This window comes from Jaculus jaculus, chromosome 3, assembly GCF_020740685.1.
Source record: "Jaculus jaculus isolate mJacJac1 chromosome 3, mJacJac1.mat.Y.cur, whole genome shotgun sequence".
Classification (NCBI taxonomy): Eukaryota; Metazoa; Chordata; class Mammalia; order Rodentia; family Dipodidae; genus Jaculus; species Jaculus jaculus.
In genome coordinates, this window is record NC_059104.1 from 109,393,280 (window position 1) to 109,522,667 (window position 129,388).

The 129,388-nt window shown below is 42.6% G+C and overlaps 4 protein-coding genes across 4 annotated transcripts; 2 read left to right on the plus strand and 2 right to left on the minus strand.

The window, feature by feature from the left end:
- Positions 1–781: 781 nt before the first annotated feature.
- Slc35f2 (solute carrier family 35 member F2) lies at positions 782–68,814 on the plus strand. Its single transcript, XM_045145468.1, has 8 exons — positions 782–882; positions 43,174–43,349; positions 48,660–48,787; positions 54,435–54,594; positions 56,610–56,766; positions 59,862–59,914; positions 61,219–61,373; positions 67,619–68,814. Exons 1-8 carry the CDS (start codon positions 782–784, stop codon positions 67,805–67,807), a joined length of 1,119 nt encoding a protein of 372 aa, XP_045001403.1. The 3' UTR covers positions 67,808–68,814.
- Positions 33,095–33,539, minus strand: LOC101599748 (60S ribosomal protein L22). The gene has a single exon (XM_004673135.3). The coding sequence runs from the start codon at positions 33,537–33,539 to the stop codon at positions 33,153–33,155; it is 387 nt and encodes a 128-aa protein (XP_004673192.1). The 3' UTR covers positions 33,095–33,152.
- On the minus strand, positions 49,807–50,586 carry LOC105943690 (graves disease carrier protein). The gene is given in 5 exon segments (XM_012947524.2): positions 49,807–50,128; positions 50,189–50,321; positions 50,324–50,422; positions 50,425–50,452; positions 50,455–50,586. Coding segments are annotated over 5 exon segments (714 nt in total).
- Positions 68,815–120,796: 51,982 nt separating the features above from the next.
- On the plus strand, positions 120,797–125,331 carry Sln (sarcolipin). Its single transcript, XM_045144809.1, has 2 exons — positions 120,797–120,856; positions 124,754–125,331. The coding sequence occupies exon 2, from the start codon at positions 124,827–124,829 to the stop codon at positions 124,920–124,922; it is 96 nt and encodes a 31-aa protein (XP_045000744.1). The 5' UTR covers positions 120,797–120,856; positions 124,754–124,826; the 3' UTR covers positions 124,923–125,331.
- The last annotated feature ends 4,057 nt before the right edge of the window (positions 125,332–129,388 follow it).

The window sequence follows — 129,388 nt, forward strand, 5'->3', positions numbered from 1 at the left end:
TCCCACGTTTCCTTGTTCTGTGAGGAAAAGAAATACAACCACAGGGGTCCTTCGTTTCTTTTCGACGGAGCTGTGGTGAATCAAGCAGTGAGAGGGAGGGAGACCAGAGACCAGGGACAGGTCAATGGGCCCTTCATTTGGCACAGTTCAGGTGTCACCTAATCCCGGCTCCCTACCGGACACCTTGGATTTCACCTCGGATCACCTCGTTGGCTGATTTCAGACAAGGAAACAAAAACTTGAACTCCGCTGGGCGTGGTGACGCACTCCTGAAGTCCCAGCGCTGCCAGGCCGAGGCGAGCGGATTGTAGCGAGTTCGAGACCAGCCTAGACTACATCGTCCCAGGCCAGCTTGGGCTACTGCGTGAGACCCTGTCCCCCAAATCCCAGCCAAACAACAAATCCTCCAATCCTAAACCAAACCAAAAACATCCTGAAAAGCCCACAGGGTGTCACCCCGCACTGACTGACACTTGACTGCCAAGGTGAAACACACACACAACACCCTCACACACCCCAAGCCAGCAATCCCGCCCTTTCTCCTCCAGCTACCCGGAGGGGCAGGGTGGTGATTTGCAAATGCATTGTCTGGCCCTCGGGGCTTGACAGTTAATGATTTGTCGCGGCTGCAGTCCCGGAGCCGCGCGGGGACGGCAGCGAGCGAGCGAGCGAGCGGGCGCACGGCGCGGGCCGAGTCCTGCCGGCCTCACAGGCGCCGCCTCCTGTCTTCCGGGCCCCGGCATTTTGGGGGGTTCCGGGCGCGGGAGGCCGTGGGGACCCCATGGAGGCCGAGTCTCCGGCGAGCCGCGGGGCTCCCGAGCCCCGGGCGCTGGGCGCGGCGGGCAGCCTGCTGCGCAGGATCCACGGCAAACTGTTCACCTGGTGAGTGAGTGCGCGGAGGCCCGCGGGGCGCGCGGGGGACGCGGGGGGCCCGCGCACGTGTCTGCAGAGCCGGAGGCAAAGGTGGCGGCTTCCCGGACTTTGGTTCTGGGCGCTCGCTCCAACTCGCTCACAGGGGAGATCGCATTTCACCTGGGTGTTCCCTGCTCTTCGCGTTGGCAGGAAACTCACCCCTTGGGCTTGGTGAGGTGGGTCTCCCGTGGCCTCCCCGCCAGGAGCCCGCCAAGTCTCTCTAGGGATGCTGCGGAGGAGGGGTGCCCACCCTCGGGCTCGGCCGGGAGCTGAGCTGCACTTCCTGGCCAGGCGCCCGCATTCCTTCTGCCTGGGATCTTTTCCCACCTGGCAATCTCCACTGATGGGAGTTCACTCAAGTGAGAACTCTGTTGCTGCCTCGTGGCTGGGCTTGAACGAGGTGACATGGCCACCTCCTGCTCCAGTCCAGGGAAGCCCGTTTCTGATGCCCCTCTGATCTGTGGGCAGTGGGTGGAAGGATTCTTAAGGAATTGGCAGCGTGGTGAAAGCATTCTGTGGTCACTGGCCTTGTGGAAGTACAGATAACATAGCTTCTAAATAATGTAAGTCTTTCGCCGAGCATTCACCGTGCCAAGCAGGGTGCTCACAATTGACATGGACACTGTCGAATCATCCCACCACTGTAGGAGGTGGGCCGCTGTTAGACCCGCTTTACAGATGGGGAAACCTAAGGCTGAGCAATTTGCCTAGTGCCCAGATCCTTCACCTGGGGATTGATGGAATTGCAGGCAAGAGCTACCACGCCCCGCTCAGAATTTGTCTTGAAAGATTGTAAACTATGTCCAGAAAAGCCTTATAATTTCAAAGCTAGATCGATGAAGATGTATGTATGCATTTTTGTCATATAAATAAATACAGTTTTAAATAGATGCACGTGTTTAAAGGGGAAAGTTGTCCTCAAATGGCCTGGTCTCCAGCTGTGTATTTCCTGGTAATCCAGGAGGCGGTACCACAGGCATAGCCAAGGGCTCGGACTACGGATTCAAATCCTGGCTGGTTGGCCTTGAACAAGTCACTGCTCTGTGCCCTACTTATTTGCACCGTGGAGATAATGACGGTGCCTAGAGTGTGGCTTAGTAGTATGGCGCATATGTAGCCTGTGTGAGGTTGGAGTTCAATCCTGGACACCTAAATAAATAAATTGAGTTCAGTTGTGGACACTATGAATAAATAAGTAATAAATAAATAAATCTCCCAACCCACCTACCCTGCAGGCCTGTGAGAAGATTAACTGGTTCACTGCACAGCAGTCAGGGCCTAGCTCCTTTCAGTGTCGTGCATGGGTTAGTTCTGTCAGTTGCTTCTCCCCATTCCTGGGCGATGCGAGTACATGATGTAGGCTTAAGACATGCTAGGGGCCCTGAGATAGGGGCAGAGAACAGAGCAGATGTGAATTCTGCAACATGAACTAAGAACTAGTCACATTGTTTTCTCCTAGTATTCTAAAGTTTTCAGAATCCTGTTATTTATTTATTTATTTCGGTTTTTCGAGGTAGGGTCTTACTCTGGCCCAGGCTGACCTGGAATTCACTATGTAGTTTCAGAGTGGCTGGAACTCATGGCAATCTTCCTACCTCTGCCTCCCAAGTGTTGGGATTAAGGGCGTGTGCCACCATGCCCGGCTCTGTTATGTTTTATAATCCCAAGAGTCTAGTAGCCTGACTATGAGATCCCTCCTGCCCCTGGATGGACTCCCACTCTGAGGGTCTTGATGGCTGTTTGTCGGTGTCTCACATGCCCCATGGATGGAGCTGCTTAACAATTTGTTCTTTTTCATCTTTCACAACCTTTAGTGCACAAATAGATGGAAGGATGACTAAGTGAGTAGCTGAGAGATGAGTGTTCTTTTGTTCTTTTTGTGCTCATAAACTCTTACTAATCCAAAATTGGGTCAGAAAAACATTAAGCTTAACAATGCATTCCTTGTAAAATCAATAAAAATAATCAAAAAAGACCCTCCCTGTCTAAACCAGGAGGCTGACCTGGAATTCACTATGTGGTCTCAGGCTGACTTTGAACTCACAGTGATCCTCCATGCCTCCCAAGTGCTGAGTAAAACCTTACCTTGGGGTTGGGAGAAGCTGAAACAAAAGCAAACACGCAATCAAATAAACCTAAGCATGGATCCACCAAGCCTAGTCTTCTCCTTTTCTTTCTTTCTTTCTTTCTTTCTTTCTTTCTTTCTTTCTTTCTTTCTTTCTTTCTTTCTTTCTTTCTTTTTTAGTTTTTTTGAGGTAGGATCTGGCTTAGGCTCTAGCCCAGGCTGACCTGGAATTCACTATGTAGTCTCAGGGTAGCCTTGAATTCATGGCGATCCTCCTACCTCTGCCTCCCCAGTGCTGGGATTAAAGGCATGCGCCACCATGTCCAGTTTAAAGTTTCTTCTTAAAGTTTGTTTGTAGCAGCAAGAGGTCAGGTCCTCATGTGTCCATTCTCTCTCCTGCATTTCTCTAGCAAATAAATAAAAATATACCTAAAAAACCAAACATAAATATACGACAAAGAACCTAGCCAGGGTGGTGGTGTACATCTATAATCTTACCACTCAGGTAGGTGGAATCTGGAGGATCAGTTCAAAGACAGCCTCAGCTACACAGCAAGTAGAAAACTAGCCTGAGGCAAGAAGATCACTTATGGTGAGACACCATCTTTAAAAAACAAAAAAAAGCCGGGCGTGGTGGCGCACGCCTTTAATCCCAGCACTTGGGAGGCAGAAGGAGGATCGCCATGAGTTCAAGGCCACCCTGAGACTACAGAGTTAATTCCAGGTCAGCCTGGACCAGAGTGAGACTCTACCTCAAAAAACAAAACAAAACAGGGAAAAAAGCAAGGGCTGGAGAGATGGTTTAGTGGTTAAGGCACTTGTTTGCAAAGCCTGATGGCCCAGGTTTGATTTCCCAGTACCTATGTAAAGCCAGATGCACAAAGTTACACATACGACTGGGGTTTGTTTGTAGTAGCAACAGGCCCTGACTCGCTCTCTCTCTTTCTCGTCTTTTGGTGCTTGCAAGTAAATATATTGTTTTAAAAACAAGAAGAGAGCTTTAGAGACGGCTCAGCAGTTAAGGTGCTTATCTGTAAAACCTAACAGCCTGATTTTGATTCCCCAATACCCGCAAGCCAGATGCACAAAAGGGGCACATGCATATGGAGTTAGTTTGCAGCAACTGAGGCCCTAGTGTGCCCATTCTCATTCTCTAATAAATAAACATTTTAAAAGGTCTGGGTCTTAACCTGGGAAAGAAGGAAACTAGAATGAAAGGAGAGTTGAGCATGGTGGTACACACCTATAATCCCAGCACTTGGAAGATGAAATAGCTACAACACGAGTTTGAGGCCAGCCTGAGCTGCATGAAACTGTCTCAAAAAACTAACATAAACCGGGTGTGCTGGTGCACACCTTTAATCCCAGCACTCGGGAGGCAGAGGTAGGAGGATTACCTTGAGTTCAAGGCCACCCTGAGAATACATAGTGAATTCCGGGTCAGCCTGAACTAGAGTGAGACCCTACCTCAAAAAATAAAAACAAAAAAAAAACCACCCAAAATTATCATATATATATATTCTATGATAAATCAAATGAAATGAAAGGCAAGATCAAAGGGCCAGGTGAGGCCCTTTGCTAGGCAGTGAAAAGAGTGCTTGTATAGATAGACAGACTTACTGTTCATCCTTCCTCCATTCAGTGGTTAAGGCATTTGCCTGCAAAGCCTAATGACCTGGGTTTGATTCCCCAGTATCCATGTAAAGTCAGATGCACAAAGTGGCATATGTATCTGGAGTTCGTTTGCAGTGGCTGGAGGACCTGGCACACCAATTCTCATTCTCTCTCTCTCTGCCTTGTTTTCTTTCTTTCTTTCTTTTTTAATGGTGATTTTTTTCTTATTAATTAGTTTTGTACTCAGTGAATACAGTCAAGTTGGTACCATTGATAGCCTCCTCCCTGACCTCCCCCTCCCCTGGCCCCTCCTTGTTGAGGTATATAGGTCATGCATTGTGGAGTTAGCCCTCAGTTATGGGTAGGAGGAAATATCTCTGTGTATCATGACTCAACATGTGGCTCCATCCCTTTTTCCGCAAATTTCTCCGAGCCATGTTGGGTTTATTTTCGGTCTGCTTTAGTGATGAGGTCTTGAGAGCCTCTGTGTCTCTGGATATCTGATTTGGTAGGAGTTGATTGTTCTCTGTGTCAATCATCTTCACTGTTGTGCTGGTACCCATTTCACCAAGAAAACAACACCCTTGCTTGTTTCGTCAATTATTCTTAGTTTCAGCTGGGGCCCTTTTGAGGTATGATGGGGTGGTCCTCTCCTTAGGATCTGCGTCTATCTGAAAAAGAGAAGCAGATTCTCCAATGGAGAGTGAAGTTAGCACCAGATAAATGGGATAACCTTTATTTTTTATTTTTTAGAGAGAGAGTTTAATAGCTGTAGGCCCTCTTGTAGCCCACGATTGGTGGTAGCTGGATAATGGAGAGTGGGCTCATGTTTGGATATGGTTCTGACTTGTTTCCCAGCTCCAGCTATGGGTTCCATTCCACTGAGTGGATCAGTTTGCCAAATCAAGAGCAGTTGGTTTCCCACAATGGCTGTGCACCACTATTGCACTTGTGTGGGCATCACAACAGGTTATTTGCTGCTAAGTAGGTTAGACCATGAGTTGCTTGGGCTGATATTGGTCATTTTCCCCCAGTCGCCCATGTAGCACCTTCTGGCACTAGACACACTGACTGTCTGGGGACTGACTCTCTTCCAACGTCCAGCCATGTCACGTGTCAACCACATATGGTGTCTTCAGCAGTAGGGTCTTACCACTAACCTTTGGTAGGTCATCAAGTACTCTGACAGAAATCTGTTATTCTTTTATGAAACCTTGTAGGTCTCCCTGATCAAAAGTTCCTTGTGGATGATAGCCACCTGCTTGCTGGTACTGGGAGTTATAGGTCAGTGCCTGTGAAGAGAAGGAGAAGGGAAAAAAAAAAGATAAGTAATATAAAAGAGTTAGAGAGAAGAGGGAGGGAGGGAGAGAGAGAGAGAGATAAGCAGTAGAAGATTAAGGTCAATCTTCATCGTACCCTCCCCAGGGCCTTGTGACTCAGGTGTTCCCCCTAAGGGCCTGGTGGAGGTTCAACCATTTGGTCTGTCTTTTAGGATGTAGAATTTTATGGTACCATTGCCGTTTGGGTCCAGATTTGTGTCCCCAACCTCCTCCCTTGCCCTCCCTGCCCACCCTACCCACCCTATTATCCAGTTCTCAAGATGCTTACTGGGTATGTCTCTGCCTCATTTTCTTGCTCTCAACTAACTAAATTAATATACATACACACACACACACACACACACACACACATATACACACACACACACACATATGCTTAAAAAATAGGTCAAACTTTTATCATTTATCTGGGGAGATGTTTCAGTGGTGAAAGGCACTTGCTTGCATAGCCTGCCATCCTGGGTTTAATTCCTCAGCAGCACCCACCTAAAGCCCAACACAGACTTTTTTGTTTTGAGATAGGGTCTTAGTCCTGTAGTCCAGGTTGGCTTTATAGTGAAAATAGTCCTGCTTCACCCTCCCAAATGGTGGGTTTACAAGCATGTACCACCACATCTGGCTAAGGCCCAGAGATTTTTGAGTCTTTAATTTTTTTTTTTATTATTATTTATAATAAGGAGACAGAGAGAGAGGGAGAGAGAATGGGCATACCAGGGTCTCTAGTCAGTGCAAACGAATTCCAGATGCTTGTGCCACCTTGTACACCTGGCTTATGTGGGTACTAGGGAATCCAACCTAGGTCCTTAGGCTTTACAGGCAAGTGCCTGTTAATCCATCTCTCCATTCCACCACCCCCCTTTTTTTGTTTTTTTGAGGTAGGGTCTCACTCTGGCTCAGGCTGACCTGGAATTCACTCTGTAGTCTCAGGGTAGCCCCGAACTCATGGCGATCTTCCCACCTCTGCCTCCCGAGTGCTGTGATAAAAGGTGTGTGCCACCATGCCCAGCTTTTTTTTTTTTTTAATTTTTTATTTATTTATTTGAGAGCGACAGACACAGGGAGAAAGACAGATAGAGGGAGAGAGAGAATGGGCGTGCCAGGGCTTCCAGCCTCTGCAAACGAACTCCAGACGCGTGCGCCCCCTTGTGCATCTGGCTAATGTGGGACCTGGGGAACCGAGCCTCGAACCGGGCTCCTTAGGCTTCACAGGCAAGCGCTTAACTGCTAAGCCATCTCTCCAGCCCAATGCCCAGCTTTTTTAAAAAAATTATAAATTATTAAGTTTACTTATGAGGAAATCACAAATTGCAGGGCTTAACTAAGGGAGATTGGGGTCTAGGAAGGGAGGCTAAACACGTGGAGAGTAGGAAACACACTCAGGTGGAAAACACAGCCTAGTCTTGAGATCCATTTAAGAGAAGTTAAAAGGGCAAATGGTGGTGGCTTAAGGAAGAATAGCAGAGAGTTTGAGGCCACCCTGAGACTACATAGTGAATGAATTGTAGGTGAGCCTGGAGTAGAGTGAGACCCTACCTCAAAAAAAAAAAAAAAAAAAAAAAAAAAAAAAAAAAAAAAAGCAAAGAGAAAATATTAAAGCAGAAGAGAAATGAGTGATTAAGAGGTTTACAGTCATGGTTTAGAGTAAGTTCACAAGGAGCAAGTCTAGAGTTGACAGATTTGGAGATCAGAGGAAACTCATACATGTAGTTACCCCAAACTATAAAGCAGATAAGTTTGGATCAAGACAATGCTGTGCTCTCCCACCCCGACCTGGTGGGGGTAGAGGCCAGACTCACACATGTTGGAGTAGCCCAGGCTAAGAGCTGGAGAACCCACACACCTGGGGTTGTGCCAGAATAGGGGAGCTCCAGCCCTATTTTATATTATTTTTAATTGAGAGCTTTAATATATGAGCATACATTAATTTGATCATGTTCCCATCCCTTTATCCTTTTTTCCCCTCTCCCCCATTCTCTGAGGACCCTTTTCTGTTAAGGTAGTTCTTCCTTTATTTTGTTGTTTTGTCTCTTTTTTCCTCTGTCCTCCATGTAGAAATGCTCCTGGACTCAGAACCGTCCTGGTCTTGTGGGGGTCTAGGTAACCACCATGAGGTCCTGAATGCACCAGTCAGTTCATCTCAGGAGGACAGGGCCTCGGAGCACCCCATATACCCTGTGGTTTAGTTCTGTTCTCTTCTTTCTTTCTTTCTTTCTTTCTTTCTTTCTTTCTTTCTTTCTTTCTCTTTTTCTTTCTTTCTTTTTTTTTTCCAAGGTAGGGTCTCAAGCTGACCTGGAATTCACTATGTAGTCCAGGGTGGCCTCCAACTCTCGGCTATCCTCCTAACCCTGTCTCCCAAGTGCTGGGATTAAAGGCGTGTGCTACCATGCCTGGCTCTTTTATTCTTTCTGTCCTCACTTCTGAAATGTTCCCTGTGTCCTGGAAAGTATTATAGAAATAAATCTGTTTTAGTATTGAACTCTTTTTTTGAGGTAAGGTCTCACTCTAGCTCAGGCTGACTATGTAGTCTCAGGGTGGCCTCGAACTCACAGTGATTCTTCTACCTCTGCCTCCTGAGTGCTGGGATTAAAAGTGTGCACCACCAAGCCCGGCCTTCATATTGAACTCTCAACAGCCATTTTTTTGAGTTATTTAGTTGTGCTTAACTAGATATATAGCCTTCATCTGTTCTTTTAACAAATATCTATTGAGTGCATAGTGCAACTCCTGAACTAGTACTAGCCCTGCTGAAGAGTGCTGCTCTGCAGTGTCATTTAAGCAAAGGTTGTTGAATGGGGGGCTTCAAGTGCTCAGCTCAGTGGAGAACCCCAGGGCTACTAGTCCCATGAATTCTCCTCCTAGCCCCTCTTACTGTGAGATTAAGTTAATGTCTACACCACTAGACTCGAGGAGGCAGTAGTAATGTCCAGTGTGTGCCAGTGTTCTATATTCAATTTCAGTACATTTTGCATTAAATATAATTGTTTGTTGGAGGGAGAGAAGCTATCCTGCACATCCCTAGCCTGCACCAGATGTGAGTACAACGCTCTTGTCCCCTAACACCCAAGTTGTGACATTCAAAAATGTCTGCAGATACTGTCACAAGTCTCATGAGGGAGCCACTGATGTTGCCTCTTGTTTCTGTGCTTCGTGGCCCCCAGTAATTTCCCCGTCCCAGCCTCCACACACAACTCCGTGATGGGCACTCTCATGCTTTCCTCTTGTGAGCTGATGGCACTGGCTCGCAGCTCCTGTAGGTGATGCTAACTGAAGGGGAATGGAGGAGATGAACCCCAGAAACTGGGCACAGAGGCACTGCTGAAGGGGAGTGGAGGAGACGAACCCCAGAACTGGGCACAGAGACACTGCTGAAGGGGAGTGGAGGAGACGAACCCAGAAACTGGGCACAGAGACGCTGAGTGCTATTGCTGGGTGCTGCTCCCTTAGTTGTTCTGGAAGGAGGAGGAGGGGTGGGTGGAGGAATGCTTGCTGGCTGGACAGTATGACCTGTTTCATTACTCTTTCAGCACTGCAGGGAGTTGTCAAAGGGGAAGGCAGTATTGTCCCTGTGAGTGTAGGGAAAGGAGTCTGGCCTTTGGCCATTCTGCTCCAGTCTGTAGTCCTCTTTGCCCCAGAACAGTTCCAGACAACTTCTGGTTTCTTCCTGCTTCTCTTTGCTTCTTTCTTCTGGTTTCTTTGAAGGAAGAGAAGGTGCTGACAGTGCTTATTCCCTTCACAGCTCTTCCAGAACATTCCTCGAGTCTACTTCCCCCTTTCCTCCCTACTGCCATGACCTCAGTTTTAACCTTTATCACCTCTTGTCTGGACTCTGGTAGCTTCCATTCATGCCTCCTCCCCTCCCTTTGCCTAGCTGCACAGGAATGAGTGATGCTGAATAAAACAAATGTGTGTTGTTATCAAGGAGAATTCCTCACGCAGCAGACTTCCTGTTACATTTCATCAGCCCAGTGGCACTCCTATAAAAACAGGTTTCTCAGTCCCATTTGATAGAGTAGGCGAGTAGCTTGCCCAGGACAATAGAGACAATAGAGATAGTTAATGCTTGATTCTAAAGCGTCTTGCTCTACCAGTTCTGAAATCTTACAGCATCATAATTTTCAGCTTCAGTGGCAGGGCTCCTTCCTTCACTTGCACCAATAGTGTACTAATTAGGGGAATTCTGGAGGATCCCTGGAAGGTTTCTTAAGAGTTCTTCTGGGGGACACGTGAAGTGGAATTGGTGGGCTACTGGGCTGACACTCTGGCATCTACCAGATACATTACTACTGCCCAGTTTATAGTTGGGGGTTTATGTAAGATGTCTGTTTTAGTCAGTTACAATAACAATCATACTTCAGAAGGGCCAGTGTGTAAAGCAGCAAGGATTTGTTTCTCAAACTGGAGTCTGGAATGTCCAAGATTAAATGCTTTTAGATTTGGTGTCTGGTGTGGACCTATTTACTGTCTCATAGATGACCATTTTCTCACAACATTGTCATACAACAAAAAGGGCCAGAATGTAATCTGGGATGTCTTTTTTGTTTTTTGTAAAGCTTCTTTTCATTCTATTTATTTGAGAGCGAGAGAGAGGGAGGGAGGGAGGGTGGGAGAGAGAGAGAGAGAGAGGGAAGGAGGGAGGGAGGGAGGGAGGGAGAGAGGGAGAGAGAGGGAGAGAATGAGCACACCAGGGCCTTTAGCCATTGTAAACTAACTTCCAGACGCATGTGCCACCTTGTGCAACTGTCTTACATAGGTTATTGGGGAATCAAACCTGGGTCCTTAGGCTTCAAGGGCAAATTCCTTAACCACTATGCCATCTCTCCAGCCTTGGGACCTCTTTTTTTTTTTCTTTTCTTGAGGTAGGGTCTCTAACCCAGACTGACCTGGAATTAGCTATGTAGTCTCAGTGTGGCCTTGAACCCCCCTCCCCCACTGTGATCCTCTTACCTCTGCCTCCTGAGTGCTAGGATTAAAGGCGTGTGCCACTACATCTGGCCCAGGACCTCTTTCTTTCTATTTTTGTTTTTATTTTTTATTTTTCAAGGTTGGGTTTCACTCTATCTCAGGCTCTGCTGGAATTCACTATGTATTCTCAGGGTGGCCTTGAACTCATGGTGATCCTCCTACCTCTGCCTCCCGATTGAGATTAAAGGCGTGCACCAACACGCCTGGCCTCTTTTTTTTTTTTTTTTTTTTAAATGATTACTTATTTACTTGATAGAGAAAGAGGGAAAGAGTGAGAGAATGAGCATGCCAGGGCCTCCAGTCACTGCAAATGAACTCCAGACATGTGTGCCCCCTTGTGCATCTGGCTAATGTGGATCCTGGGGAATTGAACCTAGGTCTTTTGGCTTTGCAAGCAAATCCTTAACTGCTAAGCCATCCCTTTAGCCCACAGGTCCTCTTTTTTGAGGGTAGTAATCCTAATCCACTTTCATTGCCTAATAACTTCTCAAAGCCATACCTCCAAATGCTGTCATTTTGGGGATTAGATTCCAACATAAGAATTTTGTTATGGTACCAACATTTAGTATATAGCTATGTTGTTTGAAGAAAGAACTCTGCAGCTAACACAAGTGTGTGAGCCGCTGGCCACTAGACAGAGCTCATGCTACTGCTGGTCCTCCTTCTCACCTGCTGCCTCCTCCTTCCTCTTTCTTTTCTTTCTTTTTGTTTTTCAAGGTAGGGTCTTACTCCAGCCCAGGCTGACCTGGAATTCACTATGGAGTCTCAGGGTGGCCTCGAACTCATGGCAATCCTCCTACCTCTGCCTCCCGAGTGCTGGGATTAAAGGCATGCACCACCATGCCCAGCTTTCTTTCTTTTTTATTGTGTTTTTGTTTTTTTGAGGTAGAGTCTCACTTTCTAGTACAGGCTGACCTGGAATTCACTATGTAGTCTCAGGGTAGCCTTGAATTCACAGCAATCCTCCTACCTCTGCCTCCCAAGTGCTAGGATTAAAGGCGCCAAGCATTTTGTTTTTAACTTTTTGTTTATTTTTATATATCTGTTTGAGAGCGACAGACAGAGAGAGAAAGAGGGAGAGAGAGAGTGGGTGCACCAGGGCCTCCAGCCATTGCAAATGAACTCCATATGCATGCGCCACCTTGTGCATCTGGCTTACATGGGTGCTGGGGAATTGAACCTCGAACCAAGGTCCTTAGGCTTCACAAGCAAACACTTAACCACTAAGCCATCTCTTCAGCCCCTCTTCTTCCTCTTTACCCATACATAATAGTTCATGTTTAGCTTTTTATATTATGGTACGTAGAAGCAATATGGCATTTACCATTGTAGCCATGGCGTTGTGTCTTCCAGGGGCACTAGGTACATTAATAGTGTTGTACAGCCATCACCACTGCCCTCTTCCAGAGCCTGTGCATTATTCCAACAGTAGCACAGAATCCCACTTTCATCTCGGCACCTCCCTTCCCCCACAACTGCCAGCCTATTTTCTGTGTCTATGAATTTGACTTGTCTGACTCCTGCAGTGTGGGGTAGCTGTGTTTTGGTGAGTGCTTAAGCTTCTTGACATGAACTCCCATGCCCTCCATCACTGGCCCACTTCCTCCTCTAGGTTCTTCTGCAAGAATGTCCATCTCTTCTGTAGTGGACACTGACATACATGCCCGCGGTTCCCTTGTGTACACCGTGGTCTGTGCCTTGTCCCCTCCTGCATGCTCTTGCTCTCTGCCCTCCTTACGGCAGCTGAAAGGCTCTTTGAGACAGCACTGAGTTGGGATTTCTCACACTTGCCGTGCTTGGCTGCTTCCCTCTCCTTGTGGGGTATGTGTTCCTGACACTTTCCATATTGAAATGTTGGATATCATCACCACTAGCCCTGGAGAGTGCCCGAGGGCAGAGGCTGTGGTTCATCTCAGAAGCCCTTGCTGCACACTCTGGTCCAAATGCAAATCCAAATCCAAATCCAAAGTGGTAGCTCCTTTCACTCTGGCAATGTAATTCAGTGGTAGGAACCATGACAACAACTTTTTTTTTTGGTTTTTCGAGGTAGGTTCTTGTTGTAGCCCAGGCTGACCTGGAATTCACTTTGTAGTCTCAGGGTGCCTTTGAACTCATGGTGATCCTCCTACTTCTGCTTCCCGACTCCCGAGTGCTGGGATTAAAAGTGGTGCCACCACACCCAGCTGTGACAACCCATTTTTGACCAGTTCTGGTTAATAAGGTATAAGAACTAGGACCGAAGTAAAATTAGGATCTTCTGAAGGGGAGCTTCCAGAGCTGTTTTGAAGGTGACCACTGCTTTGGTAAATATTTTCTTTGGTTTTTTTTTTTGAGGTAGGGTCTCTCTCTCTCTCTTTTTTTTTTTTTTTCTTTTTGGTTTTTCAAGGTAGGCTCTCACTCTATCCCAGGATGACCTGGAATTCACTATATAGTCTTAGGGTGGCCTGGAACTCATGGCGATCCTCCTACCTCTGCCTCCCAAGTGCTGGGATTAAAGGCATACACCACCACGCCCAGCTAAATATTTACTTTTTCAAAAACTTTTTTTTGTTGACAACTTCCATAATTCTAGACAATAAACCATAACAATTCCCTCCCCTCCACTTTCCCTTCATAAATCCCCTTTCCATCATGTCCCCTCCTCTTTTCAGTTAGCACCAGGTGCTGTGAGGTCATAGATGTTGAGGCCATATTGTGTCTGGAAGATTGGATGGTAAGCAGTCTTACCCTTCCTTTGGCTCTTACATTTTTTCTGCCACTTTCCCCACAGTGGACTCTGAGCCTTGGAGGCTGTGATAGAGATGTCTCAGTGTTGAACACTCCTGTCTCTTTTCTCAGCACTATGGTACCTTTCATCCCAGTGGTCATCACCATCTGAAAAAAAGAAGCTTCTCTAACCAAAAGTGGGAGTAGCATTAATATTTAGGTACGAACGTTAAGAGAAGTGCTTATGGGGCAGTTTGGTGAGCATAATATACGCATTTAGCCAGACAGCAGCAGACATTACCCCCCTAGGGCTCCTGACCTCTGCCATAGATATTTGACTAGGTTTTCAGTACCAGGCATATATTCCCTCCCGTGGAGTGGCCTCCAGTCCAATTTGAGAGCAGTTGGTTTTCCCCACAGTAGGCCACTGTTGTATCCATTTGTCCCGGCTGAACTTAAGGCTTGCAGCGTCCACTGTTGTTTATCACTGCTGATGACTTTTTGTTCCCATAGGGCTGCATGCAATGTAGCTTTTTCCAGCTTTCTGTCAGCTGGTCTCCAGGGAGGAGGTTTACAGCTCAGCTTCAGCTTGATTTCTCAGTGGTCTTTCAGCCCAACAATGTGGAGTCTAACTATTATTTTTAAGTTTAATTGACTGGTACTACATTTGTAGTGGGTTTCTGTTAATTTACTGGTTCATAATTTTTGGCAGCCATTCTATAACATTTAATTGTTTTGTACTGAACAACTTTGTAGGGTAGGCCTACCCATTTGATTTCTTTTTTGAAAAAAATTATTTGACAGAGAAAGAGGCAGATATAGACTTAGTACACCAGAGCCTCTACTCACTGCAATGAACAAACCCCAGAAACATGCATTACCTTGTGTATATGGCCTTATGTGTGTGGGTACTGAGGAATCGAACCAAGGTTCTTAGGCTTTGAGGCAAGTGCCTTAACAACTGAGGCTTCTCTCCAGTCCCTCTTTCCCCTGCTTGATTTCTTTCTTTCCTGTTTTTTTTTTTTTTTTTTTTGGCTTTTTGAGGTAGTATCTTGCTTTAATTTAGGCTGATCTGGAATTCACTACATAGTCTTAGGGTGGCCTTGAACTTACAGCAATCCTCTTACTTCTGCTTCCTGAGGCATGCACCATCACACCCAGCTTTGATTTCCTTTTTTTTTTCTCAATTTTTATTAACATTTTCAATGATTATAAAAAATATCCCATGGTAATACCCTCCCTCCCTCCACTTTCCCCTTTGAAATTCCATTCTCCATCATATCCCCTCCCCATCTCAGTCTCTCTTTTATTTTGATGTCATGATCTTTTCCTCCTCTTATGACGGTCTTGTGTAGGTAGTGTCAGGCACTGTGAGGTCATGGATATCCAGGCCATTTTATGTCTGGAGGGATCATGTTGTAAGGAATCCTACCCTTCATTTGGCTCTTACATTCTTTCTGCCACCTCTTCCGCATTAGACCTGGAGCCTTAGAAGGTGTGATCGAGATGTTACTCAGTACTCCAGTCACTTATTTCCAGCACTATGATACCTTCTGAGTCGTCCCAAGGTCACTGCCATCTGAAAAGAGAAGATTCTGTGCCCAAAGTGAGAGTAGCATTAATATAAGGGTGTGAATATTAAGAGAAATGCTTACTGGGCAGTTTGGTAATCATAGTATATACATTTATCCAGACATCAGCAGATGTTATACCCCTAGGGCTCATGACTACCCCTGTTTTACGTTTTCAGTATCAGGGATGTATTCCCTCCCATGGAGCAGGCCTCCAGTCCAATTGGAAGGCAGTTGATTTCCACCATGACAGACGTGCCACTATTGCACCTGTTGGCTTATTTGGCCTGGTTGGCCACATATAAGGTTTGTAGTGTCTGTGAAGATACTGTTGAGTATCTTCACTGGTGATATCTCTTTCTCCCATTGAACTGCATGCAGACTGGCTTCTTCCCGCTTTCTGTCAGCTGGTCTACATGGAGGAGGTTATCAGGTCAGTTTCAGCAGGATTTCTCAGTGGCTTGCAGCCCAAATATGTGGAGCCTTCAGCAATATAATTTCTTAATAGGCCCATTTGAAGCTAATTCTAGAGATTTTACCAAGAAATTAAAATAAAACCAAGCCGGGCGTGGTGGCGCACGCCTTTAATCCCAGCACTTGGGAGGCAGAGGTAGGAGGATCGCCATGAGTTCGAGGCCACCCTGAGACTCCATAGTGAATTCCAGGTCAGCCTGGGCTAGAGTGAGACCCTACCTTGAAAAAGAAAAAAAAAAAAAAACAAAACAAATAAAATAAAACCAACATTACTTAAAACTCTTAGGCAGGTGAGGTGACATGATCTTGTAATGCCAGCATTTGGGAGTCTGCAGCCAGAAGATTGCCACATGTTTTAGTTACTTTATTGTTGCTATGACCAAAAACCTGAGGGGAAGCAAGTTAAGGAAGAAAAGGGTTTATTCTGCGTTACAGTTTGGAGGGAATACAGTCCATGATGGTGAGGAGGTGGGGCTGGAAGGCTGAAGCGGGAAACTGGCTGGTTACATTGCATCCAAAGTCAAGAAGCAGAAGATACTGGACGTGGTGGCACACACCTTGAATCCCAGCACGCAGGAGGCAGAGGTAGGAAGATTGCTAAGAGTTGGAGGCCACCCTGAGATTACAGAGTGAATTCCAGGTCAGCCTGGTTAGAGTGAAACCCTACCTCAAAAAACAAACAAACAAAAAAGAAGCAGCAGCAGAAGATGAAGTGAGGCTGGGCTATAACACCTCAGGGCCGTCTCTAGTGATCTGCTTCTTCCAGTATGGCTCTACTAGAGGTTCCACAACCTTCCCAAACAGTGCCACCAGATGGGGAGCAAGTGTTCAAAGACATAAACATATGTGGGGCATTTTACATTCAAACCAGAAAATCACAAGTTCAAGGTCAGGCTGGGCCACTTAGTGAGTTCCTGGCTAACCTGGGCTATATCTCAAGAAAAACAAACAGGGCTGTGGATATGGCTGGACGAGCTTGCTATGCAAGCATGAGAACCTGAGCTCGGATCCCAGGACCCACATAAAAAATCAGATGCAGAAACAAGCAACTGTCATCCCAGCATTTCTATGGTGAGATGGGAAGTGTAGACAGGAATATTCCAGGAAGCTTGTGAACCAGCCAGCCTGGTGCAGGAAGTGTTTAAACAATAAGAGACCCTGTCTGGACAAAGTGGATGGCGAGGACTGATACCCAAGTCTGCCCTCTGACTTCCACACACATGCAGTCAGACATAGGAATGCTCACGCATACACACACAAAAACCCAAACAACCTCCAAATCAAAACAGAAAAAATTTGTGACGTATTTAATACATGACAATGCTTTTCATAAGTGAAGTGCATTCAACATGATGCCACTTTTTCTTTTTTGTTCATCATTATGAGCTTTCCTTAAAGAATATCCTCACAGGCATTGAAGTTAATTATTTGACCTATTTCTTCCAACTTTTCTTCTCACATTGTCACATGTGAGTTTTTTCTTTTTTAATTTTTTTTATTGACAACTTCCATAACTATAGACAATAAACTCTGGTAATTCCTTCCCTCCCCCCACTTTCCCCTCTGAAACTCCACTCTCTATCATACCCCCTTCCCCCTCTCAATCAGTCTTTTTTTTCTGTTTATTTTTATTTTTACTTTTATTATTTTTATTGACAACTTCCATAATTGTAAACAATATCCCAGAGTAATTACCTCCCTCTCCCTACTTTCCCCTTTGAAACTCCACTCTCCATCACTCTCAATCAGTCTCTTTTATTTTGATGTCATCATCTTTTCTTCCTATTGTTATAGCCTTGTGTAAGTGGTGCCAGGCACTGTGAGGTCATGGATATCCAGGCCATTTTGTGTCGGGGGGAGCACATTGTAAGGAGTCCTACCCTTCCGTTGGCTCTTACATTCTTTCTGGCACCTCTTTTACAATAGATCCTGAGACTTGGAAGGTATGATAGAGATGTTTCAGTGCTAAGCACTCCTCTGTCACATGTGAGTTTTTTCTGTGTTACCAAGCATATCTCTAGAAACTGGTGCTTTTTTTTTTTTTCCCTGAGGTAGTGTCTCACTCTAGTTCTGGCTCACCCCCCTGGAATTCACTGTGTGGTCTCAGGCTGGCCTCAAACTCACAGCAATCCTTCTACCTCTGTTTCCCTAGTGCTGGGGTTAATGTTCTGGGCCACCACACGTGGCTTTAATGAGTTTTTATTTTTGGAGATAGGGTGGCCAGACATGGTGGTACACACCTTTAATTCCAACAGAGGTAGGAGGATTGATGTGATTCTGAGGCCTACCTGGGCTAGCGTGAGACCCTGCCTTGAAAAAAAAAAAATAAGAAAAGCAAAAAGGAGACAGGGTATCCTGTAAACCAGGCTGACCTTGAAATAACTATGTAGTCTAGAATGAGGACCTTGAGCTTCTGATCCACCAGCCTCCACCTCCCTGGTGATGGGATTATAGACCTGTGCCACCATGTCTAACTTATAAAAAGCTCTTAATGCACAGATTTTGTGATGTGTACTTACTTTGGGTGGTTTTAGGAGTACAGTAATTAATATTATAGTATAATGATATGTCATAAAACTTGGCTATTAATGATGCAGAGATAGATTTGCTGAAAAACTACAGTTAAGTCCAACACTTTTTTTTTTGTTATTTTTGCTCTTTTGAGGCACGCTCTCATTGTACCCCAGGCTGACTTGGAATTCACTATGTAGCCTCAGGCTTGTCTCCAACTCACTGCGATCCTCTTACCTCTGTCTCCCCAGTGCTGAGACTAAAGGTATGCCCACCATGCTTGGTTTCCAACACTTCATTCTAGTCATTTCGTTTTTCTTTTTCTTTTCTTTTCTTTTTGTTTTTCAAGGCAGGGTCTCACTCTAGCCCAGGCTGACCTGGAATTCACTATGTGGCCTCAGGGTGGCCTCGAACTCATGGTGATCTTCCTACCTTTGCCTTCCGAGTGTTGGGACACCACACCTGGCTTCTCTTTTATTTCTAAAATACTTTATTTATTTTATTTGAGAAAGGGAAAGAGAGAGAGAAAGAGAGAAGGAAAGAGGCAGCTAGAGAGAGAATGGGTGTGTCAGGGCCTCCAGCCACTGTAAATGAACTCCAGATGCATGCACCACCTTGTTCATCTGGCTTATATGGGTCCTGTGGAATTGAACCTGGATCCTTTGGCTTTGCACACAAGCTCCTTAACCACTAAACCATCTCTCCAGCCCATCTCTTTTATTTTTGATGCATCATCTTTTCTTCTTATTATGATGGTCTTGTGTAAGTAGTATCAGGCACTGTTAGGTCATGGATATCCAGGCCATTTTGTGTCTAGAATAGTGCATTGTAAGGAGTCCTACCCTTCTTTTGGCTCTTACATTCTTTCTACCACTTCTTCCTCAATGGACCCTGAACCTTGGAAGGAGTGATAGAGATGTTTCAGTGCCAAGCACTCCTCTGTCACAGCGTGCTGCTTTGATTAAATAGAATCATCATCTGATTCTATTTCTATTCCTTTCATCATTCCCTTTCTATCTGTTTTGTTTCCCTCCTTTTCTCCCTCCCCTTTTCACTTCCTCTTTCCTTGATTGGTTCTCCTGTAGTCCAGGCTGAATTCTAACAAACTGTAGATGGGAAGTCAAGGATGACCTTGAACGTCTCATTCTCCCTGCCTCCACCTCTAGGTGCTGTGATTAGAGGTGTATACCATCGTACTGGGTATTATCTGTATTTGTTTCTAAAAAAATATCTTTATTATCCTTTTTAGTTTATTACTGATGTAATCTGTTGAGATTCTCCCATGTCACATTGGTAAGATTAACCCATGTTGTTCCATGGTTCTGTAAAACATTCATGTTTACTCTAAACAATATTATTTTCTGTTACTATACCATGCCTTCTTCATTTGTTTGTTCATTCTCAGTGAGGATTTGGGTATTTTCTAGGTTTTCTGCTCCTGGGTACAGGACTTCTGGGAATATCCTTGTACATGTTTCCTATGGGGAGAAGTAGCTAAGTGGTAGAGTAGTTGCTTAGCATGCACAAGGCCCTGGGTTCCATCCCCACACTGCAAAAAACAAACAAAATGTTTCCTGTTGATCACTTGTTGAAAGTTTCTTCCACACATTCATTTAGGAGAGGAATTACTAGTTTGTAGGGTATGTGACTTGTACTTCATAAAACAATACCAAATTGGTTTCTAAAGTTTATCTGATTATACCTTCATCAGCCTCATGTGAGAAACTCTGAAAAAGCATCCTTTTTAACACTTGCTGTTGTCAACTAACATTTTTGACAGTCAAATAAATTTAAGTCTCTTAGATTGCATATGCCTGATCACTAATCAGGTTGATTTTTTCTTTCCCTCCCTCCCTCCCTCCCTCCTTCCCTCCCTTCCTCCCTCCCTCCCTCCCTTCCTTCCTTCCTTCCTTTCTATTTTTTTGTTTTTGAGACAGGGTCTCACTATTTATCCCAGAACCCCGTATGTGTCCCAGGCTCCAAACTGGAAACAGTCCTCCTCCTGTCAACTGTATGCCCTACACCAGTTATTAGGATTATAGGCATGTGGACCACTATGCTGGGAAATGCTCACTTGTTGCATATATTATTACCATTTTGCTTTTAATATCATTCTTTTTACATGGAACAAAGCATTGCATATGCATTGCTTTTTGTTGTTATTGTTACAGGGTTTCATGTAGCCCAGGCTGGCCTCAACTTGCCATGTATCCAAAGATGTCCTTGAACTCTTTTTTAAAAAATATTTATTTATTTGAGAGAAAGAAGAAGTGGGAGAGAGCAAGGGGGAGGACAGAGAGAGAGAGAGAGAGAGAGAGAGAGAGAGAGAGAGAGAGAGAGAGAGGGAGTGAATAGGCATGCTAGGGCCTCTAGTCATTGCAAACAAACTCTGGACACATGTGTGACCTTGTACCTCTGGTTAACATTGGTGCTGGGGAATTGAACCTGGGTCCTTAGGCTTCACAGGCAAGCAACTTAACCACTAAGCCATCTCTCTAGCCCTGAACTCTTTTATAAAAATATTTTATTTATTTATTTGCAAGTAGAAAGAGAGAGAGAGAGAGAGAGAGAGAGAGAGAGAGAGAGAGAGAGAGGATGTGAGAGTGTACGTGCACTCCAGGGCATCCTGCCACTCCATACGAACTCCAGATGCCTATGCCCCTTTACACCTGGCCTTATATGGGTACTGGGCTGCCAGGTTTTATGAGCAAGCTCCTTTAATCACTGAACCATTTCTCCATCCTCGACCTTGAACTCTTAATCCTTCTACCTCCACTTCCCAAGTGCTGGGATTATAGCCATGGACCCATATGTCTGGTTTACATATTGCATTTTGTGTTTTAATGATTCCTCCCAAGACTGAGAAGGTCAGGCATGTCTCAGTTTCCTACTAATTCTCATTTGCCTCAGGGGAAGTTCATTTGGAAAAAGAGAGAGAGGGAGAGAGAGAGAGAGAGAGAGATTTGGCTTCATGAACTCAAGGGCACTGGGGCTGACATAGGAGAGGAATGTGACAGAGTTTTTCTAGTTTGAGGCTGTGGGTGTTGAAAGGCTGGAAAGGACACTGTGACTCACAGGAAATCTCCCCACTGCCTCCAGTTCTCTCACCAGGCCACATCCCCAGGAGTTTTGCATGTCTGGTTCATATATTGCCTGTGTGGCATTTAATGAGAGTGTAAGGTGGTTCTTGGAGGAACCCAGCTCACCACTGGCATGGTAGAGAAGATTTATTACATTACAGGATCAAGCAGGCCCCCACTGCCAAACCACAGAGAGACCAAGAAGGCAGCTGGAGCTAGAAGCTCAAACCATGTCAGGGTCTGTCTGCCTCATTGTTTGTGTTTCTCTTGCTTTGACTGCAAGCCAGCCGATTGTCTTCATCAGAGGATTGCATTTTCAACGGAGACCACACCAAACAGAACAGAGGGAAAGCCAAGCTTTGAAAATGACTTGTTCTGCTAATCCACAGCAGTTAAATTTAGATGTTAGGACTGAAAACAACAGTTCTTCAAAACTTCATTCAGCTTTGTTGGGCAAGCAGGATTTAGAATTAAATTTTTATGGGCTGCGGCTTCTTGGCTGCCTGTTGAGAGCAGGGCTAGCCTGTCAGTTCTTGTGCCAGACGGGTGGGTAGAGGATTGTCTCGGGGACAGAAACTCTCACTATTCCGACTTGAAGCAGCTATGTACTTCAATCCCACATTAACCCTATGCTTCATAGGTTTTAGCCCTGTAACCCAGTGAGTGTAGGAGGCTGGAGAGATGGCTTAGTGGTTAAGTGCTTGCCTGTGAAGTCCAAGGACCCCAGTTCGAGGTTCGACTCTCCATGTCCCACATAAGCCAGGTGCACAAGGTGGCACATGCATCTGGAGTTTGTTTTCAGTGGCTGGAGGCCTTGGTGCACCCATTCTCTCTCCCTCTCTCTCTCTCTCTCTCTCTCTCTCTCTCTCTCTCTGCCTCTTTCTCTATCTGTTGCTCTCAAATAAATAAATAAAAATAAATAAATGATTGGTGGGGTTGGAGAAATGGCTTAATGGTTAAAGGTGCTTGCCTGCAAAGCCAAAGGACCCAGATTCAATTCCCCAGGACCCACATAAGACAGATGCACAAGGTGGTACATGTGCCTGGAGTTTGCAGTGGCTAGAGGCCCTGGCATACCCATTCTCTCTCTCTCTCTCTCCATACCTCTTCTCTCATAAATAAATAAATAAATAAATAAAATTTTCTCTCTCTCTCTCTCTGTACCTCTTCCCTCATAAATAAATAGAAAAAATTTTTAAATGATTGTCAAACATACCATCAAAATAGGTTTGCTGGGCTGGAGAGATGGCTTAGTGGTTAAGCGCTTGCCTGTGAAGCCTAAGGACCCTGGTTTGAGGCTCGATTCCCCAGGACCCACGTTAGCCAGAGGCACAAGGGGGCGCACGCATCTGGAGTTCGTTTGCAGTGGCTGGAGGCCCTGGCACGCCCAATCTCTCCCTCCCTTCCTCTTTCTCTGTCTGTCGCTCTCAAGTGAATAAATAAAAATATTTTAAAAATGGGTTTGCTAATCAGTGTCTATGGTTGGATTGTCAGAGAGCAGGGAAAATCATATCATTGTTAATTTCTATATGTGGCATAATAATTCTCAATATTATATTTTATTATCAAGGGGACAGGGTGTAAACTTGAAAAAATACAGATTTATTAGTTCTCTGGCCTTGAGTGTTGGGTTTTTTTTTGAGTCTGGGTCTCATGTGGGTCAAGTTTTGAGTTTTGCTATGAAGCCAGGGATGACCTTGAGCTCCTACTCCTCCTGCCTGCTCCCTCTGGGTGTGAGATTACAGGCATGGTCTACCACCCCCAGATTCTGTAGTGCTGAGGACGGAACACAGGGCTTCAGGCATGCTAGGCAAGCATGCTACCACCCGAGCTATACTGCTAACTCTACAATTTAAACTCTTGTTGGTTCGCATAAAGCTAGTTCAATAGTTTCTGGCCTGAATGTGTGGTTTTATTTTCTCCCTGACAAATGCTGAGTGTTTTAATCAAGAGTGGCTCCTGACCAGCTTTGCCTGCAATTATTTAATAGACTCTATTTGATGTATTTACTTTGCTAAGTAAATTCACTGAGATGAATGTAAATAACATGACTCAAGTACTTTCTTTGAAATATCTCACACATGGCTGATTTAGTGTATTGGCTGTCTATTGCTATCAGAACAAATTGCTGTAGGTTTAATGACTGAAACTGTACAAATTTATTATTCAACAGATCTGTGGGTTAAAGGTCAACAGAATTCTGAGTACTGGTGGTGTCTGTGCCCTGTTTTAGAGGTTTTCGGTAAGAATCAGTCCCTTCCCTTTTCCAGATGCTAGACGCCATCTGCACTCATGGGCTCCAGGCCTGTCTGATTTTTAAACCCTTCTGTAGCTGCATCTCCCTCTGACTACAGCTGGGAAAGATTCTTCCTGGACTCACGGAGTGGGTTGGGCCTGCCTGGATAATCTACTGTAGTGTCCCCATCTTACACGCCTTTTTTTTTTTTTTTTTTTTGAGGTAGAGTCTCACTCAAGCTCAGGCTGACCTGGAATTTACTCTGTAGTCTCAGGGTGGCCTTGAATTTATGGTGATCCTCCTACCACTGCCTCCTGAGTGCTGGGATTAAAGGCGTGCGCCACCATGCCCGGCTCGTCATCTCACACTTCTTAACCTTAATCACGTTGGTTTTGTAGCAGTTACCTTCTTGTCATTGGGACAAAACACCCACCCCAAAGCAGCTTATGGAAGGAAAATTATTTCCAGTTTACAGTTTCAAGGGCAAGCTTCATCGTGGTGGGGGAAGCATGGCACAAGGAGACAGCCAGGGCATCTCATCTTGTCGCTTCAGCGGGGAGGAAGCAGAGGGAGCTGAACACCCAGTAGGGCTGAGCTAATAAACCTCCAGCAAGACTCCTCTACCTCCCAAAGACTCCACTGGCTTGGGGACATTTATATTCAAACTACTGAAGACTTGTAAAGTAATTTATTTACAGGTTTGAGAAGAAGGAATGAACTATTGTGGATGGATTTATTCTCCCTTCCTCATTTAGTGATAGGATTGAAAATGGTTTCAGTTAAAATCCATAGCTTTGGGGTAGGTGTGATGGTGTGCACTTGTCATCCCAGCACTTGGGAGGCTGGAGGATTGAGAGGGTTGGAGGCCAGCATCGTGAGTTTCAGGCCAACCTGTGGTATATGTGAGGTTCTGTCTCAGAAAACAAACAAACAAACAATAAAAACTCCAAACAAACAAAACCAGCAAAAAGCTTTATTTTACTGTATTTCTTTGTGTGTGTGAGTATAGGTGTGTGTGTGCCGATGCACAGGTGTGGAGGTCAGAGGATAACTCAAGTGTTGGTCCTTGCCTTCCACCTGTTCGAGACAGGGTCTCTTGTTCACTACTGTATATGCCAGGCTGAGGATCTCTTCTCTCCCCTCCTATCTTGCCATGGGAGTCCACACATTTGGTTTGACCTGGGTTCTGGGCATCTGAGCTCGGATCCCCACACTTGCCTGAGCCATTTCCCCAACCCCCCAGGAAAAAGTTTTAAAGCACAAAGGTGAGGCTACCTGAATCTTGATAAAAACATAGCAGCGATTTAGGGAGATAACTCAATGCATGAAGCATTTGCTGTCAAGCCTGAGTACCTGGGCTTGAACTTCAGACCCTACATAAAACAGCCAGAACGCTTAGTGGGGTTCTGTAATTCCAGCACGATGGAAGGATGGGAGGCAGAGACTGGAGAATTCCTCTGTAACTCGAGATGAGCACAGCAAAGAACAGCCCCAGAGCAAGAGAGACAGCACCCTTGCCTCAAGTGGAGTAGAATGACCAGGGCTGACCAAAAAGTTGTCTGCTGACCTCCTCACACGTGCTGTGGCATGTGTGTGCCTGCACTTACACACCCACAGACACATATACACACAAAGTAATTTAAATTTTTTTTTTTTAATCTATTTGAGAGTGACAGGCAGACAGAGAGAGACAGAGGCAGACAGAGAGAGAGGGAGAGAGATAGAGACAGAGAGAGAGAGAGAAAACGGGTGCACCAGGGCCTCCAGCCATTGCAAACGAACTCCAGATGCATGTGCCACCTTGTGCATCTGCCTTACATGGGTGCTGGAGAGTCGAGCCTCTAACCAGAATCCTTAGGCTTCACAGATAAGCGCTTAACCGCTAAGCCATCTCTCCAGCCCCAATGCAAAGTAATTTTTAAAAATATTTATTAATTTGAGAGGGGGAAGGGAGGAGGAGGGAGAAAATAGGTACACCAGGGTCTATGGCCACTGCAAACAACTCCAGATGCATCTGGCTTCATGTGGGTACTGGCGAATGGAACCTGGTTCCTTAGTCTTTGCAGTCAAATGCCTTAACCACTGAGCATCTCTCCAGCCCATTTTAAAAAAATGTGGCATTAATTCATAACAAGTCATGGGAACCCTATTGCAGTCAGGCTTACATTGCTGTTAGAAAACATCCAAACAAGAGCAACTTGTGGGGGGAAAAAAGCGTTTATTTTGGCTTACAGACTCAAGGGGAAGCTCCATGATGGCAGGGGAAAGTGATGGCATGAGCAGAAGGTAGACATCACCCCCTGGCCAACATCAGATAGATAACAGCAACAGGAGAGTGTGCCAAACACTTGCAAGGGGAAGCTGTTTATAACACTCCATAAGCCCACCCCCAACAATACTCTGCCTCCAAGAGCCTTTAATTCCCATATTGCCATTAGCTGGGGACCTAGCATTTAGAATACCTAAGTTTGTGGGGGACACCCGAATCAAACTCCCACACCTTCTTTCCAGCTCTTTTTTCCCTCACAACCTTTTACACATACTTGTGGTTTGAAATAATCAAGAATCACTACTGAGGGCTGGAGGGATGGCTTAGCGGTTAAGGACCCACATTAGCCAGATGCACAAGGGGGTGCACATGTCTGAAGTTCATTTGCAGTGGCTGGGGGACCTGGCGTGCCCATTCTCTCACTTTTTCCCTCTTTCTCTGTCAAATAAATAAATAAACAAAATATTTTTAAAAATCACTACTGAGCAGGATGTGGTGGAACCCACCTTTGATCCCAAGCACTAGGAAGGCAGAGGTAGAGGGAGGAGGATCGCTGTGAGTTCAAGGCCACCCTGAGACTACAGAGTGAATTCCAGGTCAGCCTGGGCTAGAGCAAGACCCTACCTCAAAAAAAAACAAAAACAAAAAATAAGCCAGGTGTGGTGGCACATGCCTTTAATCCAGCACATGGGAGGCAGAGGTAGGAGGATCGCTGTGAGTTTGAGGCCACCCTGAGACTCCATAGTGAGTTCCAGGTCAGCCTGAGCTAGTGAGACCCTACCTTGGAAAACAAACAAACAAACAAACAAACAAACAAACAACAACAACAACCAAAAAAAAATCAATCAAACAGAAAGAATCACTGTTGTAGTAGTTGTATCATGGGGTTGAAAAATCAGTGATTAGATGTGAGCTACACCTCCAGGCTCTAGCCATGCTGGGGAATTCCACTTCTTCAGCTGGGATGACAGTTCCAAAGCCCTTCTCTTGACTTGAACAACTCTGTATTCTTGAAGATTTAGATGAGATATGATTGCAAAGCCTTCCATGAAGTTCCAGTTTTTTAGGCCCAATTCTACCCGCTCATGCCTTGGGCACACTCATGATTTACAAGTAAATCATTTCTTCTCTGTTTTGTTTATTTTTATTTATTTATTTGAGAATGGCAGAGAAAGAGGGAGAGAGAGAGAGAGAGGGAGAGAATGGGCCTACCAGGGCCTCCAGCCACTGCAAACGAACTCCAGATGCATGCACCACCTTGTGCATCTGGCTTATGTGGGTACTGGTCACATAAGCCAGATGCACAAGGTGGTATATGTGTCTGGAGTTCATTTTCAGTGGCTGGAGGCCCTGGCGTGCCCATCTTTCTCTTTCTCTTTCTCTTTCTCTGTCCTGGTTCAGAGTGCTATTAATGCTGTTTCCTCCTGAAGGAGTCTCCTGTGTAAGCCTTACTTTTCCTCCTGTAGGCTGGCAGAGGAGAGTGGAACAACCCATAGAACCGTAGTGATTTTTACAGCTCCATGGACATTTCACATCCAAGAAGTAGGAACTGGACTCTGCACTGATCTTCTGAGAGGGACATGTTCTAGGGAGGTGGTCACTGGTAGAAAGGCAGATTCAGAATTTGAGGCCATTTTGGGCTATAGAGACAGATGGTTACAAAACAAAAACAGAAGAAAACAAACTAAATCTGTGAACTTGGCACACACAAAATGGATAAAGAAGGAAATAACTGGCCGGGTGTGGTGGCACACGCCTTTAATCCCAGTACTTGGGAGGCAGAGGTAGGAGGATTGCTGTGAGTTCAAGGTTACCCTGAAAATACCTAGTGAATTCCAGGTCAGCCTGGACTAGATTGAGACCCTACCTTGAAATCCCCCCCAAAAAAATAAAAGAAGGAAATAACCTAAAAAGATCTCATAATCTTATCCAAATTCTCTGATTCTCTCAGGGCTCAGTCCATCAGGTAATTTGTAATTTGATTCATTCATCAACTCATCAAGCCATTGATTTCTTTTCTTTTAAAATATTTCTATTTATTTATTTGCAAGTTGAGAGCGAGCAAGAGAGAGACACACACACACACACACACACACACACACACACACACACACACACAGAATGAATGTGCTACCTTGTGCATCTGCCTTATGTGGGTTCTGGGGAATCAAACCTAAGTCTTTAGATTTCACAGGCAAGTGCCTTAACTGCTAAGCCATCTCTCCAGCCCTTCTCTTTGTCTCTTTTCTTTCTTTTTCTCTGTCCTTTCTCCCTCCCTCCCTTCCTCTCTCTTTCTTTCTTGCTGGGAATTCTGTATTTTAAAATATTTTATACCCTGCTCCCATAATTGCATTTGTTAATAATGAACTTATTTTTTTCCTCAGTCTTTTAACTAACCAGACACTAAGATCTTCTGATTAGCAAGAGAAAATGAGTGTGACCACACTTGGGATAATTATAGCTGAAAGCAAGCATATGTGCTGTAGTGTGTCTGAAAAATCTTGTCACTGGGTGTGGTGGTGCACTTAGGAGGTGGAGTTTGCAGCCAGCACCAGGGTTCACGAGACCCTGTCTCAACCCCTCCCCCCACAGCCCCCCTCCATATGCTGCACACACACACACCAATGGGGGAGGGGGAAAGAAGGTGACTAAAAGGAGGACGATAGGAGGGAGTGACTAAGGTCAAATTACATGACGTATTTGAAAGAAATTTTCTTTATGAATATCAACACTATGTACAATGAATGTATACCCTCCCCTGAAAAACTCAAACAAGAACAAAAGCAACCAACTAAACAAATAAACCTTGTCATGGGTAGTTATATGGTTTAAGCTTTTAAAAAATATAGTTTTAAAAAATATTTTTATTTGTTTATTAGAGAGAGAGAGAAATATGGATGTACCAGGGTCTTCTGCAAATGAACTCCAGATGCATGAGCCACTCTGTGCATCTGCCTTTATGTAGGTACTGGAAAATTGAACTCAGGCCGTTAGGCTTTTCATGCAAGTGCCTTTAACTGCTAAGTCATCTCTCCAGCCCCAAATATATTTTTTTCTTTTGCCCTTTGTAGCAGACAGCTTCAGGTTCACTGAGATGAACTTCCAGACCAGGCACAGTTATGGAGGAAGGGATATTTATTGAAGCTTACAGATCCAGGGGAAGTTCCATTACAGCAGAAAAAGCTGGCCTGCCTTCACAGGACCAAGCAGAGAGAGAGAAGCACAAGCCAAAAAGCCACAGCACACTTCAGGAACTCCAGCTAGGCACACTTTGCATATCTTTAGATTGAAATCTGAAACTCACCACCATACCTTAAGATCCACCCAGTGACAGCCCAGGTGGCTGCTGATGCAAACTACAAACAATAAAAAACTGAATATGTTGGGGGCCATCTATTCAAACTACCACACCCTTTAAAAATTAAAAAAAAAATTATTTATTTATTTGAGAGCAACAGACAGACAGAAAGAGAATGGGTGCGGCAGGGCCTCCAGCCACTGCAAACAAATTCCAGATGCCTGTGCCCCCTTGTGAATGTGGCTAACGTGGGTCCTTAGGCTTCACAGGCAAGCAAGCGCTTAACCGCTAAGCCATCTCTCCAGGCCATCTTTTGCCCTTTTATCATGAGAAAGTTCATCAAAGCTGAGGCTGTTCCCTGCTGTGATGTACCTATTGCCCAGGTTCAGTAAGTGCTCATCTTGTTTATTCATATCTTTTCAATTCCTCTTTTCTGGGTGATCTTAAAGTAAGTGAGTTATATTTCTTGCCTGTGGTCCTGTAGTAGGATTCTTTTACTTTTTGGGGGGTGGCAGTTTTTTAAAAAATATTTTATTTATTTATTTGAGATAGAGAAAGAGAGGGAGAGAATGGGCACACCAGGGCCTCTAGCCACTGCAAATGAACTCCAGACACATGTGCCCCCTTGTGCATCTGGCTTACATGGGTCCTGGAGAATAAAGCCAGAATCCTTTGGCTTTACAGGCAAATGCCTTAATTGCTAAGCCATCTTTCCAGCCCCTGGCAGTTTATTTTTAAGTACAGTTCATTTGTCATATGGTTTGTTATATTCATGTTTTTGTTGGTTGTGTGTTTTGTTGGGTTATAGTTAATGGTGGGTCTTATCTCTTCCTAGAGTTCTCTAGAAACATCCCAATAAACAGGCAAAGCCATGTTTCTGTGGTGAGTCTAAACTCAGTGAAGTCAACCATAAAGATGAACCATTACACTATGTAAAGAAAAACTACTTGAGCCAGTAGTGGTGATGCATGCCTTTAATCCCAGCATGCGGAAGGCAGAGGGAGGAGGATTGCTGTGAATTTGAGGCCAGCCTGAGACTATGTAGTGAAGTCAAGGTCCCCTGGGCTAGAGTGAGACTCTACCTCAAAAAAACAAAACCAAACCTACTTGTAGTTAATTTTGACCTTGTTCTCAATAAAATTTCAAATGCTCCAGAAACAGAACTTGACAATTTATGTGTGTTAAGTATGAGGACTTGACCTTAATCAATATTTCTCTTCAGGGTTTTTTTTTTTTTTTTTTTTTTTTTTAAATTTTGGATGCACTTAATGTCACTGTTCTCAGACTAGGGCATTTAAAATCTCTCTAAAGTCGCTATGCTTCCTAGAAATCTTTCAGCTTTAATACTAAATCCTGTTTTTAGCTGACAACCTGCAACCTAGCACCACTGATTTATTGAGACATAAAGTAAAGAAAACCTGTGATTTGAATTGAAGCAGTGCTTTTTTTTTAATCAGTCATTTGGAACTTTTTTGTTTTTGTTTTTTTTGAGATAGGGTCTCACTTTAGCCCAGACCTGGAATTCACTCTGTATTCTTAGGGTGGCCTCGAACTCACAGTGATCCTCCTACCTCTGCCTCCTGAGTGTTGGAATTAAAGGCATGTGCCACCATGCCTAGTTGGAACTTTAAAAAGAAAAACATTAAAAAGGAGAGAACAATTTAGTGTTCATATGTGGGGGCACACCTATGTGTATGGGTGCTCATTCACATGTGTGTGACATATGTGGAGGCCAGAGATTGGTGTCAGGTGTCCTCCTCAGTCACTCTCCACCTTTTTTTCCACTTTAGTTAAAAAAAAATATTTTTTATTTAATTATGGTATGTATATGTATGGAGAGAGAGAGAGAAAGAGAAAGAGAGAGAGAGAGACAGACAGACAGATATACATAGAGAGAATGGGCACATCAGGGCCTCCAGACAATGCAAATGAACTCCAGATGCATGTGTCACCTTGTGCATCTATCTTACATGGGTACTGGGGAATTGAACCTGGGTCCTTGTGCTTACCAGGCAATCACCTTAACCACTAAGCCTTCACTGCAATCCCCCGCCCCCCACCCTTACTTTTTGAGACATAGTCTGTCTTTGAGCCTAGAGCTCACTGAAGGCTAGATTAGCTAGGGACCCTCCTTTTTCCCCTCCCCAGAAACCACACCTATAAATTACATGGATGCTGAGAATCTGAAATCAGATTCAAACACTTTACTCACTGAGTTATCTCCCTAGTACCCCCGCACCAGAAGACTTTTAAATAAATAGGCCAATCCCCGCACTTATGAGGCAGAGGTAGGAGGATCACTGATCGTTCGAGGCCACCCTAAGACTACATAGTGAATTATATTTTATATAAAACATATATAAAATATATAATATACATATATAAATGATTTAAAAAATTATTTACTTATTTATTTACCTATTTTAAATAGAGAGAGAGAGAGAATGAAACAGATAGAGGGAAAGAGAATGGGCAAACCAGACACCACAGCAAACAAGTTCTAGACACATGCACCACTTTGTGCATTTGGCTCATGTGGGTACTGGTTAATCAAACCTATGTCCATAGGCTTTGAAAACAAGTGCCTTAACCACTAGGCAATCTCTCCAGCCCTGATTTTTAAATATATATCTAATTAAAGCACTTCTCATCTGACTTAAAGTCACAATGAAAAAATGCTAGAGAAACAAGCAGACATAGTGTGTCTCCTGTATATGTTAAGTAAAACTTGTGTTCCTGATAGGCATAAACCCAAGTGACAGCCTGTCCTCCTCTCCTGAATTTCACTGGGAATTGTCCACCCTTCTAGTCTGCGATGAAGTATCTCATTTGTTGGAACCTTCTCCAGGAAGTTTTGGTCCTTGACTGCAAACACAGCTTTTCCTCTTTCTGAGTTATCCTGTCTGGCTGACCCTCCTAGGAATGTGCCACAATGGCAGACACTTCCTAGGCACTTTCTGTGTGCCAGACACCATGCTGGTCAGGAAGCTACATGCATCTCTGCCCTTGGAGCTGGGAATTTTTAAGGAAGTCTGAAGAGCCAATAGCAGTGATAGCAGTGTGGGGTGCTATGATAGAGGGATGTGATTTGGGGGGAATGGGAACTATGTGTGTTTTAAAAATTCCAAATTCTGGGCTGGAGGGATGGCTTAGCGGTTAAGCGTTTGCCTGTGAAGCCTAAGGACCCCGGTTCAAGGCTCGATTCCCCAGGACCCATGTTAGCCAGATGCACAAGGGGGTGCATGTGTCTGGGGTTCATTTGCAGTGGCTGGAAGCCCTGGCACGCCCATTCTCTCTCTCTCTCTCTGCCTCCTTCTCTCTGTCTGTCACTCTCAAAATAAATAAATAAATAAAAATAAGCACACACACACACACACACACACACACGCACACACACACACAAAATTCCAAATTCTTTGTGCTTGGCACATATACCTAATATGCAACAAGAATTTACCAGGTGGAAGATATAGTTTCATTCATTGGAAGAGAAATGTATTTTGGAGTGGAAGAAGACTAAGTTTTGTTTTTAGGTTTTTCTGGAAAGAAGGAAGAAATATAATGCTTTGAAATCATTTGTTATTTTACTCCTTAAATTCTCAAAATCATAGGATATATGAAAACAATATGGTCATCACATAGTCTATTTTCTGCCTGCTTTCCCATCTCTGCCCGCAGCCGTGCATGGCTCTTGTTGTTGAGCTTTCTGGTGGCTTGGCTCCCACTGTGAGCTGAGGAAAACTGGGAAATTCTCCTTGTAGTCAGGACATATCCTGCCTTTTGAAGTTCACTTCAGTGGAGGTTGCTTGAAAAATCCTGACAGAATATAGTCCGTGGCCAGATACACGTTGCTCCTGGCAGCGTCCCTTAGCCAGGAACAGGTTTTGTTATGGTGCAGAGTTGTTAGCTGAGAATTCATTCCAACTAGGACCTGGTGGTGAAATACAGACATGGACGTGAGGCATCAAATTGTTCTGAGGCCCTTGGTGTCTTTCTCTATGAGGATGAGTGATATTCTCTTGTTCTTTATTTTTTTTGTTTTTATTTATTTACTTATTTTTTTTGTTCCTAAGTTTTATTCATGAATTCATACAAAATATTCCAGACCAGTGTTTTAATCCTCATCTTCCTCCTCTTCTTCATCCTGGTTAATCTGGAAGTAACGCAATTCGTAACTCTCTTTGCTGTTAGCAACTACGCGTAACCAATCACGTAGGTTATTCTTCTTCAGATATTTTTTGGTGAGATATTTCAAATACCTTTTGGAAAAAGGCACCTCGGATGTTATGGTGATCTTACTCTTGCTCCTCTCGATGGTTACAACCCCTCCACCAAGGTTCCCAGCCTTTCTGTTCACTTTGATTCTCTCTTGGAGGAACTGCTCGAAATTGGCAGCATCCATGGTTCCATCTTCTACAGGGTGGGTGCAGTCGAGGGTAAACTTCAGAACCTGCTTCTTTTTTGTGCCCCCCTTCACCACAAGCTTTTTCACAGGTGCCATGGCGGCAGCGGAGGCAGAAAGGGCTACTTATTTACTTATTCATGAGAGAGGGAGAGAGAGAGAGAGAGAGAGAGAGAGAGAGAGAGAGAGAGGGAGGGAGGGAGGGAGAGAAGGTGTGCCAGGGCCTCCAGCCACTGCAAACAAACTCCAGATACATGTGCTACTTTGTTTATCTGGCTTTCGTGGGCCCTGGAGAATCAAACCTTTGGCTTTGCAGGCAAGCACCTTAACTGCTAAGCCATCTCTCCAGCCCTCTTCTCCCGCCCCCCTCCCCCCCCCCAGGTACAGTCTTATTCTAGCCTAGAATGACCTGGAACTCACTCTGTAGTCCTAGGCTGGCCTCGAACGCACAGCTGTCCTCCTAACTTTGCCTCCCAAGGGCTACGATTAAAAGAGTGCACCACCACTCCAGGCTGATTTTCTCTTCTTTCTTCAACTTGTTTCCCTAGTCTCTCATTTTTTCTCCTCTTCCCTCTCTGTCTGGCTTTCTCCCTCTTCCATTAAAGATGAGGTCATTAGGATTTGGAGCCAAGAGAAGTGCAATTCTCTAATTTTAAATCTCCCTGCTCAATTTGTGAGTCTCCTTTTTTTTTTTTTTTATAGAAGACGGTTATACTTTATAGTTGGAGGGCAGCTTGCTTAATTGGGCTATTTCAGAATACAAATGAGAGCTTACTGGAGGAATTTTGTCAATTTGTGACCAGGGCTTAGGGCTTCCACACTTCTTATTCTCACTTCTTTCATTTTCCTCATGTCCATTGTGAGATGTAAACCCTGTTCTGCACTTGATTAGATTTTCTGTGCTTTGTACTTTGAACATCTGACTTCCTGGGATCACACAAGGGAGGAGGAGAGAGGTCAGGCTAGATTCCTTCCTGACAGCAAGTGGAGGGGCCATATACACAACTGGACACTCCCAATGGAGAGGTGAAGGAGGGTGGAGAGAGGCTTGTGAGGAAGAGAGCGAAGAGAAAGGTGGGAAGTTGGAAGCTATCAATTGAGGAGGCTCACATCACCCATTATCCTAAGACTATAGGAATGCTTATAGGAGTGACGGCGTACTTACGCTTAGGAGATCTGAGCATTTCCTCTGTTCTTGGGTGTGCACGTGTGAGTGGTTGAACCCAGGGCCTCATGCTTGCAGGTGAACATTCTACCACTGAGTTATATCACCAGCCCCTTTATCTTAAAATTTTGACTTTTTATTTTGAGACAGACTTGCTTAAGTTGTCTAGAGGTGATTTAAAGATATAGGAGGAACTATAAACGATATTCATTTTATATCAGGTACTTAGCATCCATGGATCTTGATATTTGCAGAAGTTCCTGGAACTGACCCCTGAGGATACCTTTGTTATGTGCTAAATATTTTATAAGAAATTAAACAAGTTAGAGGCTGGGTACATTGCTTAGTGGGTAAAGTGTGTGTCATGTTGGCATGAAGATGTGAATTTGGATCCCCAGTACACACATGAAAAAGCATGATGTGGGCTGGAGAGATATCTCAGTGGTTAAGGTGCTTGCTTGTAAAGCCTAAGGACCCAGGTTTGATTCCCCAGTACCCACATAAAGTGAGATGCACAAAGTGGTGCATGCATCTGGAATTTGTTTGCAGTGGCTGGAGGCACTGGCATTCTTATTCTTGCTGTCTTCTCTCTATCTCTTACACACACACACACACACACACACACACACACACACACACACATATATATATATATATATATATATATATATATATATACATTTAAAGCTAGATATCAGCTGGGAGGCAGAGATAGTATCACTGTGAATTCAAGGCCAGCCTGAGACTACAGAGTGAATTCTAGGCAGCCTGGGCTAGAGTGACCCTACGTTAAAAAAAAAATCTGGATGTCATTAAATTGCCTTCTAAATATTTATGCTTATTATACCCATAGATTATGCTACTCTCACCTTTGGTCAGAGAAGCTTCTTTTTGCAGTTGGCAGTGGCTAGTGGGAGGCTTAAAACTCATCAAAGTGCTGAGAGTGACTGTGGAACTCAGTGCTAAGTTAGACATCTTTATCAGACCTTCCAAGGCTTAGGGGACATTTGGAAGAAGGTAATAGGAGGGAACTATGATCAAAATGCATCATATATATTATGAAAATTATCAATAAAAAAGTTAAGGAAACTGAATGTGGTGGTGAGCCCTTGGAATCCAAGTCTTGGGGGGGGCAGAGACAGCAGGATTTCCTGGGCCTACTGGCTATCTGGTATAGTCAGTGAGCTCTGGGTTCAGTGAGACCTTGTCTTAAAAGCAAGTGGAGGGAGTCTGGGGAGATGGCTAAGTAGTTAAGGTGCTTGGATTCCTGCTAGCCTAGATTCAATTCCCCAGCATCCAAATTAGATGCAAAGTGGTTCACAAGTCCCACTGCTGTGGGAAGCAGAGCCAGATAGGCTGGCGCACACACCATGGCAAAATAAGAACAGGGGTTGGAGAAATGGTATAGTGTTTAAGCACTTGCTTGTGAAGCCTAAGGACCCTGGTTTGAGGCTCGATTCCCTAGAACCCACGTAAGCCAGATGCACAAGGTGGTGCATGCATCTGGAGTTTGTTTGCAGTGGCTGGAGATGGCCCTGGCGTGCCCATTCTCTCTCTCTCTCTCTATATCTGTCTGTCACTCTCAAATAAATAAATAAACAAAAAAGAAGCTAAATTCTTTTTTTAAATTTACTTACTTACTTATTTATTTATAAGCAGAGAAAGAGAGAATAGGCATGTACCAGGGCCTCTAGCCACAACAAACAAATCCCAGATGCATGCACCACCCTGTGCATTTAGCTTATGTGAGTACTGGAGAATTGAACCTGGGTCATTAGCCTTTTCAGGCAAGTGCCTTAACCACTGAGTCATCTCTCCAATCTCATTAACCATTTGAAGCTAAATTCTTTAAAGAAAATTAAAAAAAATAAGAACAGACCTGGATCAAAAAGAGGATGGAAGGAGAGGGTGAACGCCTCAGGTTGCTCAGGTCGTCTTTTGATCTACACACACACACACACAGGAACATTTGAGGTTGACACCTACTGTCAACCTCTGGTCTCCCCATGTACAGGCACCCACATACAAATGCACACACACACACACACACACATACACACACAGATCAAACAATTGAATAAACCATGAGAGAGCAGTATCAGATATGGCTGGAGAGGTGGTGGGTGACCCTGCTGGCTATTTTTTAAGTGGAGTTTTCATGGAAGGGCAAAGGGGAACCACTTAAGCTCTAGTCAGGAGACTGACTCCATTAGATCAGCATTGAGAAGGCTGACTCTTGCAGAGTGGAGACTGGCCTTGGGCATGAGAGCTGCAGGAGAGCAGTTGGAACAAATCTCTGGCATCTGAATCACAGAGTCTTGCAGGAAACATCTTGGCTTCCAGACTCTTCTTCCTTCCTAGCTCCTCCACCCCCTGGCCATGCCCTTCTTCTCTCCACTTCCTCTTTCTCCTCTAGCCCCTTGGGCTGGGAGTTTCTGCTTCATTTGTACTCACATTCCTTCTTCATTGCTACTTATCCCCAACTTTACCTCCACTTTATACTCATGGGGCCCACACTTCCTTTCCCAGCTTAGTCTTCTTGTTCCTTGCTGTCCACTGGGCATTTCTTGGCTGTGTAGAAAGCAAAGTTAAATAAGTGAAAAACATAGGTGTGTTCCTCCTTCCCTGCCTCTCTTTATTTTTCCTTTCTTCTAACCCTCCCTCCTTCCCTTCCTCTCCCCTTTCTTCCTTTCTGCCTTTTTCTTTCTTTGCACAAGTATGTGTATGTGGGTGTGTGTGTGCACTTGTGTCAGTGCCCATGTGGGTGTAAGCATGGGGAGGACAGAGGTCGATGCCAGGTGCCTCTTCTCACCAACCTCTGTTGCCCTTTTTTTTTTTGTTCTCAATTTTTATTAACATTTTCCATGATTATAAAAAGTATCCCATGGTAATACACCCCCCCCTTTCACCTTTGAAATTCCATTCTCCATCATATCCCCTCCTCATCTCAATCAGTCTCTTTTATTTTGATGTCATGGTCTTTTCCTCTTATGATGGTCTTGTGTAGGTAGTGTCAGGCATGGTGAGATCATGGATATCCAGGCCATTTGATGTCTAGAGGGAGCACTTTGTAAGGAATCCAACCCTTCCTTTGGCTCTTACATTCTTTCCACCACCTCTTCCGCATTAGACCCTGAGCCTTGGAAGGTGTGATCAAGATGTTACTCAGTACTCCAGTCACTTCTTTCCAGCACTATGATACTTTCTGAGTCATCCCAAAGTCACTGCCATCTGAAAAGAGATTTTCTACGCAAAGTGAGAGTAGCATTAATATAAGGCTATAAATATTAAGAGAAATGCTTACTGGGCAGTTTGATAAGCATAGTATATACATTCTTCCAGACATCAGCAGATGTTACACCTCTAGGGCTCATGACTACCCGTTATAATTTTTCAGTATTGGGATGTGTTTTCCCCCATGGAGCAGGCCTCCAGTCCAATTGGAGGGCAGTTGGTTTCCACCATGACAGACGTGCCACTATTGCACCTGTTGGCTCATTTTGGCTGGCCAGCCAATTATAAGGCTTGCAGTGTCCACTGTTGAATATCTTCACTGGTGTTATCTCTTTCTGCCATTGAACTACATGTAGAATGGCTTCTTCCAGCTGGTCTACATGGAGGAGGTTATCAGCTCAGTTCCAGCAGGATTTGTCAGTGGTCTTGCAGCCCAAGTATGTGAAGTCTTCAGCAATAGGGTCTTATCATCTATTCCTGGTGGGAAACCAAGGGCCTCGGCAATGGCCTATAATGTTTTGGGGTTATCAGGGACCTGTTTCCCTTTCTAAATGTGCCTCTCCTTGTCTTTACTCTCTATTTAAGCCTTCTGATCTAGTAATTTCTAGGTATTCCTTCTCTTTCTTTCTTATTTTTGTTGTTTTTCAAGATAGGTATTTCTTTAGATTCCTCTCTGCATCAACTTTTTTAATTTGGTTTTTATGTTCGAATAAATGAGGTTTGGTGGGGAAGTCAGAACAGGAGGATCCCTGGGACTTGCTGGCCAGCTAGCTCAGCTGAATTTGTGAGATCCAGGTTCAGTGAGATCCTGTGTCACAAAATAAGGTGAAGAGCACCAGAGGAAGACACCTGATGCCAGCTTCTGGTCTCCTTGCGCATATGTGCATGAGCATACATATGTACCCCACACAAACACATACACACATACCACCATGTACAAAGGGTGAGGTTTGGTGCGATGTGCCTGACATGTTTTGAGACCTGGGAATGCTCAGTCTCTGTCTTGCTAATGGCTTCACTCTGTAGATTTCAGTGGTTTCATGGCCAGTGAGAGAACATGCCTCACAACATTTCCTCTCAGGCATTTCCCATGGTTTGGGTTGACTTAGTCATCTTCAGCTGCTGTCATTTTCTCTCACATTCTGTCTTGTAGCCACATCCACACTACTTATAAATGCTGGAGAGCCACATGGTTTTAGGTCTCAGTGCCTTGGTATCTGGTATCACTTTTGGGAATGCCTTTCCTTACTGTGTCTGGTGAACTGTTGTCAGTTTAAAAACCAGCCACTTTGTCACCTTTCATGCAGCACTTTTATAACTGGCTTACCTTCATGTCAATTCCCACTGGACTTTAAGCCTCCAAGACAGTGTACCTATTCATTTATGAATCTTCATGCCTGTTGCATGGTAAGGGTTCCACAATGTATTTTGGGCTGCCTTACCCCGTGTGAGGGTTAATTTTTTTTTTTTTTTTTTTGAGGTAGGGTCCCACTCTAGCCCAGGCTGGCCTGGAATTCACTATGTAGTCTCAGGGTGGCCTTGAACTCACCGTGATCCTCCTACCTATGTCTCCGGAGTGCTGCGATTAAAGGTGTGCACCACCGTGCTCGGCTGAGGGCTAATCTTCATTGTGCTCTTGACTGGATAGAGTCACATAGGCTGGGCATGGTGGCACATGCCTTTAATCTCAATACTCAGGAGGCAGAGGTAGGAGGATCGCTGTGAGTTCGAGGCCAGCCTGAGACTACATAGTGAATTTCAGGTCAGCCTGGGTTAGAGAGAGACCCTACCTCAAAAAAAAGACCTTTTTTTGAGACTATATAGCATCACTTAGTAGACCTCTGTTTATGTCTATGATGTCATTTCCAAATAGGTTTAACTAAAGTGGGAAGGCTCATCCTGAATGTGGTGGCCTCATTCCATGGGCTAAACAAAAAAAAAAAAAAAAAAAAGTGAGCTGAACATCTGACTGTGGATGCAGTGTGACCAGCTGCCTCATGCTGTTGTGGCCATGTCTTCCTTGTCCTGACAGATGTATCCCCTGGCAGTGTAATCCAAAATATTCCCTCCCCTAGTTAAGTTGTTTCTTCTCTGATATTTTGTCACAACAACAGGAAAATTAATTCACTCAGAAAGCTTGACCTTTTTGTGTAACTTTGTACAAGGATTAGTTGACTTTATTTCAACATGAATGAAACAAATATTTCAGTGGAGAGAATACATTTTATATTCCTAGAACAGCTATTTTGTGTCTTCTCTTTTTGATATTTTCTACTTGATAACTCTGGATACAAAGTGCATGTTTCATCAAGGAAAGAATGATGCATAAACATAAAAAATAAAAAAGGAGGACTGGAGAGATTGCTCAGTGGTTAAGGTGTTTGCTCGTAAAAACCTAACAACCTGAGTTCAGTTCCCCAGTACTCACATAAAGCCAGATGCACAAAGTGGTGCATGTGTCTGGAGTTCATTTGTTGCAGTGGCTAGAGGCCAAAATGTGCCTATTCTCTCTTTCTTCTCTCTATCGCTCTCTGCTTGCAAGTAAATAAATTAAACAATTTTTTTAAATAAAAAAGGAATAGGTGACTGCATAAAATTCTGAAGCTAGAAGAAACACTAGAAGTTCCATATGAGAAAATAATTACACACTCAGGAGTTTAATAGAAGTTTGTGAATCTAACTAAATCAGGTACCACATCTTCTCTCTGGATCTTTCTTTAGCAGCTATAATGTGAGAGAGTTGGACAAGTCTCAAGCATCCTCCTATCTCTGCCAACCCAGCACTGGGATGACAGGTGTGTGCCACTATGTATGACAAATTACATGGGTGATGGGAATCCAAACTCGGGTCCTCATGCTTGCATGGCATGCACTTTATCCACTGAGCCATCTCCCTCGCCCTCCCCTCCTGCTTTCTTCTTCTACCAATATCTCATGTACCTCAGACTGGCCTTCAACCATGAGCTGAGAATGACTTTCAACTTCTTATCCTCCTGCCTCCTTCTCCCAAGTGCTATGATTACAAGTATGTACGACCATGCCTTATTTATGGAGTGCTGGGGATTGAATTTAGGGCTTTGTGTAGCCTAGGCAGGCACTCTACCCACTGGGTCACAGTCTCTAGCCAGTGTTTCTTATTGTATGTTTGTGGCTGATCTTTTTACATTGTATAGAAAGATTTATTTTTATTTATTTATTTATTAGAGACAGAGAGAGGGGGGGAGAGAGAGTGAGAATGGGCAAGCCAGGGCTGGTACCGACTGCAAACAAATTCCAGATGCATGTGCCTTCATGTGCATCTGGCTTACGTGGGACCTGGAGAATCGAGCCTGAAGCCTTAGGCTTCACAGACAAGCACGTTAAATGCCAAGCCACCTCTTCAGCCCCTTTTACATTTAAGTCTTAAAAAAACAAACAAACTTTATTTTATTTGTTTGAGAGAGAGGGAGAAAGGCAGCTAGAGAGAGAGAGAATGGGCATTACAGGGTCTTCAGCCACTGCAAACAAACTCCAGATGCGTGCGACACTTTGTGCATCTGGCTAATGTGTATACATCAGCCTTGTCCTCCACGTGTACACATCAGCCTCTGCCCTCCATATGTACACATCAGCCTCTGTCCTCCACATGTACACATCAGCCTCTGTCCTCCACATGTACACATCAGCCTCTGTCCTCCACATGTGCACCTCAGCCTCTGTCCTCCACATGTACACATCAGCCTCTGTCCTCCACATGTACACATCAGCCTCTGTCCTCCATATGTGCACATCAGCCTCTGTCTTCCACATGTACACATCAGCCTCTGTCCTCCACATGTACACATCAGCCTCTGTCCTCCACATGTACACATCAGCCTCTGTCCTCCACATGTACACATCACCCTCTGTCCTCCACATGTACACATCCTCTGTCCTCCACATGTACACATCAGCCTCTGTCCTTCATATGTACACATCAGCCTCTGTCCTCCACATGTACACACCAGCCTCTGCCCTCCACATGTACACATCCTCTGTCCTCCACATGTACACATCAGCCTCTGCCCTCCATATGTACACATCAGCCTCTGCTCTCCACATGTGCACATCAGCCTCTGTCCTCCACATGTACACATCCTCTGTCCTCCACATGTACACATCAGCCTCTGCCCTCCACATGTACACCTCAGCCTCTGCCCTCCACAAGTACACATCCTCTGCCCTCCACATGTACACATCCTCTGCCCTCCACATGTACACATCAGCCTCTGTCCTTCACATGTACACCTCAGCCACTGCCCTCCACATGTACACATCAGCCTCTGTCCTCCACATGTACACATCAGCCTCTGTCCTCCACATGTACACCTCCGCCTCTGTCCTCCACATGTACACATCAGCCTCTGTCCTCCACATGTGCTCATCAGCCTCTGTCATCCACATGTACACATCAGCCTCTGCCCTCCACATGTACACATCAGCCTCTGTCCTCCACATGTACACATCAGCCTCTGCCCTCCACATGTATACATCAGCCTCTGCCCTCCACATGTACACCTCAGCCTCTGTCCTCCACATGTACACATCAGCCTCTGTCCTCCACATGTGCACCTCAGCCTCTGTCCTCCACATGTACACCTCAGCCTCTGTCCTCGACATGTACACATCAGCCTCTGTCCTCCATATGTACACATCAGCCTCTGCCCTCCACATGTGCACCTCAGCCTCTGTCCTCCACATGTACACATCACCCTCTGTCCTCCACATGTACACATCCTCTGTCCTCCACATGTACACATCAGCCTCTGCCCTCCACATGTGCACCTCAGCCTCTGTCCTCCACATGTACACATCACCCTCTGTCCTCCACATGTACACATCCTCTGTCCTCCATATGTACACATCAGCCTCTGCCCTCCACATGTGCACCTCAGCCTCTGCCCTCCACATGTGCACCTCAGCCTCTGTCCTCCACATGTGCACCTCAGCCTCTGTCCTCCACATGTACACATCAGCCTCTGTCCTCCACGTGTACACATCAGCCTCTGTCCTCCACATGTACACATCAGCCTCTGTCCTCCACATGTGCACATCAGTCTCTGTCCTTCATATGTACATGCACATATGCATGTGTATCTATACACAATATGTCCCCACATGCATACATACACACATACATACACAAACAGGAAATGTAAAGGAGAATAAAATATAGTGTCTTAAATTCTGATAATTAAAGTTTGTGGCCATGAAATAAGCAGTAAAATTAAATCAAGGACCACTTGCAATAATTGTATTTCCTCTTGTGTTTAGCACAGGTCCTTGCTTGCTCTGACTTATTCTTTTGTTTCCTAGGAATATTCTGAAGACCATAGCTCTGGGCCAGATGCTGTCCTTGTGTATATGTGGGACAGCCATCACCAGCCAGTACTTGGCAGAGAAGTGCAAGGTGAACACCCCCATGCTTCAGAGCTTCATCAACTATTGCCTGCTGTTCCTGGTTTACACGGGGATGCTGGCTTTCCGCTCAGGTATGGCAGAGGTGGGAACTGCCTTTTCAACAGCAGTATCTTCATGACTTTTTTTGTTTTGTACACATTAAAAAATAAAACAGGGCTGGAGAGATGGCTTAGCGGTTAAGTGCTTGCCTGTGAAGCCTAAGGACCCCGGTTCAAGGCTCAGTTCCCCAGGTCCCACGTTAGCCAGATGCACAAGGGGGCGCACGCGTCTGGAGTTCGTTTGCAGAGGCTGGAAGCCCTGGCGCACCCATTCTCTCTCTCTCCCTCTATCTGTCTTTCTTTCTATGTCTGTCGCTCAAATAAAAAAAAAAACAACAACTGAAACTAAGGACAACTGGCGAAATAAGCAAGGGTGATGTTTTCCTGTGAACTGGATACCAGCACAAAGGGGAAGGAGATCAATGCAGAGAAAAATCAACTCCTACCAAATCAGAGAGCCAGAGCCTCAGAGGCCCCCAACACCTCAGCACTGAAGCAGACCAAAAATGAACCCAACATGGCTCAGGGAAATCTTGCAGAAGAGGGGGCGGAAAGAATGTCAGAGTTACATGTTGGGTCATGATTTTCAGAGACATTTATCATACTAATAACTGGGGGCTAACTCCACAATGCACGACCCATTTTCAATAATAAGGAGGGTCTAATGGGAGGGGGTAGATCACAGATGAGCCTAAATAATGGTACCAAACTGCCTGTATTTACTGAAAAGAAAACTAATAAATTAAATTAAAAAAAAAAAACAAGAAAAACCATATGGCAAATCAAAGAACAAGAAACTAACTCCTCTAAATCTCATGAGAGCTGTAACTAGAAGTTTCCATTTCACTCTCTAAAGTTGTGGATTAAAATAAAGTAAGCAGGGGCTGGGGAGATGGCTCAGCACTTAAAGGTACTTATTTGCATAGCTTCCCAGTCTCAGTTCAATTCTCTAGCCACCATGGAAAGCTGGTACAAGCATCTGGCATTTGTTTGTATGGCAAGAGACTTGCCTCCCAACATGGGTGTGTGGAAAAAAAAAAAAAAGCAGTACCATACTAGAGAAGAAGCTGTTCAATAAAAGTGAAATGCCATTACAAGTTAGGTTTTATATCTCCTTCCCTGCCCAGTTCTGAAAATTGAGACAACATTAAAAACCACTTGGAGCTGTACATGGTGGTGCACGCCTTTAATCCCAGCACTTGGGAGGCAGAGGTAGGAAGATCACTTTGAGTTTGAGGCCACCTTGAGACTACATAGTAAATACCAGGTTAGCCTGGGTTAGAGTAAGGCCCTACCTCAAAAAACAACAACAAAACCAAAACCGCAACTACTTGGAGAGGTAAGACTCACTTTCAAGGCCCTGTCATGCCTACTTTCTATCTCTCTCTCAAATAAGTAAATAAATAAATAAATAAAAATTTAAAAATTAAAGTAAGCAAACAAACAAGACTCCCTTATTCTCCAAAATATGTATTCTTTACTACATGAAGAAAGTTAAATGGAGCGAGGGCTGTCTGCAGGTCAGGCTTGTGTTTTGAGAGTAACAGACAGGTGGTAAGGAGTCATTATCTTTATTTGTGACTGTCCAAGTACTTTCTACTATGGCAGTTGCTTCCTCTCAAATGGAGAAAACTCGGTTCTGACCAGCACCTATGTCAGGCATCTGTATAGCTCCCAGTGGGAGCTGGGGACCAGACCCAGTCTCTGGACATCATCTTGATTGCTTCACTCATTCAAGCAACATAACCATTCATTGACACCTCACAATTCAGGGATATGTTACCATTATCTGCACCTTATAGATGAGGAAACAGAGGTGTGTCACCCTCAGATAACTCCAGTGTAAGTCCAGGTTGTACTGGTAGTAACTGATAGAACCGAACATCCCGCCTAGACAATTGCCTGATCTACAATGCACTGCCATTCTATCAGAGGCTGCTTGGTATGCAGCTCATAAAGTTTTCCCACAAGAGAATATCCTATTGTCAAATAAGATTGCATCCAGGATTTTGGAGAAAATGTGTTGCCTAATCTGATTAGGAGGGTGCCTACTATCTTTTTATTTTATTTAAAATTGTTAGTATGGTGCTAACAAATCCAATTTCTCCCTTCTCCTTTCTCTTTCCTTTCCTTTTCCTTTCTTCTCTCCCTTCCCTCCCCCCTCCCATACCACCATTGAGCTATAGCCCCAACCTCCTTTTTATAAATTTTATTTATTTATTTTTTTTTAAATTTTATTTATTTATTTGAGAGTGAGAGACACAGAGAGAAAGACAGATAGAGGGAGAGAGAGAGAATGGGCACGCCAGGGCTTCCAGCCTCTGTAAACGAACTCCAGACGCGTGCGCCCCCTTGTGCATCTGGCTAACGTGGGACCTGGGGAACCGAGCCTCGAACCGGGGTCCTTAGGCTTCACAGGCAAGCGCTTAACCGCTAAGCCATCTCTCCAGCCCATAAATTTTATTTTATAACAGATTATATACTTTTTTGTCCCCTTACCTTTGCTCTTATTTCCATGGGGACCATCCTCAGTAGAGTTATGGTATTCACTGTGGGGTCATGAAGGCCTCAGCCAGTCCTGTGGGAAAAGATGGGGGACATGCCTCAGGGTAGTCCTACCTACTCTGTATCTTTTTACAATCTTTCTGTTCCCTCTTCTACAATGTTCCCTGACCCATGGCAGGCCTGTTAGCCATCTGATTTAGTGTTGAGTTCTCTATAGCCTCTGGATTTCTGCTTTGATGGGTTTTAATTGACCATAGTGTCTGTCACCATCTCCCCTGGGCTGGTTGTCAGACTAGCAGTGAGAGTAGTACTTGTATTGCTGTTTCCTGTGCAATTTCTTCTGGTCCCCAGCAAATGTGGTAGAAGTGGCACTTCTCATGGTGTGCATTCAGCTATCTTTTCTTGTCATTTTGATGGATTTGAGAGACTTTTTGGTGTGCAAACCCACTCTTCTTCTCCAAAGAGTAGTGGCGGCTTCTTTCTAGAGTTTCCTGGCCATGGCATTCTGACTTGGTTACCAGTACCAGATATGAGTACTCGCCCTCTGAATGGGCCTCATGGCTAGTAAGAGACCAGTTGGTTACTTGTAGAGGCTGTGTAGAGCCAGGCAAGTGTATACTTCTTGTCTGGTTGATTTATTTTGTAGGTTGATTTTGCTTATTCACACTGTTGGTGACCACAACCCTCTTTTAATTTTTTTTTTTTTTAGTTTTTGTTTGTTTGTTTGTTTTTCAAGGTACAGTCTCACTCTGGCCCAGGCAAACCTGGAACTCAGTATGTAGTCTCAGGGTGACCTTGAACTCACGGCAGTCCACTACCTCTGCCTCCTGAATGCTGGGATTAAAGGCATGAGCCACCATGCCTGGCTTTAATTATTATTAAGACAGGATCTCACTCAGTTGCTCAAGCTGGCCCTGAACTTTCTATCCTCCTGCTTCAGCCTTCTGAGTAGCTGGGGTTACAGACCTGAACCATTGATCCTGGCCATTAACTTATTATTATCTTTTTGAAGAAAATGGGAGCTAGTTATGAGAGAGGGGAAAGCATCTTAAGGAGGGAGCATATTTGATAAGAGCTACAGGCTTGGGAGGAGAGCTGGGGATGGTTAGCAGCTTTGGATTCTTCTCTACTCTGGGAGCATTGTTCTTTGGGAAGTAACTGTGATTCATAAATACATCAGTGTGTTCCCCCTGAGCCCTAAGCCATGGCTGCTCTGTGCTTTCCTGTTGTATGTTGAGGAGGACATCTTTGAGTTTTTGGTTTGCTTATTATTTTTATTTTATTTTGTATGTTACTCTAAAGCCTTTCCACACACATGCCAACTCTCCATCTCTTGTGATACTAAATTTCAAAGTGTTAAATGCATTTTGGAGGAGGGATGAATCTGGAGGCCTAACCCAGGAACTTGTGCTGGTTAGGCAAGTGCTGTACTATTGAGCTGAATCCCAACCCCAACCCCATCCTAGTTAATTTTGAAGAAACATAATTTGGGGGAAGTAAAAACCATTTGTTGCATAGCGCCAATAAGCCTTTTACTTAGTTTATCATTGGCTTCATTTTTCACTTGAAAGCAAATCTCATTCCAAAGAATGACTGCATGCTGTGTTTTCTTTGAAGAAACCCATGCAAGGAGGTTAAATAGCTAATTAGTTTCATTTTCTAGAATAGCCTGTGACATTCACACTCATATTTGTTATTATATTTCTGTTCCAACAAGAAAGGGGGCTTTCCTACTTTTATCCTATCCACTTTCTATAGTTTCATTGTCTATTTGATCTGTGATGACACCTACCCTGAGTTTCATACCAGACACACCTGGATGACTGCTGAGATGGTGCAGGACTTTGGCTGCTGGGAAATTAGAACAGGCCACACTTGAAATACATAACTGTATGATTTATTTTTTTCATTGCTGTGACAAATGAACTTAAGGAAAGAAGGGTTATTTTGGCTCACTGAGCATAGAGTTCCTCATGGTAGGGAATACATGGTGACAAGAGCTTGAGGCTGCTGGTCACATTGCACCAGCGGTCATGAAGCAGAGAAATGGATACTGGTGCTCTGCTTGCATTGCAGTTACTTTCCATTGCTGCGATAAACACCCGACCAGACACAGCTTATGAGAAGAAAGGGTTTATTTCAGGCTTACAGAATCCAGGGGAAATGTCATCCTGGTGGAAGAAGCTGCCTCACCTCATACATACACAGCCGAGAGGCAGAACTAACACTAGCAAGCACCATGAGTTCAAGGCCATCCTGAGACTAAGTAGTGAATTCCAGGTCAGCCTTGAAAAAACTAAAAACAAACAAACAAGCAAAAAGCCTAAGGATGCCACAGCTTGTTTATTTCTTTTTATTCTTTTGGGGACTTTAGCCCAGGGAATGGTGCTACCCATATTTAGGATGGCTCTTTTTTAATTTATTAATTTTTAATCTTTTTAATTTTAGTTTTATTTATTTGAGAGAGAGAGAATGGGCATGCTAGGGATTTTGGCCATTGTAAACAAACTCCTGATGCTTGTGTCACCTTGTGCGTCTTGCTGACATGGTCCTGGAAACTGAACCTGGGTCCTTTGGCTTATCAAGCAAACATCTTAATGCTAAGCATTTTGTCCAGCCCTAGGATGGCTCTTGAGTGAACCTCAGTGAACCCAATGTAGAAACTCCTTCATAAACATGCCCAGAGGTTTGTTTTTTAGGTGATTCTAGATCTTGTCACGTTTACAGGCATTATTAAGCATTACAACATCAAACTTTTTATCTGACTCTGATCTCCAAATTAATATCCATTGTATCATAACTAATGTGTACTTTCTTAACCTGGTTTTCTTTCACTAGGCAGTGATAATCTATTAGAGATTTTGAGACAAAAATGGTGGAAGTACATCCTGCTGGGCTTAGCAGACGTGGAGGCTAACTACCTGATTGTCAGAGCATACCAGTACACAACTCTAACCAGCGTCCAGGTAAGAGGGAGCTCTTTGAACATTTTGAGACTTGTGCTTTCAGGAGGAGAACATGTACTTGTATGTGTTAACCTAATTTTATCAAGACCTCTTTCCTTGAAGAAAATCTAAACACAGGTGGACCATTTCTGTTTTCCAGTGCAGGATATGTTCTACTGAGCCATGTGAAAATGCATACAACCTAATCACTTCTTCAACTGCTAATGCTGTGGCAAATTAGAACAGCTCTAACAAAATAAGCATAAATATTTAGCTGGCACTTGCTGTTGTGCTGCTGACAGGAGTTTTGGTGGACGTGCTGCTCACACATGAAGGTGGAGGGGGTTGTTGCACTACAAAGGTAGAAGTTTGCAAGCAAGCCACCTGAAGGAGCCTATTGGTTGTAATGGAGATGGGGGTGACTTCTGTTCATATTTATTAGGTTTGTTCCTGCTGGGCTAAGAGGAAAGATGTTCCTTCATAGCAGAGGAAGACCAGCTTCAGCTGTCTAATGGTAACAAAGGACAGAATGTGTCATAACCCTGACTCACTGCTAACAGGAAAATGTTTTATAAATGGAGGTGGAAGGCGATATACTCCAATGCTAGGTTTAGACTTGGCCTTTTGTGTGTGAGTATGGGGTCATGCATGCTATGGCACACACGTGGAGGTCACAGGATAGCTTTGGATGCCAGTCTTCACCTTCTGCCTTGTTTGAAACAGGGTCTCTTGTTCATCATTGTGAATGCCAGCAGAGCATCTGGGAAATCCTCCTTTCTGCCTCTCATCTGTAGGCATGCTGGGGTTACAGAAGCCTGCTGTAGTGGCTGGCTTCTGTGTGGGACCTAGGGATCTGAATTCAGATTTTCATGCTTGTGTGGTAAGAACTTTATCCACTGAGCCATTTCTACAGCCCATGACCTTGAATTCTAATTCTCCTGTCTTTGCTTCCCAAGTTCTGTGATTATAGGTGTGCACCACACCTGATGAAGCAGGGCTGGGGCTTGACTCTAGGGCTTTCTGTATGCTAGGAAAGCACTCTAAATTGAGACCCAAGACATTTTCAAAACTAAGACATTAGGATTGTCTGATGAAGGTCTGCCAAGAAGGGTAGGAGCATGGGAAAGCCCAACATTCTTTAAGATACAGAAAGTAAAAATTGAGACATCTGCTTATGAAGCCATTCCTAAGATAGTGGGCATCAAACCCCTGTAAAATCCAAGGAAACCACCTTCCTTCGCATAAATTGTTTTAAAAGCATGAATAATTCCTGTATAGGTATGTTCCCCTCTCACCTGAAATGCTAGGCGCACTTGAACCATGTCAAGAGGGTAAGTACAGATAACTGTCATCATGCCATAGCTTTGAAGCCAGCCTGGGCTACATAGTCAGTTGAGGCCAGCCTAGGCCATGGAGCGACACTCTGCCATGGATCCAGCCGTTAGTCTGTGCACATGACCAGAAACTCCCAGCTTTGTAGTAATGAATGTTTTGTAATGCTCAAATGTCATGAACCAGATTGCCCCATAGGGAAAGAGTCAAATCATCATCCACAGTTGCCTTTATATAATCCCAGGTACCCTTCCTTCTGAGGAACAGCTTGCAATGTAGAAAACACTCCTAAGTGTTTGTAATGGTGATTGTGTGCTTGTAAAAAACCTTCACTAGACCCAAGGGAGCAACTGTGTTGTTTTGGCACAGCAACCAGCAATACCTCCATCCAGAAAATAGTGCAGCCAGTAGAAGTTGCAGGGAGGTGGACCCTCTGCTATCTGCTGACAACACCATGGGCTCGGCTGGCGCACCCTGATGAGGGCCATGTCCAAGCTGGGCTGCCTGACTTATGGAGCGAGAATTGGGCAGGACCATGGCTGGGACGGGTGGAGACAGGGACCCAGCGTATCTCAGTTGAGGCTTTGGACTTCATGAACAGTGCTGGGGCTGTAACGACTGTGGGGACTTTAAAAGTTGGACTGAATGCATTTGCCTCATGTTGTGAGCCCGTGGGAATGAGGGACAAAATGTAGTAGTTTTAATGAAATGTCCCCCAGATGCTCATGTGTTTTAAATACTTGTCCAGCTGGTGACCTTGTTGGAGGAGATATGCCATCAGGGGGGAGTGGACTGTGAAGTTTATTACTCCAGCTTAAGTTTATTATTCCAGTCTAATGGATGTTCACTAGCTCACTCAGATTACTTCCTTTCTCTGCTGCTGTAACAAGATGTGATGCCCAGCTCTCTGCTATGCTATGCTTTCCCCACCATGATGAAGCTTCCCCTTGAGATTGTAAACTGAATTAAACCTTTTCCTCCTGTGTGCTGCTTTTGGTTGGGTGTTTTGTCCTAGCTACAAGAAGGTAATTGCAACACTTGGATTAACTGGGCTTTTGAACCTTCTTCTTAAGGATTTCCTTAAATATCCTGTAATTACATACATGTGGCAGCTTATGTGAAGTTCACAACATTGCCATTGACACCCCACGACCCAATCAATGTTCTACTCCTGTCTCTTTCCCCTTTGCCTGTTTCCTACCTTCTCTCTCATGCTGCACTAATATTTAGGATGCAATCACCTTTTAAAGAAATATTTTATTTATTTATTTGAGAGAGAGAGAGAGAGAGAGTGAATGAGAGAAAGAGGCAGAAAGGGGGGAGATGGGCATGCCAGGACCTTTAGCCACTGCAAGTGAATTCCAGACATATGCACACTGGAAAATCAAACTTGGGTTCTTAGGCTTTGCAGGCAAATGCCTGAACCACTGAACCATCTCTCCAGCCCATAAAATGCAGTCCATTTTTAAGTGATCCTCCCTTGTTCTCTAAGACCTAATTCGATTTCATTTTCTCCTCTAAGTCAGTTTTATATTCATATACCTTCTACCAGGGTCTTATGTAGTACCCTGTTTCCTGTGACAATATAATACTTTTTAAATATTAAAATAAATGATACTTGTAACTGAAAGCATTAAAGAATATGTCCATCACCAAGCAAAAATTTTTAAAACTTTTTATTGAAAACTTCCAGTAGTATAGACAATATAACATGGTCATAAGCCCTTCCCACCACCCTCGTTTTTCCTCTGCAGCATCCTCCTCTACTGGGTCTTTTCTTTTTTTCCAACTAGTATCACCTGTCTTTTGAGGTCATTATTTTTCCCCTCCTATTATGCAGGTCTTGGCTAGGTAGCATCAGCTACTGTTTGGTCCTGAAAACCATGGCTACTTTGCTTCCCGAAGACAGGATTATAAAACACTCTTTTGGCTCTTACATTACTTCCACAAAAATCTTTGAGCTTTGAAGGGTGTGATAGAGATGCCTCTCTCTGCCCAGCAGGAGGCAGAGGTGGGAGGAGTGCTGTAGGTTTGAGGCCAGCCTGGAGCTACAGAGTAAGTTCCAGGTCAGCCTGGGCTAGAGTAAGAACCTACAAAGAGAGAGAGAGAGAGAGAGAGAGAGTTGCGGGGGGTGGGGGGAGCGTGCGTGCGCAAGGTATCTCATAGTGCTGAACACTCTACTGTCTCTTCTGAGCATGTTGGTGAGTTTCAAGTCTTCTCAGTGATCCAAAATAAACATTTAGAACAGGAAGTTCATGTAGGAAGACCCTTCATGATTGAAGGTGATAGGTGTCAGAAAAGGAGGTGCTACATGTCGTAGTGGGCGGGGACCTGAGAACATTTGGTCTGGTCCTTGCATTCCATATTGTGATGCAGTGACTAGCTGGAGCTTACACAGCTAGTGATGGCAGATCTAGGACTGAGACCACTGCCTGTGACATTGTCAACTCCCCTATAGGGCCAGTCATGGCCCACCCCCACAAAAAAAAATTTAAAGGGGGAGTAAACTTAAGATTGATTTTGCTGGGTGTGGGGGTGCACACCTTTAATCTCAGCAGCAGCAGGAGGATCACTGTGAATGTGAGACAAGCCTGGCACCCTATCTCAAAAAACCAACCCTCTTGGAAAAAAACAAAAACAAAACCAAAAACACAAAAAGGAAGGTACTTTTTTGGTATATGAAATATAGTTTAGAACTTGTTAAGCCATTATGGCTGGAACTGCTGGTGTCTTCCGGGACTGGTTATTACTTGCATTGTTTAATGGCGTATTATCCAGGCAGGCTCCATAAAGCACTTAGAAGATTAAGTGGAAAAATAGCAAGGCAAGGCTGTCATTCTCACAAATGGTGTGTTGGCCCAGTGATGAAACTGCAATGAGAACAGTCCATAACTGGCTTTAGCTCGCTTCACACACCACTGGGGATTTAAGGTTCTGTTTTGTCCACAACTACATAGACATAGTCAAGAACAAGACAGACTTAAGACAATTGATCAATCAAACAAACAAAATAATAAACAAACCCTGCAGGGTGCATAAAAATAGCACTTTCAGGAATATTGTTTATATAAGGCTTATGTTACATTTTATTCCTGAATAGACTTGAATGCATCAAGAATTATCTCTTAATATATTTTATCCTGAATGCACATGGAATTTATCAAATTAAGAATTCAATGAGATCTTGATTTTTTTTTCTTTATCGTTTCAATGATTTTGGATTTGTTATAGTTTGGGCATGCTTAATCCCCCTGCCTTTCACATGGGCATGGTTGGCGGTATAGCTAGTGTTTGCTAAACCCAGTATCACATATGATGGTGAGTAGAGTAGAGACACGTGGCAGAGACACATGCTTTCTAGGGAGATGGTGTCTGTTCCCTCACAGTAACCTATACTCTGTAGCACTTTGGTCAATTCCAACTCAACATCTGGCTTTGTGACTACTCATTCCATAACTGCCTAGCCTCCTTTGTGCTTCTCAGAACAGGGCATGTACCTGTCTTGTTCACCTCTGCATACCTGGCTTCTCTGATAGCATTCCCCCAGGGTCTTGTGCTTGCTAACCACTGAGCTAAATCACCAGCTCCTCTTACAGTGTTTAGCATGTCAGGTGCTTAGTGCATATTTGTTGCTTATCTTTTTTTGGCCTGTGTTTGTGTGTGCATATGGATGTGGAAATTAGAAGACAGCCTCATGTATCCTTAGGAACACTGTCCACATCTTCAGAGACAGCATCTGCCTCTAAGGTCTGGACCTCACCAGTTAAGTTAGAATGGCTGGCCAGTGAGCTCCGGGGAACCACTTGCCTCTGCCTCCCCAATTCCTTGCCTCCACCCTCCCAACTCTGGAATTACCTACCCACACCAATATGCACAGCATTTTGCATGGGCACTGGGGATTGAATTGAGGTCCTCATGTTTGTTAGGGAAGTTCTCTGCTGACTGAGCTATCTCCCTAGCCCACAAATATTTGTTGACCACATGAATGGAGGTGTGCTGGAAGGAAAGTTTGCCTCCCGAGTTTAAGGGTAAACACAGATGGGAGTACGGAGGATCTGGAGTAGGATTCTTGGGCTTGGCACTCAGCTGTCCCACTTGATTGACATGATTTTGGGCAACTTACTTCCCTGCTCAGTGCCTTCGTTTTCTTGTGTGTTGAATGTGATTGCAGTTCCAATCTCAGAGTTGTTGTGAGGATTAAATAAGTGAATTTAGATAAAGCACGTGGTGTGCAGAGCTGGCAAAAATAAATGTTCAATAAATACTGTCTGTGTTACTATGTACTTACTCCTCTTCTAAGGAGGTGCTTGGTGCTCTTTGCTTTTCCTTCCTGTAGCTGTTGGATTGCTTTGGGATTCCTGTGCTGATGGCTCTCTCTTGGTTTATTCTTCGTGCAAGATACAGAGTGATCCACTTCATCGCTGTGTTTGTCTGTCTGCTGGGCGTAGGAACCATGGTTGGTGCAGACATTTTAGCAGGGAGAGACGACAACTCAGGTAAGACTGACTGGGTGTTTGTCTGTGGCCCAGTCCCAGACATGTTTTCACTTTCAGCTGTGCACAGACACAGTGAAAGGCAGAGTGGGTGATGGAGGAGGAGACGAGCAGCGAGTGTCCATGCTGTCAGCAAGCTCACGTCCCACGTGGGGGCTGGCCCCTCACCCGCAGGATGGCATTTGCTGCCTTACAGCTTCCTCAGAGCACTTTGTAGATGAATATTTGGTTTTGTGTTTCTTCTTTTTTTTTTTCTGTTTAACCACAAGTACATTTAAAGTGTTATTTCCAGAGTTACTTGTTGATGGTGTTTTATAATTATTTCATGAAAACAATTTTTTTGTGTTCTTACTGGCCCACAGTCCTTGCCTTGCTGTTATTTGTTACACTAAATAATTTTCTCATGAGAGAAAGGTTTTTATATGTATAATATATTGCATCAATCATCTTTTGGCTCCAACATTTTGGATTAGTTACTGGGAAATCTACTGTATGTTCTTTGATTACCTCCCCTCTTCCCCTCCTCTTCCTTTTTCTTCCATATACAGTAGGTTTTCCAGTAACTGATGTAAGCTTCCTTAGGGCAGAGAATAGAATCACTTAAAATGAAGAGAAAAATAGATAATGAGTCTTCTTTATTATTTTTAAAAATTATTGGAGCTGGAGAAATGGCTCAGTATTTAAGGCACTTGCCTGCAATGCCTAATGACCTGGGTTTGATTCCCCAGTATTGACATAGAGCCAGATACATCAGTAGTGCATGCATCTGGAGTTTGTTTGCAGTGGCTAGGGGCCCTGTCGTACCCATTCTGCCTTTCTCTCCTTGCAAACAAATAAATAACAAAATATTGAACATTTATTGTTTATTTAAGGGAGAAAGAGAGAGAATATAGATAATATAGATAATATGGATGCATCAGAGCCTGTTCCTACTGCAAATGAACTCTAGACACATGCTCCACCTCATGTACATAACTTTATGTGAGCATCAGGTGATTGAACCTGGACCAGCAGGCTTTCCAAGCACACCTTTTTTTTTTTTTTAATCCCCAAAGTGGGATCTCATTCTAGCCCAAGCTGGCCTGGAATCCACTCTGCAATTTTATAGTCCCAGACTAGCCTCAAATTCACAGTGACCCTCCTACCTCTGCCTCCCAAGTGCTGAGATCAAAGGGGTGTGGCACCATGCCCACTTTCAAAACCAGCCATTCATTGAAGAAACAGATTTTTTTTTTTTTTTGTCCTGAGGTAGGGTCTCATTCTAGTTCAGGCTGACCTAGAACTCATTCTGTAGTTCCAGGTTGGGCTTGAACTCACAGCAACCCTCCTACCTTTGACTCCCAAGTGCTGGGATTAAAGGCGTGCGCCACCAAGCCTGGCTGTAAGCTTAACCACTGGACCATCTCCCCAGCCTCATGGGTCTCGTTTTAGAGAAAAAAAAATTGCTGGATATGATGGCACAGGTCTGTAATCCCATAGAATTCAGGGGCCTGAGGAAAGAGGACTTCAAGTTCAATGTCAGTGTGAACTACACAGCAAGACCTTGTCCAAAAAGAGGAGGAAGGAAGGAAAGAGAGAAGGAGGAAAAAAGGGAAGGAAGAAAGGAGGGAACACTTTGGTATATGTTGTGTTAAATTCAGGCAACTGATAATATAAAAATCTAATTCAGGTCTTAATGTACTCAGCGTCACACATGAATTCTGTGTCTGCATGGATCAAGAAAAAACTGCTTTGCTTACCAGACCTCCTTCCTATAGTTCTCAATATATTCCCTTCAGTAAATCCCAGGAGTTGCCACAGAATGGTTTACTTATACTATATGCTATGATATAGAATACAGCCGTCCGGCAAGTCTGTTAGTTTTGTTGGGAGTCAAAACGTAAAGAATCACAGCAGACTTGTGCCAGACAGTGGAAAGAAGAGCCTTTAAACTTCCAGAAACTAGGGATAAACAGGAATCAGATAACCTGGACTACTTACTGATACCATATTCCTTTTTGTGTCTTATTGTCCTGTAGGGAGTGATGTACTGATTGGTGACATCCTGGTCCTGCTTGGGGCTTCCCTGTATGCTGTGTCTAATGTGTGTGAAGAGTACATTGTGAAGAAGCTGAGCAGACAGGAATTTCTAGGAATGGTGGGCTTATTTGGAACAATTATCAGCGGCATACAACTGTAAGATTCCAGAAATTTTCTTAAAAATGAAAGGAACAGATATGGGAGCAGGGGGCATGCACCATGAGGGAGGGGGTGAAATAGAATAGAATGCAATGACACATATGTATAAAAATGCCATAATGAAGCCCATTACTTTGCATGCTAACTTAAAATCAATCAACAAATGAAAAAAACGGAAAAAACTGATCAAATATATGATGGATGATTGTTTTCTTTTATTACTGATATTACCATTTGTTTAGCTCTAAGTCATATTGGAAATCAGTAATGATAAAAATCTGTTAAAGAATTGTAAGAGCATCAAGACTGATGTCTATGGTCTTCTACATGTATGAGGCTTAGTGGTTCTGATTACAGTGGGGGGGCATTGCTAGTCTGAACTTTTGCTTTTCTTTTTGTTTTTTAAATATTTTCTGACAACTTCCATAATTGTAAACAATATCCTGTGGTAATTCCCTCCCTCCCCCCACTTTCCCCTTTGAAACTCCACTCTCCATCATATCCCCTCCCCCTCAATCAGTCTCTCTTTTATTTTGATGTCATGAACTTTTCCTCTTATGATGGTCTTGTGTAGGCAGTGTTAGGCACTGTGAGGTCATGGATATCCTGGCCATTTTGTGTCTGGAGGAGCATGTTGTAAGGAGTCCTACTCTTCCTTTGGCTCTTACATTATTTCCACCACCTTTTCTGCAACGGACCCTGAGCCATGGAAGTTGTGATTAAGATATTTCAGTGCTAAGCACTCCTCTGTCACTTCTCCTTAGAACCGTGGTGCCTTCTGAGTCATCCCAAGGCCACTGCCATCTGAAAAGAGAAGGTTCTCTAGCCAAAAGTGAGATTAGCATTAATATATGGGTATGAACATTAAGAGACGTGCTTACTGGGCAGTTTGGTGAGCATAGTATATACTTTTAGCCAAACAGCAGCAGATATTACACTCCTAGGGCTCATGACTACTCCTGTTGTAGGTTTTCAGTATCAGAGATAAATTCCCTCTCATGGAGCAGGCCTCCAGTCAAATTAGAGGGTGGTTGGTTTCCCCCATAACAGATGTGCCACTATTGCACCTGTTGGCTCATTTGGCCTGGCTGGCCAAATATAAGGCTTGCAGTCCATTGTTGGGTATCTTCACTGGTGATTTCTCTCTCTCCCATTGAACTGCATGCAGTATGGCTTTTCCCAGCTTTCTGTCAGTTGGTCTACATGGAGGAGGTTTTCAGTTCAACTCCAGCAGGGATTCTCAGTGACCTTGCAGCCCAAGTATGTGGAGTCTTCAGCAATAGGGTCTCACCATCTATTCCTGGTGGGAAAACAAGGACTTTTGCTTTTCTATTACTGGTAGAAAATAAAAGTATTTTGACTTCCTAAGCTTATTCAAGGGAAAGCATCATGCTGTGTTTTTCTCCTATAGCTGCCTGCTGTTCAGGGACATTTGTTAAGGAGTCAGACATATTTTATGAGCTCCTTTTTTTTTTTTTTTAATTCACTCAGTAGTTCCAGGCAGGTCTCGAACTCACGATGATCCTCCTACCTCTCCTACCTCTGCCTTCTGAGTGTTGGGACTAAATGAGCTCCACCATACCAGCCCCTCCTTTTTTGTTTGTTACTGTGCAGCCCAGGCTGGCCGTGAACTCAAGATCCTCTAACTTACATGCTGGGATTATAGGTGTTCAATACTGCTCTCAACTTACTTCTTTTGTTTTCTCTCAGAATTCAGTTCTCAGGTTGATAGAAATCCTCTTGCCCCATCCTCCCAATGGCTGGGATTGTAGGCATGAGCCACCACACCTGGCTCGTTATTATTTTTTTTTTCACTCTTTTTTTTTTTTTTGAGGTAGGGTTTCACTCTAGTTCAGGCTCTCCTGGAATTCACTATGTAGTCTTAGGATGGCCTCGAACTCATGGAGATCTTCCTACCTCTGCCTCCCGAGTGCTGGGATTAAAGGCATGCGCCACCACGCCTGGCTTTTTTTTTTTTTTTTTTTTTTTTTTTTGAGGTAGTGTTTTACTCTAGTCCAGGCTGACCTGAATTCACCATGTAGTTTCAGGGTGGCCTTGATCTCATGGTGATCCTCCTACCTCTACCTCCTGAGTGCTGGGGTTAAAGGCATGTGCCACCATGCCCAGCCTTTTTTGTTTCTTAAGGCAGGATCTTACTCTAGCCCAGGCTGACCTGGAATTCACTATGTAGTCTCAGGGTGGCCTCGACCTCATGATGATCCTCCTACCTCAGCCTCCCTAGTGCTGAGATTAAAGGAGGCATGTGCCAGCTCACCTGGCTGGTTATTCGTTTTGTTTTGTTTTGTTTTTTCAAGGTAGGGTCTTGCTCTAGCCCAGGCTGGCCTGGAATTTACTACAAGTTTCAGGGTGGCCTCAAACCCATGGCAATCCTCCTACCACTGCCTCCTGCGTGCTGGGATTAAAGGCATGTGCCACCACGCCTGGCTAGTTATTCTTATGTTATGAGACAAATTAAAAATAAACCTATCAAACTGCCTAGTAAGCACTTCTCTTAATGTTCATACCTTTATATTAATGCTACTCTCACTTTTGGTAGAGAATCATCTCTTTTCAGATGGCAGTGACCTTGGGATGACTCAGAAGGCATCATGGTACTGGAAAGAAGTGACAGGAGTGCTCAGTACTGCAATATCTCTATCACACCTTCCAAGTCTTAGGGTCTATTGCAGAAGAGGTGGTGAAAAGAATGTAAGAGCCAAAGTAAGGGTAGGACTTCTTACAATGTGTTCCCCCCAGGCACAAAATGGCCTGGATATCCATGACCTCACAGTGCCTGACACTACCTACACAAGACCATCATAGATAGGAGAATAAGATAATGACATCAAAATAAAAGAAAGACTGATTGAGATGGGGATGGGATATGAATGGAGTTTCAAAGGGGAAAGTGGGGGGAGAGAGGGTATTACCATGGGTTATTTTTTATAATCATGGAAGTTGTTAATTAAAATTTGAAAAGAAAAAAAATAAAGAATAAAAAAAAATAAACCTAGTTCCTTACCTTTGTTAAAATGCAGCAGCTAATTTAAAATTAAAATGTGGATCTCTCTGACCTCTTGTTTTAATCTTAGACTGATTGTGGAATATAAAGACATTGCCAAAATTCAATGGGACTGGAAAGTTGGTATGTAATTAAATGATAACATTTTTAGTCTGTATTTTGTCCTTAAGTGATAGTAGTTTAATTGAGTTTAAGTTTTCATTCAGAATTGGTAGTTAAACCTCCATAAAATCAATTCTTAATTTTTAAATTATTCTTTGTTATTTATTTATTGAGTTTTTTGAGTTGAGGAATGGAGAGAGAGAAAGAGAAGAGACAAAGGATATGAATGAGAATGGTTGTGTGTATATATGTGTGCGTGGTCCAGGGCCTCTTGCCAGTATAAAAGAACTCCAGAAGTATGAGCCACTTTGTGCATCTGGCTTTGCGTGGTTACTAAGGAATTGAACCTTGGACAGCAGGCTTTGTAAGCAAGTGCCTTTAACCTCTGAGTCATTGTTCTAGCCTCCAGCAAAAGTCAATTCTCAGTATCTTTCTGCAGGAATAGCTTTTCTTCACTGGGAATTCTGAGCCAGACCAAGAGTGACCTTTGTCACATTAGCTTCGAATTAGATCTGTGTCTTAGATCCTTGAACTTGGGAAGGTTGTCTTCTGCTTGATATAATTTGTGAAGCATAATCTATTAGTGGCTGGTGGTTGTGTAATCACCTGCTGCCTCCCATTTTCCTCTCTGCTATTTATTCTGGACACCTACCAGGATAGATAAGGCAGAAGATGTTAGGACTGTTAGGAAAGATTTGAACCTTACAGTGGGTAGGAAGAGGTTAAATGGTACATCACTGTTGCTGAAGATTGTATACCATGCTTGGGTTATGTAGTTGAATTAAATGATTTAGAGCAAGAGAAAGTGTGTGTGTATGTGTGTGCGTTGAGCATGAGATGAGATGAGATTAAAGAAGTGTTTTCAAGACAGATTTCAGTCAGCATTGACATGAGTGTCACCATCCTAAAGCGGAGATTTAATTTAATGAGGCAACCAAAACATGGTGGATCTAATATATGTCTTTGCTGTCCTAAAAGTTCTTTATTCTGGATCCAGCTACACAAACCATATCCAACCATCCAAATAAAATCAAACAAAAAATAATGAAAGACTCTGCTTTCATTGCCCTTCTATCCCAGGCATCTTTCTGCTTTAGGAGGGTGGATGACATGGGATCATAAGTTACCATAAGTAAGGTTTTATGATCTTGACCAGCTAATGCCCTATTAGATCTTCATAACCTGTTATTTTATCACTATTATTTTGCAGAGACCTTTGTAGGAATGCTAGTAAAGGAACAGGGAGTTTTATATGGCAGCCAAACCTTAAGCCTCCTTACTTTCTGATTTCTTTCCATAATATCAGCTGTTCCATTTCTTCACAGCCCTGCTGTTTGTGGCATTTGCCCTCTGTATGTTTTGCCTGTATAGCTTCATGCCATTGGTGATTAAAGTCACTAGTGCCACTTCTGTCAACCTGGGCATCCTGACAGCCGACCTCTACAGCCTTTTCTTTGGACTTTTTCTGTTTAAGTATAAGGTAAGAAATTAGATCATGTTCAGTAAGAAGGTTTGCTTGGTCTAAAACCAGTTTCATTATCTTGAGACAGGGTTTTATGTAGCCCAGACTGTCTTTGAACTCACTGTGTAGCTGAGGATGCCCTTGAACTTCTGATTCTTCTGCCTCTGCCTCCTGAGTGCTGGGATTACAGCTATGCATTACCATGCCAACTGCCAACCTTTTCCTTCCTGCCTGCCTGTCCTCCCTCCCTCTTTCCTTCCTTCCTTCCTTCCTTCCTTCCTTCCTTCCTTCTCTCTCTCTCTCTCTCTCTCTCTCTGTAGTCTTAGGATGGCCTTGAACTCACTGTGATCCTCCTACCTCTGACTTCCAAGTGCTAGGATTAAAGGCATGTGCCACCACATCTGGCTGTTTTTCTTTTTTGAGGTAGGGATTTATTATGCAGACTATGCTGGCCTGGCACTTGCTATGTAGTCCAACTTGACCTTCAACTTGTGATCTTGCTGTTTTAGCCTCCCATGTACTGGGATCATAGGTGTGAACCACCATGGCTGGCCTTGTGGTACTTCTATATCTGTAAAGGACCTTCAATCTAATTCAAGCCAGACATGGTCGTGCATGTGCATATCCTAGCACTTGGGGGGCAGAGGTAGGAAGATCACTATTAGTGCTGGGATTAAAGGCATGTGCCAGCTCACCTGGCCTCCCCATAGGTTTTATTAAGATAAGACTCAAGCTTATGTCATCATGTTATCTTACATATTACAGATGTTTTTTTCAACTTTAAATCCAGAAAATATATTTGACTTCACATCCAATTTGAAAATTCTTAGGATAGCTATTCTTATACTTGAAATTATTTTTTATTATTTGAAAGGAGAGATAGAGAGGGAGGGAGTGGGACATACCATGGCATCCTGCCATGCATCTGAATTCCAGATGCATGTGTCTTGTGCATCTGGCATTACATGGGTATTGGGGAATCGAACCTGGGCAGTTAGGCCTTGTAAGCAAGGTCCCTTAACCACTGAGCTCTCTCTCCAGTCAAATCCCCTACTTTTGATATTAGATCTTTGTTTATTTGTTATTATTATTTGGTTTTTTTGAGGTCGAATCTCACTCTAGCCCAGACTAACCTGGAATTCACTATATAGTCTCAGGTTGACCTTGAACTCTCAGTGACTCTCCTACCTCTGCCTTCCAAGTGCTGGGATTAAAGGCATGTGCCACCATGCCCGACTAAGGACCTTTTATTTATAACTTTAAAATCAATTAATCTTATCTTAAATTTTTATTTATTTATTTTGAGATGTGGCTCCCTTTGTAGCCTAGGCTGATCTTGAACTTGAAATCCTCCTTCCTCAGCCTCTCAAGTAGTTGGATTACAGGTGTATACCACCATGACCAGCTCAGAACACTTTTAGATGCTAAAAATGAGGTCTCCAGTTACTTACACCTATTTTATACCTATTATTTACCATACTAGAAATAAAAATATATATTAACCCATGAAGAAAATAAACTCATTATATATTATCTTTTTTTTTTTTTTTTTTGGTTTTCAAGGTAGGGTTTCACTCTAGCCCAGGCTGACCAGGAATTCACTCTGTATTCTCAGGTAGCCTCAAACTCATGGCGTTCCTCCTACCTCTGCCTCCTGAGTGCTGGGATTACAGGTGTGCACCACCACACCTGGCTATATTATCATATTTTTTTTGTCTTTTGTTTCTTGAGTTAGGGTCTCACTGTAGCCCAGGCTCACCTGAAACTCACTATGTAGTCCCAGTGTGGCCTCAAACTCACAGCGATCCTCTTACTTCTGCCTCCCGAGTGCTGGGATTAAGTGTGTGTGCCACCATGCCCAGCTCTATATTAGCATTTTTATTAAAATTGTATAGCCCAGCAATTTAAAATGTTGAAGAGTGAAATTGGCTTACTTTAAAAAGTTATTCATATATGTTCATACTGGGTTTCATAGGCATATTTCCTATTAGTGTATAATATACTCTGGGCATGCACCATTCCCAGATCCCCTTCATTTACATTTTTTCAGAATCCCCTTAAATGTTTGGCTTAATAGAAAGCATCTGGAACCTCAAATTTGCTTCTTTTAAAAAAAATTTTTATTTATTTGTTTATTTGAGAGCGACAGACACAGAGAGAAAGACAGATAGAGGGAGGGAGAGAGAATGGGCGCTCCAGGGCTTCCAGCCTCTGCAAACGAACTCCAGATGCGTGCGCCCCCTTGTGCATCTGGCTAACGTGGGACCTGGGGAACCGAGCCTCGAACCGGGGTCCTTAGGCTTCACAGGCAAGTGCTTGACAACTAAGCCATCTCTCCAGCCCTCAAATTTGCTTCTTTATTCTGCCTTGTGATTATACATGCCATGTAGCCTCTGGAACATTCCAATGTGTTCTTACTTATAAGACATGAAAGAGAAAAGGGCAAATAGCATCTTTGTATTATTGTGAAAATAATTTTAAAATATATTTTTATTTGTTTATTTATTTGAAAGAGCAGTAGATAGAAAGATAGTGAGAGTGTGAGAGAGAGACAGATTTAGTGAGAGATATAATGGGTGCATCAGGGCCTCTAGCCACTGCAAACAAATTCCAGATGCATGCGCCAACTTGTGCATCTGGCTTTATATGAATCCTGGGGAATCAAACCTGGGTTCTTTGGCTTTGCAGGCAAGCATCTTAACCATTGAGCAATCTCTCCAGCCCATGAAAATAGTTCTGACCTTATAGATTCCCTTCAAGGGTCTTTGTGCCAGGCCCTGGCATTGCTTTACAAAGTCCATCTTTTCTCTGTGTGCTTGCAGTAGACTTGTTGACACACTTGACATCCTTCCCCATTGTCACTTGATCAGATAGGTATATTTATGTCAGCTATCACCTAAGAATTTTAGTTTCTGTGGAGGAATAGCAACTGTATTTCTTTGTCTTTGGAACATTTTGTATCAAACAGCAATGCTTGTTACTGATTTATTCTCTTTCCAGGAACCAGCCATGAATTCACAATGCTTATCTGAATTATTGCTATATAAAACTCACTGGCTTCTCAGAAATGGTTGCTCATGAGGTGAAAACCTTTATACCTTGCAAGGTTATCTTTATAGACTTGCTGGTTAAGGCATTCCTCAAGAAGTGGTCTTGATAGGCTCAGATCTTTTTTTTTTTTTTTTCCTATGAGAACTGTTAAGGCTCCAGTGTCTGTCTTAAGGGAGTGAGTTGCTCTGTGGTGCTGTGGCCCCTCTAGAGTGTTTCCGTGCTGTGATTCCAGATCAGTGGAATAGCTGTTTGTGTAGCCAATGATCTTCCTTGCCTGTGCTTTCTTTCCCCCATTTTTTTTTAATCAAGCCTGTTACCATTAGTAATTTAGTTTTTATCATAACTAAAGTAGTGCCCAAGAGGTCATGCTAAAGAAATAAAAACTTCTAAGTTCAAGGTACACTTGGTACCACCTATTATAAACTCTTAACCATAATAAATACTTTATCTCATAAATTACTAAGTAAGGTTATGATCTTAAATACTTTCTCTCCAACTGACCTTAGCTTTAACACGAAGAAGCCCTTTTATATGCCACATTTTTTGGCACACAACTTTAAACTGATGCTCTGAAAATGGTAAAGTGCCGTGCATGACTGCCTGTCCTGTCCTGTTGTGTATATTCCTGTGTCCCTGCATGTCCAGCAGCTCAATTTTAGAACAGGTTTTACTGTTTTTGTTCAAGGGCCATTTCAAGACTTCCAGAGCAAAGGGCAGCTCTTCTGTGATCTTCTAAATAAACCACAAAAGCAGAGGAAAAATCAGGCACAATGAAGACATCTTGCTTTGTAGATGTAGTTTTAAGAGAGACTTGTAAGCCCAATGTGCCACCACTTTAAAACACTGTAATACCTAAAACAACATTTGTTCTGATTTTTTTTTTTTTTTTTTGAGGTAGGGTTTCACTCTACCCTAGACTGACCTGGAATTCATTATGTAGTCTCAGGATGGCCATCCATATGATGTAGTCATCTGATTTTTTTTTTTAAGGAACACAGGACCAGTTTTGAATAAGTTATATGGATTTTCCTGCAGATAACATGAGCACTTAATAGAAGAACAAGAATATCTTTTTTTTTTTTTTCTTTCTTCGAGGTAGGGCCTCATTCTAGCCCAGGCTAATCTGAAATTCACTATATCATCTCAGGCTGGCCTCAAACTCCTGCCTCTGCCTCCTGAGTGCTGGGATTATAGGTGTACACCATGAATACCTTTCATAACACCATAACACAGGTTTTTAAAGGTTTAATGATTTAGGTTCAGTGAAGATCCTCCTGCCCTCATTATATTGCCCAGGCTGTACTTGAACTCTTAGACTCAAGCTATCCTTCTGCCTCCGAAATAGCTGGCACAGTCTTAAAGGAGAAAGGGTCAAGGACAGTTTAGGGCATATTAAATACATTTTAGTTCTGCTAACAGAGAAATACTGTCTCAAAGAAAGAGTTTTGGGGCTAGAGAGATGGCTTAGTGGTTAAGGTGCTTGTCTGAAAAGCCTAAGGACCCAAATTCAATTCCCCAATGCCCATATAAGGCAGATGCACAATGTGGTGCATACATCTGGAGTTTGTTTGCCTGAAGGCCCTGGCATGCCCATTCTCTCTCTCTTGCAAATAAATAAATAAATAAAATATTTTAAAAAATTAAAAAGAAAAAGAAATTTCATTTTACTATCATCTTTCTTGTTGCCTATCGGTAACTGAAATTGAGGAGAATGAAATTACAGTTAAGTGAAGGCTACTGTACTGGTTCATTTCATACTTGAATTTACTTTATTTTTATTGATCTATTTGGAAGCCAGAGAGGCAGGTAGAGAGAACAGGTATGCCAGGGCTTGCAGCTACTGCAAATGAAGTCCAGACACATGTGCCACCTTGTGCATCTGGCTTATGTGAGTACTGGGGAATTGAACGTGGGTCCCTTGGCTTTGCAGGCAAGTATCTTAACCTGTAAGCCATCACTGCAGCCCATCATACTTGAATTTTTGAATGGATTCTTTTTTTTTTTTTTTGAGGTAGGGTCTCACTGTAGCTCAGGCTGACCTGGAATTCTCTGTGTATTCTCAGGGTTGGCTTTGAACTCAGGATGATCTTCCTACCTCTGCCTCTCAAGTGCTAGGATTAAAGGCATGCGCTACCATGCCCAGCCTTGAATGGATTCTTAATTGAATAACAGCAAGTATACAGAGTACTCAGTATAATTTATTTAAACTTCAAGGGTGTATCAGAATGCATTTTGTGGGGGCATTCCTAAGGAACTAGTGTTTCTCCTCACATATTTAGTCCTGGGTGGTGGTTTTCAGGAGCTGATTAGGGACCAGAATCTCTACCTGGTGGTGTGTCTGTGAGCATGGGCTCTGGCCACCTTGGTCCTTGTGAGAGCAGAGCAGGTAGTGGGCCTCCTGCAGGCTCCCTGTCCACGGCGCCTCAGTGCGCTCAGCCCTAGTCGCCATGCTCGACCGAAGATTCCTCCAAAAGAAAGAAAAGTCAAGGCTCACGCCTACTCAGTCATGCTGTTTTACTATGTGACACTTACGTACAGGACAAAGTAACTAGTTACATTTTAACAAATGAAATTTACTGGGATAGTGTAGGCTGAGAAGTGGCTGAGCTGATATTCCTCTGTTTTAGAACAATACTGTAAACTGGAATTTTATTTATTTATTTATTTATTTTTGGTTCTTGGAGTCAGGGTCTCACTGTGGCCCAAGCTAACCTGGAATTCACTCTGTACTCTCAGGGTGGTCGTCAGATGGACTTTCATGTGGTATGCATGCTGGCATCCACTTTTCCAATTTGTGGGATTGCTTGCAAAGGGTAGGGTCTAACTGACTGGATCACCACTAAGCAGAGTTAAAATGTTTCTCCTAAAGTTACGAGGATCAGGTTGGGATGTTGGGAGAGTGCTTGTGTAAGATGTACAAAGCGCTAGGCTTGAACCCAGCACAGAGAGGTGGGGGAGCAGGGGGATCAGAAGTTCAAGGTTATTCTAGGTTACACGAGAACCTGCCTCAGGGGGAAAAAAGAGACCCACAGATCCAGTCGGCTGGTGTGCCAGGCCCTGTGGCCAGAGGAGGCCTGGAGGAGTTGGCATTTCCTTAGGGAACTTCCGTAAAAGAGACTGTGAGGCAGTAACCCTGGAAGCACAGTTGGCAGGGAGCAGTGGTACGGTGTGCCCACACAGGAGCGCAATCCATGGCCTGTTTTCTCTTCCAGTTTTCAGGATTGTACATCCTGTCGTTTACTGTCATCATGGTGGGCTTCATCCTATACTGCTCCACCCCGACACGGACAGCAGAGCCAGCTGAAAGCAGTGTGCCTGCTGTTACCAGCATTGGGATTGACAACCTGGGACTGAAGCTTGAGGAGACCGGACTTCCGGAGACCCTCTCTGCAGCCTTGTAGCTGGAGAAGACAGCCCACGGGGCGCTGAGCAAGCGGAGCCTGTCTACTGCCCACAGGGTGCCTGGGGGAACCATCAGGCTGAGTGAACACTACTGCATTGGACTGCGTCCAGTGGAATCAACCCATGGAACCCAAGTAGAAATACCAAAACAGAGCAGAACCCAAGGCTAGGGTAGTGTTTCTTGTGTGTTGAGGACCAGTACATACTCGTGCTGGTGAGACAAGGTGCAGCTGGGGGTCTCAAAGGCACATGTGGGAAGGCAGGGCTGTCCCCATAGTCCGGGGTAGGGCTAGTTCAGGAGGTGTTTGTGCAATGGCATTCCTCTCTTGGAAGCTTTGTTTTCTCCTGCTGGGACAGGCCTTCTGGCCTTTAGTAATAGATGAAGCCTAGTTCTTGATTGCATGTGGTGGAGGAAATGGAACAGCAACACTTGGGAAGGTCTGACATAGAAGTGTGAATAATGTGAAATGATTACTGGAGTGCAATAATCCAGGAACCCTCTCCCGATTGAGTTCTGTGTTGAAATATTTATCTTGATCACTCCCTGCTCCCCAGCAGCAGCCACATCTGCTCCTTCCTCCCAAGTTCCAGAGCAGACTGCTCTCAGTGCTGGTGACAGTGGGCACTGCGTTTTCAGTCTCACACTGTACTTTCTAAGATTTCTCTGAGGAAGGACATGGATAATATCCCTAAACATAAATTCTCATGACTCCTAAGACTATCCCTAGTTTCTATCACTAGTTCAAAATGAAAACACAAATTTAATAATCACCCAGAGAAGACCATGCCATGAGCTCTGGAAGCCATCAGTTGTTAGGAGGATACCATCCTGTTTCTTACAGACAGCTGTAATGCTCTGAGGTGTTTACAGAGCTGCTTCAGTGCAGTGGTAATGTGTGCATTCAGTGTAACAGCCATGTTCAGAGAAGTCCATGGAAATTTTTTTGTAAAAACAGAGTAAAAAACTGGGAGTAAATGTTCGTATTATTAAAAGATTTAAAATTCATGGAAATACATCATTCATGATTTTTTTGTGGAGACGATATATATATATATATATATATCCCTTTTGTTTCTTGTTTTTTCTTGGTGCGTGTGTATGTTATATATAGATGGATGCATGTACCCCATGTGCACATGTGCAGAGGCAGAGGAGAAGGTTGGATGTTCTCCTGTCACTCTTTTGCTTTATTTCTTTGAGATGGAGTCCCTCATGATGTCGGACTTGCTGACGAGTGAGCCCCAGTGACTCTTGTCTCTGCCTTCCTCAGCACTAGGGTTACAAGCATGTGTGGTGTGCCCAACTTTTTATGAGTGCTGGGGATCAAGCAAAGGTTCACATATTTGCACAGAAAGTGCTCTTACCCACTGAGCCATCTACTCAGCCCCTACCTCTTTTTTTCTTTCTTTCTGAGACAGGATTTTGCTATGTAGACCACACTAACCTTGAATTTACTGATCCTCCTGCCTCAGCCTCCCAAGTGCTGGGATTATAGGTGTGCATCACCACACGTGGCTTTCTCTGTGGATATTAAGTGACTTGATACATTCAAAATTTCTTCATATCCATTTTTTCAGAATTACGTCTCCTATGTGGTCAGGTAGACATACTTACTGAGACTATGCTGGACTGATGGAGCTTATCAGGAATAATTCCATTTCTGAATGGCCACAATGAGTTTATTTTTTTAACTTTTTATTGACAGCTTCCACAATATAGACAATAAATCATAATAATAATTCCCTCCCCCCAGCACTTTCCCCTTCACAAACCCACCTTCCAACATATGCCCTCCCCCTCTGAATTCGTCTCTTGTTTTTAGAAATTTTAAAAAAATATTTATTTATTTATTTGAGAGAAAGAAAGAGGCAGAGAGAGACAGACAGACAGACAGAGAGGGAGAGAATGGGTGCACCAGGGCCTCAGGCCACTGCAAATGAACTCCAGATTCATGCATCCCCTTGTGCATCTGGCTTGTGTGGGTCCTAGAGAATAGATCAGGGATTCTTTGGCTTTGCAGGCAAATGCCTTAACTGCTAAGCCATCTCTCCAGCCCCCAGTCTCTCTTATTATGATGTCATCATTTTTTCCTCCTATTATGAAGGTCTTGTGTAGGTAGTGTCAGGTACTGTGAGATCATGAATATCTGGGCCATCTTGTGTCTGGAAGATTGCATTGTAAGGAGTCCTACCCTTCCTTTGGCTTTTACATTCTTTCTCTTACCTCTTCCACAATAGACCCTGAGCCTTGGAGGGTGTGATAGAGATGTCTCAGTGCTGGACACTCCATTGTCACTCTTCTTAGCACTGTGGAGACTTTTGAGTCATGCCGGTAGTCACCACCAAAATGTTTACAAGGCAGTTTGTTGGGCATAATATATGCATTTAGCCGGAACAACATCAGGTGTTACTCCACTAGGGCTCATGACCTCCCCAGCCATAGGCTTTTGATTAGGTTTTCAGTACCAGGCATGTATTCCCTCCTGTGGAGTGGGCTTCCAATCCAACTAGAGAGCTGTTGGTTTCATGCCAGTATTACATTAGTTGGCACATTTGGCCTGGCTGGCCAATCTTAAAGCTTACAAAGGTCCACTGCTTTTATAAAAAATTTTATTTATTTATTTATTTGAGAGAGAAGGAGAGAGAGACAGAGATAGAGACAGAGAGATAATAGGTGCACCAGGGGCTCCAGCCAATGCAAACGAACTCCAGATGCATGTGCCACCTTGTGCATTTGGCTTACATGGGTCCTGGGGAATCAAACCTAGGTTCTTCGGCTTTGCAGGCAAGTGCCTTAATCACTAAGCCATCTCTCCAGCCACCACTGATGACTTCTTTTCCCATAGAGTTGCAAACAGCATAGCTTTTTCCAGTTTTCTGACAGCTAGTCAACAGGGAGAAGGTTTCCAGCTCAGCTCCGGTCTAATTTCTCAGTGGCCTGCGACTCAAGCATGTGATGTCTTAGTTCTGGTGGGCAACCATGAGCGAGTTTATTTTTTTGAATAAAATAGTGTCATCCTCCACAAGCTCTTGAAATGGCCTTCTCCATGAAATGACCTTCTCCGTGGAGGTTCAGCTCTCGCCTCCCATCAGTGCCAGAGTGAAAAGGCGCTATTCCGGTGGCCTTTGGGAGAAGACATTTTAGTTTGCTTAGCACGCTGATTATTTCTTAATACATCATGTGTTTTGACCAGGAAGTGGCCAGCTACAGCATCTACCAAGGCTGTGCTCAAATGTCCACTCTCCTTGGAAGACTACCTCAGTCAGCCCATGCTGCTTATTAGTACAATACACTTTTTTTTTCTTTTTTTGGTAGCTATTCATGCCATTGAAAAATAAAACCTACTGTGTCCATCAACTTCTTTTTGTTAATGGAGCAAAATACCAGACAGAATCAACCTATGGTAGGAAGGAGTTATTTTGGCTTATGGTTTCAGTCCTTCATGGTGGAACCCCTCACATCCTGGATGGCTAGAAAGCAGAAAGTGGGACTGGACCCCGAAGCAAATAACACATTTAAGGTCGGTCCCCATCAACCACTTCTGCAAGCTAGTCCACGGTCCCAAAGATTCCACATCCTTCCTAAACAGCAACACCAGCTGGGGAGCAAGTGTTCAAACACGAGCTGTGGGGGGCCCGCCACATTCAAACCCTTACACTACTGAAACAGTCGCTCCATGGCTCCCGATGTTGTGTAGCTGTGACAAGTTGTCACACCGCAACGAGAGGGCCTGGCCTGTTCCATCCTCACTACTTTATTTGGAAACTAGATTCTCCAGTGGATGGACAGCTAACATTTTTCCTCTTTCTAAATCTGACTCGTCCATCATCCCATTGATATATAGTCATCAGTGGTACTTCCAGCAGGTGGCGCTTTAACAATGGTAATGACCCCAGAACTTGACATAACGCTCTCATTTTTTTTTTTTTTCCGAGGTATTGTCTCACTCTAGCCCAGGCTGACTTGGAATTCACTATGGAGTCTCAGGGTGGCCTTGAACTCACAGTGATCCTCCTACCTCTGCCTCCCAAATGCTGGGATTAAAGGCGTGTGCCACCACGCCCGGCTAACGCTCTCATTTTATAGTCCTTTCTGTCAATATCTTTTGTGCCTAAAGAGCTATTATCACAACTGTCCTTAGCAGGGGTTGTCCCAGATTAACAGGCGGAGGCTTGAGCTCTTGGAAGCATTGAAACACCTTTTACACCTCGTACAGTTTCATGGCTGGGTTGCAAATGAAATCCTGTCCGCATTCAGGGCCAAGGAAGAGGGGCTACCGAGCCGGCGACCACGTGAGAACAACTGGGAAGATTTCTGTGAAAAAGAGAAAAAAATTAGTTTGGTCATACTGTTTTCCCCAAAGCTCTGGAGCCTGCCCTTTAAAGAAGCTTTATCGTCTGCATTTGTCTCCATGAGGTCTTCTATATGCTAAGACACGATTCTCGTTTTTATCATCATTATGGTGACGTACCATTTCATCCACGTTCAGTCACTTAGTCTCTGGGCATATCCTCAGCCTTCCGAAGATAGCAATAAATCAGAGAAATTCAGTAGATAGCCACTTAGCTGATTAAAAGGCAGGAGATTTATGAGAAAATTAGGTAATGCTGAGCACACAGTTCCTCCTCCAATAGTCATAAAAAAGGTGCTCTGAGAGTCTGACAGTATATATGCATGTGTCTCATTCATGGGAAATAAAGCAGCCTCAAAACTAAAATGTTACTTGCCCTTCAGTGTATAAACTTGTAGAAGTTAACATTGTGAGTTTTCTTCCAGTGATCAGACTTGCACCATACAATTGATTCCTTGGCTAAATAATCTTTTTTTTTTTTTTTTTTTTTTGGTTTTTCGAGGTAGGGACTCACTCTAGCCCAGGCTGACCTGGGATTCACTATGGAGTCTCAGGGTGGCCTTGAAGTCACGGTGATCCTCCTACCTCTGCCTCCCAAGTGTTCTTGGCTAAATAATCTTGATTGCAAATGTACACAATTGTGGAGATGAAAATTTTAGATTAAAAGGGGATGTCAGAATAAATACAATAAAAAATAAGTTTTTGAACAATTATTGGCTCCAGTTGACCTTAGTCAAGCATTTTGATCTTTTGTTCTACTCATCAGCCACTTCCTATCTGCGCAGTGCAGAGGCCAGAGTCCACACAGGGTGTGGTCTGGAGAATGTGCAGGACTAGGAGCCACTTTCCTTGTGAAGACCCACCTTGTCTGACCTGAGGTGTACTTTTTGCCTGCCTAATGACTGCTTTTCCCCTGTGGTCATTTGCGTATCTTCAGATACATAATCTGACCCTGGCCTTGGTCTTCATGAAGTGTTTTAGTTTGGCACACACATTTATATGTGAGAAACACACTTTCACCAAAGCCAACTCCAGTGAGCTCTACTTTCTTGATTGCTGTTCTCAATCTGACTGATTGCAGCAGCTGCAGGGAATCTGCCCCAGCATCTAATGACCTTTCCCTGACCTTCCTGTAGAACTTTACTTCCTTAGTCCCCCTGTCAGACTGAGAGACTTTGGTGTCCACAGTTGAACACAACTGGCATTTAGCATGTACTTGTTCTTCGCCCTCAGTCTGCAGGGTTAGATGGGCAGAGGAATGGCCAAGGCTCAGGCCCCTGAGAACTGGAGGTCTGATGTCTGAGGAGAAGATAGATAAGCTAACTCAAACAGGGAAAGTAAATTTAAGCTTCCTTTGCCTTTTTATTTTATTCAAACCTTTCAGGTCTGGGTGGTGCCCACTGCATTGGTGAGGGTAGTGTCCTTTACTCAGTCTACTGTTTCAATGCTAATCTCTTCCAGAAACACTTTCAGAGACACACCCAAGTTAAAAATTTTATCAACTATCTGGGCTTTCCTTAGCCCAGTGAAGCTGATATCAGTCACGTTGATATGCTCAGCCATATTGTATATGATGTTGATATAGATCAATTGAGTTGGGGCACTTTTCTAGGCTATAGTCCCATAGGGCTTTCAAAAGTTGGGTTTGTGTATTTACATAGTATAAAAATAGGAATTCTGCAGAAATATTGAATTTGAGGTCTACCTTTTGCCTTGCATTGTTAATTTACCTAATTGGTGACTCATGCAAATATATCACCCTCTTAATTAGCAGATCCTTGTGGGCAGAGGTTATATCTGGCTTGAGCATGAATGTTCGTCCTCTGTTGTAACCTGATCCCTGATGCAATATTTTTTTTTTTAATGAGAAAACATTTATTTATTTATTTATTTATTTTTAATTTTTTGGTTTATTTTTATTTATTTATTTCAGAGCGACAAAGAATGAGGCAGAGAGAGAGAGAATGGGTATGCCAGGGCTTCCAGCCACTACAGACGAATTCCAGATGTATGTGCCCCCTTGTGCATCTGGCTAACGTGGGTCCTGGGGAATCGAGCCTTGAACCGGGGGTTCTTAGGCTTCACAGGCAAGTGCTTAACTGCTAAGCCATCTCTCCAGCCCCCTGATGCAATATTTAAAGGTAGGGCTTCAGGAAGGAAATTAGGTCATGAGACCAGAGTCCTTAGGAATGGAATTGGTGCCATTAGAAAAGAGACCCCAGAGAGCTCCTTTCCCCCTTCTGTCAGGTGAGACATAGTGAAAAAAATATGGACATCTAAACACCAGGAAACAAGATGTTGGTCTGCGGCATTCAGCCTCCACAAGTATGAAAGAAAATATCATTGTTTATAAATCAGCCAGTCCTGGATGGTTTTGTTATGACAGCCTGAAAGGACTAAGACATGCCTCATGCTATTTTGTGGTGTACCCAATGTGATGAGACAGCTCGAAACAAACTGGCTTTAATATTCAACAAGGCACCAAATGCCAAGCCTTAGCCCTTACAAAGACTCAGTAATAAACACTGCATGTGCATTTGTTCCTTTATATGCTTTACCCTTGTCCTATGAGATCCTAAATTTGTGAAACACAATTGTTTTTTCCGTTTGTATACATAGCAATAATTCTATGATATAAGAAACCAGAGGTTGATTCATTCAGGATATTGCCTGATGTAGGACCCAGTAAGTGCACATTGATCTCTCACAAGAAGTGTCATTCTTGGCATCAGCTAACAAGGGGAAGAGTAAGGAATTTTATTTTATTTTTGAGTTTTCAAGGTAGAGTCTCACTCTAGCCCAGGCTGACCTGGAATTCACTATGTAATCTCAGGCTGGCCTTGAATTCACGGTAATCCTCCTACCTCTGCCTCCTGAGTGCTGGGATTAAAGGTGTGTGCCATCACACTTGGCAGAATAAGAAATTTTAGAAGATGCTCGATGAGGAAATACTAATTCAGTTTGGAAACAGCAAAGCCTAGAGCAGTAACTTCTATTTCCTAGGACTAGAGCATATATGTTATTGAAAAATGATAAGCAAATTAAATAGAAGGGAAATTAGTGTAAACTATCACCTGTGTTAACATTCATGTGGTGAGAAGAGTATTTTTGGAAGTGATAATCTGCATATCTGAATAGATAACCACTTTTTTATATACTCATCATGGGACTGCTTAGGGAAAAGGACATTTGTTTGTCTATGAAACTGGATGAAACCAGGTGTGGTGGCACATGCCTTTAATCCCAGCACTTGGGAGGCAGAAGAAGGAGGATTACTGTGAGTCCGGAGCCAGCCTAGGACTACATAGTGAGTTCCAGATTAGCCTGGGCTAGAGTGAGACCTTACCTAGAAAAATAAGAGAGAGAGAGAGAAGAAAGAGGAGGAGGAAGAGAAAGATGAAAGCTGGGCATGGTTGGCCCCTCGCTGTGATCATGTCATTGCAGCACTGTGGAGGCTGAGGTCAGCCGGCGCTATATAGAGAATGCAAGGCTAGCCTAGAATGGATGCATGCTGAGATCCTATCTCAAAAATTTTAAAAAAAATCTGAATCATCTGAGGTGATTCTTTACCACTTTTCACTTTTCTCTGACACAGATCTTTCTGATATATATAGGATATGTCAAGTAGTGTATTTTTAAAAGCATATATTATTTAAACTTTACAGTGTCCTAAGGATATTATATTAAACAAATGTATTGCTATATATGAAAACTTGCAAGGCATAGACTTCTTCATGTAAGGCTTAAAAACAAAACAAACACAAACCCAGGTGAATTGCAGTTCACAGGTTGTTGGCCTCTATGGTGCCTGAACAGAGACTGCTTCTGAGCCCAGGCCCTGTGAGCACCAAGCCCAGTGTGGTGACGGTAAACACCAGCAGGAATAGTCCTGGCTCAGCCTTGGGCGCACGCATGTGTGCGCGTATGTATACAGATGCGTGTGCCCTGTGTGCATGGGTGTGGAAGTTGAGGTAAGATCAGGGATCCTCTCTCACTGTTCTGTGTTGTTTCCTTGAGTCGGAGTCTCACTGAATCGGGAGCTGCTGTTTTTCTATTAGGCTGGCTGACCAGTGAGCTGTTCTGGCTCTGCCCTCTCAGGACTGGGTTTACAGACATGTATAGCCCATGCCTCCCCCCACCCCTTTTTTAGTTTATTTATTTATTTGACAGAGAGAAAGGGGGGAAGGGAGAATGGGCACGCCAGGGCCTCCAGCCACTGCAAACGAACTCCAAACACATGTGCCACCTTGTGCATCAGGCTAACGTGGGTCCTGGGGAATTGAACGTGGATTCTTTGGCTTTGCAGGCAAATGCCTTTAACCTCTAAGCCATCCCTCCAGCATGCACATGCCTTCTTTGATTGGATGATGGTGATTGGACTCAGGTCCTCATGCTGGTGTGGCAAATGCTCTTATGTACTGAGCCTCCCCTCTACCCCGGCTTCCCTGGCTCTGCTTCTTGCTGGTGAGCTGGGAATAGTGACAGTCCATACGTACTTCTCAGTTCCTGGCCCGAGAGAGTGAGCAGAAGTGAGTACGCGCCCCCCAAGTGCTGAGTGCTACTTGGCACTGTGCCTTGTACTATGGGGGCCACCATCCTCTGAGGGTGGTGCGTGCCTTCTCATTTTGTTTCCCATCCCCTCACACACATGCTATTTCAAGTTTCATAATCTCATCACCTCCCCTGCTATCTTGAGATACCCAGCTATTTCTATGTTGATAGCAAAGGAGCAGATCCAAAAATAAGGGAAGCACAGAGTGATATATTACTAAAGTCATAAACTTCATAAAATGGAGCAGTTCCATTGTGGTTATTTTACTAACAAATCACTCTCACACTCAGTCCTTATGACCAAGAAGTTCTCTCCTTAGGGATTCTTTAAAAATCAGAGTGCGTTGGCAAGCAGAATGGTTGAATGGTGCTTTTGCTCAAGTTTCATGTCCATGATATGTCATTTCATGCCCCAGGATATACCACCACTGTGGAAAGGCTCATTCTCTGAAGTTCAGCAATAGCCTTGCGGAGGATTCCTTTGCTTCCTCGGACAATGTGGAACCACAGATCTGTTGAGATTTCATGTGGCTCTCTCTCTCTCTCTCTCTTTTTTTTTCCCCCAAGGTAGGGTATCACTCTAGCTCAGGCTGACCTGAATTCACTATGTAGTCTCAGGGTGGCCTTGAACCTGTCATGATCCTCCTTCCTTTGCCTCCCAAGTGCTGGGATTAAAGACATGCGCCACCACACCCAGCTCATGTGCTCCATTGATAGAGAATGAACAGCCAAGCCTACTGAGAGTTAACCAGATATTTAACATTAACTTTTTTTTTTTTTTTTTCTGAGACAGGTCTTGCTATGTGGCCCAAGCAGGTCTTGAATTTATAATCCTCCAACCTTAGCCTCCCAAGTCCTGAGATTTCAGGTGTGCACACCATGCCCAGTTCCACATTTTAATTTACACACAGTTATTTCCTAATAAAACAGCTTGACTCAGGCACTGCAGTATGATTGGCCTTAATGTCAACTGCTCAGAATCACTCCTCTTGCTCATGGGCCCTCACCATGAGTAGTCAGACAATTTTGAAATGTTCAATTCTCAAAACAAAGAACAATTCTCACTCCCTTCTGTACCAAGATCACACATCCTCTTGAGTGTTGTGAAAATAACTCACATTAGGAGAGATGCTTCCAATGGGATCAAATGTGTTCCAAAGCCCGGGGTGGTAACTTTTTAATGTCTTGAAGCCATCTACTCTTTTTCAAAGGGAAGATGTTCTCCATGTGTCTAGGACAGCTGTCTGGTCCCTGTCTTGATGAGAAGAAGAAACTAAAACCTCACAAATATGTTACCTGGAAGGTCATTTTCCTACATTATCAGGCTCACTTACAAGTTTGAAAAATACGACCATTTCTCTTTAAAAGCATAACACCTACAGGAGTCTCTTCTCTGGTAGGGATTGATAACTATTTGTGCTTCATTACCATGGCAACAGAATTTGCAGCCAACAGTGTTATTTAAATTTTTGGCCCAATGGGAAAATTAGTGATTAAAATTTTTTTCATTTATTTTTTATTTATTTATTTGAGAGTGACAGAGAGAGAAAGAGGCAAATAGAGAATGGGTGCACCAGGGCCTTCAGCCACTGCAAATGAACTCCAAATACATGCACCACCTTGTGCATCTGGCTTCCATGGGTACTAGGGAATCAAGCCTCATACTGCTCATACTGGGGTCCTTAGGCTTCACAGGCAAGCATTTAAGTGCTAAGCCATCTCTCCAGTCTTTTTTTTTTTTTTTAAGTAAAAGAAGTGTATGTTCAGCAGTACAACTGGCATTTTGTTTTATTCTCTTTCTTTTATACTCCCTATCTCTTAGTGTGGTCAATTTCTACTTCCTAGTTACTGTCCAGCATTCTGTAAGGACTTTGGTTTACATGTTTCCTGGCTAATTTCTTCCATCACTGGAGAGTTTACTGAGGATATAGCTCAGGAATAGAGCACTTGTCAAGCTGCACAAAGTCCTGGGTTTGATCCCCATTAACACACACATCCTTGTACACACACACACACACACACACACACACACACACACACACACCTTTCTACTTGTAGAATCCATACGCATGTGGCTGAATTACCCCGATTTTAACCTCAAAATTTCTGATAGTAGAGCCTCAGAGTGCAGTGCTTATGTGATTGGATGGCTCCTTTTTCTTGTTAAAGTTGTTTAGTTTTGATCATTTCCAATTCTAAGCATGCCAAACTTTTGTCATTTTAGGACTTGTCCTTCTGGTTTTTGGTTGTGGAGAAGACCACAGTCCATATTCAGTGATATCTAGACTGACACCAAGGGGAAGGTATCACCAGATATAGAAGCCCACCAAAATTACTATGCATCCTATGAGTATGATAAGCAAATTACCTGTCACATGCATGACATTCTCTGAATGCATAAGTATCAGCATTCCCCCACTTAGGATGTCTTGTTGCACCCTATTATTACTCCATCTTTTGTAAGTCCAAGTGCTGGTTCAAAACAGTTGTTCATGTTACTGGGTACATAGCTCAGTGGTAGAGCAACTTGCCTAGCATGCATAAGACACTGGGTTCAATTTTAAGTACCACAAAAACAAAGCAATTCTAAGCTGGCCATGGAGACACATGCCTTTAATTCCAGCACTTGGGAGGCAGAGGTAAAAGGATTGCTGTGAGTTTGAGGATACCTTAAGATTACATAGTGAATTCCAGGTCAGGCTGGGCTAGAGAGAGACCCTATCTCAAATAAATAAAATAAAAATGTAAAAAAACAAAGCAATTCTATTTTTATTTAAAAAAAAAAAAAAAAGAGGAGTTGGGAACGAGAAACCTGAGATTCCAGGCGTCTGGATTTGAATCTTTGCTCAACTAGCTGAGTGCTCATGAGTAGCACTGTTTCATGTCTTGCCCTACTTTCCCATAAAATAAAGATAGCAGCATGCCTACTAATCTGAAATACTTATTGAATACTTCTTCAAGCCTAGGGCAGCAACAGACAGAGCTCCAAAGGCTGTAGAGTTAGTGACACCAAGCACACAAATTCTAGCTTAAGTCTTGTGCAAGCTGAGTCTTTCCTTCATTTGCAAAATGAGAATGATCATTATGCCTACTGCTTTTGTATTGGAAGACTAGACAGGTCAAGAGCCCAGTGTGGTGGTGCACGTCTGGAACCCCAGCATTCGGGAGGTGGACTCAGGAGGACCAGGAGTTCAAGGGATCCTTGGCTATGTCATGAGTTGGAGGCCAGTCTGCATTATATGAAACCCTACCTTAAAAAAAAAAAAAAAGGTGATGTACACCTTTAATCCTAGCACTCGGGAGGCAAAGTTAGGAGGATTACTGTGAGTTCGAGGCCACCTTGAGATTACATAGTGAATTCAAGGTTAGCCTGGGCTAGAGTGAGACCTACCTTGAAAATCCAAAAACCAAAAAAACCAACAACAAAAAAAATGACAACCAAACAAATAAACCATAAAACAAACAAACAAATAAAAAGCAAACAGGTCAATACATGTTCAGTTCTCAGAACAGGACCTGATATAAGGGCTCACTACCCTCAGTTGTTTTCTTTTTTCTTTCTCTTTTTTTTTTTTTTGAGATAGGGTTTCACTGTAGCCCAGGTTGACCTCGAATTCATTATGTAGTCTCAGGGAGGCCTCGAACTCACAGTGATCCTCCTATCTCTGCCTCCGGAGTGCTGGGATTAAAGGCGTGCGCCACCATGCCTTGCTTGTTTTCTTATTTCTGTGGCTGTAGGGACAATTATACCAAGAAGAACTTCGCCCTACAAGGTGGTTGAGTTCTAAGATACAGCTACTTCATTGATTGCTATGACAAAAGAATGCTTACAAGATAGCAGACATTCAGAAACTCTGCTCCATTTTCTTCCATGCTTGAACACCATGTGAGGAATTTCTTAGAGACTTGGAGGCTTGCTAGATGCATAAAATGGTGTGTGCATCTGGAGTTTATTTGCAAAGGCTAGAGGCCCTTGTACACCACACACCCATTCTCTTACACTCCCTCTCTCTGCTTGTAAAATAAATTAATAAAATATTAAAAGAAACTTGGAGGCTTATGTAGTGGCATAGTGTTCAGGCTTTGGAGAAAGACCTAAGTTTGTAGCTCATATAATCTTTGTGACTGTGGGTGAGCTATTTAACCTCTCTGAGCCATGTAATGTCACTTTGGTCCTTTTGCTTCTAGAACTCTTAACATTTAGATAATGATGATTAGCACATAACAAGTGTTCATTAGGTGGTAGAGGAATGCCACCTGACTTTACATTGAACATGGAATTTGCAAAACAATATTTACATCCTAGATGTTCAGAAATATCTGTTGAACATAATTGTGTTTAGAAAGTAATATTTTTTGGATGGATTTTCTTTAGGTCTTAAAAAAATAAGCTTTCTTCCTAGTTATAAATGATTGGTGTTATGAATAATAAAGGATACATAAGAATAAGGCAATAACAAAAATATTTCAACTTGATATGAACATCATTTGGAGAATGTTCCTAGGTTCTATTGTGGTTCTAAGGATTGAATTTATGGCCTCATGTCATCTGAGGCAAGCATTCTACCACTGAGTTACTTCTCCAAGCCTGTTTCTAGATCATTATGCATACATGAATATTAAAAAGTGTGTACAAATATACACACATAACCCACGTGCATAGGCTCAACACGGCACATATTTTTTTTTTTTTGTACTTAACATTGGGATATAAACATCTGAAGGCAGAGAATCTCCATCTCCCAGTGAGTTGAACAACATTTCCTTCATATGTTGAGGTTTGATGAGTGAGGGAACTGACCACTAGGTGGTGCTGTTGAGATAAAGATTTTGGAAAATAAACTACGTTAACACAAGAAGAGGTCCCTGTGACTTTGTTCGGTTGAACCTTGTTATTAACATCCTGGTAATTAATAACCGGTGAAAGTACACTCGTGTTATTAAGACTGCATTTCTTTGGAGGCTCCATGTTTCCCCAGCTTGGGTTACGACCATAAACTCCCAAGACTGAAAGACTTAAGATTACATTTAGATTTGTTTTATCACCCATCTGTGAAACTGAAAACGTGCCCGCCATGGAAGGGATGAGATGCTTGCCATGTTTCGCACTATCTCCTTGACACTCATACCATGCCGATGGACGGACACCCCCAAAATCAGGCTAATTCCTGAACCATGGCCATTGCAACAGAGACATCCTGCTCCAAGGCAGTTAGGGGAAAAAAAGAAAAAAGACTTCCTGTCCAGTCCAGGGTACTCTGGGGATGGTGCGGTGAGGTCCCAAATCCCAGAGCCCCTGGTGCAAGTCTTCTGGGACTGTATTCCACATAGCAATCGTGCGTTCAGAGAGACAATGATTCACCTAGAGTTCAGAGTCCAGCCTTCTCCCAGTCCAGCTAACTCTCTGCTTTTTGTTTGTTTGTTTTTGTTTTAGATAGTTCCCACCTCTGATCCTACATGAACACAAAGACAATATTAAGATTGAAGTGGGGCCATAAGCACCTCACCTCCCTCTCTCTCTCCCCCACCCTCTCTCTCTCTGTCTCTCTCTCTCTCTCTCTCTCTCTCTCTCACACACACACACACACACACACACAGAGCTCTGTAATTGTGCACTAGAGCATAATTACAATAAACCATGATAATTCCCTCCCTTCCCCATTGTCCCCTTCAGATAGCCACTCTCCATCGTATCTCTTCCCTCTCTCCATTAGTTTCTCCTTTATTTTGATGTTACCATCTTTTCCTCCTATTATGAGGATATTGTGAATTTAAAGAAATCTAATAATCTATTTATTTTTTTGGTTTGTTTGTTTGTTTGTTTGTTTATTTATTTATTTTGAGGTACGGTTACACTCTAGCCTAGGCTGACCTGGAATTCACTATGTAGTCTCAGGGTGGCCTTGAACTCACAGTGATCCTCCTACCTCTGCCTCTGAGTGCTGGGATTAAAGGCATGCTCCACCACACCCAGCTAATTTATTTATTTTTTAAAAGGATTTATTTTTATTTATTTATTAGAGACAGAGAAAGAGGGAGAGAGAGAGAGAGAGAGAGACAGAGAAAGTGAGTGAGAATGGGCATGCCAGGGCTGCTAGCCACTGCAAACGTGTTCGCCTCCTTGTGCATCTGGCTTACGTGTGACCTGGAGAATCGAACTCTAGCCCTTTGGCTGTGCAGGCATGCACCTTAACCTCTAAGCCATCTCTCCAAACCTAATTTATTATTTTTTTAAATAGTCATTTTATGGGAGAGAAATTAGAATTTCATGGGCTTTGAAGCCAAGTTTATTTTACGATTAGTTTGCTTTTACTTTGCTCTCTACTGCTGTCTCAGTTTGTGGTAGAGACTCTTAAACACATAGTTCCATCAAAATACTCTATGATTCAGGGTGTGAGGATATTTTCAGAGCAAGGGCTCAGCAATCATGCACATTCATGAACCGTGATCCTGTGGTCTACTCTTAGCCCTGAGTCATGGACACAGATTTATCCTATGGGAAGAAGCATGAGAGAAGGAGAAACAGTTTTGTCTATACAGGCCCTGTACAAAGCCACAGATGACATTTGCCCTGGGGTCTGGCTTTTGCTGGAGACCATGGAGAGGTCCATAATGTAAAGCTAATATGAGAGCTGGCGATAAGGCTTGGAGAGAAGCACTGAGAATGGCTCACAGGCACTCTAGATCTCTCTGCTTACAATCAGCCAATGCGAGTCACATAGTGGCCCAAGCCAATGTCTGTCAACTTGATAGCCTACGAGGAAGAGGGGCAAACCACCCCTAATTTGTATCTCCTTTATTTATTTATTTTTGCTATTTATTTTATATTTGACTCTTTTCTCCTCCCTTCCTTTCTTTGTTTTGTTTTATTTTATTTTATTTTGTAGCCCAGGCTCCATCATCCCAGTGTCAATATTACTGGGTTAAAACAATATATCTGGCTCTTATACATTTCTTGGAAAAAAAAGAAGAATACTATCTGCATTGCTTTATATTTTGTTTTTTATTTGGCACTATATCCCAGGAGTATTCCAGAGCAAAACAGAAGCCTTCCTTACTTCCTCTTATAGCCTCAATTTACCTCATTGTGTGGATATATTATCATGTATCTTAATGATTCCTCAGGGATAGATGCCTGGATTCTTCACATCCTCATTCAGCAATTCTATTACCATCACAGAAGAGGTCTTGGCCAATGTTAAAATAAGAAAAAGGCATAAATGGCATAGGGACTAAATATAAAGACATAAAACCCAATCTAGGGCTGGGGCGATAGCTTAGCTGTTAAGACACTTGCCTGCAAAGCCAAATGACCCAGATTCGATTCCCTAGGACCCACATAATCCAGATGCATAAGGTGGTGCATACATCTGGAGGTCATTTGCAGTGGCTGGAGGCCCTGGCATGCCCATTCTTCCTCTCAAATAAATAAATAAAAATAAAATATTTTTAAAAACCCTCAAAGCAGAACATGGTGACTCACACCTTTAATCTTAGCACTTGGGAGGCAGAGGTAGGAGGATCACTGTGAGTTCAAGGCTACACTGAGACTACATAGCCCAGGTCAGCCTGGGCTACAGTAAAACCCTATCTCAAAAAAAAAAAAAAACAAAACCAAAAACCAAACAAACCACAAAACAAACAAACAAACAGAAAACAATCTATTCCACATGCTTTACTATTAGAACTAATAAAAACACTTGGGGATTAGAGGGATTGTTCAGTGGTTAAAGGTGCTTGCTTGCAAAGCCTGCTGGCCCAGATTCAATTCCCTAGCCATCCACATAAAGCTGTACAAGCATTCATTTGCGGCAGCAAGAGATCCTGATGTGTGTGTGCACGTGTGCATGCACGTGCATGCGTGCACACACACACACACCTGTAAATAAAAAAATTTAAAAATTGGCAAAATTTCTGGACATGAGGTCATTTTAAGTTAGGAGGTCAACTTTTAAAAATCTTCTTCTCTCAGCCAGTAATTGAAAAGAATATGGAATATACCTTTTAATGGTCAATAGCAAACACAGTTGCCTAAGAGGCTTGATAGCATATGAGGGCTCAAGAATGGAATGTGCTGGCCATGGTGGTGCACACATTGAATCCCAGCCTGAAGAGGAGAATCACTGTGAGTTTGAGGGGGACATAGGTTACAGAGTAAGTTCCAGGTTAGCCTAGTCTACAGTGAGACCTTGACTCAAAAAACAACAAAGACAAACAACAAAAGAATGAAATGGAAGATGGGAAGTAGATGCTCAAGCAGGAATAGATATGTCTTTTAAAATAATGACTGTTTTTGAAGTAGGATCTCACTCTCGCCCAGGCTGGCCTCAAACTCACAGCAATCCTTCTACCTCTGCCTCACAAGTGCTGGGATTAAAGGCATGCACCATTAGGCCCAGCCAAACAATCACTATTTTTTATTCACTATATTTTAAAATATTTTTAAATTTTTATTTATTTATTTATTTGACAGAAAAAGAGGGAGAGAGGGAGGGAGAATGGGTATACCAGGGCCTCCAGCCTCTGCAAACCAACTCCAGACACATGTGCCCTTGTGTATCTGGCCCACGTGGGCCCTGGGGAATTGAACCTGGGTCCTTTGGCTTTGCAGGCAAATGCCTTAACCGCTAAGCAATTCCTCCAGCCCCACTATATTATTTATAAATAATAATGGGCTTAATTATGACATTTTCATACATGTATATAACCCATAACTCTCTCTTGTTCTCCTCCCACTCTCAACCAGTACCCTTCTTCCCAACCAGTTCCCCTTCATTATCATATCAAGAATAGATATATCTTGTGGTGGCACATGCCTTTAATCCCAGCACTTGGGAGGAAGAGGTAGGAGGATTGCCATGTGTGGTAGTTTGATTCAGGTGTCCCCTATAAACTTTGGTGTTCTGAATGCTAGGTTCCCAGCTGATGGAGATTTGGGAATTCACGCTTCCTGGTGGCAGTGTATATTGTTGGCGGGGGAGGGGGGCTTATGGCTGTCATAGCCAGTTTCCCCATGCCAGTGTTTGGCACACTCTCCTGTTGCTATGGTCCACCTTATGTTGGCCAGGGGTGATGTCCACCCTCTGGTGATGCCATCATTTTCCTTGCCATCGTGGAGCTTCCCTGTTGAGCCTGTGAGCTGAAATGAACCTCTTTTTTTCCACGAGCTGCTCTTGGTTGGGTGATTTCTACCAGCAATATAGACCTGACTGCAACACCGTGAGTTCGAGGCTACCCTGAGACCACATATTGAATTCCAGGTCAGCCTCAGCTAGCTAGACCCTTCCTTGAAAAAAAAAAAAAGAAAAAAAAAAAAGAATAGATATATCTTGAGCTAGGGAGATGGCTCAGCAATTAAAGGCACTTGCTTGCAAAGTCTGATGGTCCAGGTCAGATTCACCAGTAGCAGAGTAAAGCAAGGTGTACAAAGCGGCATATGCATCTGGAGTTTGTTTGCAGTGACAGGAGACCCTGGTGTGCCCATTTCCTACCCTCACTGCTTACAAACAAATAAAATATATTTAAAAATATTTTATTGAGGGCTGGAGAGATGGCTTAGGGGTTAAGGCACTTGCCTGCAAAGCCAAAGGACCCAGGTTCAATTCCCTAGGACCCACATAATCTAGATGCACAAGGTGGTGCATACATCTGGAGTTCATTTGCAGCAGCTGGAGGCCTTGGCATATCCATTCTCTCTCTCCATTTCTCTGTGTCAAATAAGTAAAAATAAAATATTAAAAAAATCACAAAGGGGGCCATGTTTTGCCTGGACTGATCATGATAATGTGTGCTAAGAATTAGGAATGTGCTTAATATAACTCCCTGCATAAATTAAAGCAAAACCAAACAAAATCTTGTAAACACATCCCTGCAAATCCACAGGGACAAGGTTCATCTTACACTGGGCACAAGAAAGTCACATGAAGGGATCATTAGAAATTGCATGGCATGCCAAGAAGCTGGACAGCTTGTCCAAGCATGTAATTACTTTGTTGAAATAAATTCAACAATTTGTCGAATCAAGATCCCCCTCAACCACCCCTCCCACCGCTGGACCTTAACTAAAATGGCAATTGCAGTGCTCAGGACATCTTGCTTTTCTCTGAGATCTTGTCCCATGAAATAGCTTTTCTCACATGGGATCTAGTTAGCAAAACAGTTTTTCATTATCAGGTGGTGACTGTTACCCCGTGAGACTTAAAGTGGGAAGCAACTGTGAGTGACCTTGAGCCACAAGGGCACATGGTTGGAATACTTCTGCCTGCTGGAATATTGAGCCCAAACACCCTCCCCTGTTGATGGAATGCACACTGGGCTCATCTGCTTAGAATGTGTGTCATTCTAAAGAGCACTGAACTTCAACTGGCTCAATCCATTTTACTTCAATAATGAGCTCTGACACTGATCAAAACAAAGCTGTCCAGGGGAACCATGTTCGTTTGGCTAATAAAATACTATTTTTAGAAGGAAGAGTATTAGGTAGTTACTCTGTCCACTTTTTTATCTGATGCTAGGTGATGCTTAGTAAGATTCCACTAATTAGCCATTCCATTATGATTGAATATCCTTGTCTGGAAAGCCCATGATGCACTTGCAAGAGGGATTGTATTCTTCATTTATTAATGCATTCACCAATTCCACAAATATTTATTGAATACCAATTCCGTGTCAAGTGTAGAAAGGTAAACAAGATAGATGAATTTCTTACTCTTTGGATATGATTTTCTGGTATGGGAGGAATTAATTAATAGATAAAGAAGAATCAAACACTGAATAATAAATGATAATAAATAAAGGGGATGGTGTGGTAGGGAATGGCAGGGTAGGGAGTGAGATGAAAAGAAAAATCTGTGAAGGGAGAACATTTTAATGGAGATGTGCATAGCAAGGAGACCATTTTAAGAGGCTTAGGTAAAAAGCACTCAAGACTGAGACCATGGTAGGTATAGACTCATTGCCTAGGACCAGACAAGTTCATGTGTTGGGGGAAGAGAAAGACTTTGACTTATAGCTGCTGGTCCCTCTATCTTGTAAACCCCTACCTGGATCATTGTCCTTTGAAAATAAAATGTGTATGCCCTTTCTTTTTCTCAAATGTTTTCAGATGATCCTAGAAATGAACTGCTTGATGGTTTTATATGTCATAGGCATAGTCTAACAAGTCACTGAAATCTTTGACTCATGCAGTCAAGTGTCACAAACTTTTCTTCCTATGGATTTTGCTTTTTGGGTCTTGCTTAAGTCATGGCTCAATTATATCATTTTTATATGTCAGGGTCAGTTGAGCTAGATTCCTGTGCATTTGAAGAAATGTTTGTTTATGAAGTTTGGTTTGGTTTTGCTCTAATTCACACGAGTAGTTGCATTAAGCATAATTATAATTCCTTTTTTTGTTGAGATATGGTCTCTTGTAGCTTAGGCTGGCCTCAAATTGGCTGTATAGTTGAGGATGACCTTGAACTCTTGGTCCTCTGCCTCTACTGCCCAAGTGCTGGGATTACAGCAATGTACCACCATGCCTGGATATACTTCTAATTCTTTTTGAGTGTCCAAGTGTGTAGTTTGTGGATGAGTGGTGTGTAGATTTGTGCACCCCAGGCACACACCTTGGGTGTACATGCAATGAAACCATTGCTGTTCTACCTCATTTCCCTGGGACAGTCTCTCACTGAACTTGGAGCTCACCATCTTTCATTCGGACTAGCTGACCAACAAAACCTACTGATTCTTTTGTCTCCACCCACCTGGCTGCTGGGATCATAGGTATACATGGCCATGCCTGGCTTCTGATATGGTTGCTGGGATCAAACTCAAGTCCTCTTGCTTAGATAGCAAACACTCTTACATGCTGAGTCATCCCCTCAGTCACTATAATCTTAAATCTTTTTTTAAAAAAATATTTTATTTATATATTTATTTATTTGAGAGAGAGAGAGAGAGAGAGAGAGAGAGAGAGAGAGAGAGAGAGAGAGGGAAACAGAGAGAAAGAGAATGAATGGGCATGCCAGGGCCTCTAGCCACTGAAAATTAACTCCAGATGCATGCACTACCTTGTGCATCTGGCTTACATAGGTACTGGGGAATTCAACCTGGGTCCTTAGGGTTCACAGGCAAGCACCTTACCCACTAATCTGTCTCTCCAGCTCTATAATCTTACATCTTAACAAATTGTTCTATTTCCTTTTTAAAACTTTTTTATTTATTAACAATTTTTAAAATATTTTATTTATTTATTTGATAGAGAGAAGGAGAGAGAGAGAGAGAGAGAGAGAGAGAGAGAGAGAGAGAGAGAGAGAGAGAGAGAATGGGCATGCCAGGGCTTCTAGTCACTGCAAATGAACTTCAGACACATGTGCCACCTTGGGCATCTGGCTTATGTGGGTTCTGGGGAATTGAACCTGGGCCCTTAGGCTTCTCAGGCAAGTGCCTTAACTGCTAAGCCATCTTTTCTTCACCCCAACAGTTTTTTTTTTTTTTTTGAGGTAGGGTCTTGCTCTAGCCCAAGCTGACCTAGAATTCACTATGTAGTCTCAGAGTGGCCTCGAACTCATAACTCATGGTAATCCTCTACCTCTGCCTCCCAAGTGCTAGGATTAAAGGTATGTTCTACCATGTCAGGCAGAGAGAGATAGAGAATGTGTGCACCCCTTCCTGCTTCTCTCTCTCCTCCCCCTCTCTGTGTGTGTGTATGTGTGTGTGTGTGTGTGTGTGTGTGTGTGTGAGAGAGAGAGAGAGAGAGAGAGAGAGAGAGAGAGAGAGAGAGAAAGTATATGTGTGCACCAAGGTCTCCTGCCATTGTAAATAAATTCCAGATACATGTTCCACTTGTGCATCTGGCTTTACATGGATACTGGGGAATCAAACTTGGCCCATCAGAGTCTGCAAGTAAGCTCCTTTAACAGCTGAGCCATCTCTTGAATCCTTCTTCAGTTTTTCATGATACTAGAGATTTGCTGGGACACTCATGGTTGCAAAACATTTTGTGCAATATCAGACACATGTCAGGTCAGCATCTTCGACTTTGCCTTCATTATATGGCCATTAAACTTTTAAGGCTCATGGTATTTAAAAGAATTAATGAAGTTTCAAGTTCAGGCTTTTGGCTTCCAGTAGAGGACAGGAACTGTAAAAGGATGTCAGGCGCCATCAGTGTACACAGCTTTATGTATGAGCTGCATTTAGATAGGGGTACTAAAATGTAAAGAGATAGGGCACTTACTGGGGAATGCCTCCGGGGTGAGTCTGAGAGCAAAGAAAAAGCTTTAATAGTTGAAAAAAGGTCCCAGGGCTTCTGTTGCCTATAGCAGCTGATAGTATATTCCTAGCCCTTTCCCAAATGTGCTCTTAACAAAAGCTCACTCATCTCTAAGCATTCCAAAGCCTTTGAGGTTTCATAGGAGACAGGTCTGGAAGGGATATGAGACATGTTCTTGTCTACCTCTTCTTCCATTAGCAGATAAGCAAACTGGCAGAGTTAAGTTTGGGGTCGAAGGGGAGCTATTTAAAACTTCCATGTGAAACATCAGGCTTGTTAAAAATGTGTTGAAAGATCATTTTACTTCAGAAATGAAAAGGAATTAAAAGTATTAAAAGAATTACAGCATTTGAATCATAGTTTTGAAAAACTTAAGAATAACAATAAATTCGAAGTCCCTCTTTTCCCGTTACCTTATTCCTCTTCTTTCCTCGTGCAACTATCATCACGAATTTCATGTATATTCAATGCATGCCATTTCACTTTTGCTTCATATACGTATTAATAAGCATTATGTGATCACTTTATATCATTTCATTTTTTGAAATATGATCTCTGTATGTAGCTCATGCTGGCCTCAAACTTGTGTCAATCCTCCTGCATCAGTCTCCTGACTGCTGGGATTACAGGCATATGACACCTGCCAGGCTGTAATTATTTTAGTTATAGGAATGGTAACATAGTATATAGTGTTACAAAATTGGTATTTTTTGTTTTGATAGCAAACAATGCTTCAGCGAATCATATATATGATATCCATATGTATGTATGCAGGTATAATGATTTCAATGCTGGGTAGAATATATTTAGCATTCTAGCTGTTGCCTGATTCCCTCCTGAAACAGAGTTCATTGTTTTCCCATCAAGAGTTCCTACTGTAAGTCTTTAAAGCGTTTGTAAATCTGATTGGAGTGAAAAGTTAGCTTATTGTTTTAGTGTGGGTCTTGATTAATAATGAACATTTTGTGTGGTTTTTGGCTATTAAAGTTTATTATTTTGTGAGTCACCTTTGTATAGTTTGCTTATTTTTCTATTGTGTTACTAATCTTCTTATTGACTTATTCAGGGAATATTGGATAATATTTCTTTAGTGATTTTGAAGTCAAGTTACCATTTTTTTTCAGCCTGTGACATTCTTTTTTCTTCTTCTTTGGTACTGAGGTTTGAACCTAGGGCCTTCTGCATGCTGAGTGCTGGGCAAACACTCTGCTACTGAGCGAGCTATACCCTCAGACCTACTTATTTTGTGTGTGTGGTGGGGGAAAGGTTTATTTTGGCTTACAGACTCAAGGGGAAGCTCCATGATGGCAGGGAAAAATGATGGCATGAGCACAGGGTGGACCTCATGCCCTGGTGAACATCAGGTGGACAACACTAACAGGAGAGTGTGCCAAACACTGGCAAGGGAAAACTGGCTATAATACCCATAAGCCTGCCCCCAACAATAGACTGCCTACAGAAAGTGTTCATCCCCAAATCTCCATCAGCTAGCATTCAGAGCACCTAAGTGTATGGGGGGACACCTGAATCAAATCACCACACATGGGTACTGGGAATCGAACCTGAAGTTCTGGGATCTTTAAATCCTTCTTAGCTTGGTGGTTCCATGATTGTTCTCCCTTCATTTTGAACTCCAGCCAAACAGAGTATGTTCTTAGAGGAAGAAGTCACATCTCCCTACTAAACTGTTCTAGCTTAGCCTCCATATCCTTTTCTCTGGAAGGTTCTACTGTCTACATGCTCAGACCTATTTTTTACCTTTTTGTTTTGAGACAGGGTCTCACTAAGTTGTTCAACTTGGTTTGTATCTCATTCAAGGCAATTCTCTTGCCTCAGTTCCCAAGGATCTGGGATTATAGAACCATACCACCAGGCTTAGCTTGTGGCTTTCTTTCTGTGGTATGTGTGTGTGTAAGAGAATATATATAGTATATTAATATATATTAATATATTATTACATAATATATTATATTAAATTATATATGGAGAGAGAGAGAGGTTGATAGAAAACTCAAACCTTCAATGACATCTACCCTTTTCTGAAAGGATCTGTCATTGGCCTGTAACTCACCAAGTTGGCAAGACTGGCTGGCCTGCCACCAATCCTGGATTTTTTTGCCTGGATTTTTTACATGGATTCTAGGGATCAAACTCAGGTCCACATGCTTGCAAGGCACTTTACTCCCCAGTCCTGGCTTATTATTTATTTTTTTGAGATAGGGTCTCACTCTAGCCAAGGCTGACCTGGAATTTACTATGTAGTCTCAGGGTGGCCTTGAACTCATGGTGATCCACTTAGCTCTGTCTCCTGAGTGCTAAGATTAAAGGTGTGTGCCACCATGCCTGGCTTTTTAACTTTCTATATATTTTTACTTTTTTATTTAAGTATTTTATTTTTATTTATTTATTTGAAAGAGATATACAGAAAGAGAGAGAGAGAATGGGTGTGCCAGGGCCTCCAACCACTGCAAACGAACTCCAGATGTGTGCACCCCTTGTGCATCTGGCTTACGTGGGTCCTGGGAAGTTGAACCTGGGTCCTTTGGCTTTGCAGGAAAGTGCCCTAATGCTAAGCCATCTCTCCAGCCATATTTCTAGTTTTACTATGAATACTTTTAAAATATTTTATTTATTTGCAAGGAGAGAGAGAGAGAGGAAGGAAGAAAGAAAGAGAATGGGTTTCTCAGGGTCTCTTGCCACTGCAAATGAATTCCAGACACATGTGCCAGTTTTTACATGAGTACTGGGGGATCAAACTCATAGTGGTAGGCTTTGTAAGCAAGTGCCTTTAACTGCTGAGCCTTCTCTTTAGCCTCTACTATGAATATTTCATAAAAATCTGACATTTTAAAATATTTTATTTATTTATTTATTTGAGAGAGAGGGAGAGAGGCAGGGAGGAGGAAGAATGTACAAGCCAGGGTCTCTAGGCACCACAATTGAACTCCATATGCACGTGCCACCTTGTGCATCTGTTTTTACTTGGGTACTAGGGAATCAAACTTAGGTCCTTAGGCTTTGCAGGCATCAGTAGTTGATTCAACATATATTAAATTCTACTATGTGTCCAGCAGGGCCGTGGGTGTCGAGTATACGTGGCATGTACAAAGACAAATGGCCCTCCTGAGTCCCGGCCTGTCCCCTGCAGAGGCCTCTTCCCATCCTGACCCATGCCAGCTGCTGCCTCTGCAGTTCTGCTGAGAACATGGGGATTTAGCACATAGGAAGTTCCATGGAATAGCTAACATGCCTCTACTTGATCTAGGGTTCTGGCTGGTTTTGTCCCCGGCAAGACTTGAGGGCTTATTGTGTTTCTCAGTGTTTTGATCAAAGGAACTCAGCTGTTATTAGAGACTGCTATGGAAGTATAATCCACCCACCCCAGGTCACAGACTGGGCCTCACCATCTGTCTCAGACCACAATTTGAGGATTGTCTGATCATCCCTTGCATGATCACATATTAACACAGGTATCTGGCAAGGGAAATAGCAAGGTAAGTGAAAAAAAATGGAATAAAGGCTGAAGAAAGTTGTATAAATCAATGCACATTTCACATTTCACAGAGCTTTTATGGAAATTGGTAGGAAGAAACACAAGAAGATGGAAGAGAAATCATTAAAGTGGCCATTTTATGGTGAAACTAGACTTTTCACTTGCAACCTTTTCACTGGTTCATTGGGCTGCTAGAAAGGAAATGGGCTTCTCTCTTGTCTGATTGGCTTCTGTTTACCTGATTGGATGATGTTGAAATTTATAGCCACTTAAACCCTTTTCTCCAGCTCACTGGCTGCAGGACTAGGATGAGCTTTATAATTGAGAGGGATTCGCAGAGGAGAGGAGGGGAGAGGAATGAAGAGAAAAGAGGAGAGGAGGGAAGGGATAAAGGGGTAAAGAGGAAGAGGGGAAGGGAAGGGTGGAGAGGGAAGGAGAAAAGAGGAGAGGAGGGGAAAGAAGGAGAGAAGAGGAACGAAGGTAAGAGGAGGGGAGGGAAGGGGAGAAAAGGAAAGGGAACAGTCCCATTTTCCTACTTGTAAGTATTTATGTTTCTTGACAAGTATGGTTACACACACCTATCATCCCAGCACTTGGAAGGTGGAGGCATGATGATTAGGAGTTCAAGGCCAGTGTCAGCTACATAGTTTGAGGACAGTCTATATAATACATGAGAGAGATCCTGTTACAAAACAAAACAAAAGAATTATTGACTTTAATCTTTATTTTAAAGATATTAATACTTTTGCAGTAAATGATAGCAGTATTCTAATCTGTCCTGTTAACATTCTTTTGTTGATTTAATTAATATATTTTGCATAATTACTTTTGTAAAACATATTTTTTTTGAGGTAGGGTCTTGCTCTGGCCCAGGCTGACCTGGAATTCACTATGTAGTCTCAGGATAGCCTTGAACTCTCAGTGATCTTCCTACCTCTGCTTCCTTAGTGGTGGGATTAAAGTCGTGCACCACCATGCCTGGCTATATTTTTATTTATTTATTTGGGAGAGAGAGGTTGAAACTGTATATCTGGCTGGAGATGTATAGTGTACTGAAGAGTTGAACCCAGGCATGCAGGCTTTGCAAGCAAGCACCTTTAACTGCTGACCCATCTCCCATATCCCTGTACATAATTACCTTTTAAAATTGACAACTTCCATAATTATAGTCAATAAACCATGGTAATCCTCCTCCCCCCACTTTCCCCTTGCAACTCCACACTTCACCACACCCTTTTCCCCTCTCAGTCTTTTATTTTTTAAATTTTTTGGTTTTTTGAGGTAGGGTCTCACTCTAATCCAGTCTGACCTGGAATTCACTCTGTATTCTCAGGGTTGCCTTGAACTCATGGCAATCCTCCTACCTCTGCCTCCTGAGTGCTGGAATTAAAGCTGTGTGCCACCATGCCTGGCTCAGTCTTTTATTTTGATATAATCATCTTTTCCTCCTATTATTATGGGCTTATGTAGGTAGTGTCAGGCACTGTGGGGTCATGGATATCCAAGCCATTTTGTGTCTGGAAGACTTCACTTTAAGGAGTCCTACCCTTCCTCTGGCTCTTACATTTTTTTCTGCCATCTCTTGCACAATGGACCCTGAGCCTTGGAAAGTGTGAAGGAGATGTTTCAGTGCTGAGCACTCCTCTGTCACTTCTCAACAGCATGGTGCCTTCTGAGTCATCCCAAGTTTACTGCCATCTATAAAGAGAAGCTTTTCTAACCAAAAGTGAGAGTAGCATTAATATATGGGTATGAACATTAAGAGAAGTGCTTATGGGGAAGTTTGGTGAGCATAGTATATACATTTAGCCAGACACCAGCAGGCATTATACCCCTAGGACTCATGACTTCCTCCATCATAGGTTTTAGGTATCAGATATGTATTCCCTCCTGTGGAGTGGGCATCCAGTCTAATTAGAGAGTGGTTAGTTTATCTCATAACAGATGTGCCACTATTGTACCCCTTGGCTCATTTGGCCTGGGTGGCCAAATATAAGGTTTGCAGTGTTCACTGTTGAGTATCTTCACTGATGATTTCTCTCTTCCATTGAACTGCATGCAATGTGGTTTTTTTTTTTCTGGCTTTCTGTCAGCTGGTCTACATGGAGGAGGTTATCAGCTTAGTTCCAGCAGGATTTCTCAGTGGTCTTGTAACCCAAGTATGTGCAGTTTTCAGCAAAAGGGTCTTACCATCTATTCCTGGTGGGAAACCAAGGGCCTCAGTAATGGCCTGTAATATTTGGGGGACATCAGGGACCTCCCTGGCCAACAACTCTTTCGAAGGTATCCCAACCCTGGAACTGAAAATCTTGCAGTAACAATCTATGGCTTCTGGGTGTGTCATTGTCCAAAAAAATAGGTTTCCTTATGACTTATTCATACCACTTAGGTTTTGCTTAGCAACTACTGTTTTTTTTTATTTTTTTTTACATATTTCAATCTGTATTATGTCTTAGATTTTCAGTTTTAGGCATTATACTTATCTCTCACCCAGAAAGTATTTCCTTATCATTTCTACCCAGATATTTCTGTAGTGTTTCATTTTAATTTTGTTTAGCTCATTAATCATTGTTTACACCAGGAATATGAACAATCCTCTGATAGAATTACTAGGACTTCTTTCCTTTCCTACATAAATTTTATTTTATTTTATTTTATTTTTTTAAGCAAATTTTAATTTTTTTTGTTTATTTATATTTATTTATTTGAAAGTGACAGAGAGAGAAAGAGGCACATAGAGAGACAGAGAATGGGCGCGCCAGGGCCTCCAAGCCACTGCAAACGAACTCCAGATGCGTGTGCCCCCTTGTGCATCTGGCTAACGTGGGACCTGGGGAACCGAGCCTCGAACCGGGGTCCTTAGGCTTCACAGGCAAGCGCTTAACTGCTAAGCCATCTCTCCAGCCCTCCTACATAAATTTTAATTTTTCCCATCTTTGTGTGTGTTTGTATGCTTGCTTTTCTATGACCTCATCACTTACTCAACCTTGAACTGCATTAGAGTGCTAAGCTTCTGTCAAAATGTTTACATGCATCAGGCTTCCTAACAGAGTCCCTTACTGTCTGCCCTGATCACCCTTCATTCTAACTTCACCAGTGTCCATTTACCAGCATGGTGGCATTTTCTTGGTCTTATCTTGTCTTAAAACCCCGTTTTTTCTTTCTTTCTTTTTTAAATTTTTTTTTTATTTATTTGAGAGCGACAGAGAGAAAGAGGGAGAGAGGGAGAAAGAGAGAGGGACAGAGAGAGAGAGAGAGAGAAAGAATGGGCATGCCAGGGCCTCCAGCCACTGCAAACGAACTCCAGATGTGTGAGTCCCCTTGTGCGTCTGGCTAACGTGGGTCCTGGGGAATTGAGCCTCGAACTGGGGTCCTTAGGCTTCACAAGCAGGCGCTTAACCACTAAGCCATCTCTTCAGCCCTCTTTCTTTCTTTTTATTTTTTGAGGTAGGATCTTACTATAGCCCAGGATGACCTGGAAATCACTATATGTAGTCCCAGGCTGGCCTTGAACTCAGCTATCTTCCTACCTCTGCCCCCCATGTGCTGGGATTAAAGGTGTAAGCCACCATACCTGGCTTGGTTTTTCATTTTTAATTTTGAGATAGGATTTCACTAAGTTGCCCAGAGTGGTCTTGAACCAGTTCTGTAGCCCAGGAAGCCCTTGAACTTGTGACCTTCTTGCTTCAGCTTCTTGAGTAGCTGGGATTATAAACCTATTGTCACCAGGCCTAGAACTCCAATGTCAGCATCCTCTGACTTTTGGGCTATGTGAATTCCCTCAGGAGTCTGTACCTTCTGCATGAAGCTAAGAGTGGAGACCCAGTTCCCATTCTTCTGAGATTTGAGTAAGATGATTTAAGTAAGAGGATTTGGTGAGAGCATGACTTATGACACATGTGTACACTCCTGTCCCTTAATGACAAGGCTATATTCTAAGGACTGTGTCATTAGGATTGCATTGCTGCAGGAACATCACAAAGCGTACTTGTGCAATTCTAGATAGTATAGCCTACTACAAGCCTAGGTCATATGATACAGCAGATTGCTCCTAGGATACAAACTTACATTGCATGTTACTGTGCTGACTACAATCTACAATTGAAAAACAAGGATACGTCCATCAGTATGGGTCAATCACTAGATATTGCCCCTTAATACAGTGACAAGAAGGAGTAAATAAAATATATGCTGCTTCTTCAGGTATAACATGGATGTTGTTTAACAGTCAAGTTTTAAAAAGCTACATAGAATTACATTGTTAAATAGCAACTATAGTATGGTAAACACATAAACCAGAAACACACTCAATTATTATAATGGATTTTAAATTAATTTAATTTAAAAATTAAATTAGCCAGCCGGGTGTGGTGGCACAAGACTTCAATCCCAGCACTTGGGAGGCAGAGGTAGGAGAATCAACATGAGTTTGAGGCCACCCTGGCAGTACATAGTGGATTCCAGGTCAGGTTGAGCTAGAGTGAAACCCTACCTTGAAAAACCAAAAACAAAACAAAACAAAATTAAATTAATCTGGTTAAGATGGTGGCATAGGAAACCACACCAAAGAAGCCGAGGGGAGAAAAAGCCAAACACAACAACAAAATTCCCCCCACAAAAAAAGTGAGGTGGATAAGAAATAATTGACTGTGGCAGAGAAGTAGGAGAGATCCAGAGTGTCTAGAGTCCACAGAAGCAGGCAGAAGTGGTTCTATCAGCAGTGGAATCAGGTCCGTGTGGCCACAGCTGCAAGGCTTAGCTTGAGCCACAGGAAAAGCTTGGTGAGGAGACTTTCCACTCACACTGGAGCTCCTGCAAACTCAAGAAACATGAAGGGGGGATGGCAGGGAAGAATGGAGGAGCAGCTCATGAGGAAGATGATTGCAAGGACCAGAGGGAAACCATCAGCCACCATCCACAGCCTCCCCTCCCCCCCTGCCACCTTAAGCTCCAGCAAGTGCCAGAGACCTGGGGAAGGAAGCTCACCTACACAGCACCTGGCACAGGCTATCAGAGCAACGACCCAGCTACTCAGCCAGCCTACCTTGAGCCCACAGTGCATCAAAGAATGACCCAAGCCAGAGCGCAGCATAATTGAGACTGAAACAATCCCAAAAGGTAACTGGGATTACACCAGGTCAGTACCTGCCAACTAAGCCTGGTATATAGGCTTGAATTAGAAGTGCTAATTGCACCTTCCATGTCAGGATAAATTAGATGTTAAATCTGATGGATGGTTGGATTTGTCATTCTTAAATAAGCTATATTTTGGGCTTGTCATTTGTTGCTTCCTGATTTATAGTGGCTTTGTTTCCACTTCTGTTGTTCTTTAGGGAAGGGTCTCACATGGTCACAAGCTAACTTGGAACCCTTAACAGACCATAAATTGTAGCCTTCTAGTTGACAGGATTAAGGGTGTGGGACAACACACATCCTAAGGGACTGTGACTTTGTTAGAGGATCTGGTTGTCATAAAAATACTTTTGCATAAATACTCTGTGCTGTTTTTCATTGAATGTGTACATTGTTTAGTTAAATTTTAGAATCTCTCTGTATTTTGTTCCACTCAGCCTTCTTGAATACTCTCATAGCAGGCAAACCCAACCTCTAGGGTCACTTTTGTAGTTACTCTGAGAGTCTTCAGAGCTACACCTAGCACCTTTAAGCTCCTACCCTGAAGATTTATAACATCAGATTAATTGATACATCTAATAATACTGCAGCTAATTAGAAAATCCAAGCATCAAATTAATCCAAGATGAAAAAATATGTACTTATAACACAAGAAACATGAAAAATCAAGATAATATAAATCCACCAAGAAGTATTAATGCATCAGAAATGACTTCCAATGAGACTGATTTAGAGGAAATACCTGAGAAAGATTTCAAAAGAATAATTATAAATATGTTCAAAGAAACCAAGAGGAAAAGGAATGAAATAAAAAATCAAAGGAATCAAAGAAGATGCAGGAATCCAATTTAATGAAATGAGGAGGCCAATACAGGACATAAATAAGGAAATAGAAATAATAAAGAATAACCAGTCATAATTACTAGCAATGAGGAACACAGTCAATGAAATAAAAACTCTGTATAAAATCTCACCAGTAGAATGGATGAAGGAGAGGACAGAGTATCTAAACTAGAAGACCAGGTGATAGATCTAATACAGTCCAACAAAGAGAAAGACAAACTAATAAGAAAGTATGAATGGGAATTTCAAGATATTTGGGATGCTATGAGCAGATCAAACAAAAGAATTCAGAGTATAGTAGAAGGAGGAGAATTTCACCCCAAAGACATAGTAGATGTTTTCAACAAAATCATAGAAGAAAACTTCCCCCCAAAAGGAAAAGAGAGGCTAATGCAGATACAGGAAGCCTTTAGAACACCAAACAGACAAAACCTTGAAAGAATCTCTCCTTGCTATATTATAATTAAACTACCACACATACAAACCAAAGAAAATATATTGAAAGCACTTAGAAAGAAAAATCAAGTCACATACAAAGGCAAGCCCATCAGGATCACAGCAGATTACTCAACATAAACTTTAAAAGCCAGAAGGACTTGGAGTGGTGTATTCCAAGTTCTAAAAGATAATAACTGTCAACCAAGGTTACTTTATCCTGCAAAGATATCCATTCAAATAGATGAAGAAATAAGGACATTCTACAACAAAAGCAGACTAAAGAAATATTTGAAGACAAAACCAGCTCTACAGAAAATACTTGAAAGGATCCTCTATGCTGAAGAGAAAGAAAAACACACATCTAAGGAACCTAGAAAGAAAACAAACCATACTCAAATACTAGTTAATACAAGAGAGCAAAGGTAAAACTGGAAGAACTACAAAACAAGAAAAATGGCAAAAATAAATACACACCTTTCAATAATAACCCTTAATACCAATGGCCTCAATGCCCTAGCCAGAAGACTTAGGTTTGCAGACTGGGTTAAACAGCAGGATCCTTCAATTTATTGCTTCCAAGAAATTCACCTTTCTGCAAAGGATGGACACTCTGTTAGGGTGAAAGTTTGGAAAACGGTGTTTTAAGCAAATGGGCCTAGAAAACAAGCAGGGGTCACTATCCTAATATCTGACAAGGTAGACTTAAGCCCAACATTAGTTAGGAAAGACAAGGAAGGTCATTTTATATTGATTAAAGATACACTTGAACAGGAGGACATTACAATGCTAAACATATATGCACCTAACATGGGGGCTCCCAACTTCATCAAACAAACGCTATTAGAACTAAGGTCACAGATAACACCAAACACTGTTGTAGTGGGTGACTTCAACACCCCACTCTCATCAATTGACAGGTCATCCCACTAAAAAATAAACAAAGATGCATCTGGATTAAATAAGATCATAGAACAAATGGACCTAACAAATATATGTAGGATATTTCATCCAAATGTTACAGAATATACATCTTCTCAGCAGCACATAGAACATTTTCTAAAATAGACCATATATTAGGACACAAAACAAATCTTAACAAATACAGGAAAGTTGAAATAATTCCTTGAATTCTATCTGATCTCAATGGGATAAAACTACAAGTCAATAGCAAGAAAAGCTATCGATCATACACAAAATAATGGCAACTAAACAATACACTACTAAATGATGAATGGGTCAATGAAGAAATCAAGAAGGAAATAAAAAAATTCATAGAGTCAAATGATAATGAGCATGCAACATAACAGAACCTTTGGCACAATTAAGGCAGTCCTAAGAGGGAAATTTATAGCTTTAAGTGTCCATATTAAGAAATTAGGCTGGGCGTGGTGGCTCACGCCTTTAATCCCAGCATTTGGGAGGCAGAGGTAGGAGGATCGCCATGAGTTCAAGGCCACCCTGAGAGGACATAGTGAATTCTAGGTCAGCCTGAGCTAGAGTGAGACCCCACCTTGAAAAAGCAAAATAAATAAATAAATAAAAAAGAAAGAACCCTTCTACACTATTGGTTGGAATGCAATCTGTTCTAGCCATTGTGGAGGTTCCTGAGACAGCTAAAAATAGATCTATCATATGACCCAGCTATCGTACTCCTAGGCATAAATCCTAAGGACTGGTCTCACGACCTTAGAGAAAGGAGTTATAAAGGGAATAGAAAGGGGGGGGGTTAGACCTAATAGGATGGTATTGTATATATGTAAGTAGAAGAACAGATTAATGGGGGTGAAAAGGCCTAAGTGAGGTCCGGGGAAGAGACTGAGTAAGGAAAGGTGGAGGGAGGGCTAATCAAAATCTAAAAGGATATAAACAAGGCATATGGAAACCTATGTTTTGGACAATGAAACACACAGGAGCCATAGATTGTTACTAGAAAATTTTCACTGGCAGGGATGGTATACCTTCCAGTAAGTTGTTGGCCATAGAGGTTCCTGATGCCCCCCAAACATTACAGGCCATTGCTGAGGCCCTTGGTTTCCCACCAAGAATAGATGGTAAGATCCTATGCTGAAGACTCCACATGCTTGGAATGCAAGGTCCCTGAGAAACCCTGCCAGAGCTGAGCTGAAAACCTCTTCCATGTAGACCAGCTGACAGAAAGCTGGAAAAAGCCATGCTGCATGCAGTTCAATGAGAGAGAGGGAAATCACCAGTGAAGATACCCAACAGTAGAGACTGCAAATCTTATATTTGGCCAGCCAGGCCAAATGAGCCAATGGTACAATAGTGGTACCTCGGATATATGAGAAACCAACAACCCTCTAGTTTGACTGGAGCCCCATTCCATGGGAGGAAATATATCCCTGATACTGAAAGCCTACAACAGGGGTAGTCATGAGCCCTAACTGTAATGTCTGCTACTGTCTGGCTAAAAGTATATACTATGCCCATCAAACTGCCCTGTAACACTTCTCTTAAAGTTCATACCCATATATTAATGATACTCACACATTTGGTTATAGATCATTCTCTTTTCAGATGGCAGTGATCTTGGGACCATGTTGTTGAGAAGTGACAGAGGAGTGTTCAGCACTGAAATATCTCTATCACACCTTCCATGGCTCAGGGTCCATTGTGGAAGAGGTAGTGGAAAGAATGTAAGAGCCAAAGGAAGGGTAGGACTCCTTACAACATGCTCATCCAGAGACAAAATGGCCTGGATATCCATGACTTCACAGTGCCTGATACTACCTAAACAAGACCATCATAATAGGAAGAAAAGATCATGATATCAAAATAAAAGAGATGATTGAGAAGGGGAGGGGAGATTATGGAGAGTGGAGTTTCAAAGGGGAAAGTGGGGGGAGGGAGGGAATTACCATGGGATATTGTTTACATTTATTGAAATTGTCAATAAAAAAAGTTTAAAAAATTACATTATTTATTTGCAAGTAGAGAAAGAGATTGGGAGAAGAGAGGCAGCAGAGAGAGAATGGTTGTACCAGGACCTCTAGCCTCTGCAAGCGATCTCCAGATGCATGCACCCCCTTGTGCATCTGGCTTACGTGGGTGCTGGAGAATTGAATCTGGGTCCTTAGGCCTCACAAGCAAGTACCTTAACTTCTAAGCCATCCCTCTAGCCCAAGTTCTTATATTTTGTCATCCATGTCTTTCTCCTCTATGCCTCAAGTCTAAACAGTGTAAGCCAGGTTTCTTCTCAGAGTTCCTATTTCCAGTTTAGGATTTAACTTTTTTTTTTTAAAGCTTTGCTAAATCAGTTTCACCTGCCCTTTTACCTGAGTTTCTAGCTGACAACATTTATTTGAAGCTTTCTCCTTGTCCTCATAGCTTTATGCCTTTAAAAAGCCTGCTGTTGTGCTGGAGATATGCTTAGCGGTTAGGCGCTTGCCTGTGAAGCCTGAGGTCCCTGGTCCAAGGCTCACTTCCCCAGGACTCACGTTAGCCAGATGCACAAGGGGGCACACATCTGGAGTTCGTTTGCAGTGGCTGGAGGCCGTGGTGTGCCCATTCTATCTATCTATCTGCCTCTTTCTCTGTCACTTTCAAATAAATAAAGTAAACAAAAAAAATTAAATAAAAAGCCTGCTGTTGTTTTTGTAGTGTTTTAAGAGGGGCTATAATTTGAAATATTTGTTCAATCTGCTATTATAGCAACCTATAAACCCAGAGAACTTTTAAGTTCAGAGTGAAGAGATACCATTCCTATTTATCGGGCCTCAAATATTAGTTGAAGCCAGTAAGTTAGCAGGCAGATAGTATAGCGGTTCAGATCTTAAACTCTTGCATCAAACCTGAGTTTGCACTCTGTTTGTATTTTGCAACATATCTTAGTCTGTTTTGTGGTTGATGTAACAAAATACTTGATACTGAGTACTCTCTAAAGAAAAGAGATTTGTCTGGTTTATTATTCTGTGGCTGGAGGGTCCATACAACATGGTAACCAGCACCTGACCAGGGCCATCTGGCTGTGTCCCAACAGGGCAGATGGCAAGAACTTGTGGCAAGAGATGGTGAGTGGCATGTACAGAAGAGATCACGTGGTGAGAGAGGAAGCAAGATGCCAGGGAGAGGCCAAGATCACTTCTCTGTATAATAACCTCCATAATTTTTTTAAAAAATTTTTTGTTCATTTTTTATTTATTTATTTGAGAGTGACAGAGAGAGAGAAAGAGACAGAGAGAGAGATTGAGAACGGGCGTGCCAGGGCTTCCAGCCACTGCAAACAAACTCCAGACGCGTGCGCCCCCTTGTGCATCTGGCTAACGTGGGACCTGGGGAACCGAGCCTCGAACTGGGGTCCTTAGGCTTCACAGGCAAGCGCTTAACAGCTAAGCCATCTCTCCAGCCCCATATTTTTTTTTTATTTCTTTAAGAGAGAGAGACAGAGATGGAGACAAAGAGGCAGATAGAAAGAGAGATAATGGGCACACCAAGGCCTCCTGCCATTGCACATAAAGTCCAGATGCATAACCCACTTTGTGCATCTGGCTTTACATGGGTACTAGAAAATCAAACCCAGGCCATCAGGTTTTGCAAGCAAGTGTCTGACTGCTGATCCATAACCTGCTTTTGAAGAAACTCATTTATTCTTTAGAAGACCTAACCCATCTCCAGGAAACCACCATTAATCCTCTCATGATGAGCCATGAACCTACTATCTCTGCTCACTCCCCACTAAGGCCCCATCTTTTTAAGATTCTACCACCTTTCAATACCATTACATCTGAGACCAGCCTACCAGGACATGAATCATAAGGAGACAAGCCATGTCTAAACAGTAGCATTAGGTATCTGACCTTTTCACATTTACCTAATCTCTTCTAGCAAAAGTCTTTTTAATCTGCACAGTAGAGATAACAACATAGCTTATTTATGAGCTTAAAATACATAAACATACATGATGTACTTCTTGCATTTTCTCAGTTCTGGAGCTCAGTGACTTATCAATAAGTTGAGGTAATTCAGGTGCTCATGAGATGATAGTCAGAAGAAGTAACAGTAAATAACTTCATAACCCTCTGACTATGTGTTACTGAGCACATTGTATACAGCAAGCACTTTGCTGGGCATGTAATATATGTTCAATTGTGGACAACAAAACAGGCATAAGATTAGCCTTTTAGGGTCTGGTGGGGGAAAACAATAAATATTTAGAAGCATATAAATTACTTAATTCAAATTCATGGTAAGTGTGATGTAGGTAAGGAACAGAATGCTTATGAAAGGGAATACCAAAGGTGAATTGGTTTGTGTTCATCTGTTGGGAAATCTCTTAATCAGGAAAAATGCTGCACATGTCAAATCCAGAGTATGTCAAAGCAGATCAATAAAATACACATGCTTTCAGCCACTCAAAGTCAACTAATAGTAATCTTGAACATAAAGGTCAAAGGGACTTGAAATGTGAGCTTCTGTCTAATCATTTAATTGCCTCATCTGTAAAACAGAGTTTGGGCAAAACCATCTCTCAATTCACAGTGTATAATACAAACCTATGGAAATTTAGGACAGGTAGAATTTCATAAAGTTAAAAATGAAAAGAACAGATTTTCTTAAGGACTCATTATCCATGCTGTCACCAAATATATTTTCCAACATAAATATTGCTTAGAGGTGACGAAGGTGGAAGTGAAAAAAAATTTCCTCACCCATTAACCTGCCCACATACACAGTTCTCCCTAACTCTTCTTCTCTGATATCATTGTTTTCCTTTGCTCTGAATATATGACATTATGCTCTCAAAATAAAACACAAATGTGTGACAGACTGGGAGATAAGACACAAAATATGAATAATGGTTAACATTGCTAATTTTTACACTTTTTCTTCACAGCATTCTCTCCTTTCTCATAATTTGAATATTACCTTTATAAATAAAAAGTTAATGGTATTTATATATGATGTTATTTGTGATGAATTATAAAAAAGCACACTGTCTCTGTCTCATTCTTAGAAGAGAGGACTACATCTGATTAAAAAGCTTGTGTGGAGATTGCTCCAGCTAGTAATTATATGCTTCTATGCCCAAATTGCCTATGAAAATTAATTCTGCTAATTTGAAAAAACAGTGACAGGAAGACCACGTTTCTATCTCTGCTAACCGCATAAAATATTCATGAAAGGATGTGCTGGCCTTTGTCAGTTAGGAATTATTTTCTGTAATGAGTTCAGGGACAAGTTTCTTTGAAAAGAAAAATTTCTCTAACATCTTTCGGTAATTAGTATAGAATCGAGAATGTATCAGTCTTGAAGAGGAGTGCAACGTTTCTGTCCCTGTCTAATGTAATTTGTAACTTGGTTGCTTTCAATATTCCTATTTTCTAGGAATTACAAGAAGATCCATAGAATATACATATTTGCATTTCCACTGAATGATCCATTTTGGGTTCTATGATGGTCAAGTTATATCTAGTTCTTTGAGAAGTTCAGGTAGTGTTTCATGATGTCATTTTGATAAAATTTTAATAGAATTATGCTGTTCTAGATAGAGACCATGCCTAGATGTCATGAGGTTACTACCAAGGTCTGCGAATCCAAATTCATTCTAATCATAGCCTAAAGATTGAGTATGTAATGTATTTTTACTAATCTAATTACAAAATATTTCTAGATGCAACAAGATTTAATATAATGTGAATTCACTTAAAATTCTCAAATCATCATGTCAGTATGTATTTTTCTATTCATTTAATTACTTGGGGATTTTTGTGAATATGTGTGGTGTACACGTGTGTTTGGATGTGTGTGGGCACTGTGTATGTAGGTCTGAGGTTGATGCCAAATGTCTTCCTAAGTCACTTTCTACCTTATTTTGTTGAGACAAGATCTCACACTGATTCTAGAGCTCACAAGTTTGGCTAGAGCAGCATACCAGAAAACCCTTAGGATCCTAATGTTACTGTATCTCCAGTGCTAAAATTAAACCCAGGTCCTCATGTTTGCACAACAAGCACTTTACCCACTAAGTCATCTCCTCAGTCCTACATTTTTCAATGAAGATTTTCTACAAGATTGAGAATCACTTAGTAGATTAAGTTTTTGATCTAGAAGCTATACTGTGGAGAGGCAATAATTTGCTGTTAGGTATGAAAGGTGAACTGCCCTTCTGGGTTTATCTGTTTAGTTCCTTGTGTGGCTCATTTATCATTAGAACATTGGATAAAGTGGGCTGGAGAGATGGCTTCATGGTTAAGGCACTTGCCTGTGAAGCCTAAGGACCCATGTTCACACTCTCTCCAGATCCCATGTAAGCCAGATGCACAAAAGGTAAGGCAAGCACAAGGTTGCACATGCCCACTAGGTGGCACAAACATCTGGAGTTTGAGTGCAATGGCTGAGGCCCTGCACACCAATTTTCTCTCTTTCTCGTTCTCTCTAAAAAATTATATATATCTATATATATAATTAAAAATGAAAATTGGACAATAGAAACTCTACTTGTTATATGAATTGCATGGTCTCAACTCCTTTGAAGAAGCCATACACTTCACTTTGAAAATACTAAATGCCACAATGATGGCAATTACAATCATGCTTGTCCATAGAGTGATAGGATGTATAATGAGAATTTTTTAAAAATACCACCAATTCATCTTCTATCCAACCTCAACGTGAAATAATTGAATTGAATTTTCCTGATTTTTTCAAAAATTTAGAGAGATTTTATATTATGGCTACAACTCAAGAGAAGGAAGGAAGACAAAGCTCCTATACAGCAGGAGGCAGTTTCTGGAAAAGCCTCTAATTGTTATTATTTTTAAGTTCATAAAAGTTTGTATTTTGTGCCGGGCGTGGTGGCGCACGCCTTTAATCCCAGAACTCGGGAGGCAGAGGTAGGAGGATCACCAAGACTTCGAGGCCACCCTGAGACTCCATAGTGAATTCCAGGTCAACCTGGGCTAGAGTGAGACCCTACCTCAAAAATCAAAAAAAAAAAAAAAAAAAAAAAGTTTGTATTTTGCTGTTTAATAGTTATTTTAACAATAGAAGTAGAAGGAGTGTGTCGTCAGGAGGAAGTAACCATCTTCAAGGTGTCAGTAGCATAAATAAGATCGAACAAATTGAGCAGCAGAAAGAATTAATTATTGATTGCTGGCTGAAAATTCAAAATATCCCCTAATTTATACAAATATTGAGAAAATTCATCTCTAACCTTTGGAGTTTGTTATCAGCCATAACTTATGAAAATTAACGTATTAAGGGATTCCTGCTTTCCTGTCTGAACTACATTTTTAGGAGAACCTAAGAGAATTTGGCAAAAGAAAGTTTTTTTTTTACAAAAGTTCAGTGAATATAGATAAGTTTTATCTATAGATGGAGTTAGAATATTACTAGTTTGCAATCCATACTAAATTATAGATGAGGGAAACACTTATTAAAGGCTTCTAAGGCCATTGGGATTTACTGTTCAGTCTTAAAAACTCTGTAGCTTAGAAAATTAGAATCAGCTGCCTTATAATATAATCTTTTAAGAAGTATGCAGCTTTGGGCTAGGGAGAAGGCTCAGTGGGTAAAATGCTTGCCCTGCAGGCATAAGGACCTGAGTTCAGATCCCCAGCACCTACATAAAAACCAGGCATGGTGGTGTGCCTGTAATGCTTAGTGCTGGGGAGGTGGAGACAGAATCCCCGGTGCTCACTGCTAGCTAGTCTAGCTGAGTCTCTTTGCTCTGCAAGAGACCTGTCTTGAAGAATAAAGTGGAGAGTTACTGAGGATGACCTCCGCCCCCATGTCTACCTCTTGCCTCCACATGCATGTGCACTCAGGGGTGGTCATACATATAAGAAATGTGCTCATGCACCGCCCCCCACAAAAATCCAAACAACAAAAGGGAAACATACATTACCAGTTAAGTATTTTTTTAAAATTGAACCTAAATCTAATTTCCCAGTTTAGTTAAAGTTAAATCTAACTATTATTTTATGGGAAATATGTAAGATAAAGGAATAAGCTGAACAACATACAAGAAACCAGTGCATCCAATTCAGAATGTGGACATCATAAATGATAATAACTCTCTGCGATGTATTAACACCACATGCATGCGTGCATGCACACACACACACACACACACACACACACACACACACACACTCCAGCAGGAACAATTGGAGAATTAGTAGAGAATTATTTTAAAAATAAAATGTTGGCTGGAGAGATGACTCAGTGGTTAAGGTGCTTGCCTACAAAGCCTAACAACCCGGGTTAGAGGGAGAGATAGATAGATAGATAGATAGATAGATAGATAGATAGATAGATAGATAGATAGATAGATTGGGAGAGAGAGAGAGAGAGAGAGAGAGAGATTGGGAATGGAGGCATACCAAGGCCTCTAGGCCGCTACAAATGAACTCCAGATATATTTGCATCTGGCTTACGTGGGTCCTGGAGAATTGAACCTGGGTTCTTTGGCTTTGCAGGCAAGTGCCTTAATTGATAAGCCATCTTTCCAGCCCCACAACTCATTTTTCAAACAATATTTGAGTTTTATTTATTTACTTGAGTGAAAAAGAGGCAGAGGAGAGAGAGAGAGAGAGAATGGGTGCACCAGGGCCTCCAGCCATTGCAAAGGAACTCCAGATGCATTCTCCACTTTGTGCATTTGTCTTATGTGGGTCCTGGGGAATTGAACCTGGTCCTTTGGCTTTGCAGAAAAGCGCTTTAATTGCTATGCTGTCTCTTATAGGCATGCACCACCACATTTAGCTTCCTAGAATTCATTTTTTTTTAATTAATTAATTTATTTATTTGAGAGCGACAGACACAGAGAGAAAGACAGATAGAGGGAGAGAGAGAGAATGGGCATGCCAGGGCTTCCAGCCTCTGCAAACGAACTCCAGACGCGTGCACCCCCTTGTGCATCTGGCTAACGTGGGACCTGGGGAACCGAGCCTTGAACCGGGGTCCTTAGGCTTCACAGGCAAGCGCTTAACCGCTAAGCCATCTCTCCAGCCCCTAGAATTCATTTTTAACACAACAAATAATTAAATTAGGCCAGAAAAGAAAGCTTTAGACAGAGAGACTTAGTTTACTGTCTTTTCAAGCTACTTGATAGAAAATCACTTCAGATTCTTCACCTTCAAAATCTCCAATTCCATGCTTCTTCCACAGGTGAATTTTATGAAGACAAATTAAAAAACAATTCTGTGAAGGTTTTTAAATTATTAGGAGTTAGTGTGCAAAATTATTCAGTGGAGGGCTGGAGAGATGGCTTAGCGGTTAAGCGCTTGCCTATGAAGTCTAAGGACCCCGGTTCAAGGCTCGGTTCCCCAGGTCCCACGTTAGCCAGATGCACAAGGGGGCGCACGTGTCTGGAGTTCGTTTGCAGAGGCTGGAAGCCCTGGCACGCCCATTCTCTCTCTCTTCCTCTATCTGTCTTTCTCTCTGTGTCTGTCGCTCTCAAATAAATAAATTAAAAAAAAATTATTCAGTGGATGATTTCAGACTATTTCTGAAAACTCTGTAGGTTTTTTTATATTCTTGCACTATTCTTCAATTATGCACATGTGTTTACTTTTTGGGGGGAATCTTTGTACAATAAAGGTATACTTTTCTAAAAAACAATAAATTGTACAAAAAGCAAAATCCCTAGAGTTGAATGGTTATTAGCTAAGAAATAACTTTATATTTGTACATGCATTTATGAAATAGACTTCTATGGAGTATTTATTATGTACTGTGCACTACAACACCAGACCCTGAGTCTGCAGTGGAGAGACACAATCCTTACTTGTAAGGAGGACAGCTGGCATGCAGATCAGTGCTAGCCAGCTGGTGAAATCAGGTGAAGTCAGAAGTGTTCAGGGCTACAGAGGTCTATCTATCCCGACCTTAAGGATCAGGGAATGTGACACTTAAAGTCCATTAATTAATCACAAAACAAGCATGGGGGCTGTTGAGGGAATGCAAGTGGATAAACTCACTAAGAAGAATACCATAAAACACAGAAACAAAGTTTGGAGAGCAATTAGAATACTGGAGACAAGAGCAATGGGTATAGAAGGTACCTTACTGTAGGATTTTGCCTCAGGAAATTCTGAACTTAATTTGGCAATAAGAAACAGTATGCTTTTCATCTGTGTAGCAGAGAAGCCCGTTTCTACTGAGACCTCAATTGACAGTTCACTGGTGGAAGAAATGATGAACTTCATAGTCTGTGCAAGGATGCTATGCAATGGGGCCTCAGCCAGTGTGCAATCTCAGATTTGTCACTTTGTGTTTTGCTTGTGAATGGGACTGGCGGGAGAGAAGCTGACTTGCGCTGGAGTCAAGGCACTTCCTGAGAAAGAACTCATCTTCAAGGAAGGAAAGGGATGTCTATTACTTCCGGGTATTCCCTACCATACTTCCTTATGAACACATCTGGGCAGACAGTGGAGTGAGGGCAAGGTGGAATTCCTTAGTACTTAGGATGGTTGTGCCAGATTGACTGGGTTAAGGGATACCTAGAGAGCTGGCAAAATATTACTATTGATGTATCTGGGATAGTGTTTCTGGCTGAATTAACCTGTGAACAGGTGGACTGAGTAAGATCACCCTTACCAGAAAGGACTAGGTGGGCCTCATCCCAGTCCATTAAGAACCTGAAAGGAACAGAAAGGTGTGAGAAGGGCAAATTCTCACTTTCTTCTTGAGCTGGGACACCCATCCTATCCTGACTTTGGACATCCTTGTTCTGGAGCCTCAGGACTCTGGGGCTTCCTTGACTCTAAGGCCTGTGAACTAAGTCCAAGTTATAGCACCAGCTTCCTGGTCCTCCGGCTTGCAGATAACAGGTTGTCTGGCATCTTGGTGCCCATAATAAATATCCTCATCATCTGTGCATATCCTGTTTGGTTTGTTTCTCTGGATAGCTCTGACTAAATGCGAGACTCCTCAACAGAGTGGAGCACATAAAAAGAGGCACATTTCCCCCACTGAACCCACAGTTTGCTCTAGAAATAAGAAATAACTTGGCTAACTCCAATGGTCTAAAGAAGTGGAACCCAACATAGATGGTGCCAGAGTAAGGACACTTTGCAGGCCTAGGCAATACCCAGGGCCAGCTGCTCTAGTGCTTGGCAGATATGTCTGTGTAGAGGATGCATTAGGGCTGTCTTGTGAGTGTTCTGGTCTTCAGTGGGAGAGGAACATCCAGCAAGGGAAGAATAGGAGAAAAAGGAAGAAAATGTGAACAGATTGGACTTTTGTTAGCAAAAAAGTGAATTCCTATGAAGGTACAGATGTAATTAGTGGCCTGAGGGTGTGTGTGTGTGTGTGTGTGTGTGTGTGTGTGTGTGTGTGTGTGTTTATAATGGGGTTCTGTTCACCACTGGAAGATGAGGGCAACAACTAGTATAATGCAAGACAGATAAGCTCCCCCACTTCCCAGAGTACCAGCCTGAAGCAATTCCCTATTTGCTTTCATTGAAAAGTGTAAAGGCAAGTCACTGCCCACACTGCTGAACGAGTGCCCAGTGGTCTCTGAGATGGCACACCCCTAACCCAGGAAGAAACCTGGCCTGATGTCACATCTGGCTAATGCTGTTGCTAAGCTCTGCAAGCAGGAGCTTCCCTTTTCTCCCTCCCCGGGGAGCAGAGAGAGATTTCCAGGACTCTTCATGGCTGTCCTCTGTGCCTTGATAGCCACTGGCGAAAGGCAAATGAACTCTTTTACAGAGAGCAGCAAGCCATTTTCTCCCATCCTCATTGTTCTTGCTGAACCTACCCTTGTGTTATTCAGATTGACAGATTTTCAGAAGAGTCAAATCACTAAGAAACAGAATGTTTCAAGTGGGCATGTCTGGCTACAGCACCCTCCAAGGGTTCAGTAACAGTATGTCAAAAGCCTGCTTAATTTTTATTTCCCACCAAAAAAAAAGAAGAAAATCAATCTGAAATCTGGGAGTGTTTGGTAGGCAGATAGTATTAGCCTAGTAGTAAATGCACTTTTGGCTACTTTTTTTTTTTCTTCCTCAGTAGCTGAGAGAAAGCCATTTATTTACCTCATCCTATTATAGAGCAAAAACGTACTTGTTCCCAAGAAAACAAACTTAATTGGTTCTAAGTCAAATGATCTTAACAGGTGTCACCCTCATCAGTCCAGGACTTAAAATAGGTCATTACAAATAGAAGTAACAGATTGCCTCCTGGCTCTTGCTCCCATCTCTCCAGCACAACTACCGCCCGCTCTAATGTTTCTCTTGTTCCCAGCACTGTGTGAGGGCGGCTCACGTACTCATGAGCAAGTATTGTCAGTCACCACAAAGTATCTTCCATTATTTTGCTGCTTAGCTCTGGCTTCTCTGAGGTGCTGTCTCCTCGTGAACTAGTAGAGCTATGGTGCACTGTGGGTAAGCACCGGTCAGTACAATGCTTCTGCTAGACTCTGACCTGTCAACAAAAGACCATTATTACATCGCTGGTTCCTTGGACCTGCTCAGGCCTAAGATGACATGTGCAGGGGAATGTCTCCCCAATTCAGTGTCACACACGGCTGAGATTATTACATGGCAGGAATTCTGGAGTTTTCATCTGGATCCTTCTCTCCTGCTATAGGGAAGTCAAAGGGCCAGTGTATCAGAGGCTGCGAGGCCACTCGGCTCACATCTGAAGAGATTGAGGCAGACCCAGCTGCTCTGCTCTGGGACAATAACCATGCTTGCACAGAGCTCATGTTTCCCATGGGCTGCTCCAGGTCTATGGCTGAGCACAAGAACAAAACTAAGACTAACTTATCTCTGGGAGATGTGGGACACTTCTGACAAGTCTGCTAGCTTTGCCAGAATTTTCCTAGAACTTCTCCATCATGGTTCCACCAATCTTCCTTTGATTTCTCTCTTCTCATGAGATTGAATCTGTGTTGTCATTTGATGTCTCTGTGTTTCCTGGCTCTTACACTCTGTATTATGTTTTTCTAAAAAAATATGTTCATTTACTTATTTGCAAGCAGAAGAGATATAAGACAGGCAGAGAAAGTAGGTGCACCAGCAAACTCCAGATGCATGCACCACTGGCTTTATGTGGGTACTGGGGAATCAAACTCAGGTCATTAGGCTTTGCAGGCAAGTGCCTGAACTGCTGAGCCATCTCTCTAGTCCTGTATAGTGTTTTGATGTCATGGCCTTTGTATGTTTCTTATTAACATTCATATTGCCATCTATTTCTCACAGGACTGTAATGGAGGCCCATTATGAGAATCTGGGCATCTGTAGGAGAATTTCTGTAATGTACTGTGGGTTGTATCTTTGTTATGGGATCATGTCTACCCTCTCATTCACTTTCTGAATTTTCATTCCAAGACTTCTAGGTACTTCCATGAGTACATTGGAGATGAAATGTTGACCTCAACTTTCTCCACTAATGTTTGCTGGGTATGGTCCAGGTGTAGCAGTAATGTGATGTGATCCAAGTTCAAGTCAGGGCTCCTGCTATACATTTTAAAGCATCTATTTCACTACTTCATTTGTTCACTACATAATCACAGAACAAAAAAGAAATAACAAGAAACTGTCCCTGCCTTTCAAGTTAAATTTCAATCAAAAAGATTGGAGTCACACATATAGAAGTGGAAAGTGATACAGATAACAAATATTTGGTTTTCAACAAGGACTGACTGATCACTTTCCATGATTCAGTGAAAAGCTAAATTGTATGTGTAGTAGCTACTCTTTTCATTGCTGTAACCAAATACCTAGCAGGAAGCAACTTAAAGAAGAAAGCGATTCTATTGCTATAATTCCAGGAGATGCAGTTCATATGGTGGGAAAGTCATGAGTGTAGGAGCAGCAGGCACCTGGTCACTTTGCATCCGTAGTCAGGAAGCAGGGTGAACGGGAAGTGGGGCCATGTTATGAAACCTCAAGGCTCACTTCCATCAGTATGGATCTACCTCCTAACAGTTCCACCACCTTCCAAACAGCACCATCAACTGAAGACCAAATGTTCAAACATATGACCTATGGTGGACATTTTGCACTCAAACCACAACACTATGCAATTCCTTTTCTAACGTACCATAACCTGGGGGAAAAAAAAAAAACCTTTTAAAATGAAGATAAAGAATATTCTTTTGGTGTATGAAAATAAATAAAATTTTTATTTCCTTTCCTCTAGTTCATAATACAAACTGTTTATGGTGGGATATAAAATACACACAATAAATTAGTTGGATACCACTATATATAATCTAAAAAAAGACACATATTTTTGTTAGTAATGGTGCGAAGTTTTAAAAAATTTTTATTAGCATTTTCCATGATTATAAAAAAAAATCCCATGGTAATTCCCCCCCACACTTTTCCCTTGCGAATTTTTATTAACAAAGTCTACAATGGAAAAAGGCAGAGATTCCTGCCTAGAGGGCATATTTGTCACTGTACTGAATGGTCTATGGGGAGCTTAAAGCTTGGCCCAAAGTCTTTTAAAAAGTTTATTCATTTATTTGCATGTTTTCATGTATGTGTGTATGTGTATGTGTGTACAGACATACATATGCCATGATGCATGTGTAGAGCTGGCCAGAGGACAACCGCAAAGTGTCCATCCTTGACTGTGTTTTTTTTTTTGAGATAGGGTTTTGCTCTAGCCCAAGCTATGTGAATATTCAGGCTGGCCTTGAACTCATATCAATCAACCCACCTCTGACTCCTGAATGCTGGCATAAAAGGCATGCACCACCACACCTGGGCACTTTATTTTGAGATGGAATCTCTTGTTGCTTTGCCATTGTCTGTGCCACACTATCTGGCCCATGAGCTTCTGGATTCTCTGACTCTCCTGTTGCCGTAGGTGTGCTGGGATCACAGGCGTGTGTGCCAGCCACTTTACATCAATCTTTATGTGGGTGCTAAGGAGGATAGAACACAGTTTGGCAGGCTTGCAATCAAGTGCCTTTAACCACTGAGTCATCTTTCCAACCCCTCCCTTTTTCTCTCTCTCCTTCCCTCTGTTTTTGTTATTGTTGTTGTTGTTTGTTTGTTTTTAAAAGTAGGGCTCCCTCTAGCCCAGGCTGTCCTGGAATTCACTATGTAATCTTAGGCTGGTCTCGAACTCACTGTCATTCTCCTACCTCTGCCTTCCAAACGCTAGGATTAAAGGCATGTGCCACCACACCAGGCTTCTTTCTGGTTTTTTGAAATTGGCTTTAAACTCACTATGATATAGCTGAGGGTGACCTTGAACTCCTGATCTCCCACCTCCCAAGTGCTGGGATTATAAATGTGTGCTACTTTTGCATGGGCTCAGGGGACCAAATTCAGGTCCTTCTGCTTGCAAGACACTTTATAGACAGAACTATCTCCCAGCCCTGCAAAAAGCTTATTGCCTTTCATCAAGGCCTTTGTGAATCCCCTCCCCCGCCCCCACCATCAAGTAGCATCAAGTGGTTGACATAGATCTTCATTTAGCAAAAGGATGAAAGGAAATGGCTGATATATTGAACAAACCTGCTTAGCCACTGATCAGGTGCAAGAGCTTAGCCCTGTGTCTCAAAGGGTACAATATTTTATTCTTGAAAGTGGATATGGTGGTGAGGAAGATAAAATAATAATTACAGCTCAGTGCCACTGTTGATATGAATATGAGAGTGCTATTTTCATGACATCTTGGCCCTTGACTAAACTGTAGATTAGGCAGTGTGGAAATAATGTCAGGGAGTATTTATTTATGTCCTTTTGCTGACAGGCAGAACAGCACCTTGAGAGAAGGTTGACATGGAAGGGATGCTGCCATATCACGGGACTTGCTCAGGAAGGAAAACAGCACCAGTATGAAATAAGGTTAATGGCAAGGGATGGATTTGCTTTGGTCCTGAGGCTTGAAATCTTGTCATTCTCAGCTTTAAAAATGAGAGACAAAAAAATTTTTTTAAGTGGGTCTTCGGATCCTCACAGGCAATCTCTGCTTTAGAGCTTTGAATAGCTATCAAGTGATTTTGGGTTGAAATTGCAATTTTTTTTCTATAAAAGGTTAGATCACACCAGAGATAAGCTAAATTCTTAGTGCAATCTTGTTCTCTTAGGTATCACAGAAGAAACCACTGATATGTAGAAGCTTCTGGAGTCTGGAACTTTGTCAACCTAATGGATACAATATTAGAAACATTTGAATGATGCAACCAGATAAGCAAGCTGAGTTGACTCATCAGTGTAAGTGTAATAAAAAAAATTGGGCTGGAGAGATGGTTTAGCAGTTAAGCACTTGACTGTGAATCCTAAGGATCCCAATTCGAAGCTCGATTCCTCAGTACCCACGTAAGCTAGATACATAAGATGGCGCATGTATCTGGAGTTCGTTTGCAGTGGCTGGAGGCCCTAATCCACCCAATCTCTCTCTCTCTCTCTCTCTCTCTCTCTCTCTGTCACTCTCAAATAAATAAATTAAAATTAAAATTAAAATTAAAAAAATAGTAGGGGACTGGAGAGGTGGCTCAGCAGTTAAAGGCACTTTCTTACAAAGCCTGATAGCCTGGGTTTGATTCCCCAGTACTCACGTAAAGCCAGATACACAAAGTGTTGCATGCATCTGGAGTTTGCTTGCAATGACAAGATGCCCTGGTGTACCCAGTCTCCCTCTCTGCTTGTAAATAAAAAATAATTAAAAATAATTTCTTTCCTCCAAATTACATTGAAATTAGCCAACACAACTAAATTGGCAGTATCAGCCAGCTGTTTTGGTGATACACTTTTAAATTTGTTATTTTATTTATTTATTTAGGTTTTTCTAGGCAGGGTCTCACTCTAGCCCAGGCTGACCTGGAATTCACTATGTAGTCTCAGGGTGGCCTCAAACTCATGGTGGTCCTCCGACCTATGCCTCCCAAGTGCTGGGATTAAAGGTGTGCGCCACCACGCCTGGTTGTTATTTATTTTTTGATGCAGTGTTTCACTGCCCCAGTTAATCTGGAACTCACTCTGTAGCCCAAGACGGCCTGGAACTCATGGGCATCCTTCTACCTCACCCTCCTGAGTGCTGGGATTAAACGTGTGTATTACTGCACCTGATATGATGTATTTGTTTATTTGAGAGCAACAGACAGACAGAGAAAGAGGCCGATAGATAGAGAGAGAATGGGTGCACCAGGGCCTCCAACCACTGCAAATGAACTCCAGATGCATGTGCCACCTTGTGCATCTGGCTTACATGGGTCCTGGGGACTCGAGCCTCAAACTGGGGTCCTTAGGCTTCACAGGCAAGCGCTTAACCACTAAGCCATCTCTCCAGTCCCTTGACGTAGTTTTTTTAAAAAAGTATCTGACATTTATTTTATTTTTGGCAATTTTATATATGCATGTAGTATATCTTGATCTTATTCACTCCCCATTACCATCTCTTACCTTCCTTTCCTCACTAAAACCCTATTCTTCTTAGCTAATTCTTTCCTGCTATCATGCTTTGGCTGGCAACCCATTGAGTTTAATTAGTGTTGTTTGCATGAGCATGAGTGGGAGGTTATTCTCTGGAATATGGACAACTTACCAGTGGCTATACCAATGACTATACCGCTGACGACTATGTCCTCCACCACAGTAGCCATTAGTAGCCAATAGCTACTCTGGGAGGAGTTGGGTCACGTGAGTCCCTCTCTTCTCCATGATGGAAAACTGACAGGGTTCATCTTATGCAGGAAACCACAACTGCTATCAGTTCCTGAGTGTTTCATCCGCAAGATGAAATTCCACAGCACTCCGCCTCATCCCTTGGCTCTTATATTTTTTTCTGCCTCATCTTCCATGAAGTTCCCTGAACCTTGTGGTATAGAGGGCCCATGTATATGGTTAAGCACACAATAGTCACCTGTTCTCAGCAATTTCTGCTAGCTATGTGTCTCTGCATTAACCTCTGTATAAAGAAACTTCCATAATAAAGTCTGGGAGCAGCACTAATTTATGGGTATAATCAGATATTTAGAAGGAAGTTTGATAACTTATCCATGTAGTACAGCATCAGGGTGGTTTGCCCCACAGGGTCTATGACTCCTCTTGCTGAGCTTTGGACTAAGTTTACAGCACCAGGCTATATCCCACCTATATCAGGCCTGTCTGGGAGATATGTTAATGACTCCCCACTGTCTTTAACATTTTAAATGTTGCAGAGCTAATGCATATTTTAACATGTATAGAATAGATGCTTTTCCTGTAAACCCAGTACCAATACATGGTATAGTGTGAATATGTTGAATCTAAATGAATTAAAAAAGAAAAAAGATTTCTTCATGTATCATAATTTTTTTATAATAAATACCTTGGAAATTTAAGCTTTTTTCTACAGTATGAGGATTCTTCCTGCCTCCCTGGGGTGGTGAAATTAGTGCTAATTTAAAATTCTTAACCCTTCATATATACTTTCAAATATATACTACACTAAATGTTACTTTTGAAATGGACAAAAAATAATTTTGAGTGGCTAAAGAAAGGACATCTGTGGTTTGATGATGAAAAAAACATTCCTTAGCATTTGAAACAATCTGGCAAGAGCTTAGAGGCAAAAGACAGAAATCTGATAACAGTCACGGAGTCTGCCAGTTGGCAACAGATAATGGCCGATGTTAGATTGTGCTATAATTAATATTTGTTATCTGTCACTTCAGATAGCTGTCTTTTCACAAAACAAGTGGTGAAAGAATGTGGTATTAAGATTATCCATTGTGGGCTTATGTTGAAATGAAGAAATGGACTAGAAAATCCTTCTTTTAATGGGGCCTTTAGGGTTGAAGAATGATAGGGAAAGCTTGACTGTGAATACAAGTATACAGAGCATTTTGTTGAATTATTTCTTCTTGGGAATGCATTATTTTGATTGACCCCAATTGAGAATTTAGAGGGGAGATTTATCCTATTATCTATACAGACAGGATTTGCTGAGCTACAAAATTGCTGGGGTCATACTTAAGCTCCTTTATTTATCTGCCTTCAAGTCCAGTTAAACAATTCAGGGACTTCATTTACCTCAAGCATTTGATTTGTTAATTGGAAACTCACCTTAGCCTAATTTTAGTCAGTGGTTATATTTGAAAATTACAAAATTTTGTTCCTTCAAGATATGTAGTAGATGTCTTACATAGTCTACAACTCCCTTCTGTCCTAATTCTGATCAGTTCTACTTCTTGTTCTAATCTGTGCAAACGACTGAGTTTCGTTGTTTATGTTGTGGCAGTCAGTTTGCTGCCAGGTATACAAGCTGCGGCTGTTTCAGAAGAAACTGTAGATGAATGTGCAAACCTGCTATGCATAGCTTAGTTGGAAAGTTATGTGCAACAGGTGACTCAGGGGATAACTTTCATTGCTTGGACAAAAGTCAGTCTTGAAGGACTGTTTCTGGAATTCTGGAGTGTGGATATGAGACGTGTTGGGTACAAGGCAGCACACTCTTCACTTTTCAAACAGCTAAAGATCCAGGAGTTCTCACCTTTACATACCACCTGAAAGTTTGAATTTGTCAAACTTAGTCTATCACTCTTGCTTTATGATGTCTTAAAGATATTTTGGAGGCAGGCATGGTGGCACACACCTTTGATCCCAGCACTCAGGAGGCAGAGGTAGGAGGATCACTGTAAGGTCAAGAACAGCCTGAGACTACAGAGTGAGTTCCAGGTCAGCATGGGCTACGGTGAGACCCTACCTCAAGAAGAAGAAGATATTTTGGAGATATTCATAAAGATGTACAAGATAAATTTAAATCCCACATCAATTGCACTGAAAGTCAACTAGAAGCAGAAAGTTTTTAAGTCCCTGTGGTTTTAACACAAAATGTCAGCCAAAGGAACAGTCTTAGTCATCACATTTCCATGTCCCCGAATGCAAATAGGCTTGAACCTTCAGAGGTTGCTCCTTTGAGATGTTTCGTCAGTGACATCACAGCGATTGCCACCTCCCTTAGACTACTTTAAGCACTGCCCAGAGTCCAGGAACAGACAGCCTGGGAGACAGCTGGACTTGGGGTGAGGAGAGATCTACAACAGCCTGGGCATACCCTTGTCCCTCTTCAGGTAATAGCAGAATTTATGTGTATGAGAATAAGTTGCAAATGAGAAAGATTGAATAATGATTATATTTCTTATAGAAACAGGGAACTTATATTGTACAAGGTATCTCTTAAGGCGTCAAGTGAAGATCATTGCTTTGTATTTTTCTTTAGCATATATATTTTTTCTACCCTAGTTTTGCATTTTTTTTTCACATCACAGAAGAAAGTCAGAGTCAGACTTCTTACATAATTTACTCATAGCTTGTTGGTTTTTGGTTTCATCCACAGGGAAATCACTTTGGATCAAACAGTATAAACTTGCCTCTGGGGAAAGTATGAAAGGAAGCTAAAACTGTTTTGTAGGTTAACAGAAAAATTAGGGCATTACTGATCAGAACAACTATCTAAACAACTACTTCATTCTTCCTAAAGAGCATAAATGTGTGAAAAATCAAATCTGAACCTTTCAGTTATCATAGGTGCTAACAGAATTGTGTTCATTGGAAATTCTTACCTTATTTGTGTTTTATTCTTTGAAAAAAAAATATAGAAGCACAAATGTTTAAGGCATCAGAGTGCAAGACATAGTGAGAACTAGGACACAGGAAAGACAAAGCTGTGATGGTTAGCCTGTCAATCTAGAGAAGACTGGAAAAATGTGAAGAATGCAAAAACCCATGCAATTTAGTCACTAATTATAGGGCAACAAGTGGCTAAGTATCATTTATCAAGAAACAGATTCTGTTGGCACCCCAGAAGTGCATTCCCAACCACCTCCTCCTTCTGCCTTCCTGTCCCAAAGTGGTGACATTATCTTGTCCTTGCTTGTCTTTGAAGTTTTGCCACTTATATCTGCTTCCTAAACACTAAGATTAATCTCTCTGTTCTTGACTTTGTATAACTAGCCATCTCTATTACTCTTTAATGGATTCTTTTTTTTTTTTTTTTTTTTTTTTCTCAAACATTTATTATTTGTGAGATTTATCTTTCTTGTGATGTGGAGCTAGAGCAGTTCACTGGTTGGCTCAACAGCAGTCAAATGTGTGTGAATACCACAATTCATCTCCATCTACTGTTGGTGATCGTTTATTGTCAGTTTGGGGTTCTTGTGAAATGTTGTTGTGAGCATCCTTATTTATATATCCTGGTGCATATGTATGTGATCATTATGGCAAAAGGGAAAATGGCTAGCTATTAAGAAATAGCAATTTTCTTACCTTAATAGAAATACCAAATTGATTTTCAAAGTTATTAAACTTTTACTTTGTTTGGCCAGGCCTATTAGCTGTCATGATAGCCCATCATGTAATACTCCTATGGAGTGACCACATTTCTGAAAACCAGGTCCCATTTCTCACTTTTTAGCTCTGTTGCTACCTTCCTAAGTGTCACTACACAGATAACTCCCCTCTAAAAGTCAGTTTACCAGCTGTGATTTTGGGAAAGATACCAATCCCCCAATAATACTTGCCTGATAATTGAGAAGGTCAGATGAACCCAACTGTGAAACAGCTTTCAATAGCTGAGAATCAAAAGATGGGTAAGCATTAAAAATCAATAAATCAATTACTTTATTTTCCATACTTTTTGATTAATTAATCATCATATTTTCATGTCCCCTGAACACAAATAGGCCTGAACCTTCAGAAGTTGTTCCTTTGAGATATTTCATCAGGAACATCACAGTTAATTAATTGTGTATGCATCTGTGTGTACGGGTGTGCCAGGGTCTTTCACCATTGCAAATGAACATCAGACACATGCACTACTTTATTACCCAGCTTTATGTGGTGGCTGGGGGACTAAACCAGTGCCTAGAGGGCTTTGCTGAGCCATTTCCCCAGTCCCTGACCATATTTTAAGCAGAGATTCAAAAACCTATTGGTTAACACTATTTTGTTTTAACCTCTATGTTATACCAAAAAATATATTAAAAATTGTCCTAAATACCTAGATATAAGAATCTATCTGAAATATAGACCTCTTTAATTTCATTTATATTGCAAACACCAAGTTCCAATTATACTAGATCACTGAAGATAATTTGAGAGATAGCATTACATGTGTTCTTGAAGTACAGTTTCCTGCACGTACAATCTGCATGTACTCTGAAGATGCCATCTCTGCTCTTTGAAATGTTTACAATCTAGGCACATCCTGGGCCTGACTAAAAATAGCTGGCACAAGCCCTTTTTGAAACAGAAATACCCATAAGGTTAACACTTGCTTTTTGGACCTAGGACCTGTTATATGAGGACCATTTGGGCTGCTCCCAGCGGGCTCTGTGCCAGTGCAGGCTTGTAAGAAGCCACGCAGCTGTCGGAGCTACTTTGTGCTTTCACCAGGGTTGGATGAAGACCTAGAGCGCCTGAAATCTGAAGGATGATGATGGTGTCCTTCTCCTAAACATAACGGAAAGCCGGAGCAATACTAAGATCCAACATTGCTCTGTTTTCGTGCCTCTGCTTGCTGATTCTCCAAGCTAGCAAACTGAACATGTGCATATAGCAGCATAGAAGTTGGAGAGAGAAAAAAATGCAATATTTTACAGCTTATCAAAACATCAATACAGAAAAAAAAAAAAAAAAACAAGATGAAACCGTTGGGATTTTTGTTGTTGTTTTCTCAAGGTAGGGTTTTTCTCTAGCCCAAGTTAACCTGGAATTCACTCTGTAGTCTCAGGCTGGCCTTGCACTCACAGTGATCCTCCTCCCTCTGCCTTCCAAGTGCTGGGATATAAGGTGTGTGCCACCACGCCCAGCGAAAATGTTTATTTTTTATTTTTTGGTTTTTCTGAGGTAGGGTTTCACTCTAGCTCAGGCTGACCTGGAATTCACTATGTAGTCTCAGGATGGCCTTGAATTCACAATGATACACCTACCCCCGCCTCCCAAGTGCTGGGATTAAAGGGACTTGAATTTTTTTTTTTTTTTTTTGGTAATACCAAGGAGAGAATCTAGGCTCTCTGCATTTGTCAAGAGTTTTAGAGAAACACAACCATAGTTATGGAGGCTGACAAGTCTCACTCCTTCAGGATAAGTTGCTGAACAGGAGACCTAGGGAGAACTACCAGATCTGTCCCAAAGGCAGTCTCAGGCTAGATGTTGGAGACCACGGTGTCAGCATGGGCTCTGCCTGCTGAGGCTTCTCTCCTTGACCTTAGCATGCTTATCATTCCTCTGTGTTTTGGGATTGTCTTCCTGGTTTTTCTTTTCTTTTTTTCTTTTTTTGGTTTCCCAAGGCAGGGTTTTACTCTAGTCCAGGCTGACCTGTAATTCACTATGTAGTCTTTGAGTGGCTTCAAATTCACAGTGATCCTCCTACCTCTACCTCCTGAGTGCTGGGATTAAAGGTGTGTATCACCATACCTGGTCCTTTGTCTTCCCTCAGTAGGTGTCTATGTCTTAATCCCTTTTACTCATGAGGACACTAGTCATATTGGATTAGGGACTATCTTTTTTTTTAATTAATTAATTTATTTATTTATTTGAGAGCGACAGACACTGAGAGAAAGACAGGTAGAGCGGGAGAGAGAATGGGCGCGCCAGGGCTTCCAGCCTCTGCAAACGGACTCCAGACGCATGTGCCCCTTGTGCATCTGGCTAACGTGGGACCTGGGGAACCGAGCCTCGAACCGGGGTCCTTAGGCTTCACAGGCGAGCGCTTAACCGCTAAGTCATCTCTCCAGCCCAGGGACTATCTTTGACCTCATGTTAACTTGATTACCCCTTGAAAGATCCTATCTCCAAATGCAGTTGCATTCCTAATTACTGGGGATGAGGGCATCAACATTTAAGTTTGAAGGGCAAGTAATTCAGCCCTAAACAGTCCTCTTTGACAACACTTGTATTTCTTGTGAGGGAAGTATAAGCAAACTCTGGCACTCATCGCCCATGTATTCTCTGTTGCTTTCTGTTAGGAAGTGAGGACAAGCCAGAGGTCTTGGTGTGCCCTCGGGAGTCTGCCTGAAGTTCTCACCCAGCCACTCGGAGATGGAGCGGTCCACCCAGGAGCTGTTTCTCAACTTCACCGTTGTCCTGATTACAGTTCTCCTCATGTGGCTTCTTGTGAGGTCCTATCAGTACTGAAGGGCCATGCCACATTCCTGAGATTGACTGAAGCGCTTTAGAGCTACCCGTGCATGCCCTGAGCTTCCATTGCTGTCATTGTCATGGGATGACATTCTTGGCTCCCCGGCAGCTCTGACCTGCACTCACAATGCCTGATACATCCTAGCATTAGGATTCATCCTGTGTTCTCAAAAGATGCCACTCTCATGGGTTTCCAAGGGTTTGCCAGTAAACATTACATTTATTCCCCAGCAAATGCAACAGAGAAGTCACCAGGTTAAAATCCAGCTGGATTTCTGATGATGTAGAGCTATAACAAGCTCCTGCTCTGGGTCACCCCACACTCTGCCATCAAACTCTACTTCATCTTCTTGGAGGAAATGTTACAGGGGGTCTTTATGAGCCCCTCGAGTCTTGTGTGAATAAAGTTTAGCCAACTACCAAACAGCTTTTACAATTTATTTTAGCTTCTGTGTGACCCTTGGCTGAGATTACCGTGACAAATGTTACAGTATTTCTAGCATTTGAGATGAGCTGAGATGCTCCAACTGCTCAGGATTTGAAACCAAGTCAAGTAAGAGTGTCATATTTCAAACAGTGCAATTGCTTCTGTGCTTCTAGAACTTTTTCTTAACTCGTCCTGGGGCAGAGGAAGAATAACTTCAATCCACTGGGAGGTCAGGGCCAGAGCTCATAGTGCCCAATAAAAGGCACAATATTCTTTTGAGGTCTTGTGTTGTCTCCATAGAATTGGCAAGAAATACATATTACACCCTATAATATCTTCATGTCTGTCTTCAGTTGAATATTTAGAATTATCTACTACTGAGTAAAACTAAAACATGATCTGAGAGTAGCATATTCCAGTTTGGTTATTGTCCTTATGCAAATACAGCTAATCATGACTACAGTTATAACAGAGGAAAGTAGTGGAGAGGGAGACATTTTCTTCAGTGCTGTAGCTGCTGATAAGTTACTCACGTTCCAGTAAGTCACCACCATGCGTGCTCATGCAAGCAATCCTAACTGAAGTCACTGGGGCACATATTCACAGCCCCCACACACCACACCACAGTATAAATGGGACTAGTTGGGAGAGAGGGGAGACAAAAGAAAGTAATGAGAGGTGGATAGAATCAAAATACATTATATACACATATGAAATTTTCAAATTGGGGCTGGAGTGATTGCTCAATGGTTAAAGCTGCTTGCTTGCAAAGCTTGATGACCAGGGTTCAATTTACCACTACCCACATAAAGCTATATGCCCATATGGCATATTTGCAGTGGCAAGAGACCCTGGTGCACACATTCTTTCTCTTTGCTTGAAAATAAATCAATAAAATATTTTAAATAAAATGAAAATGAAAGGAGGAAAATAGAAAAATACACATTTACATGTTCATAAAAGAGACATAGAAAACGGACATTTCTTAAAAATATTGCTGGAATGTCCCATGTTACACAGACCACATCTGCTATTTGTGCCAGTTCTGAGGTGGCCAAAGCGGGAGGAGATATTGTTAGACCTCATATAGCATAATGCTTTTTGTGAAGGCATTCCTTGCTAAGAACTTTCTTATATCACAGAGGCACTGCTACATAGCATTGTGGGTCTCAACATTATCTGCGTTCAAAGAAGGGCAATACATCCAGGGAAGACTTTTCAAGCTATTGAGCCTGAGTCCTCTTCAGATCAACTGTAGAGAATTCTCAGTGGTAGAACTCAAGCACCTGAATTAAAACAACATGGCATGAAACATAATTACAGCATCCTCTAGACAACCAGTGTGAACTCAAGAGTTGAGTGACACTGATGCTAGCTAGCCATTGCTTCTCAAACTTTGACGTGACTGTCTCCTCTCAATCTGAACCTAACCGAGGCTTGACTCTGACAGGCTGAGAGAGATCTTGAGATCTCCCAATCTCAGTAAGTCCCCACGGATGCAAAAGTGCTGTGGTTATACACATTGGCATACCTACATGGCCTTGATAAGGTCACCTGGGAACCTCTGAGGAAAAACTAAGACAAACTTGAGCCCCATTCCAAGGAGTTTATAATTTCATGGGTTTGAAGCTAAACTAGAGTTATTTCTTTCTGGTTTTGCAAGGTGGGGTCTCACTCTAGCCCAGGCTGACCTGGAATTCACTCTGTATTCTCAGGGTGGCCTTGAACTCATGGCAATCCTCCTACCTCTTGACAGCTAGGATTAAAGGTGTGCGCCACCATGCCCGGCTTAGAGTTATTTATTTCTTTTAAAGAAGGACTTCAAGGACTGGAGGGATGGCTTAGTGGTTAAGGAGCTTGCCTGCAAAGATGAAGGACCCAGGTTCAATTCCCCAGGACCCATGTAAGCCAGATGCACAAGGTGGCGTGTGCATCTAGAGTTCATTTGCAGTGGCTGGAGGCCCTGGTGTGACTATTCTCTTTCTCTCTCTCTCTCTCCCTCTCTCTCTGTCATACATAAATAAAAATAAAAATGATTATAAAAAAGGACTTCAGGTAATTCTAATATGTAGGCAGCATTAAGAACCCTTACTTAGGGCTGGAGAGATGGCTTAATGGTTAAGGTGGTTGCCTACAAAGCCAAAGGACCTCAGTTGGATTCCCCAGGACCCACATAAGCCAAATGCACAAGGGGGTGCATGCATCTGGAATTTGTTTGCAGTGGTTGGAAGCCCTGGCACACCCATTTTCTCTTTCAGCCTCTTTCCCTCTCTCAAATAACTAAATAAAAATAAAATATTAAGAAAATTAAAAAAAAGAACCCTTACTTAAAAAGTGTGTATTTTAGCCAGGTGTGGTGGCACATGCCTTTAATCCCAGCACTCGAGGCAGAGATAGGAGGATCACTGTGAGTTCAAGGCCACCCTGAGACTACATAGTGAATTCCAGATCAACCTGGGCCACAGAGAGACCCTACCTTGAAAAACAAAACAAAACAAAACCAAAAAAATGTGTGTATTTTGAGAGATTCTCAACAAAACCATGTTTCTCTCTATCCTGTCTCTAATTTTGGAGCTAGGTTGCCATGTGGACATGTAACTGTTCATGATTTAGTATGCCAGCACACCTATTCAGAGGCACATGGCTCGTGGGCCTTGTGGATGATTGGCAGTATGTCCTTTTGAAGAGAATCTCAGAAGATCTATTGATGTTCTTTAATGGTTGAGAAAGTACGTATGCGTGGTAGTAGTAGGAAGAAATGGGCACAGGAAGTGACAGATGTTCCTTTCATACATTGGGCACTGTACTCTTTCCCTGAAGCCTGAGTCCTGGTGCCCCCACTGACAATAGGAACCCCTTAGTGAATCTACTGCATGAGAGTCCTGTAAGCACTTTGCAGTGTTGAACCATCAGACAGATGTGGAAAATGAAGCTCAGAGACATCACTGTCCAAGGGCAAGTGATCTGTGGTAGATCGTCAACCCACTTGATTGTGTTGTAAGTTGTTTTTTTTTTTTTTTTTTTGAGGCAAGCCAAACAGACTGCCCTCTTTTTTATGAGAGGGAGCAAGAGTGAAAAGAGAGAGTAGAGAGAGATTGGCATGCCAGGACCTCCAGCCACTGTAATTAAGCTCCAGACATGTCCACCGCCTTGAGCACATGTGTGACCTTTTATGCTTGCATCATCCTGTGCAACTGGTTTATGTGGGACCTGAAGAGTCAAACATGGGTCCTCAGGATTCACAGGTAAATGCCTTAGCCACTAAGCCGTCTCTCCAGACCTCAGTTGTAAGTTTTATCCTCAGGTTCTTTGGCATTTGGAAATCCTGAGCTAATCAGATAAAGGGAACAATTGTAATCTATGTGATTGCTCTTGCTTACCAATCGTCACTTCCTTTCTGTCCCTAACTTCCTGTGAGTGGGTCTATGGATAGGACCAAAATTTCAGATCTCGGCGGGGCTCACCATTCCAGGAGGAGCAGAGGAAGGAACAAGTTCAGTTGTGAGGTTAGGAATTCTGACTGATACCTTCCACACTGAGTAGTTCTAGTCACTACTGTTAAATCTGAATTTGTCTCACATGTCTCTGTATGTGTGACTCTCCCTGGCATCTCAGGAAGTCTGAATCTTCATCATACTTTTTACTGCCTTCATTGTTGGTTGCACTCTCTCGAAAGGAGCCTGCTCACCCCAAATAAGATGTTAGTTCCCTTTTAGAACCAGATAACTGAGTTCAGCCCATGGGCCTGAGTCTATCCTAATTTCTTTCTTAAAAAAAAAAAAAAAATGCGGGGTGTGGTGGCACACGCCTTTAATTCTAGCATTTGGGAGGCAAGGGTAGGAGGATCATCATGAGTTTGAGGCCAACTTGAGGCTACATAGTGAATTCCAGATCAGCCTGAGGTAGAGTGAAACCCTACCTCAAAAAAAATTATAATTATTTATTTAATAAAGAGACAGAGAGATGGAGAACTAACCCTGTTTTATAAAGGAAAACAGCAATAAATTCTTTTTTTTTAATTTATTTATTTGAGAGC

What these genes read in the sequence shown, in the direction of transcription:
- Slc35f2 (XM_045145468.1), top strand. Translation starts at nt 782, where the DNA reads ATGGAGGCCGAGTCTCCGGCGAGCCGCGGGGCTCCCGAGCCCCGGGCG. An exon ending in CACGGCAAACTGTTCACCTG is followed by an intron (nt 883 to 43,173) that starts GTGAGTGAGTGC and finishes TTTGTTTCCTAG; the next exon opens with GAATATTCTGAAGACCATAG. An exon ending in AGGGAGAGACGACAACTCAG is followed by an intron (nt 54,595 to 56,609) that starts GTAAGACTGACT and finishes ATTGTCCTGTAG; the next exon opens with GGAGTGATGTACTGATTGGT.
- LOC101599748 (XM_004673135.3), bottom strand. Translation starts at nt 33,539, where the DNA reads ATGGCACCTGTGAAAAAGCTTGTGGTGAAGGGGGGCACAAAAAAGAAG.
- Sln (XM_045144809.1), top strand. Translation starts at nt 124,827, where the DNA reads ATGGAGCGGTCCACCCAGGAGCTGTTTCTCAACTTCACCGTTGTCCTG.